We start from the raw sequence: 109,351 nt of genomic DNA on the forward strand, positions 1-109,351 counted from the left end.
CTTATATTCACATTATTTAGCTCTATGTCTTCATTCTAATTAAGCATCACAAGTTTATAATTAAGCATAAAAGGATTGTGAACAGAAGTCTCTTACTGCTCCTGATGACGAAGATTGATGTATTTTTTCTCGAGTTCTTCCATCTCGGCATCTTTATTATCGTTTTGCCCATCACCATTTTCCTCTTCCCCCACTTCTCCTCCATCTTCTTCCTCCTCGCCTGCTCATCATCAAAGTCATCCTCTTCCTGCTCCATCCACAAACCATCAAATAACAACAAAATCACCAAAACAAAACCGAATGCTTACCAAAACTCAATAACAGAATTTACAAATAAAAAACACTCAGCTCATCGTTGTCGAAATCGCCATCGTCCTTGAACTCATTGTCACTGCCACGAGCCTTTCTATCCATTGCGACGTCTGATCAAACACCCAAATATTTATACAATTTAATTCCACAAGGATTCAAAAGTTGAAGGTATATACAACCTCATTCCAATATCTAAACCAATTTATGAATCCAGATTCTAACCTTTTGAAGCTGAGAGAGGCACAAACGAGCCTCAGAAGAAGATGCAGGGTTTGGGTTTGGGTTTGGGTTTGGGTTTGGGTCATGGGGGTTTAAGCATTCATATGCAATTTACCGAGCTGGATGACCCGTTTCGAAAACCCCAACCCGTCTCCTAAACCAAGTCCCAAAATCTATCGATTAATTTCCCCTTCGTAGACCAAAAACATTTGGGCCCTAAATGGGCTTTATGGGCGAGTAAGGCCTATATGAGATTGAGCCAGGCCCACTCATTTGATTAGCATTTCGTTGCACAATCAATGAGAGCGACTTATTTACTACTATAATCTAGTGATTTTTCTCTTCATTTGTAAATGATAATTTTTATGTTCGACTCATGTAAATGGCCAATTGAACACTAAATTATGACGTTTGCAAGAATTTGAAGACCAAAGGGTATGTATTCCAACTTACTCCAACATACATAATCTTTGGATAACAATCGATCCTCAAGGGCAACAGGTTGCTTCTCAAACGAATAGTTAGGGGCATGGGACCATGATTTTCCACACCAGAGTAAGGTTGATCCGAATATTACTATCTCAGAAGTCTGATCATGGACTCACCAGCTTTGGGTAGAGTTGTATCAGACAGAGTAGCTGTGCCACCATCACTCTACTCCGAGGTAATAGATGGAGTCCTGACGGCTCTGCTGGATTACCATGCTTGTTCTGCAAGACAAGCAATCCGATTTGGATACGGACACAATCAGATCCTATAAGTCTTGGAGTTCATACAATCTATAAATTGGGATGCGCTGCAAGTAATCATAACTCCGAAGAGGATGCAATATCTACTCCTAGATATCCTCTAGGATTCTTCTGGCTTAGAACGAGAATTCTATCCTAAAATGTCTCTCTCCCCATAGTATAAATACACCTATCTAGAGTTCATCTATGATAATGCAATCTAAACATTCAATTCTCTTGCCCATTACTTGAGTCTAAAATCATTCACTAACTTGACCGTTGTAGAGCCTTTGGCTGACACACACTCCTCCCCCTATCTCAAACTTGCATACGGTTGGTTATTGTTTTGCCGGTTGCTCGAGTTTGTACTCAACCACCACTCACTGCGGTGTGTAAATTTGGTTCCAACACCTAAGTTAGACTTAACTGTCGGAAGAATGAATCTCAAGCTTTATGTTTCTAGGCTATAGAATAGCTACCTTTTAATGGAAATGATCATACTTCATTAGGACACGTATGACGCTCCCTAAATGGTTGGTTTGAACTCCACATAGTCTCACCCATTTAGCCAACAACGGTTGACCATGGGATGAATCCTAACAACATTGGCAATGGTGGCCTATCTCTAAGCAATGATTATAAGGATGACTGTGCCTTGGAGATCTTGTTGAATCTTTCCTTATCCATCCCTTATGGACTAATCTTGCTTGTGAATCCAACTAGGCTCACAAGATCCTTCATTGGGCCTTACATGGCTAACTAAGCTCATATCCTCTGCTGAGCAAGTGTGGCAAGCGCATCGTTTCTTGGTAGTCCATCTTGTCTGGCGCGAAGAACATGTTGTCCTGTCAAAGGTACCGGTTCTGCTGGATGTGATTTACTAATAGACATCCCTCCATTGCATTAGTTTTCAACGCATGTAAGGGTTAAGTACTGGTGAAACTCTAGAGATAATTTTGTCATCTTGGCTTGCTTTAGTACACATGGTGTCTCTTATGGGGCCGGTGAGATTTGGTTACCACAAACAACACCCAATATTTTGATAAACATCATTGAATGTAACATGCTTAAGGTTGGCAAAGTAGTGTATAATATTTTCGTTACATATTATCGTGAGATATTTGAGTCAAAATGGGTGGTGGGTTTAGGTTTTTCTTTCTTCATTTTTCCTTTCTCCTATAATGTAAAGATTTATATTATTAGATTGGGGGCGTATAACAATTCCCTATATGAAATGGGCATAAAATTTGTAATTTGGAAAAGCTCTGGTTGCTTGTTCGATAAACAAGTATGCTGCAAACTTTTCTGTTTTTACAACATATGAACTTTCTCATTTTTTTAAAAGGCTTTTTAGCCAAAATGGTCCCTGAGATTTGCCAAACTCCTCATTTTGGTCCCTGATATTTGAAATCAATAGAAGTGATTCCTGAGATTGTCCACCATCAATCATTTTAGTCATTCAGTGAAAAATTATGTTAAATAAGGATCCAAATGACAAAATTACCGTCAATATAATAAACAATAAGTCAAAATGATCTAACTAAAGTTGAGGGTACTTTTGTCATTTAATCCTTATTTTATGGAGATTTTTCACAGAATGACCAAAATGATTGATTGTGGACAAACTCAGAGATCAATTCTATAGATTTCAAATCTCAATGATCAATATAAGGAGTTATGCAAATTTCAATGATCATTTTAACTAAACAACCTTTTTTAAATCTTTGATTGTGTACCAGGTGGCACTGGCAAAGCAAAGGGTTGATGAGTACATATTCTCAGCTAGTACAACAAACCTGTCGCTCAACAGTTGGCGTAAGTTTCCTTCTATAATGCTTTTTTCCCTCGATCTCCTTGGTTGTGTACTGGCAATCGGTCATTTGTTATGCACAAGTTGCTTTCTGAAAAGTCACTTATGTTTCTCATAATGTAAATACCTAGATGTGAGAGCTACTATGCACTGGGACTAGTTTGGTACTTCCGCAAGAAGTTTTGTCTGGTAATTCTGCACAAACTGTGTTAGTGTATGAGTGATGCAGTTAACATTAAGTTGACAGCGTAGTGTAGGAGATCTTCTTGCATTGAACGGATGTGTGCAGTGTTCATCGCACAATAAATTTGGTTGCATACTGATCGCTTGACCAGTTATTGTGAGGGGGAAGTTGTGTATACCCGGTATATGCCAGAATTTCTCCTAATTTAGATGTAGCGTGAGTATCAACATTTTTTTTCTGCCGGGTATGGATGCTTCTTTCTAGGTAGAGTTTAGTTCAAGTGAACTTTCATTTTAGTTCTTGATAATTCACTTTGGTCTTTGATATTTTATTGTGATCCACTTTTCCCGTAACATTTGCACATGTAGCAAAGACGCTGTTTATTGGTTGTTAAGTCAAAGGAATATGATACCAATTAAGCTGATATGAGGGTACAATAAGATTGAAAAATGTGTTCCCACCCAAAGCAGAACAGCTGCACTCTCCTAGCTATTGCACACTATAAATGTTGTAGGTTGGAATTCATCTTTAATTTAATACCCTTGGATTGGCATAAATGTGGACCCTGTGATTACTAATTTTACTGACTTAAATGCAAATTTAATACCCTAGCAAGTGATTCATGACTATTTGATTTACTTCAACCGGATCAAGCTTGCCGTAGGATTGATCATGTTACAGAGGATATAAGGTTTTGATTACTCTGTTTCTGGTTTTGTATTCCCCGCTTTTAACCCATTTCTAATCTAGGGCTGATGCTTAGTCCTCAGTTTACAGTGAAGATGAAGCAGGAAACTCCGATCTCGTTCTTCGATTGCTACAATCACCACTACAGAATCAGACCATGTTAAAAGCGGGCCCTTAGTGCTTCATTAGTGAATTTATGAATGCGGGTCAAGCTGTTGGATTGCCCATGCTATCTGCAACAGTGATGTACCAGATATCGAAGCTATCGACAATATCCAGTACTCTTGTTTGTAATAACCTACCAAATTTTGCTTGTTATTAAGAAAACACTCGCTTTCAACCAAGGTGTAAATTGTCGATTATGATATCAGAATTGTGGGACACATTTTGACACACTTTCTTAAGAATCGCTCTATGATGTATTTTAACAATTTAACCGTCTATCTTTTAGTTCTTCCACGAAAAATAATCTCTACCAAAAATTTACACAAATTAGAAATCATATGATTCTATTGCATTTAATGATAGTCATTTTAATATTTTTTGATAAAATCGTATTTATCTATTTTCTTCATTACAAATAATTGTTTTAGTGGTTTTAGATTTATCAAATTTTTGTAAGGATAATCTAAGATAAATGAATTGAAATATAAACTGTTCGAATTCTTGAAAAAATATACGGAATGGAACCACAAGAAAGTGCGTCGAGGTGTGATGATGATTATCCATTGAATCATTCTGAGTAATCATAAGAAAGTGCATCTGTTTAGGCCCAAAATATTGAGTCTAGACTGAGGATAACTTGGGTCCCGGCCCAGAATGGAAACCTTCAGTACCTTAGATTTCTTTGAGATAAGTCTGGCCCAAAGAAAGATAGCCGAATCCTAACTTCCTAAAATTAGTATCTCTCTGGGTTGGATTCGATTGAGTCCTAGATTAAATAGAAATGTCAAATAGCAGGGCAAATATTGATTAAATTAGGAATATTCCAAGGATTAATATTCGTGGCTGATCAGGATTAGAACGAATAAGAGATGAAGAAGGGACTAGGTTCCAAGTCCTAAGACAAGGAGGAGTGGCTGAGCTCTATGCAGAGATTGGAATGGATTAATACCGAGGAAATACAGTCAGAGTGGGACTCCACTTCGGCTCATTAGGTGAAAATCACTCTTATAAATAGAAGAGGGTCTGCAACACTCAAAGCCTCTTCAAATCAATACACAAATATGCCAATTTATTACTCTACGAAACCTTCTTATTTTTGAGAAAGCAACTGACCTTCCTAACTTCGTCAAGCATATCTCGTAGTTTGTATAAACAATTATGTGATTGACAATCGTCGACATCTCTCAGTTTGTATAAACAGAGTCAAACGAGTGAGGAGCATACGAGGAGCATCTCACTTTGTAGAAACAACTCTACCCCAAGTTCGGCTGACTACCTAACCAGGTCTCTATCAACAAGGAATCTAAGTCCTTGTTGGATGATGTCACCTCATTAGCTTTCTCGGCGAAGTGAGGTGTTACCAAGTTACGATGTCCAACACATTGAAAATTGAACTTTTTTTATGATTGGATATTCACAAGTGCATTTCTGAGTTTGACATTTTAACGACTGAACTATATTTACAAATGAGACACTTATCTCTTTTGAGTATGTATGTCCTTCCAAATTCGACGCACTTCTATTTGCACAAATATTATTAAAGCAGCCAAGCCCGATGCAGACCATTCATGAACTTCCTAGTGACCATTCATGAACTTCCTAGTGACCATTCATGAACTTCCTAGTGACTAATAGCCTTGATCAAATGCTCCGGAACCGGCTGGAGGAGCTTCCGATCCTTTGTCTTTGCAATCTTTTTTATCGTCTTCGGGTTCGAAATCACCTGCAGCTTAGTACCAGACCTCAAAATGTTCTCCTTCTTCTTCCTCTCCCTCTCCTCCCTCTTCCTCCTCTTCTCCTCCTTGTTCTTCTTGATCTCGTCCTTCAGCTCCGTCATTCTCTCTCTGTAGGCCCTCTTTATCTCCTTCGCCTTCGCCCTCTCCTCGAAAGTTGTCCCCTTTCGGCTGACTTGCGCCGCCGACACCCTCTGCTTCCTCGGCTGCTTCCACTTCCGGCCGGAGACTTTTCCCGCCATCACGCCGTTGTAGCTCGGCTTCCCGAAGATGGGCTTGTCAGGATTGTCCGAGGAGGGTACCGCCGACCGCTTCGCCGGAGGTGGATACGAGTCGTCGATATCCATTGCAGCGCCGCCAAAGATAGAGGCATCTTCGTCGGCGGACTGGGGGTTTCTCTTGCGCTTGTAGGTTTTGCCGCCGAAGCCCTCGTCTAGGCAGCGGAAATCGATTGTGGATGAAGGGGCTTGTTTGATTTACAGTCCTATGTGCTGGCTCTAACACTGGATTTTGCTATTTATAGGCAACTAATAAAATAAAATAAAAATTGCAATCACAAAACCTCCATGTCATACGGGTCCTTGACCACATAAGAGCAAAATGACATTTTGAACCGCTTGCAGGTCACGTTTTAGGACAGCGTGAAAAATAATGGTGTTTATACATTTTACTGCAGTTCAATTTTCCGTCAATTCCTTTTTTTTTTCTTTCTAATAACTAATTATGATAATAATTTAAAAAGCTGTAACTAATTAATAGTAATGGTATAATTCAATTTATCAAAAATTGATAAATGTGATTCGAGACAAGTCGCAAACCCTTGAGAGTCCAAATAAAAATTGATTGGAATTCATTCTCGAGTCAAAACATCAATATATGGTTACAATATGGATTTACTGCCTGCTCAATTTAAATCCAAATTTCTTTACAATTGGCTATTTTTCGAATACATTATTACCACAATGGTCATTTACCGATTTGGCCTTTATTCTATGGGTAAATTTCTCTATAAGAAAAAAAAAATAGATGGAATTTGGCTAAAAGGGGTTATGTGTAAATGAATTAAAACCTCAAGGAATATTGATGTAATGTCTCAAACATGAGAAGTTTTTATGAAAACTCAATAAACTTCAGGTTTGTTAGGGTAATTAACCCTACTTTAATACGAAGGATAGCAAAAATCTTAGGATGCTTTCAAAGAACAGTTGCATAAATCACTTGAAACACTCTTTTTATTGGGTTGGTCAAATATTAATAAGTTTTCAATGGATCTGATGAAGGAAATGGAATCTATGAACGTGCTTGAAACAGATTGAATTCCGAAAAGTGAATTATGCCAGGAAGAAGTTCAAGTAACTTGACTTCTTTACCATTCTCTTTAGTAGAGCGAAATCTCAGCAAGTGCAATCTTTCTGATGATGCATTTCCTAAGGATTTGAGTAATCTAGCTATCCTCACTGCTAAGACTCTTATCTAAATAGCAATCCAATTTGTAGCCTACCGATTTTCATCAAATGTTTGATAAGGCTCGATGAACTCTCTTTCTGGGGATGTAAGAGGCTCAAATCACTTGTGGGGTTGCCGAAAGTACACAAACTGATGACCGCTGTGGATGACAACCGCAATCTAGTTGAGTGGTACTACGATTACAAATAAGAACCTACTGGAAGAGCTGATGCTAACTGATCAACCTTTTGGGGTTGCACAACTTGGAATCCATGCCAAATATTCAAAAGCACAAACCATTCCTCGATTCTTAAGATGTTGATTGGAGTCTCCTCCAGGTGCATCTCTCTCTCTCTGATAAATATGTCATTGGAATTGGAAAGAATTGACTAGTTAATGTTATGGTGTCCATAGTACATAAATAGGGATTGCATCAACATGATATATTCAACACATTTTTTGCTGGGAATGGCCAAGAGGACACAAGTTTGGACCGTAGGAGAGGAAATCGCGGCTTGGAAAGACCTTTCGTCAGTAGATCCGTAGGCTGACCCGAGGATGGAATGAATTGTACTTTATGTGTGCCAAGCTTAACACGTTCGCAAACAAAATGATAATTCAACACAATACACTTCGTGGGAGCATGAAAAACCGGATTAGCTACCATGTAGGTGGTGCTAAGATTATCACAGAAAATATAAATGGGCTTTGAAATCACACACCGGACTTCACGATGTAAGTAGGAGACCTAAAGAGATTCAGTATAAGTGTGAGCAAGAGCACGATACTCATACTCCACACTAGAACGTCTTACAATAGGCTGCTATGTAGAGCTCTAGGAGATGAGATTGGGGCCAAGAAAAAGAAGATACCTGGACGTGGACCGACAAGTGTATGGATGACCGACCCAATCTGCATCAGAGTAACCAAGTAAAAACAAGTGGACCACAATGAGGCCGAAACTAAGACCAAGTCTAACGAACCCTTATAACATAATGAAGAACACATTCTGCAGCAACCAAATGAGTCAGAGTGGGACAAGCCATAAAGAGGAGTACCAACCTGATTAGGAATCTGTGACAATGTAAAATGGCGTTTCATGAATTTACGTTGCAGGGCATATTGTCTTAATGATTTGATTATATTCAAATTGATTGCAATATATTTATGTTGAATCATACATTCTATTTATTGAAATAATAATTGTCATTATCATTATAGTTTGCTATCTGCCGTTGCATATGGTGGTTTATCACAAGCATCGCCTTGCAGAGCATCATAACCTGGGATAAAAGCACTTTGCTTTTCTCTACTTTCTTCCAGTAATTAGGTATACAAGTAGTTTTAGATCTTCAGTTAAATTTCAAGCCATTGTCAACCTTTCAGTATAAAATTGCAGAGTTTGCTTTATCAATTATCAATTTCAACTTTTTTCCTTTCAATTTTGGGTCAAATGTTTGTTGGTAGTATGATTATAATCCTTCAGCTTAAGATATATCGTTTGGCAGAGAATTTAACAGAAGTTCAATTTCAAGCTGTACTTTTTCTTGGACAGATTGTTGCACTGCCTCTCATCCCAACATTAGCAGCATCTGTGATATATTCAGTCAAATAGGAAAACATCACCAAAAAAAGCAGAAACCAACCAAATATTCTACGTAGTGAACATTCTCCGTGGCACCAAATGACAGGTTACAAGTACTTAATTTTAATTATGTGGGTTCTTAGTTGGTTAATCATTTAACTGAGAATGTTGGTCCCTGCTAATTGTCTTTCTAAGATTTAGTTTAATAGTTTGATCTATTTATCCCCTTTCACCTATTTACAGAATATCCAATGAAATTTATTTGAAGCTGCAACATCTCTTATCACATAACACAACGGCGTCATCTCCACGCTTGCAGCAAAGACGGTACCATAAGAAAAAACTGTGAAAAAGACTACAAGTGTGCATTTTCCACTGGAAATGAGCATCAACAAAGTAATGCAGTATTATTGTTGTGGCGGTATTGAATTGACAAAGCAGTTTGCAGGTAGAATGGGAATTGCAAGATAAATGTCAAGAACAAAACCACAAACATTATATACTCATCTTTAGCAACTTTTAATAAGATAAACTAGTAATATGATAGAAGCGAGTTGTATTTTGTAGTATTGTACGGAAAAAATGATATATATGAATTCTTACTCTTCAACTCAATGTCATTGTTTATTTTGTTATCTTACACTATTATTTGGTTCATTGATGTATTTCTTCATTTATTCTTTACTAACCTCTTCGAATGACGTTTTCGAGCGTGCAAGGACCCTTTCTTTTTGGGGTGTGCTATCTACACACTCCAAATTACTTCTCACATACCTCTTGTTAATTTATGTCCCTTGATCTTCTTCAATTCATCTGATCCGACGACCGAAAATTAGAAACGTATGTAAAAAGTAAAATTGGATGTCAGATATCACACATTTTCTTTTATCACGCATTTTATACAGAACTTAATTATGTTTTATTTCCTTTTTATTTGCAACTATAGGTGCAATTTTATTTTTACGACTCTGCCACTAGCAGCCAGCCATGCCTTAAAAGAAATTTGGGGCAATGCATGGGAACACGACCCATTTTATAATTGTTTGTGAATCTTCCTGGAAGTAGATAGGAAGGACCCCATACAACCTTTTGTTTTAATCTCTGCCACTAGCGGTCGGCCATGATTTAAGGAAAGACTTTGGGTCAAGCATGGGAACAACCCTTTTTAAAAAGCATGGGAACAACCCTTTTTATAATTGTTTGTAAATTTTCCAGTAGATAGGAATAACCCAATTAAATATCCCCTGCAAAGAGACATTTGCATTGCATCTAGCAAAGACCAGTTTTTTTGGTTTGAACATCAATCCACATCAATGGCTCTCGTGACAACATCTCAAGGAACCTCCTCTGATTCCAAAAAATTTCGGGGTTACCGATACGACGTGTTCTTGAGCTTCAGAGGCGAAGACACTCGCAAGACTTTTACCGACCACCTCTACACAGCCTTGAGCAACGCAGGATTTCTCACGTTCCGAGACGACGATGAACTTGAGAGAGGAGAAGATATAAAGCCAGGACTGCAGAAAGCGATCCAGCTGTCACGAACTTCTGTTGTTGTGTTTTCAAAAGATTACGCATCATCCAGATGGTGCCTTGATGAGCTTGTGATGATCCTTGAACGCAAGAGGCCTCCCTCGGACCATGTAGTTTTACCAGTCTTTTACCATGTCGACCCGTCCCACGTGAGGAAGCAGACAGAAAGTATTGGAAAAGCATTTGCAAGACACCAGAAATCTCAATCGCAGGAAAAGGTGAAGGGATGGAGGAAGGCACTTACAGAGGTTGCAGATCTAGCAGGCATGGTCTTACAAAATCAAGCGGATGGGTAACTTTCATTTTCTCCATTTCTCTTCTCTTTCTTCAGTTAATTTGATACTATGATCCGTAGGGACCTTGATTTTTATAAGTTTTTATTCAACCTCAGTAGTGAATAATTATCCCAATTTAGGTCAACTTAAAGAAATCACACTTGGATAAACTTAAGGATTAGTCATTTTCCATGTTAGTCTACTGGTTTCCTGTTGCTTAAAATGTTTCAAAAGCAGGTGTGGAAAAAAGTTGGTATGTACTTTCTGTGCTGTATTCCTTTTAATTCTTTTTTAAGTAAAGGCCATCAACATTTGTTTGATTTATTAATTATCTAAATTCCCCAATTCATTATTCATTCATCCAATACATCTGTGAGACATAACATGTTTGATTTATTTTTCATTTTGTTTGTAAATTCTTAGGTATGAGTCAAAGTTTATTGAAAAAATTGTTAAAGTGATTGGAGGCAAGTTAAGTCGCACACCATTGAGCGTTGTACCAAAATTGATTGGAGTCGAATCTCAAGTCAAAGACATCAATTTGTGGTTACAAGATGGATCAACCGATGTCGGTATACTAGTTGTGTATGGCATGTCTGGAATAGGGAAGACAACCATTGCAAAACATGTTTACAATTCAAACTTTAGAAGCTTTGAAGGAAGTAGTTTCATTGAAAATATCAGCGAAACAGCAAATCGACCAAATGGCTTAGTTCAAATACAAAAGCAACTTCTTTCTGATATTTTGAACGACAGAGAAGTAAAAATACATGGTGTTAGTGAGGGACTAAGAAAGATTGAAAGAGCCATAAGCTCTAGAAGAGTGCTTCTTGTTCTTGATGATGTGGACCATATGGATCAATTAGATGCAGTCCTAGAGATGAAAGATCGGTTTTATCCGGGAAGTAAGATACTTATAACAACTAGGCGTGAAAGGTTGCTAAAGGCACATCAAGTTACAAAGGTGCACAAAGTTGGAACTTTGTATTACAATGAGTCTTTAGAGCTTTTCAGTTGGCATGCTTTTCGCCAGGACCGTCCCCTTAGAGGTTACATGGAATATTCAGAAAAGGTTGTACACTACTGCGACGGACTTCCATTAGCTCTAAAAGTTTTGGGGTCTTCTTTATCAGGGGAAAGTATAGATGTATGGGAAAGTGCATTGGAGAAGCTAAAAGTTATCCCTAATGGTGAAATCATGAATAAACTAAGAATAAGCTATGACAGTTTACAAGATGACCATGACCGGGAATTATTCCTCCACATTGCTTGTTTCCTAATAGGAAGGAACAAAAGCCACATTGTTAGAATACTCGATGGATGTGATTTCTATACAATTGTTGGCATTCAAAATCTCATTGATAGATGCTTGGTGACAGTTGACGGATGGAACAACGTGAAACTGCATGACATGATCCGTGACATGGGAAGAGAAATTGTTTGCCACGAATCAAAAGAGTCTGGAAAACGTAGTAGATTATGGCGCCATAAGGATTCTTTCGAAGTACTGAGGGAAAAGAATGTAAGAAACATGCCTTTTATGTCTATATATGTATTTCTCCTTGTGAAAATTATCCATAATAATGTTTTAACTTTTTCTTTTCTTTTCTGTTAGGGTACACAAACAATTCAAGGTCTTGCCCTGGATATGCGTATGCATCTTGTAAACAGACCAATAAACACAAATGAGACCGTCTTGGAAACCAATGCATTTGAAAGGATGCGCAATTTACAACTACTCCATCTTAGTCATGTACGACTGGATGGATATTATGCAGGTTTCCCTACAAGATTAAGATGGTTGTGTTGGCTTCAATTTCCATTGGATTCTATACCTGTTGATCTTCCTTTGGAGTGTCTAATTGTTCTTGAAATGCAACATAGTAGCTTAGGACAAGTCTGGAAAGGAACAAAAGTATGTTACTCTACGCATTTCAATTCATTTTCGTTATTTTGTTAGTTTTTTATTTGTTGACTAACTCCATGTGTTAAAATGAACTCCTATATTTTCTTTAATTCGATGACTAATTTCTTATGTTAGATACTTATTTCATTGTTTTTTTTTTTTTTTCTTTGTTTCCACAGTTTCTTCCATCGTTGAAGTTCCTTGACGTTAGCCATTCCCATTCCCTCACTGAAATCATGGACTTCTCACTTTGCCCTAGTCTAGAAGAATTGATTCTTGTAGATTGCACAAGCTTGATTGATGTTCATGAATCCATTGGAAACCTGGAGAGACTTGTGTACTTAAACTTGAAGGATTGCAAGAATCTTAGGATGCTTCCGAAGAACATGTGCATGCTTAAATCACTTGAAAAACTCATTTTATCTGGCTGCTCAAATCTTGAAGAGTTTCCAGTGGAGATGATGAAGAAGATGGAGTGTCTGAAAGTTCTTGACATGGATGGAATTCCAATAAGTGAATTGTGGCCAGAAAGAAGTTCAACTATCTTGAGTTCTTTTCCATGCTCTTTAGTAGAGTTAAGTCTCATGGGGTGCAATCTTTCTGATGATGCCTTTCCTACGGATTTAAGTACTCTATCCTCAATACAAAGACTATATCTAAATGAGAATCCAATTTGTAGTCTGCCAGGTTTCATCAAAGGTTTGAGAAGGCTCGATGAACTCTCTTTCAGAGGTTGTAAGAAGCTCGAATCGCTTGTGGGGTTGCCAAAAGTACATGAGCTGGTTGATATAACGGATTGCATATCATTAAAAAAAATGACATATCTTTCCCCTGAGCAACGGTGTATGTACAAGGTGCATGACAATTGGAATCTAGTTGAGTGGGAGTACGAATACAAGTTAGAGCCTATTAATAGAGTTGATGCGGAAATGATCAAACTTTTGGGTTTGTCCAACTTGGAATCCATGCCAGCTGTTCAAATGCATCATCCAGACGCAATCAGGGATCATCAGGTCCCAGTCCAGGTGCGCCTCTCTTTCTCTCTCTCATAAGTCTTAAATATATAAAATGGGAAAGAAATGACTGAGTAATGTTGCCCTGAGCTACGGTGTCCGTACGGGGTGGGTTGCAATTGGAATCTAGTTGAGTGGGAGTACGAGTACAAGTTAGAGCCTATTGATAGAGTTGATGCGGAAATGATCAAACTTTTGGGTTTGTCCAACTTGGAATCCATGCCAGCTGTTCGAATGCATCGTCGAAACGCAACCAGGGATCATCCAGAAGAGGTCCCAGTCCAGGTGCGCCTCTCTCTCTCTCATAAGTCTTAAATATATAAAATGGGAAAGAAATGACTGAGTAATGTTGTGATGACTGTGGCAAATACATAGGGACTGTATCAATATGGTATATTCAGCACATTTTTTACTGGGAATGAGGTTCCGGGCTGGTTCAGCTATAAAAGTACCAAGTCCTCGATATCTTTTATTGTCCCTTTACTGCATGCTAGTCACAGAATTCGAGGCTTGAACATCTTTGCTACCTATGCAAAGGTGGAGAATTATAATTATCAGTTTTTTACCCCAATAATGACTAAAGTGAGTAACAAGAGTAAGGGTCTGACGTGGATCTATGAACCAATTATCTACGGAATTCCTGGTGACGGAGAAGATATGAAATGGTTGAGCCATTGGAGGATGGAGACTGAAACAATATTACAATGTGGAGATGAAGTGGTGGTATTGGTAATAGCCAGATTTCCTGACCAGTTTCGGATAAAGGAGTTTGGTGTCGAGCTTGTGCAAGAGCACCAGAATAATATGATGACAAGTACCCAACACAACACCAAATCAGATCCTCATTATCCATGTGTCATCGGGGGAGATTTGTCCATGTGGGAGCATCTACCAGGAATATACTTCCTTGGTTTCTGGAAAGAATACGTTGAAGGCCTTCTTGTCGATGAGCGGGTATGGTTGAATTGCGTCATCATGGACTCTCATGAAGAAGACACAGGTATGTTGTATTGTTGTATTGCAATGAATTATAGTTCATCCAAACACTTCCACGTCCGTCTGTATTCATTTCAAAAACAAAATTTTTATGTTATTTGTATGTTTTTCAGACAAAGAAGAAGGGCAAGAGGATGAACCTGATCTCACAATTGCAAGGTTGAGGGCTGCCAGTAACAACTGCAACCTCGGACATTGGAAGGTGCTTCTCACAGCTGCTGGCTTCTTTTTCACGCTTGTTCTAGTAGTTCGGTCCTCCATCTCCCAGAAAAAGAAGCGACAGTAGTCCACAAGCCCTCCATGAGTTTGTAATTTTACTTGATACAAACATATTTTGCATTCCTTCTTTGTCTTCAAGATATTTTATGCCTTCAAAACTTCGGGTTCACAGCTAAGCGCTCTTAACCGCTTGAGATATAAAAGCCCCTAGCAATTAGATATTGAAGTTCAAATGTGTTCAAATCATCAAATATTGCATAGCTCAAATGTGTTCAACATCATCAAATACTGAAATACATCCAGCATCAGCAATGCTATTTCGGCACCGTGGAAAGCAAAAACATCCTATCTGCTTATAAATGTCAAATATACAGATCTTAATCGTCATTTACAACAAAATCATGCTTCGAAGACTCGACTCCCATTGAAAAATTGTGTAAATAAGTATAACAGATATTAGATTGAATAATATATCAAATAAATAAATAGCAGACAATTTCTTAGCTTGAGATCTAAGGACTATACAGTTGGCTCAGCCTTGCATCGCTACCACACAACGGAGCTGGTTTCCGCTTCTTCAACCTCGAATAATTAGGGTCAGGAAGCATTAGGAGGAACGGCTGTCTCTGAGGCGATTAATCAAATAGTGCAAATCTAGAATAAAAAAGCAAGAGAAGTTCAGGATTGATGAGGTTCAAAGCCCACTAAAAGCTGCTGATACAATGCAATGCCATTGACATCAAAGCATGGCACAAGTCAGCCATAGGGAAAGGCATGTTTACAAGTTCAATTATAGAGCCAGACCTGATTAAGAGCATGCGGCTCGCTTTTAATAGCAGCAGCGCCATTTGTCTATCAATTTGTTTATGAAAGTAGATACTCTACAAGATACAACGTGACAGGCCTTAGTTAGACCAAGTAACCCGCATGGAAATGCACACACTAATGAAAAGTTGAACATAGTAGAATAAATTCCTAAAATTCATGCAAGAGAAGTTATCGGAGCATGAAAGAATTTATATAGAACTGCCCAAGAGTATACTTAAAGTAAACATATGGCAACATAGATTTTTACAAGTATAATTTACAACTGAATTTCATGGTTCTCTGCCGCCCCTCTAGATAACAAACTAATTTAATTTAGTACCTAATGGAATTTAAAGGTCAGAATACTATCATCTGGTATATTTCATATTGAACAGTTGAGACAAACTTAATAACATAATAGCCTGATGTATTAACTGATAAGAACTATGTATTGAAATATAACAAAAGTTAGACACTAAGGTGTTGAAATACAGAAATAATAGTAAGGTACTTGAATCCACCATTTACAAGAATTTTAAACAATAAAACAACAAAATTCCAAAGTTCTTTTGGCTGCTCCAAATGGATTAGCGAAGTATGGCATGAACAATAATGTTAAACAATATTTCAGTTTTATAGATAGGCCTCAATATAACAAGAGCATATCTAGATAGTAGAATATGAATCTTCTTTTCAGAATATCCAAATTATGATCTGAGTACCTCGACAGCAACTAAGAAATCCGTGACCAATCCTCATCACCGTATCATCACTATCAGTGTTCTTAGATGACTGTGACTTCTTAGGTTGTCCAGATTTACCTACAGAATAGGATATGTATTAGGAGAAGCAATACATGAACATACACAGTATGAAGTTAATGAATATGCAAACAGTACAAAGTAGGACAGCCAATTAGACCATGGTAGCCCAAAAGCCAATTTTTTGGCTTAATCCGGCTAAGGCTTATATGAGATCAAAGCAGGAAAGATTTGTGCTGACATCCTTGGGAAAATTTGAAATCTGGCTTCATCTTGACTATCCTCAGATCAGAAAACAAGACCTAACTGATTAAGCTTCTATGCCAACATTATGCTTTTGACAACAACAACTACCTACCCTCTAGAGTGGTTATTTAATTGATGTTTCCTTGAAAGCTGTAATCAAAATCACAAAGTGTCTAATTTTTGTTGATCTACACTGAACTTCCCACCTAATACGCGTAAACCATCACATATTTGGAGTGGCTTGTTCTCAATCAGAACTAAGCACAAACTTCACTACAATTCAGCAGACCAGTCGGTCCAAGCTTAAGCTTTATGCTTTGTGTTTTGGGATACGCTTGGGCAAGGCTGAGCTCAATCCATTCCTCTTGATTAAAACTCGTACACTCTTGATAATAGCATAGTACCATCATAATCTGACTAATTATAGTAACTGTTGTAGTGGAACTTCTGAAATTTGAGGAACCCTCACAATCATATGAATAGAGGAAACTTGAAGCATTTCCTTAAAGTTTGATTTGATAAAATCAAACTCTGTCTTAGCTAATTGTATAGTTACAAGCTAAACGCACTTTACGAGAATTTAAACGGATATTAAAAACTTCAAACACAAAATGTAATACACCAAGCATAGCAAACCTTTCACATATTGGCAATTCTTGTCATGCTGAAAATGATAGATTATGCACAACAACGGAGAGCCAAATTATATTACAAAATAAATATAATAGTTTGATAAATGTAGTTTGCACATACTATTTGTTGCTTGAAAGATGGAAGAAGGGTTTTTCCCAACGAAAGCCTGTAACTAGAAATATAGCATGATGCGATAAATGTTAGCATATACAAATGGCAATATCAACAAATCACAATAATGTATAAAGTACTTTTCATATTACCGCAAGGTATGAAGCTAAACTACAGACCAAGTAGTAATAGGTAGGCAACAAATTTTTATGACCGTCACACCTCTTGTAGTTCTGCTCAAGAATCCAAAGTTCTCTTTGATGAGTCGACTAGATCAGAATATGCTGCATTGACGCCTTCATGTGAATCACAAAATAAAGACCTAACTGGCTCCTGCAGACAACCTCCCAGGTAAGAACATAACATCTTAACATGTCAAAAAGCTACAAAAAAATGGAAAAGCTAAAGCGACCTGTGGTAATCTATTTCATCGATATTACAAGAGCTATTATTTTGAACAACACACACCTTTTGGTTCTTTACTGCTTGACCTTTAAGATCTTCGTACTTATGATGCTTTAGATTCTTTAAAATATCTCTGCATGGGAAGAGGGAATAAACGAAGAACAAAATTAACTTCATGTCAGCCTATATCCATGTAAGATGTATGTTCCTTCCTTTTATCTCGAACTGAAGAATTGCACATGCATATATAACTCCACTTTGTGCTTTCATAATAACTAAATTAAATAGATACTGAAACTTAGCGTCAAGCTAAGATGAAAATGGCACTAGTATTCAATTTCTATAGCTACACTGGCGGACTATTATATCATTCAATGACTTCTGTAACCTAATATCAAATTTGGTCACCAACCTCCAACTGCTATGCATGATATCTCTTATATTCACATTATTTAGCTCTATGTCTTCATTCTAATTAAGCATCACAAGTTCATAATTAAGCATAAAAGGATTGTGAACAGAAGTCTCTTACTGCTCCTGATGACGAAGATTGATGTATTTTTCCTCGAGTTCTTCCATCTCGGCATCTTTATTATCGTTTTGCCCATCACCATTTTCCTCTTCCCCCACTTCTCCTCCATCTTCTTCCTCCTCGCCTGCTCATCATCAAAGTCATCCTCTTCCTGCTCCATCTACATCACAAACCATCAAATAACAACAAAATCACCAAAACAAAACCGAATGCTTACCAAAACCCAATAACAGAATTTACAAATAAAAAACACTCAGCTCATAGTTGTCGAAATCGCCATCGTCCTTGAACTCATTGTCACTGTCGCGAGCCTTTCTATCCATTGTGACGTCTGATCAAACACCCAAATATTTATACAATTTAATTCCACAAGGATTCAAAAGTTGAAGGTATATACAACCTCATTCCAATATCTAAACCAATTTATGAATCCAGATTCTAACCTTTTGAAGCTGAGAGAGGCACAAACGAGCCTCAGAAGAAGATGCAGGGTTTGGGTTTGGGTTTGGGTCATGGGGGTTTAAACATTCATATGCAATTTACCGAGCTGGATGACCCGTTTCGAAAACCCCAACCCGTCTCCTAAACCAAGTCCCAAAATCTATCGATTAATTTCCCCTTCGTTGACCAAAAACATTTGGGCCCTAAATGGGCTTTATGGGCGAGTAAGGCCTATATGAGATTGAGCCAGGCCCACTCATTTGATTAGCATTTCGTTGCACAATTAATGAGAGCGACTTATTTACTACTACAATCTAGTGATTTTTCTCTTCATTTGTAAATGATAATTTTTATGTTCGACTCATGTAAATGGCCAATTGAACACTAAATTATGACGTTTGCAAGAATTTGAAGACCAAAGGGTATGTATTCCAACTTACTCCAACATACATAATCTTTGGATAACAATCGATCCTTAAGGGGAACAGGTTGCTTCTCAAACGAATAGTTAGGGGCATGGGACCATGATTTTCCACACCAGAGTAAGGTTGATCCGAATATTACTACCTCAGAAGTCCAATCATGGACTCACCAGCTTTGGGTAGAGTTGTATCAGACAGAGTAGCGGTGCCACCATCACTCTACTCCGAGGTAATAGATGGAGTCCTGACGGCTCTGCTGGATTACCATGCTTGTTCCGCAAGACAAGCAATCTGATTCGGATACGGACACAATCAGATCCTATAAGTCTTGGAGTTCATACAATCTATGAATTGGGATGCGCTGCAAGTAATCATAACTCCGAAGAGGATGAAATATCTACTCCTAGATATCCTCTAGGATTCTTCTGGCTTAGAACAAGAATTCTATCCTAAAATGTCTCTCTCCCCACAGTATAAATACACCCATCTAGGGTTCATCTATGATAACGCAATCTAAACATTCAATTCTCTTGCCCACTACTTGAGTCTAAAATCATTCACTAACTTGACCGTTGTAAAGCCTTTGGCTGACACACACTCATCCCCCTGTCTCAAACTTGCATACGGTTGGTTATTGTTTTGCCGGTTGCTCGAGTTTGTACTCAACCACCACTCACTGCGGTGTGTAAATTTGGTTCCAACACCTAAGTTAGACTTAACTGTCAGAAGAATGAATCTCAAGCTTTATGTTTCTAGGCTATAGAATAGCTACCTTTTAATGGAAATGATCATACTTCATTAGGACACGTATGACGTTCCCTAAATGGTTGGTTTGAACTCCACATAGTCTCACCCATTTAGCCAACAACGGTTGACCATAGGATGAATCCTAACAACATTGGCAATGGTGGCCTATCTCTAAGCAATGATTATAAGGATGACTGTGCCTTGGAGATCTTGTTGAATCTTTCCTTATCCATCCCTTATGGACTAATCTTGCTTGTGAATCCAACTAGGCTCACAAGATCCTTCATTGGGCCTTACATGGCTAACTAAGCTCATATCCTCTGCTGAGCAGGTGTGGCAAGTGCATCGTTTCATGGTAGTCCATCTTGTCTGGCGTGAAGAACATGTTGTCCTGGCAAAGGTACCGATTATGCTGAGTGTGATTTACTAATAGACATCCCTCCATTGCATTAGTTTTCAACGCATGTAAGGGTTAAGTACTGGTGAAACTCTAGAGATAATTTTGTCATCTTGGCTTGCTTTAGTACACATGGTGTCTCTTATCGGGCCGGTGAGATTTGGTTACCACAAACAACACCCAATATTTTGATAAACATCATTGAATGTAACATGCTTAAGGTTGGCAAAGTAGTGCATAATATTTTCGTTACATATTATCGTGAGATATTTGAGTCAAAATGGGTGGTGGGTTTAGGTTTTTCTTTCTTCAATTTTCCTTTCTCCTATAATGTAAAGATTTATATTATTAGATTGGGGGCGTATAACAATTCCCTATATGAAATGGGCATAAAATTTGTAATTTGGAAAAGCTTTGGTTGCTTGTTCAATAAATAAGTATGCTGCAAACTTTTCTGTTTTTACAACATATGAACTTTCTCATTTTTTAAAAAGGTTTTTTAGCCAAAATGGTCCCTGAGATTTGCTGAACTTCTCATTTTGGTCCCTGAGATTTGAAATCAATAGAAGTGATTCCTGAGATTGTCCACCATCAATCATTTTAGTCCTTCGGTGAAAAATTATGTTAAATAAGGATCCAAATGACAAAATTACCATCAATATAATAAACAATAAGTCAAAATGATCTAACTAAAGTTGAGGGTACTTTTGTCATTTAATCCTTATTTTATGGAGATTTTTCACAGAATGACCAAAATGATTGATTGTGGACAAACTCAGGAACCAATTATATAGATTTCAAATCTCAATGATCAATATAAGGAGTTATACAAATCTCAATGACCATTTTGACTAAACAACCTTTTTTAAAATCTTTGATTGTGTACCAGGTGGCACTGGCAAAGCAAAGGGTTGATGAGTACATATTCTCAGCTAGTACAACAAACCCGTCGCTCAACACTTGGCGTAAGTTTCCTTCTATAATGCTTTTTTCCCACGATCTCCTTGGTTGTGTACTGGCAATCGGTCATTTGTTATGCACAAGTTGCTTTCTGAAAAGTCACTTATGTTTCTCATAATGTAAATACCTAGATGTGAGAGCTACTATGCACTGGGACTAGTTTGGTACTTCCGCAAGAAGTTTTGTCTGGTAATTTTGCACAAACTGTGTTGGTGTATGAGTGATGCAGTTAACATTAAGTTGACGGCGTAGTGTAGGAGATCTTCTTGCATTGAACGGATGTGTGCAGTGTTCATCGCACAATAAATTTGGTTGCATACTGATCGCTTGACCGGTTATTGTGAGGGGAAGTTGTGTATACCCGGTATATGCCAGAATTTCTCCTAATTTAGATGTAGCGTGAGTATCAACATTTTTTTTCTGCCGGGTATGGATGCTTCTTTCTAGGGCTGATGCTTAGTCCTCAGTTTACAGTGAAGATGAAGCAGGAAACTCCGATCTCGTTCTTCGATTGCTACAATCACCACTACAGAATCAGACCATGTTAAAAGCGGGCCCTTAGTGCTTCATTAGTGAATTTATGAATGCGGGTCAAGCAGTTGGATTGCCCATGCTATCTGCAACAATGATGTACCAGATATCGAAGCTATCGACAATATCCAGTACTCTTGTTTGTAATAACCTACCAAATTTTGCTTGTTATTAAGAAAACACTCGCTTTCAACCAAGGTGTAAATTGTCGATTATGATATCAGAATTGTGGGACACATTTTGACATACTTTCTTAGGAATCGCTCTATGATGTATTTTAACAATTTAACTGTCTATCTTTTAGTTCTTCCATGAAAAATAATCTCTACCAAAAATTTACACAAATTAGAAATCATATGATTCTATTGCATTAAATGATAGTCATTTTAATATTTTTTGATAAAATCGTATTTATCTATTTTCTTCACTACAAATAATTGTTTTAGTGGTTTTAGATTTATCCAATTTTTTGTAAGGATAATCTAAGATAAATGAATTGAAATATAAACTGTTTGAACAATAAAACAACAAAATTCCAAAGTTCTTTGGCTGCTCCAAATGGATTAGCGAAGTATGGCATGAACAATAATGTTAAAACAATATTTCAGTTTTATAGATAGGCCTCAATATAACAAGAGCATATCTAGATAGTAGAATATGATTCTTCTTTTCAGAATATCCAAATTATGATCTGAGTACCTCGACAGCAACTAAGAAATCCGTGACCAATCCTCATCACCGTATCATCACTATCAGTGTTCTTAGATGACTGTGACTTCTTAGATTGTCCAGATTTACCTACAGAATAGGATATGTATTAGGAGAAGCAATACATGAACATACGCAGTATGAAGTTAATGAATATGCAAACAGTACAAACTAGGACTGCCAATTAAGACCATGGTAGCCCAAAAGCCAATTTTTTTTGCTTAATCCGGCTAAGGCTTATATGAGATCAAAGCAGGAAAGATTTGTGCTGACATCCTTGGGAAAATTTGAAATCTGGCTTCATCTTGACTATCCTCAGATCAGAAAACAAGACCTAACTGATTTACCTTCTATGCCAACATTATGCTTTTGACAACAACAACAACTACCTACCCTCTAGAGTGGTTATTTAATTGATGTTTCCTTGAAAGCTGTAATCAAAATCACAAAGTGTCTAATTTTTGTTGATCTACTCTGAACTTCCCACCTAATACGCGTAAACCATCACATATTTGGATTGGCTTGTTCTCAATCAGAACTGAGCACAAACTTCACTACAATTCAGCAGACCAGTCGGTCCAAGCTTAAGCTTTATGCTTTGTGTTTTGGGATACGCTTGGGCAAGGCTGAGCTCAATCCATTCCTCTTGATTAAAACTCGTACACTCTTGATAATAGCATAGTACCATCATAATCTGACTAATTATAGTAACTGTTGTAGTGGAACTTCTGAAATTTGAGGAACCCTCACAATCATATATGAATAGAGGAAACTTGAAGCATTTCCTTAAAGTTTGATTTGATAAAATCAAACTCTGTCTTAGCTAATTGTATAGTTACAAGCTAAACGCACTTTACGAGAATTTAAACGGATATTAAAAACTTCAAACACAAAATGTAATACACCAAGCATAGCAAACCTTTCACATATTGGCAATTCTTGTCATGCTGAAAATGATAGATTATGCACAACAACGGAGAGCCAAATTATATTACAAAATAAATATAATAGTTTGATAAATGTAGTTTGCACATACTATCTGTTGCTTGAAAGATGGAAGAAGGGTTTTTCCCAACGAAAGCCTGTAACTAGAAATATAGCATGATGCAATAAATGTTAGCATATACAAATGGCAATATCAACAAATCACAATAATGTATAAAGTACTTTTCATATTACCGCAAGGTATGAAGCTAAACTACAGACCAAGTAGTAATAGGTAGGCAACAAATTTTTATGACCGTCACACCTCTTGTAGTTCTGCTCAAGAATCCAAAGTTCTCTTTGATGAGTCGACTAGATCAGAATATGCTGCACTGACGCCTTCATGTGAATCACAAAATAAAGACCAAACTGGCTCCTGCAGACAACCTCCCAGGTAAGAACATAACATCTTAACATGTCAAAAAGCTCCAAAAAAGGGAAAAGCTAAAGCGACCTGTGGTAATCTATTTCATGGATATTACAAGAGCTATTATTTTGAACAACACACACCTTTTGGTTCTTTACTGCTTGACCTTTAAGATCTTCGTCCTTATGACGCTTTAGATTCTTTAAAATATCTCAGCATGGGAAGAGGGAATAAACGAAGAACAAAATTAACTTCATGCCAGCCTATATCCATGTAAGATGTATGTTCCTTCCTTTTATCTCGAACTGAAGAATTGCACATGCATATATAACTCCACTTTGTGCTTTCATAATAACTAAATTAAATAGATACTGAAACTTAGCGTCGAGTTAAGATGAAAATGGCACTAGTATTCAATTTCTATACCTACACTCGCGGACTATTACATTATTCAATGACTTCTGTAACCTAATATCAAATTTGGTCACCAACCTCCAACTGCTATGCATATTATCTCTTATATTCACATTATTTAGCTCTATGTCTTCATTCTAATTAAGCATCACAAGTTCATAATTAAGCATAAACGAATTGTGAACAGAAGTCTCTTACTGCTCCTGATGACGAAAACTGATGTATTTTTTCTCGAGTTCTTCCATCTCGGCATCTTTATTATCGTTTTGCCCATCACCATTTTCCTCTTCCCCCACTTCTCCTCCATCTTCTTCCTCCTCGCCTGCTCATCATCAAAGTCATCCTCTTCCTGCTCCATCTACATCTCAAATAACAACAAAATCACCAAAACAAAACCGAAAGATTACCAAAACCCAATAACAAAATTTACAAATAAAAAACACTCAGCTCATCGTTGTCGAAATCGCCATCGTCCTTGAACTCATTGTCACTGTCACCAGCTTTTCTATCCATTGTGACGTCTGATCAAACACCCAAATATTTATACAATTTAATTCCACAAGGATTTAGAAGTTGAAAGGAGAAGAAAGACTGCAAGAGTTGAGAGGGGCACAAATGAGCCTCAGAAGAAGATGCAGGGTTTGGGTTTGGGTCATGGGGGTTTAAGCATTCATATGCAATTTACCGAGCTGGATGACCCGTTTCGAAAACCCCAACCCGTCTCCTAAACCAAGTCCCAAAATCTATCGATTAATTTCCCCTTCGTCGACCAAAAACATTTGGGCCCTAAATGGGCTTTATGGGCCAGTAAGGCCCATATGAGATTGAGCCAGGCCCACTCATTTGATTAGCATTTCGTTGCACAATCAATAAGAGTGACTTATTTACTACTATAATTTAGTGATTTTTCTCCTCATTTATAAATGATAATTTTTATGTTCGACTCATGTAAATGGCCAATTCAACACTAAATTATGACGTTTGCAAGAATTTGAAGACCAAAGGGTATGTATTCCAACTTACTCCAACGTACATAATCTTTGGATAACAATCGATCCTCAAGGGGAATAGGTTGCTTCTCAAACGAATAGTTAGGGGCATGGGACCATGATTTTCCATGCCAGAGTAAGGTTGATTCGAATATTACTACCTCAGAAGTCCGATCATGGACTCACCAACTTTGGATAGAGTTGTATCAGACAAAGTAGCGGTGCCACCATCACTCTACTCCGAGGCAATAGATGGAGTCCTGACGACTTTGTTGGATGACTATGCTTGTTCCGCAAGACAAGCAATCTGATCCAGATATGGACACAATCAGATCCTATAAGTCTTGGAGTTCATACAATCTAGGAATTGGGATGCGCTGCAAGTAATTATAACTCCGAAGATGATGCAATATCTACTCCTAGATATCCTCTAGGATTCTTCTGGCTTAGAACGAAAATTCTATCCTAAAATGCCTCTCTCCCCACGGTATAAATACACCTATCTAGGGTTCATCTATGATAATGCAATCTAAACATTCAATTCTCTTGCCCACTACTTGAGTCTAAAATCATTCACTAACTTGACCGTTGTAGAGCTTTTGGCCAACACACACTCCTCCCCCTGTCTCAAACTTGCACACGGTTGGTTATTGTTTTGCCGGTTGCTCAAGTTTGTGCTCAACCACCACTCACTGCGGAGTGTAAATTTGGTTCCAACACCTAAGTTAGACTTAACTGTCAGAAGAATGGATCTCAAGCTTTATGTTTCTAGGCTATAGAATAGCTACCTTTTAATGGAAATGATCATACTTCATTAGGACACGTATGACGCTCCCTAAATGGTTGGTTTGAACTCCACATAGTCTCACCCATTTAGTCAACAACAGTTGACCATGGGATAAATCCTAACAACATTGGTGATGGTGGCCTATCTCTAAGCAATGATTATAAGGATGACTGTGCCTTGGAGATCTTGTTGAATCTTGCCTTATCCATCCCTTATGGGCTAATCTCGCTTGTGAGTCCAACTAGGCTCACAAGATCCTTCATTGGGCCTTACATGGCTAATTAAGCTCATATCCTCTGCTAAGCGGGTGTGGCCGAGCGCATCGTTTCATGGTAGTCCATCTTGTCTGGCATGAAGAACATGCTGTCCTGGCAAAGGTACCGGTTTGCTGGGTGTGATTTACTAATAGACATCCCTCCATTGCATTGGTTTTCAACACATGTACGGGTTAAGTACTGGTGAAACTCTAGAGATAACTTTGTCATCTTGGCTTGCTTTAGTACACATGGTGTCTCTTATGGGGCCGGTGAAATTTGGTTACCACAAACAACACCCAATATTATGATAAACATCATTGAATGTAACATGCTTAAGGTTGGCAAAGTAGTGTATAATATTTTCGTTACATATTATCGTGAGATATTTGAGTTAAAATGGGTGGTGGGTTTAGGTTTTTCTTTTTTCATTTTTCTTTCTCCTATAATATAAAGATTTATATTTTTAGATAGGGGGTGTATAACAATTCCCTATATGAAATGGGCATAAAATTTGTAATTTGGAAAAGTTCTGGTTGCTTGTTCGATAAACAGGTATGCTGCAAACTTTTCTGTTTTTACAAAATATGAACTTTCTCATTTTTTTAGAACGCTTTTTAGCCAAAATGGTCTCTGAGATTTGCCTAACTCCTCATTTTGGTCCCTGAGATTTGAAATCAATAGAAGTGATTCCTAAGATTATCCACCATCAATCATTTGAGTCATTCGGTGAAAAATTATGTTAAATAAGAATCTAAATGACAAAATTACCATCAATATAATAAATAATAAGTCAAAATGATTTAACTAAAGTTGAGGGTACTTTTGTCATTTAATCCTTATTTTATGGAGATTTTTTCACAGAATGACCAAAATGATTGATTGTGGACCAAACTCAGAGACCAATTCTATAGATTTCAAATCTCAATGATCAATATAAGGAGTTATGCAAATCTCAATGACTATTTTGACTAAACAACCTTTTTTAAATCTTTGATTGTGTACCAGGTGGCATTGGCAAAGGAAAGGGCTGATGAGTACATATTCTCAGCTAGTACAACAAACCCGTCGCTCAACAGGAAAAATTTTTAGGTGTACCGGGTACACCAAATTTTTTTGGTGTACCCTCACTCATTAGAATTTGAATTGATTTTTTTATTGAAAAATAAATGAGGGTAGGGTCCACCATTATGAGTGAGGGTACACCAAATTTTTTTGGTGTACCCGGTACACCGAAAAATCTCTCGCTCAACAGCTGGCGTAAGTTTCCTTCTATAATGCTTTTTTCCCACTATCTCCTTGGTTGTGTACTGGCAATCGGTCATTTGTTATGCACAAGTTGCTTTCTGAAAAGTCACTTATGTTTCTCATAATGTAAATACCTAGATGTGAGAGCTACTATGCACTGGGACTAGTTTGGTACTTCCGCAAGAAGTTTTGTCTGGTAATTCTGCACAAACTGTGTTAGTGTATGAGTGATGCAGTTAACATTAAGTTGACGGCGTAGTGTAGGAGATCTTCTTGCATTGAACGGATGTGTGCAGTGTTCATCGCACAATAAATTTGGTTGCATACTGGTCGCTTGACCAGTTATTGTGAGGGGGAAGTTGTGAATACCTGGTATATGCCAGAATTTCTCCTAATTTAGATGTAGCGTGAGTATCAACATTTTTTTTCTGCCGGGTATGGATGCTTCTTTCTAGGTAGAGTTTAGTTCAAGTGAACTTTCATTTTAGTTCTTGATAATTCACTTTGGTCTTTGATATTTGATTGTGATCCACTTTTCCCGTAACATTTGCACATGTAGCAAAGACGCTGTTTATTGGTTGTTAAGTCAAAGGAATATGATACCAATTAAGCTGATATGAGGGTACAATAAGATTGAAAAATGTGTTCCCACCCAAAGCAGAACAGCTGCACTCTCCTAGCTATTGCACACTATAAATGTTGTAGGTTGGAATTCATCTTTAATTTAATACCCTTGGATTGGCATAAATGTGGACCCTGTGATTACTAATTTTACTGACTTAAATGTAAATTTAATACCCTAGCAAGTGATTCATGACTATTTGATTTACTTCAACCGGATCAAGCTTGCCGTAGGATTGATCATGTTACAGAGGATATATGGTTTTGATTACTCTGTTTCTGGTTTTGTATTCCCCGCTTTTAACCCATTTATAATCTAGGGCTGATGCTTAGTCCTCAGTTTACAGTGAAGATGAAGCAGGAAACTCCGATCTCGTTCTTCGATTGCTACAATCACCAGTACAGAATCAGACCATGTTAAAAGCGGGCCCTTAGTGCTTCATTAGTGAATTTATGAATGCGGGTCAAGCAGTTGGATTGCCCATGCTATCTGCAACAGTGATGTACCAGATATCGAAGCTATCGACAATATCCAGTACTCTTGTTTGTAATAACCTACCAAATTTTGCTTGTTATTAAGAAAACACTCGCTTTCAACCAAGGTGTAAATTCTCGATTATGATATCAGAATTGTGGGACACATTTTGACACACTTTCTTAGGAATTGCTTTATGATGTATTTTAACAATTTAACTGTCGATCTTTTAGTTCTTCCACGAAAAATAATCTCTACCAAAAATTTACACAAATTAGAAATCATATGATTCTATTGCATTTAATGATAGTCATTTTAATATTTTTTGATAAAATCGTATTTATCTATTTTCTTCACTACAAATAATTGTTTTAGTGGTTTTAGATTTATCCAATTTTTTGTAAGGATAATCTAAGATAAATGAATTGAAATATAAACTGTTCGAATTCTTGAAAAAATATACGGAATGGAACCACAAGAAAGTGCGTCGAGGTGTGATGATGATTATCCATTGAATCATTCTGAGTAATCATAAGAAAGTGCGTCTGTTTAGGCCCAAAATATTGAGTCTAGACTGAGGATAACTTGGGTCCCCGGCCAGAATGGAAACCTTCAGTACCTTAGATTTCTTTGAGATAAGTCTGGCCCAAAGAAAGATAGCCGAATCCTAAATTCCTAAAATTAGTATCTCTCTGGGTTGGATTCGATTGAGTCCTAGATTAAATAGCTGTCAAATAGCAGGGCAAATATTGATTAAATTAGGAATATTCCAAGGATTAATATTCGTGGCTGATCAGGATTAGAACGAATAAGAGATGAAGAAGGGACTAGGTTCCAAGTCCTAAGACAAGGAGGAGTGGCTAAGCTCTATGCAGAGATTGGAATGGATTAATACCGAGGAAATACAGTCAGAGTGGGACTCCACTTCGGCCCAGACTTCCGAACACATCCTTCTTCTACAATGCGAGGCAACCCAGCCGGCTGCAGAATTTGCTTGGCGAGGAATCCAACACCACTTAGAGGACACAAAGCAATGCCGGAGATTCCAGATTTGGCAAAGCAAAGGGAAAATAGGCCAGGAGGCATGACCTTTGTTCCCATTGATGTAATGGACCCGAGAGGCAGAATCCGATCCAAAGAAAACATTCTCCATATTACCATCTATAGTCGTCTTCAATGATAAATTTCATGAGTAAGATACATATCTCATCCTAAGTTTTATTAAGAACAACTAGAGTGTCAAGTCAACATTGTGAACAATCTCTTAACCAACACATCATATCATGCGAATATTGACCTTAAAAAACCATATCATGCCAACGTTGTGAATAAACTCTAAACCAAGTAGCAATGCTAGCAACAAACGCAACAACACTAGCTGCCTCAGTCGCTGGTCGTATAAAAGCAGCGACTGGAGCAGCGTTATTTGATAGAATTTGTTCCTTAACAAGTGTTCTACATTTCTAACAACCAAGACTCAAGAAGCAAAATGAAAAATGGGAGAACATTGCTGACACAAGCACGAGATCATCTTACCTAGCCTTGTTGATACTCCACAATCCAGAAAACCATGCTGGTTAGCCTGGTCTATATCCTTCAAATATCAACCCTTCCAAATAGTTTTCAAGTCTCATCAAATCCCAGTCCAGCTTTCTAAGTTGTCTCAAAAGAGATGTTCCTTTCCATTTATTATTTGTTTTCCTTTCCATTTATCAAATAAATATCAACCACAACTAATTCGTAGATGCAAAATAAAATAAAATAAAATAAAAATTGCATTCGCAAAACCTCCATGTCCTTGACCACATAAGAGCAAAATAACATTTTGAACCGCTTGCAGGTCACGTTTTAGGACAGCGTGAAAAATAATGGTGTTTATACATTTTACTGCAGTTCAATTTTCCGTCAATTCCTTTTTTTTTCTTTTTTTTTCCTTCTAATAACTAATTATGATAATAATTTAAAAAGCTGTAACTAATTAATAGTAATGGTATAATTCAATTTATCAAAAATTGATAAATGTGATTCGAGACAAGTCGTAAACCCTTGAGAGTCCAAATAAAAATTGATTGGAATTCATTCTCGAGTCAAATATATCAATAAATGGTTACAATATGGATCAACTGCCTGCTCAATTTAAATCCAAATTTCTTTATCATTGGCTATTTTTCGAATACCTTATTACCACAATAGCCATTTACAGATTTGACCTTTATTCTATGGGTAAATTTCTCTATAAGAAAAAAAAAAGATGGAATTTGGCTAAAAGGGGTTATGTGTAAATGAATTAAAACCTCAAGGAATATTGGTGTAATGTCTCAACCGTGAGATGTTTTTATGAAAACTCAATAAACTTCAGGTTTGTTAGTATAATTAACCCTAGTTTAATATGAAGGATAGCAAAAGATCTTAGGATGCTTTCAAGGAACAGTTGCATAAATCACTTGAAACACTCTTTTTATTGGGTTGGTCAAATATTAATGAGTTTTCAATGGATATCATGAAGGAAATGGAATCTATGAACGTGCTTGAAACAGATTGAATGCCGGGAAGAAGTTCAAGTAACTTGAGTTCTTTACCATTCTCTTTTGGTAGAGCGAAATCTCAGCAAGTGCAATCTTTCGGATGATGCATTTCCTAAGGATTTGAGTAATCTAGCTATCCTCACTGCAAATACTCTTATCCAAATAACAATCCAATTTGTAGCCTACCGATTTTCGTCAAATGTTTGATAAGGCTCGATGAACTCTCTTTCTGGGGATGTAAGAGGCTCAAATCGCTTGTGGGGTTGCCGAAAGTACACAAACTGATGACAGTTGTGGATGACAACCGCAATCTAGTTGAGTGGTACTACAATTACAAATTAGAACCTACTGGAAGAGCTGATGCTAACTGATCAACCTTTTGGGGTTGCACAACTTTATGTGTGCCAAGCTTAACACGTTCGCTAACAAAATGATAATTCAACACAATATGCTTCGTGCGAGCATGAAAAACTGGATTCGCTACCATGTAGGTGGTGTTGAGATTATCACAGAAAATATAAATGGGCGTTGAAATCACACACCGGACTTCACAATGTAAGTAGGAGACCTAAAGAGATTCAGTACAAGTGTGAGCAAGAGCACGATACTCATGCTCCACACTAGAACATTGTACAATAGGCTGCTATGTAGAGCTCTTGGAGATGAGATTGGGGCCAAGAAAAGAAGATACCTAGACGTGGACCGACAAGTGTATGGATTTCCAGCTCAATCTGCATCAGAGTAGCCAAGTAGAAACAAGTGGACCACAGTGAGGCTGAAACTAAGACCAAGTCTAACGAACCCTTTTAACATAATGAAGAACACGTTCGGCAACAACCAATAAGTCATAGTGGGACGAGCCATAAACTGAGCAATATGATTGACCGCAAGGGCAATACTAGGATGAGTTAAAGTGAGATATGTAAGCGACCTGAGAAGGTGACGAAACTCAGTGGGATCAGAAAGAGGAGTACCAAGTACCAACCTGATTAGGAATCTGTGCCAATGTAAAATGGCGTTTCATGAATTTACGTTGCAGGGCATATTGTCTTAATGATTTGATTATGATCAAATTGATTGCAATATATTTATGTTGAATCATACTTTCTATTTATTGAAATAATAATTTTCATTATCATTATAGTTTGCTATCTGCCGTTGCATATGGTGGTTTATCACAAGCATCGCCTTGCAGAGCATCATAACCTGGGATAGAAGCACTTTGCTTTTCTCTACTTTCTTCCAGTAATTAGGTATACAAGTAGTTTCATATCTTGAGTTAAATTTGAAGCCATTGTCAACCTTTCTGTATAAAATTGCAGAGTTTGCTTTATCAATTATCAATTTCAACATTTTTCCTTTCAATTTTGGGTCAAATGTTTGTTGGTAGTAAGATTATAATTCCTCAGCTTAAGATATATCTTTTGGCAGAGAATTTAACAGAAGTTCAATTTCAAGCTGTACTTTTTCTTGGGACAGATTGTTGCACTGCCTCTCATCCCAACATTAGCAGCATATGTGATACATTCAGTCAAATAGGAAAACATCACCTAAAAAAGCAGAAACCAACTAGAACATTCTCCGTGGCTCCAAATGACAGGTTACAGTTACTTAATTTTAATTATGTGGGTTCTTAGTTGGTTAATCATTTGACTGAGAATGCTGTACTCTATTACATCAATGTAACAATTATTTTGGTCCCCTTTCACCGTGGCTAGAAACCAACTAGAACATTCTCCGTGGCTAATTGTCTTTCTAAGATTTAGTTTAATAGTTTGATCTATTTATCCCCTTTCACCTATCTACAGAATATCCAATGAAATTTATTTGAAGCTGCAACATCTCTTATCACATAACACCATGGCGTCATCTCCACGCTTGCAGCAAAGACGGTACCAGAAAAATCAAAGCAGGTCCCATAAGAAAAAACTGTGAAAAAAGACTACAAGTGATGCATTTTCCACTGGAAATGAGCATCAACAAAGTAATGCAGGATAGAGACATGGAGGTATGGGAATATGGTTTGAACTTTCTATTGTTTAAATTTTGGTAAGAAAAGCAAATTTAAACAGATCCACATGGCAACGGAACGCAAAGTAAGGGGATTTAACATTTGATGTTATGTTGACTGAGCTTCTGGATTCAATCTGATTGGATATGATTATTTTTTTCCTTGCTTTTTGTCAATGTAAGTATAGTTGAATTACTGCAAACTATAATGCAATTTACACTTCAACTTATATTCTCATTTTAAATACTCTGTTTGCAGCTATGGAAACAAGTATTATTTCCATAGTATTGAATTGACAAAGCAGTTTGCAAGTGGAATGGGAATTGCAAAATAAATGTCAAGAAAATAGTAGATATTATACTCATCTTTAGCAACTTTTAATCAGATAAACTAGTAATATAATAGAAGCGAGTTGTATTTTTTTGTAGTACTATAAGGAAAAGATGATATATATGAATTCTTACTCTTCAACTCAATGTCATTGTTTATTTTGTTATCTTGCACTATTATTTGGTTCATTGATGTATTTCTTCATTTATTCTTTACTAACCTCTTCGAATGACGTTTTTGAGCGTGCAAGGACCCTTTCTTTTAGGGGTGTGCTATCCACACACTCCAAATTACTTCTGACACACCTCTTGTTAATTTATGTCCGTTGATCTTCTTCAATTTATCCGATTCGACGACCAAAAATTAGAAATGTATGTAAAAAGTAAAATGAGGTGTGTAAATATCACACCCCCTTCTTTTATCACGCATTTTATACACAACTTAATTATGTTTTATTTCCTTTCTATTTGCAACAATAGGTGCAATTTTATTTTTAGGACTCTGCCACTAGCAGCCAGCCATGACTTAAAAGAAAAGCTTTTTGGGTCAATGCATGGGAACACGACCCATTTTATAATTGTTTGTGAATCTTCCTGGAAGTAGATAGGAAGGACCCCATACAACCTTTTGTTTTAATCTCTGCCACTAGCGGTCGGCCATGATTTAAAGAAAGACTTTTTGGGTCAAGCATGGGAACAACCCTTTTTAAAAAGCATGGGAACAACCCTTTTTATAATTGTTTGTAAATTTTCCTGGAACTAGATAGGAATAACCCAATTAAATATCCCCTGCACAGAGACATTTGCATTGCATCTAGCAAAAGACCAGTTCTTTTGGTTTGAACATCGATCCACATCAATGGCTCTCGTGACAACATCTCAAGGAACCTCCTCTGATTCCAAAAAATTTCGGGGTTATCGCTACGACGTGTTCTTGAGCTTCAGAGGCGAAGACACCCGCAAAACGTTTACCGACCACCTCTACACAGCCTTGAACAACGCAGGATTTCTCACGTTCCGTGACGATGATGAACTTGAGAGAGGAGAATATATAAGGCCGGGACTGCAGAAAGCGATCCAGCTGTCACGAGCTTCTGTTGTTGTGTTTTCAGAAGATTACGCATCATCCAGATGGTGCCTTGATGAACTTGTGATGATCCTTGAACGCAAGAGGCCTCCCTCGGACCACGTAGTTTTACCAGTCTTCTACCATGTCGACCCGTCCCACGTGAGGAAGCAGACAGAAAGTATTGGAAGAGCATTTGCAAGACACCAGAAATCTCAATCGCCGGAAAAGGTGAAGGGATGGAGGAAGGCACTTGCAGAGGTTGCAGATCTAGCAGGCATGGTCTTACAAAATCAAGCTGATGGGTAACTTTCATTTTCTCCATTTCTCTTCTCTTTCTTGAGTCAAATTGATATATGATCTGTAGCGACCTTGATTTATATACGAATGATATTAGATACACTAAATTTAGAAGGAAAATTAATGAAACAGACTTCAAAACTTTACATTTTAACAAAAAATCATCTAATAATTTTATTTAATCATAAGAACAAAAAGATAAAAAAAAAAAAAAAACATAAAATATAAACATGTGTTCCTAACGCATTAAGCTTCATAAACAGTGTATTAAGTTTTATAATTAAGTTTTATAAACAGTGTAGTACTATTAAGTTTCATAAACAGTATAATACCGTTAAGTTTCATAAACAATGTAGTACCATTAAGTTTCATAAATAGTATAGTACCGTTAAGTTTCATAAACAATGTAATAAGTTTCATAAACAATGTAGTAAGTTTCATAAAATAATAAGTGTGAGGACAGTCACTATTTTTTTTTTAGTTTTTTAAATATTAAAATTATGTCTTTTTCATTAAAATTTAAGTTATTTTATTCTTTTTATTAAAGTTAAGGGTTTTTCATTAAAATTTGTTTTTTTTTCATTAAATAAAATTATAGCATGGTTTTTGGATAAAATGAATTTAGCTCAAGCTCTTTTCATGAAAGTTCTCAAATTTAGAAACATAATTTGCAAAATAAATGATGTGTTAAAAATGAGCACGTTTATCAACGTTTAAATAATAAACTAATCATCAACTTTCATGTCATTTAGTTTTTAAAATTTTATCTACAAATTTAGTTTACCTGAAATTTTACTATATATATATATATATATGTATATATATAATTCAATCTCAGTAGTGGATAATAATCCCAATTTAAAGAAATCACACTTGGCTCAACTTAAGCATTAGTCATTTTCCGTTTTAGTCTACTGGTCACTTTGCTTAAAGTTTTTAGGCTAATGTTTGGTAGACTAAATTTGTAAACTAAGTAATGTGTGACTAATAAAAAATAATCACGTTAATCAACAGTTAAGTGATAATCCATTACTAATTTATATGTCATTTAATTTACAAAATTTAGTCTACAAATTAAGTGTTCTTAACATTATCTATTTTTAAAAAGGTAATGGTAGAAAAATTAAATTTTTAGATGAAAAATTGTAAATAATGTGTCATCAGCAAGAACGAGCATATTTATCAATGTTTAAGTAATAATTTATTAACTTTCATGTCAGCAAGTGTGGGAAAAGGTTAGGAGGTAATCTATGTTGTATTTGTCTATAGTTGGTATAAATTCTACGCTGTACTCCCTTCTTTTCATTTTAATTTCGTCAGCAGTCCTTTTTTTTATTTTTCAAATAAAGGCCATCAACGTATGTTTGATTTATTAATTATCTAAATTCCCCACTTCATTATTCATTCATCCAATACTTCCGTGAGACATGATGTCACATCCCAACATTTACAACCTTCTGCTAAAACTCACATTCATTCTAATTTAACTCATGTTATACTTACAAACATACTTGATTAGAACTCAAGTATTAATATTACACTTCAAAAATATACAACAACCACATCATGCAGAAAAGTTTACAACCCAAAAAAAAAAAAAGACAAGCTTAGCAATGCACTGAGACATAGTGGTTCACTAAACATCCCAGCAAAATACAGTCATGACACTTAGTAGGCTCTAGTCTATGCCTTCACGATCTGCTTCTGAAATTTATAAATCGAATGGAAACAAAACAAAAATATAGGTGTGCTCTTAAAGGTCAGTAAGTAGGGAGTAAGCATTTATTGAAACAAAAGATAACTGTATAACTCAGTTAAGTTCTCTTTTGCATAAAATCAAATTGAAGAACTAGAGAACTTTGAATCATAGTATTAGCGAAACTAAAAGAAAGTTTTTAACATAGCAATACTTGTTAAGAAAAAAAAAAAAAACAAATCAGACAAAAATGAGCTGAGCTCAACCACAAATTCACTTGTCGGACCGAAACACATATGCCCTACTCACGAAAGGGATAGAGGGACCCAAGACACAAAATTAAAGTAGCATATCTCTCTCATTCATTTTTTTTATTTTTTTATTTATTTACCTTTGCTCTTTCAAAACCCAGACCCTTAGCTTCCACCTCCTTCTAAAACTTCACTGCTGATCTCCAAAACTTCACTCTCTCTCTCTGTTTCTTTTCTACCTCCCCAAACCGTTGGTTTCTCTTTATCCTTCTTATGTCTTTTATTTTTTAACTTTTTTTTACTGCCATAATCTTCTTATATATAAAGCCCACCATGAACAGCGACTTTTGGGATCACAAGTTTCACAAAAAGTAATTGGACAAAAATGCCCATCAAACAAAAAACTTCAAAAGCAATCCAAAATAATCAATCCAATGTGATAGGGGTATTTTCGTCATTTTAATAGTATTTTTTAATAATTAATTTTTTTTAACACTTTTTTTTAATTTTTTAATTTTTATAATTAGTACCTCATAATAGGCTAGTAATAATGTGATTCAATCAGTTATCCAATTATTTTTTTTTAACAAATTAACAAACGATATTATCTACACTAAGGAGGAGGTGGTGGGTTTCACTTCATAATAAGCTAGCAATAATGTGATTTAATTAGTTGTTTATTAAATATTATTTTATGTATTCTTAATGTAAATTCAATAGAGACCGATTTTATTATATTGATTCAGCTGCTTTAATTGGTTATTCATTTACTTCAAATATTTGACTTTCCTCAATTTACACATATAAATACATCTAAAACGTGTAATTCGTGCTTAACAGGCCGTGATTAAAAAAATGTCTTCTACACTCGTGTGCATTAAGGCTAGTATATATAAAGCCACCAAGGCCAATGAATAGTATTTTTTTTTTTGGTGTCACAAGCTTTATAAAAAAAAAATATTTGGACAAAAAAGCCCCTCAAACAAAAAAACTTCAAAAGCAATAAAAAATAATGCATCAAATGTGGCAGGAGTATTTTCATCATTTTAACAGTTTTTTTTAATAGGTATCTCACAATAGGTTAGTAATAATGTGATTCAATCAGTTATTCATTAAATATTATTTTCTCTATTTTTAAACACTTTCAAAACATCTTAAGAGTAGTGCAATGCTGGTTATAAAAAAAGTATTTTGCACGCGGATAATAATGTGATTAAATTAGTTGTCAAATTATTGTTTTTTTTTTTTTTAACAAACGATATTATCTACACTAAGGGGGAGGTGGTGGGCTTAGCCACACAATAGCTAGCAATAATGTGATTCAATCAGTTGTTTATTAAATATTATTTTATCTATTCTTAATGTAATTCTATAGAGGCCGATTTATTATGTGGATTCAGCTGATTTAATTGGTTTATGAGGGGTTTCTTCCAACATGATCTAAAATTATTCATTTACTTCAAACATTTGACTTTCCTTTTGTCAATTTACGCATATGAATACATTTAGAGCGTGTAAGTCGCGTGTAGCACGCCGTGATTCAAAAAATACATTTTGCACGCGTGTGAGCGTGTGCATAAAGGCTAGTCTATCTTAAAGCCACCTGTCCCCTTCTAACCAAAAATGTTGGCAGCTTCCCTGAAGTGAAATCTTAATTGGGCAGCTCTACTCCACTAAAAACTTAATAATTGTTTAGGTGTAATAACCACAAGTGCTAAATTACTTAACAAAACACATATTACATACCAGACACTAGAGAGAAAACATCTACCACTTTCCAATTGAAGAAAAAAAAAAAAAACTAGTCACATTAAGATGGTTTATTACGCATGAAAGGTTTGATTTATTTTTTATGTTGTTTGCAAATTATTAGGTACGAGTCAAAGTTTATCAAGAAAATTGTTAAAGTGATTGGAGACAAGTTAAGTCGTACACTATTGAGTGTTGAACCAAAATTGATTGGAATCCAATTTCAAGTCGAACGCATCAATTTGTGGTTACAAGATGGATCAAGTGATGTTGGTATACTTCTTGTGTATGGCATGTCTGGAGTAGGGAAGACAACCATTGCAAAACATGTTTACAATTCAAATTTTAGAAGCTTTGAAGGAAGTAGTTTCATTGAAAATATCAAAGAAAGAGCAGATCGACCAAATGGCTTAGTTCAAATACAAATGCAACTTCTTTCTGATATTTTGATCGGTAGAAAAGTGGAAATACAAACTATTAGTGAGGGAATAATTAAGATTGAAAGCGCCATAAGCTCTAGAAAAGTTCTACTTGTCCTTGACGATGTGGACCATATAGACCAATTAGATGCAGTACTAAAAATGAAAGATTGGTTTTATCCCGGAAGTAAGATACTTATAACAACTAGGCGTGAAAGATTGCTAAGAGCACATCAAGTTACAAAGGTGTACAAAGTTGAAACTTTGAATTACAATGAATCACTAGAGCTTTTCAGTTGGCATGCATTTGGCCAGGACCGTCCCATAGAAAATTACATGGAGCATTCAAAAATGGTAGTGCAACATAGCGGCGGACTTCCATTAGCTCTAAAAGTTTTGGGTTCTTCTTTATCAGGGGAAAGTATAGATGTATGGGAAAGTGCATTGGAGAAGCTAAAAGTTATCCCTAATGGTGAAATCATGAATAAACTAAGAATAAGTTATGACAGTTTACAAGATGACCATGACCAAAAATTATTCCTCCACATTGCTTGTTTCCTAATAGGAAGGGACAAAAACTACACTGTTAGAATACTCGATGGATGTGATTTCTGTACAATTGTTGGCATTCAAAATCTCATTGATAGATGCTTGGTGACAATTGATGGATACAACAACGTGCAAATGCATGACATGATCCGTAACATGGGAAGAGAAATTGTTCGCCATGAATCAGAAGAGTCTGCAAAACGTAGTAGATTATGGCGCCATAAGGATTCTTTCGAAGTACTGAGGGAAAAGAATGTAAGAAACATGCCTTTTATGTCTATATATGTATTTCTCCTTGTGAAAATTATCCATAATAATGTTTTAACTTTTTCTTTTCTTTTCTGTTAGGGTACACAAACAATTCAAGGTCTTGCCCTGGATATGCGTATGCATCTTGCAAACGGACCAATAAACACAAATGAGACCGTCTTGGAAACCAATGCATTTGAAAGGATGCGCAATTTACAACTACTCCATCTTAGTCATGTACGACTGGATGGATGTTATGCAAATTTCCCTACAAGATTAAGATGGTTGTGTTGGCTTGAATTTCCATTGGATTCTATGCCTGTTGATCTTCCTTTGGAGTGTCTAATTGTTCTTGAAATGCAACATAGTAGCTTAAGACAAGTCTGGAAAGGAACAAAAGTATGTTACTCTATGCATTTCAATTCATTTTCCTTATTTTGTTAGTTTTTTATTTGTTGACTAACTCCATGTGTTAAAATGAACTCCTATGTTTTCTTTAATTCGATAACTAATTTCTTATGTTAGATACTTATTTCATTGTTTTTCTTCTTTTTCTTTTTTCCTTTGTTTCCACAGTTTCTTCCATCGTTGAAGATCCTTGACGTCAGCCATTCCCATTCCCTCACTGAAATCATGGACTTCTCACTTTGCCCTAGTCTAGAAGAATTGATTCTTGTTGATTGCACCAGCTTGATTGATGTTCATGAGTCCATTGGAAACTTGGAGAGACTCGTGTACTTGAATACGAAGGATTGCAAGAATCTTAGGATGCTTCCGAAGAACATGTGCATGCTTAAATCACTTGAAAAACTCATTTTATCTGGCTGCTCAAATCTTGAAGAGTTTCCAGTGGAGATGATGAAGAAGATGGTGTCTTTGAAAGTTCTTGAAATAGATGGAATTCCAATAAGTGAATTGTGGCCAGAAAGAAGCTCAACTATCTTGAGTTCTTTTCCATGCTCTTTAGTAGAGTTAAGTCTCAAGGGGTGCAATCTTTCTGATGATGCCTTTTGTAGGGATTTAAGTAGTCTATCCTCGTTGCGAAAACTAAAGTTAGGTAAGAATCCAATTTGCAGTCTGCCAGGTTTCGTGAAAGGTTTGAGGAGGCTTGATGAACTCTCTTTCAAGGGTTGTAAAAGGCTCGAATCGCTTGTGGGGTTGCCGAAAGTACACCAAAGGATGAGCATAGCCGGATGCATATCATTAAGAAAAATAACACCTCTTTCCCCTGAGCCATGTTCTGCAACGTGCAAGGTGGATGGCAACTGGAATCTAGTTGAGTGGCAGTACGATTACAAGTTAGAGCCTATTGATAGAGTTGATGTGGAAATGATCAAACTTTTGGGCTTGTGCAACTTGGAATCCATGCCTGCAATTCGAATGAAAAGCATACTATTCTCATATCCAATAGTGAGTCCTGTCCAGGTGCGCCTCTCGCTCTCTCTCTCTCTCTCTCTCTCTCTCTCTCTCTCATATCATGTATATAATGGGAAATAAATGACTTAGTAATGTTGTGATGATCATGGAAAATGCATAGGGGCTGTATGAAAATGGTATATTCAGCACATTTTTTTATGGGAATGAGGTTCCAGGCCGGTTCAGCTATAAAAGTACCAAGTCCTCCATATCTTTTAGTGTCCCTTTACTCCCTTCTAGTCATAGAATCCAAGGCTTGAACATCTTTGCTACCTATGCAAACGAGGAGAATTCTAATAATGATGAAGAATGGAAAGCGTTTTCAAACATAATCAAAGTGAGTAACAAGAGCAAGGGTCTGAAGTGGATCTATTGCCCATTATTCTATGGTATCCCAGGTGACGGAGAAGATATGATATGGTTGAGCCATTGGAAGATGGAGAATGAAACAATATTACAATGTGGAGATCAAGTGGTGGTTTCAGTAATGACTGGACCAAATAAGTTGTTTCGGATAAAGGAGTTTGGTGTCGAGCTTATGCAAGAGCACCAAAATAATATGATGATAAGTACCCAACACAACACCAAATCAGATCCTAATTATCCATTTGTCATCGGGGGAGATTTGTCCATGTGGGAGCATATACCAAGAATATACTGCATTGGTCTCGATGGCAAAATTGTTGAAGAGAGATGGTTTAATCGCCTCATCATGGACACTGATGAAGAAGACACAGGTATGTCGTATTGTTGTATTGCAATGAATTATACTCCATCCAAACACTTCCAAGTCCGTCTGTATTCAATTCAAAAACATAAATATTATGTTATTTGTATGTTTTTCAGACAGAGAAGGGCAAGAGGATGAACCTGATTACACAATTGCAAGGACGAGGGCTGCCAGTAACAACTGCAGCCTGAAAGGCTGGAAGGTGCTCATCACAGCTGTCGGATTATTTTTCACGCTTGCTCTAGTAGTTTGGTCCTCCATCTCCCAGAAAAAGAAGCGACAATAGTCCACAAGCCATCCATGAGTTTGTAATTTTATTCAATACAGAAATCTTTGGGTTCCCTCATTGTTTTCAAGATGTTTTCTGCCTTCAAAATATCGAAGTTTCAGATGTGTTCAACATCATCAAATATTGCACAAATATAGCATAAAATACATCCAACATTAGCGATACTTAAGAATTTTTCTTCCCTGCCACTGATTGCATAGAATCCTGTACTAGAGAAGATAAACAGATGGTTGTATACTAGCAGTAAATAATTGAAAAAAAAAAATGATTATGAACATATAAGGGAAGGACGTATCTTTAGCAATACCAGGCAAGAATCAATTCATCGAATTGGGGTAAATGTCAAATTTACCGATATTAATTGTCATTTACAACAAAATCATACTTCTTAAAGTCTCGGCTCCCATTGAAAAATTGTGTAAATTACATAAACATCAGTGCAACAGATATTAGATTGAATAATATATCAAATAAATTAACAGCAGACAATTTCTTAGCCTGAGATTCAAGGACTATACAGCTGATTCAGCCTTACATCGCTACTACACTACGGAAGCTGGTTTCTGCTTCTTCAACCCGAACAAATTATTGAGGTCAGGAAGCATAGGAGAAATGACCATTGTCTCTGGAGCCATGAAATTTACTATCTTCTCATAAACATTATACCTGCAAAAGCATAATGCAATAAGCCTTAAACAATCTAGCCTAGTTTGCTCAACATATGCTCCAAGATATTCCAAAACAAAATCACAGCATTTTCACATAGGGAACCGAAGAATCTATTGATACCTTATCTTGCGACTATTAGAGGCTCTTCTGCCAACAATCTTCCTCTTCTTAGCATGCAACTTTTTCAAGGAATAAAATGATGTCTCAGCGGATAATCAAATAGTGAAAAATCAGAATCAATAAACAATAGAAGTTCAGGATCAATTACGTTGTGATTGTTAGCATGAATAACTGCTAGCTTGTTCCATTTTTATGTTACAAAAACATAAAAACTTGAAGAAGTTCGGGATTGATTAGGTTCCAAGCCTACTATAAGCAGAGACAATACAATGTCATTGACTTCCATAGCTGCAGATGCAGATTGTTTGAATGATCTCATGGCTCAGACTTAGTTACTTAAAGTTGGGACTGGCGTGACCTCAATGAGAACTAAGCATAGACTTCACTACAATTCAGCAGACCCAAAGCTGATGTGAGAAGATTTACGTTAACAATTGAGTCGGTCCAAGCTCAACCTCGATGCTTTGTGTTTTGGGATAAGCTTAGGCAAGGCTGAGCTCAATCCATTCTTCTTGATTAACACTCTTACACTCTTAATGATAACTTAGTACCAGCTTAATCTGACTAATTATAGTAACTGTTGTAGTGGAACTTTTGAAATTTGGGGAACCCTCACAATCATACGAAATCGAGGAAACTTGAAGCATTTCCTTAAAGTTTGATTTGATAAAATTAAACTCTATCTCAGCTTATAAGCTAAACACACTTTATGAGAATTTAAACGGTTATTAAAAACTTCAAACACAAAATGTAATACACAAAGCATATCTACAAATCTTTCACATATCGACAATTCTTATCGTGCAGAAAATGATAGATTATGCATAACAATGGAAAGCCAAATTGTATTACAAAATAACTATAATAGTTTGATAGATATAGTTTGCACACACTATCCATTGCTTGAACAAAGGACGGGTTCTTCTCAAGTAAAGCCTGTAGTTTGCACACACTAACTAGGTCAAAATACGTTGCATTGACAGCCTCATGTGAATCACAAAATAAAGACCTGATTGGCTCATGCAGACAACCTCTCAGGTAAGAACGTAGATCTTAACATGTCAAAAATCTAAAAAAAAAAATGGGAAATGGAAAAGCGACGTGTGGTAATCCATGATTCCATGTGAACTTGAGAATGCTTTCTGAAGCAAGAATCTGAACTCAAGAGCTTTGTCCCACAGAGTCTTCAGAAAAATGAAAACAAAAGGGATAGAAAATGGGTAAGAAAAAACATCAATTAGACAATAATTCACTATATAAATAATTTTTTTCAACTTTAAGGATTGGCATAAAAAGAAGCTTTAATTTGATGTTGAAAAACAAAACCTATTTCATGGATATTACAAGAGTTATTATTTTGAACAACGTACCTTTTGGTTCTTCACTGCTTGACCCTTGAAGAAGATCTTTCTTTAAAAAACAAAATTAACTTCATATGTAAGCCTATATAACTCCATTTTGTGCTTTCATAGTAAATAAATTAAATAGATACTGAAAATTAGCCTTGAGCTAAGATGAAAAGGGCACTAGTATTCAATTCCTATAGCTACACTCGCGTACTATTTACATTATTGAATGACTTGTGTAACCTAATATCAAATTTCGTCACCAACCTCCGACTGCTATGCATATTATCTCCTATAGTCACATTATTTAGCTCTATGTCTTCATTGTAATGAAGCATCACAAGTTTATAATTAAAAATAAAAGGATTGTGAAGAGAAGTCTCTTACTGCTCCTGATGACGAAGATTCATGTATTCTTTCTCGAGTTCTTCCATCTCGGCATCTTTATTATCATTTTGCCCATCACCATTTTCCTCTTCCCCAACTTCTTCTCCATCTTCTTCTTCATTTTCTGATTCTTCCTCCTCCTCCTCGCCGTCGTGCTCATCATCAAAGTCATCCTCTTCCTGCTCCATCTATATCACAAATCATCAATTAACAGCAAAATCACCACAACAAATTGAATAATTACCGAAACCCAATAACAGAATTTACAAATCAAACTAACACTCAGTTCATCGGTGACGGAATCGCCATCGTCCTTGAACTCACTGTCACGAGCCTTCCTCTCCATTGTGACGTCTGAGCCCTACAAATTCAAACAGTCAAATATTTATAGAATTTAATTCCACAAGGATTTAAGCTTTTGATGGTACCTACAACTTCGTTTTAAATATCCAAATCAGTTTATGAATCCCAGAGTCTAAAATTGATGATTTTTCCTTGTTTTCTTTCGAGCGATACAAATAAAATCTGTATATAGAGAGAGAGACCCTAACATTTTCAAGCTGATGGGAGAAGAAAGAAAGACAGCAAGAGTTGAGAGAGGCGCAGGTGTGTCTGAGAAGAAGCTTGAGGGTTTGGGTTTTGGGGGTTTAAGCATTGATATGCAATTTACCGAGCTGGAACCAACCATTTCTTAAACCCAAACCCGTCTGCTAAAACATGTTCCAAAATATATCGATTATTTTCCCCTTGCACGACCAAAAAAACATTTGGGCCTTAAATGGGCCTCATGCGCGATATTTGATTGAGTCATACTCATCTTATTTGATTAGCAATTTGTTGCACATTCATAAGGTGAGCACGATAGGTAAGGATTGTAAATAAGCTCAAAGTAATTTGGTTTAAGCTCAGTTTTCAAGTGAAAATGAGTTGAGCTCAAAAGAAATACTAGATTAGTTAAAAAATGAGTCCCTGTGGTGCTTTGTATGTTAAGCTCATAAAGCTAATGAACAACTCATATCTTAATGAGATAGTTCGACTTGTTCAATAAAGCTTAGCTCCTAAGTATACCTTATGTCTATTACCAATCCAGAAATACTCGTATGTGGAAAAGATTCAAATAATTAGATAAGCTAATTTTGTGAGTTGTCTCACTATCTAAAGTGTGAAAAAGTTTTTAGAACGGACGATCAATCAAGCGAGCAATCAATAGGAGCAGAAACAAGCAACTCGTAGCAACAGCTCAACGAGAGGAATTGTTAATTTTGGGCGATAGATCTGTTTGGCCAACTGATCGGTCGTTTTTGCATGTTCCTTGTTTTTTGTTATGCGTTTTCAGAGTCTGTCTAGAGAGTAGGTTTTGGGGTTTTCATGAGATTCCTTTATTGTAACTAAAGCCTATGTAGATAAATTCATGAATCATGTTAAGGAATGAATCTTAGATTGATTAAGTAACTATGGTAAATAGTTAATTAGTTATTCACTTGCTTGTTTTGTATTTGACTGCCTTGTTTATAGGCTTTAGTGTAGGATCCGAATTGATAGGTGACTCTATATAATGTTGTAACCTTAATTCGATCAATGAGAAGAAGAAACACAGACCTTGCATTTCTTTACATGGTACCAGAGTGTTGATATGGGAAAAACAGCAAAACACAACACGCCACCCAAGCCAACGTAGCCATGGGTGACAAATCAAAAACACAGTCACATGTAAAGTGGGAAAATCCAAACCACCCACTCTACCTTTACCATTCGGACCAGCCTGGTGCAGTGCTTGTACCGCAGCCATTGGTGGAAGATAATTATAGTACATGGGTTCAGTCCATGACAATTGATAGGAGCATATTTATGCGACTTAGTTTGCTTGTTTTCGTGCATTTATGTTATTAGTTCTTAGTTATTTTAGTTCTTTAAGCTTCTTTTGTGTGTTTTCAGGTTCATAAGATGTATTTGGCGAAAGGATGCATTTTGGAGCCTTTTGGAGCACTTTTGGGCACAAATTGGATAGCTTATGCTTGGAGCAAAAGGAATGGACGAAATTGAAGAGTTGATGTCGCAAGGATTCCTACTACGACAAGGATTCTTACTACGACGAGGATTCCAATTACGAGAAGGTTTCCAAATTGAAGGAGGTTTCCCACTCACATGAGGATTCCTAGTTGGACGAGGATTCCTAATCACACAAGGATTCCTACTTGAAGTAAGAAAGTTAAGCCAAAGTTTCCTATTTTGGTTGACCTTTCCTAAATCAAGAACGCTCTAAGTTTTAGCACTTAAGATGGCTCCCGAGCACCCTTGGACAACAAACAAAGGTTCTTTGCAACTTTCCCTTCCTTGCCGTGCAAGGAAGGTTGTTTCCCTTTCTTTGTGTAAACTTCCCTATTTTTTCATATGTGTTAGGACCTTTCCCTTATTCTAATACCTCTTGCTTTGTGCCTTACCTTTCCCTAAGCTTGTGCCGCACCCTTCCCTTGTGTTTCCTGATTTCAAATTCTTATTTCCTAGTTTAATTCACTTTCCTAGTTCTAAAACTTTCCCTAAAGTCCTAATTTCTGATTTCTTGCAAGGAATTGACTTTTCCTTCCTTCTTTTGCACCAATTTCGTTTCTTACCTTAAATTCCCTTTCCTTGCTGTGCAAGGGGTTTAATTTCTGATTCCTTGCAAGGCAAGGATATTCCTTATTTGTTTAAATTCATGCATCCCCTTTTTCTGAGTTTATTTGGACTTTATTCACTTACCTTTTCTATTTATACTAGGAAATCTGAATCATAACTTAATTAGGTTTGTTTTTAACTTCCCAAAACACATTTAATCAGCCCTTGGTCGAACCCTAGGGTATCATTCACCACAGAAATTCGTCCATTCACTCCCACACACATCCATTCATCCCAAAACACCATTCTGCAGCCCAGAAACACAACCAGCCGCACCACCTTCTTCCACCCTCTTTGCCGAGTTCTCCACCACCTTCCAACCATCAAACACTCATCCACACCCAACCTACACCCCTTGCCGTGCCTCTAACCACCCCAAAATCCATTCTACATCATCAAAACAGCCCAGAAACCACCACTATCCAATCTGCCGCAAGCAAGGGAAAGGAGACAGATTCACTCAATTGTTTGGCTCTTCATTCTGAGTTGTTGAACAATTTTAGGTGTATTCTTTCTTATATTTCAATGTCTAATTCATGTAATCTTTGTTTTGCTTTGAGAATGATTGGCTAAATTCGTTTTGGCTAAGGGTGTATTCGAAACCATGATTATATATGTGAAATAAGTTAATTACTTCCAGTTATCGTTGTATAAGTCGTGAATACAATTTGCTTAACCGTTTGATTTAGAACTTATTCTTGTATGTTGATTGAGAGCGCACGCTTAATTTGCATGCTTGAATTTGGTGCTAGGATATAAGTTTGTTTCACCTAATCGTTATGAATTTATATTCACAAGTAGTGAAGGTCGCTAGTCACGATCATGTTAAGTAGATTCCTGGCAAGAGTATCATGCTTTTCATAGTTACAGATGCCTTGTCGATGCTTATGATTTCCAAAGAACGTAATGATTCTAACTTATGTCTTTATCATGCTGTTCATATAGAGAACTTGTTAGGAATAATTTGTTTGCGATGCATATTCATCCAATCCAATGATTCTAGGTAAATCTGAAGGTTAATTTAAGCGGACCTAATTAACTTGGAGTGTTGAGGTTCATAAGTTATTGAATTGATAACTAGAAATTGATTTACGTTGCATATATTTCATGTGTGGAGAAGAACCCCTTAGCTATTCCATCATCCATTGATTCATCACAATTTGTTTTACAATCTGTTTTCTTTACAATCTGTCCATTTAATTTAATTTCGTCCAAACACAATCCCCCCATATTTTGTTAAGTCTTAGTCATTACAATCTGTTTTATGTTGTGTTTTTAAGTATTTGGAGTCACAAACACCTTCAAATTCGTCCAAATCTGCCTAGTTTACATTCTTGTTTTGTTTGTTTGATTTTCGTCCAAAACCAAATCCCCAATTGTCTTAGAGTGTCTAATTGGTTCAATTATGTTTTAGATTGTGTTTTTAAGAGTTTTGAGTCAAGTTAGAACCAATTTTCGTCCAAGTTTGTGTTTAGGCTCAAAACTGCCCAGTTTGTGTTTTTAGGAAGTTTTGAGTGTTTTTAGCTTATTTTGAGTCTTGTGAACCTGCTTTGAGTTTTTTTTAGTGATTTAAGTGTTTTAAAGGTTAGTTTTATTTATTTGAGTCAGTTTAAAGGGTTTAGCACCCCTAGTTAATCCCCGGTTAGAACGATCCCTACTTACATTATTACTACAATTGTCACAAATAGGGTTTAATTTGTGTGTCACATTCGTAACGTATCAACAATGGCCACAACAAAATGGTGTTGCTGAACGCAAGCATCGACACTTGCTCAATGTTGCTCGAGCCCTACTATTTCAAGCCAATCTTCCTAAACAGCTTTGGGGGGATGCCATCCTCACTTCGCCCTATCTCATCAATCGCACACCCACACCTCTCCTTCATGGGCAAACACCATATCAAAAATTATTTCACAAGGAACCAACTTACATACACCTACATGTTTTTGGCTGTTTGTGTTTTGCGTCCACCCATGCACAAAAACCTTCAAAATTTGACCCTCGTGCACGTCGTTATATCTTTCTTGGTTATCCTTATGGTCAAAAAGGTTATAGGCTGTTTGATATCACACTTCAAAAGGTTTTTGTGTCACGGGATGTAACATTCTTTGAAGACCATTTTCCCTACCACACCTCAGATATTTCCACTGCCCCTAGTTCCTTGCCCAATCTCACTTATTCACTATCACACTTTGATATGGATGTTGCACCTCCCTCCTCCTCTTTTGACACATCTTCTATCTTGCCATCCCATGCACGTCCAACCGAATCCCACTTTGCTCCCATGCAACATCCAACTTCCATTAATACCTCACTTCCCATGCACCATTCACCTCCCACCGCTACACCACTTCCCACCTACTCAACTTCAAATCATATGCCATCTTCATCTAACCCTCTCGACAACAACATTACAAGCCCACAGTCATCAGCCACATCACCTCCAAACCCCACCCCAGACTTCCCCATGGCTGTTGCACTACCGACACCACGTCGAGGTACACGCCCCACCAAAATTTCCACCTTATTGCAGGATTTTCATGTCGAGACTTCTCTCCCGTCAAGACCTGATCCTTCCTCTTCCACGAACGTGGTCAAGTCCTTAGGTACCTCTCACCCTCTCTCTCACTACTGATCTTACCACCGCATATCTCCAACCCATAAAGCTTTTGTCACTAATGTCACAGTCATCCAAGAACCTACCACCTTTTTGCAGGCTGTCCAAAATCCAAATTGGCGTGCTGCCATGAAGCACGAATTTGAGGCTCTTCAGGCCAACAACACTTGGTCTCTCGTTCCTTTGCCACACCACAGATGACCCATTGGTTGTAAATGGGTGTATAAGGTCAAACTGAAACCTGATGGGACTATTGAGTGGTACAAAGCACGGTTAGTTGCGAAGGGCTATAGTCGAATTGAAGGTGTTGATTACCAAGAAACATTTGCTCCTGTTGCCAAATTGACCACTGTTCGTATCCTACTTAGTGTGGCTGCTGTCTGTGGGTGGCACTTGCACCAACTCGACGTCAACAATGACTTTTTACATGGTGACCTCGATGAGGAAGTTTTCATGCACTTGCCTCCTGGTTTCGGCCGAAAGGGGGAGACTCGTGTATGCAAGTTACATAAATCCTTATATGGGTTAAAACAAGCTTCGAGGCAATGGTTTCCTAAACTCTCTAATGCTCTCAAGGCTGCCAGATTTCACCAATCATGGTCTGATTACTCACTATTCGTCCGAAGTCGTCAAGGTAACTTCATCGCTTTGCTAGTCTATGTTGATGATGTAATACTGGCAGGAAATAATTTGCAAGAAATTGAAGATACAAAGCGGTTTCTCTCGCAACAATTCAAATTGAAAGACTTGGGCCAACTTAAATATTTCTTGGGGATAGAGGTTGCGCGGTCCAAACATGGCATAACTTTGTGTCAACGGAAGTATGCATTGGATATATTAGATGATGCGGGGTTTTTGGGTGCCAAACCTTTAAGATTTCCCGTAGAACATAACATTTCTCTCACGAAGATAGAAGGAAAACTGCTAATTGATGCATCACCATACAGAAGGCTTGTCGGTAGATTAATCTACTTGACCATAACAAGGCCGGACCTAGCCTATACCGTCCACATGTTGAGTCAATTCATGGAAAAGCCTCAACAACCACATCTTGAAGCAGCACACAAGGTTCTTAAGTATATCAAAAGTGCACCGGGACAAGGTATTTTTCTACCTTCCACAGGATCATTACAATTAAAGGCATTTTGTGATGCTGACTGGGCTAGATGCAAAGATACAAGGAGGTCAATAACTGGTTACTGCATTCAGCTTGGTCAAGCACCGATTTCTTGGATAACAAAAAAACAAACCACTGTATCTCGCTCCAGTGCAGAGGTCGAATACTGTTCCATGGCTACTACATGTTGTGAGATTACTTGGTTGAAGAACATTTTAAAGGATTTGAATGTGATGCGAGAATTACTTGACACTCAAATTAAACCCTCGTTTGACAATTGTAGTAGAATGGATAAGTGAGGGATCGTTCTAGACCGGGGATTAGGAGGGCTTGCTAAAACCTTCTAAATTGACTTAAAAACATAAAAACACAATATAAAATACTATTTAATGCTCGAAGAAAGCATAACTAAAAATAAGAAAGATTAAGACTAAGACTTCAACGAAATAGGGGGGAATTGGATTTGGACAAATTTAAACTAAAATGGATACTTGGAAACAAAACAAATTGTAAATATGGATTTGACGGAAATGAATGGATGGGAAGCTAGCTAAGGGGTTCATCTCCATACATGTTATACTTGCATAATAAAACGATTTCCAATTGCATTTCAATAAATCATTAATTCTCAACACTCCAAGTTAATTAGGTCCGCTTAAATTAACCGTCAAGTTTTCCTTAAGTTAATGAATTGGATGATTGCATACGACAACCCAAAGCATTCCTCACAAGCTCCCTACATGAATTGCATAATAGAGATACAAGCAAGAATCATTAAGTTCTTTGAAAACTATAAGTGTTGACGAGGCATTCGTTACTATGATTGCATGAAACTTATGCCAAGAATTCGTTTAACGCGATTGTTTATAAGCAACCTCCACTACTTGTGAATATAAGTTCATAACGATTAGGTGAAATTCACTTATATTCTAGCGTCAAATTCATGCATGAAAATTAAGTGTGCACTCTCAATAAACATACATAAATAGGTTATCAATAAAACAGTTAAACAAATTGAATTCACAACTTATGAAACGTAATTAGAAGTAATCAAATCAAAATGCAAGCATAAACATATATTTCGAATCACCCCCTAGCTAAAGGGGGTTTTAGTTCCTCATACAAAACAAAGAGAATTGAAATTAAACATTGAAATCAAAGAAACGCCTAAACATTCCAACAACTCAAACTTGAATTGTATGAACGTTTAGGCCCTCTTCTCTTCCTCTTTATTGTAGCATAAGGTCTAGGGATAATTGGTTTGGGGGATGGAAGTGTGGAATGGAGTGAGGAATTATGGAAATAGGTGAGGAGTGGTGGAGAAAATGGTGCAGAAAATGGAGAGAAACTCACGGCTAGAGAATGAATGGAGTGTTTGTGTTGTGGTATCTACAATGGAATGAGATGTGAGATGTCATGAATGAATGAATGCTAGGGTATTTATAGGGGTAGTGGAGGGAACATATGGCTGTTTGTTTAAGCATTTGTGTGGAGGAATGATGGAAAAACAGCTAGGACACATGTGAAAACTGGAATTGCACAAAGGGGAGCAAAGGGAACCCACGACATGGATGGATTTGCATGTGTGTGCTGAAAATGGTGTGTGTATGCATGTGTTTGGGAAGCTTTCTTGCTCATTTTCTGGATGCAATGATGAAGAGTTTAATAATTAATGCATGTAGGTGGCTGAAATGATGAAGAATGAGTGGTGGAAATGAAAGGGAAAGCTAGAAAGACATGTGAAGATGCTGGAAATGCAATGGAACTCACGGCACAAGGGTTCTTTGGTGATGAATGTGGTTGATTTAATGGAGGAACAAGTGCATGTCTTGAATTGGTGGTGCATGTGATTAAAGATGGAGAAGGTGGTGTAATGATGAAGTGGAATGGCTGAAAATGCAAGGGGGAGTGAAGGCCACGGCAAAGGTATTTTGGTGCATGTGTTGGCTGTTTTGTTTGTTGGTTAAATCTTGTGTTTGCATGTGAATGTTGTTTGTGTGAAGTGTGTGTGAATGTGCATGTGTTTTAAAGAATGAATGGTGGTATAATGATGAAGTGTGATGAGTGATAAGTGTATGATATGTTGAGTGATATGTTGAGTGGTAAGTGAATGATAAGATAAGTGATAAGTGAATGATATGTTGAGTGATAAGATAAGTGGTTATTGATATGTAGATGAATGAATGATATGATAAGTAATAAATGAATGATAAGTGGTTATTGATATGTAGATGAATGAATGATATGATAAGTGGTGAATGAAGGAGTGGAATGTTGGAATGTTATGCACGACTAAGGATATAGGAAAGGTTTAAATATCCTAAAACTAAAGGGAACAAGGTTCCAACACTTTGGTCTTCAATTAGGTTTTCAATTTCGTCCAACACTTTGGCTCCAAGCATAAGCTTTCCATCCTTAGCCCAAAAGTGCTCCAAAAGTCTCCAAAATGCATCTTTTTGCTCCTTTAGCCCTTTCGACCTACAAACACACGAAAATAGCTTAAAGTACTAAAATAACTAAAGAAACATAACGTAAACGCACGAGAACAAGCCATTTAAGTCGCATGAATATGCTCCTATCAGAATGTGAGTCATCCACAACCAGTCACATTGTTTTGTGACAATCAAGCAGCCATGTATATTGCTTCGAATCCGGTGTTTCATGAACGGACAAAACATATAGAAATTGATTGTCATCTGGTAAGAGAGAAGATTCAAGGAGGAATGGTTCGTACAGCCTACATGCGAACATCTGATCAACCAGCTGACATCTTTACCAAGCCATTGAGTTCAACACAGTTTGAAACACTACTCAACAAGTTGGATGTCATTAACATACACTCCAACTTGAGGGGGAGTGTTAAGGAATGAATCTTAGATTGATTAAGTAAATATGGTAAATAGTTAATTAATTATTCACTTGCTTGTTTTGTATTTGACTGCCTTGTTTATAGGCTTTAGTGTAGGATCCGAATTGATAGGTGACTCTATATAATGTTGTAACCCTAATTCGATCAATGAGAAGAAGAAACACAGACCTTGCATTTCTTTACAAATCATATTTTTTTAATTTCTCTGATTCTTTCATTTTTAATTCTTGATTAAGAAATTTGAATTAAAGTGCACAGGTGAAGCACATGTTGGACACAAACAAAAAATTTATACAGAAGTTGGGTTTTCTCTCCGATGTGAGAGTCCTCCGGTGTGAGTGAGTTTCTCTCCGTTGTGGGAGTTGACAGCTGCATCCTTTTGTTTATTGTTTCCTGGCCTATTTTTAACTGATCGTTTGAAATCTCTTGGTCGATTGTACTTCTGGTTACTCTTTTCCATTATTGTATCTTTGCTTTATCCTTTTCTTAATTGTCCTTCTTGAACAAGACTTGGCTCCTGAATTTTCAGCAGTCACTCATGCTTAAATCCAATCTCGAGTGGATACGTGTTCAAATTTTAATTTTTTTAATTAAAACTTGAACACGTGTCTATGCAGAATTGAATATAAGGAGGAATGACTGCTGAATTGTTCAGCAGCCAAGTTAATTCCGTCCTTCTTGCTTCTTATTGTGACTTTTGATGAGAGGTATGAGTCAGCGGGACTCCCTTCTTTCTTGGGATTTTGGGGGTAGTTAATAATCCCAACAACCCATAGTACTATTGCACGAGCTTTAATAAAAAAAAGGAGCAGATTCAAAGCTTTACTGATAGACTCTCTGCTTTTAAGTCCTTATTTTTGGCTCTTGGTAACCGTGTATTTGTTCCATTTTCCAGTTGTCGTATCTCTGGAGGTAGGTGATCGGGATCTGCAATGTGATTCTGGTTCTGTTGTTAGGGTCTGTTCCTCTGTGGAGGGTGTGGAGTTTGCATTTTGGCTAACAGGATTCTCTCTAAGCATGGCGCAAAGGGAGGTTGAGGATCTGGTGGTTCATCTAGAGGAATCTATGGAGTTGACGTCTATGAAAAGTGGGATTCGCCTTATTGGGGTTGTTTTGGCAGAAAAAACATTAAATAAGTGGGGCATAAGGAATGTTTTGAGGTCATCCTGGAGGGAGTTTGGGGATATTCAAATCAAGTAGGTCAGAGATAATACTTTCATTATTACAGTCAGAGATGAGGAAGTCGCCAGTCGGATTCTAGAGCAGGTGCCATAGGCGGTCATGAAGCAAAATTTTGTGGTTAAGAGATGGCCACAGGAACTTGCTTTCGAAGAGGTCCAGATGGAGATTGTGCCATTCTGGGTGCAAATCAGGGGGGTTTCCATTATACCTTAATACGGCAAATAATGTTCGAAGATTGGGTCGAGAAATTGGAGAGTTCATTGAGATAGAGGATTTATCTCATGCTCGAGGTTTTTTACGAGTTTGTGTGAACGTTAACACTAGAAATCCTTTAGTCACAGGATGTTGGTTACCCAGGCCAAATCATAGAGACATGGATAAAATTCAGGTATGAAAGGCTGCATGATTTTTGCTACAGGTGTGGTAGAATCAGACATGTCAACACGGAATGTTCGTTTGGATATACTAGAGGGGGGTCCGCAGGTTATGGAGAGTGGACAAGAACTGCAGCCATCAGGGATATTCAGGAACGTAGAAGTCAGTTGTTATCTCAGGGTGAAAGAAGACTTGCTGGAACGAGTAGGGAGGCTTCGGATATTGGTCCGCAGAGGAGTTGGGATGCCACGCGCGACCTTGAAGTCAAACTGTGGGTCCCAACCTTGAAGTCGCTACACGTCGACCAAGGTATACCGATTCGGGAAGGATCTCGATGGGGACTATAGGAAGAGGCGGTGAGGGTGAGAGGTTACAGTGGTTGGTAGAAGGACCCTCATCTCATATGATGCATCAGGGGTTCGGTGGAGGTAGGCAAAGTTTTGGGCCGACTATGGTCTTTGTTAGGCTCAGATAAATCCCAAATCAGGTGGGTCATGCAGTTATTGAAGAGGCACCAGAAGAGATACCTGATCGGCAAAGGCCTAATTTTTTAAGTGCACTTGAGGGCAACAACATATTGTCGACAGCTGGCCTGCATGTTGAGGCCCATGAGCCAGTTAGTGAAGGCGTTTCTCCCACGCCATATCTTCAGCCTGCAATGGGCACTAATATTGTTGCTACAGGGTCTTTAGAACAAGTTGGGAGTCAAGAAAGAGCTCCATCAAATTTATTTCATTCGATGAGGCTTAAACGGCGTGCAGATGGTAAGTTGGAAGGAGCTTCTGGTTCCAAAAGGAGAAGGGCAAGAAAGGGTGAAGGGAGTTCGTCTTCAGTGATTAGTAGGGGTGGCAAAATCGAAGGTATAGAGCTCGGGGACATTAGTTGGAACGGGAAAGGTTGTTATGTGATGAAGGCCATTTGCAAGAAGTTCCAATTGTTCAACTACATCTGGAGGATTCTAATCAGGGAAGGGTGTGTGATGATGACTCAAGTTTGGGTTGTGGCGGCTGTCTTCAATCAGCCGTCTCTAATCAGCCGTCAGGGAGCCATGATTTATCTACTATGGAACTGCCGTGGTCTAGGGTCGGACAGGGCAGTTCGAGCTCTTCACGGGCTTATTACTAGATATAGACCCGTTATGGTTTTTCTTTCTGAAACCTATATGAAAACTCATAACGTTGCAGCATTGCGTAGGATGATGGGCTATGCTAATGGCTTTGATGTCCCACCAGTTGGTACTGCTAGAGGTTTAAGTTTTTGGTGGGACAATGGTCTGAAGGTTAGAATTCCGTTTTCTTCAAACTTTGTCATTGATTCATATATTTGTCTGGATGCCTCTCAACGTCAATTTCGAGTCACGTGGATGTATGGAACCCTTTATCGAGATGAGAAGAAGGAATTTTGGAAATGGATGGAAACTACATTCGGGCCTTGTGATAGATCGTGGCTGTGTGAAGGGGATTTTAATGAATTCTTATGGAAGGATGAAAAATCGGGAGGACATGAAGTTAGGATTAATCATCATAGATATTTACTAAATTTTATGATTAGCACGAAACTGTTTGATTTGGGCTTCAAGGGGCCTAAATTTACATGGAGAGGAACAAGGGCAGGACAATTGATGGAAGAAAGAATTGATAGATGTCTAATTAATGTGAAATGGCAGGAGTGGTGGCTGGATACAACAGTTACGCATGGGTTGGTCATGGGATCTAATCACTGTCCACTTATAGTCAACTGTGAGCCTGTGAATGTTCGGGGTAAATGTCCATTCCGCTTTGAAGCTTTTTGGATGAAAGACAAAGATTGTAGAGAAATTATAAAAACGTGTTGGGATGAAGCGTGTGATGGAGATTTGCTACTGAGATGGCAGAAGAAAATTAATCTATGCCGGGGCAGGTTGAAGGAATGGAGTAAGCGTAAATTTAGACAAAGAAAGGAAAAGATAGAACAGTTAACGCAACATTTGGGCGTTCTACAAAATAACTGGAAGGAAAATGTTGAACAAATTCAGGAGGTTTCTATTCAGCTTGATAGACTATGGGAGCAAGAAGAGATCTATTGGAAGCAAAGGTCAAGGATCAAATGGGTGCAACAGGGTGATGCCGATACATCTATTTTTCATCAATCAACAATGCAACGAAGAAGGCAGAACAAGATTGTGAAGCTCATGGATGTCAACAGGCAGTGGGTTGAAAAAGATTTTTTAATAACACTGTTGAACAGCACTTCAAGGTCTTATTTACTTTTGAAGGCTCAAGAGACTGGGGAACTCTCCTTGATTGCATTGATCGGAAAGGAACTTCGGAGATGAATCATACCCTTACCCGACCGATATGTGATAGTGAAGTGGAGGATGCGGTGTTTCAAATGGGGAGTCTTAAAGCACCAGGGCCGGATGGATTTCAAGGGATTTTTTTATCAAAGCTATTGGAATGTGATCTCACAGAAGGTAAAAGGAATTGCCATGGACTTCATGAATGTGGCGGTTAGTCCTAAAAAGCTAAATTCCACAGATTGTTCTAATTCCCAAGGTGCCGAATTCGGAGGCTGTGACACAATTTAGGCCTATAAGCCTGTGTAATTATTCCTACAATGTACTCTCAAAGATCCTTTCTAATCGACTTAAACCTCTCTTACCCAATTTAATTTCTCCGATGTAGAATGCTTTTGTAGTAGGCCAGGAAATACAAGACAACATATTGATTGCTCATGAGATTTTTCATTTCATGAAACTCAGGAGGACAAAAAGAAAATTCGAGCTGGGTATTAAGCTGGATATGAATAAGGCTTACGATCGTGTTGAGTGAGACTTCTTGGAGGAGGCTATGCTCAAAATGGGGTTTGATCGGAGATGGGTGAGTTTAATCATGAAGTGTGTGGTCACTGTTGACTTTTCCATTATAATTAATGGAAGACCTAGAAACAAATTTCTCAAGGGGATCCTCTGTCTCTCTATCTTTTTTTTTGTTTGTAAGTGATGTTATGTGTTCGCTTATTCGAAAAGCAGTAGATTGGGAGTTTCTTAGCGGTATTAAAATCAGTTCTAATAGTCCCTGCCTTTAACATATGTTCTTTGCAGATGACACTTTGTTTTTTCTCCAGGCTAATCAACAAAACTGCAGGAATATTGTTAAAATCTTACAAGCTTATTGTGCTGCCTCGAGACAACATGTTAGTCTTAATAAATCAAGTGTTTATTTCAGTGCCAATACCCCAAGGGCAATTAGGGAGGAGATGGGTGCAATACTTGGGATGCCTATTGTTGAAAACCCTGGTACTTATTTGGGTCTGCCAACAATCTAGGGTAGGTCTAAATGCCAGACTTTGGGGTATACAAAGGATAGGATTTTGAGAAAGATTCAGGGGTGGAAACAAAAATTGTTGTCACATGAGGGTAAAGAAGTCCTAATTGAAGCCATTCCTGTTTATCCAATGAAAATTTTTAAATTCCCTGCTCAGTTCTGCGAGGAATTAAATTCTCTGATTGCTGGTTTATGGTGGGTGCACAATAATGAAAATAAGAATATTCATTGGGTTAGCTGGGATGTTCTTGGGTTATCGAAACAAGAGGGTGGGTTCGGGTTTAGAAATTTACAAGAGTTCAATATGGCTTTGTTGACAAAACAGTGCTGGAGAATGTTGATGGAGCCTGATTCTTTGTGGGCCAGAGTTATGAAAGCAAGATACTTCCCACATTCCTCATTTCTTAAGGCTAGAAAGGGATGTAGAGCCTCCTGGGTGTGGGCAAGCTTACTCGAAGGACGGTAGATTCTTATGAGAGCTGCTAATTGGCAGGTAATGAATGGTATGAACATCAGAATTTGGGTGGATCATTGGGCTCCTTCTTTGCCAAATGGGCATCCTAATCCTTTGGAGCCTGCTAATATAAATTGGAATCAAAATGTTGCCTCTATAATTCGGTCATCCTCCAATGAATAAGATCTCCAACCCCTTAGTTCTTGTGTGTCTCAGTCAGAGATGGATCAGATAAAAGAAATACAAATTGGAGACCCTTCCTGTGATGATAGATTCATTTGGCCATCGGAGAAGAGAGGCATGTATACGATTAAATCTGGCTATCATTGGATACATAACAGAGAGGCTCCTTTGCGGCATAGGAGATCATCTTTACTTGCATCTATCAACAAACATGTTTGGACAAGTATTTGGAAGCTGGAAGCCCCGCCAAAGATCAGACTGTTTATGTGGTGCATCCTCCACATAGCTCTTGCAACCAGGTTAGATCTTTCTAAAAGACATGTTAATATTTCTCCAATTTCCCCTATATGCAATAAGGAAGATGAATTGGTGGAGCATATGCTTTTGTTGTGCCCATGGGTCGAACCGGTCTGGTTTGGAGGCCAACTGAATTACAAGGTGAATCGATTTGAAATTGATACGTTGAAAATTGGTTATTTTCTTTAATTAAGGCTGATATGGGGAACAAACAAGAAAAAACTCGAATATTATCACAAGTGGCTTTTACTTGTTGGAATATATGGAAAGAGAGATGAAATGCTATTTTCAATCAGAAAATTGTGTCACCTTTGCAGGTAATTCATAAGATTAATTGTGCCCATGCTGCTTTCAAGGCAGTCACGTACATTCAAATGGGGTTCCTCAAATAATATCGGTTTGGTCTCCACCTAAGTTTGCATGGTACAAGGTAAATGTTGATTCCAGTTGGAGTTCGACGACGAAAAAGGGCCATGTTGCCGCCGTGATTAGGGACTCCAATGGAAGGTTTATTGCTGCCAGGAAACAAAGTGTTACGACATCTGGAGTGTAAGAGGATGAGGACAAGGCCCTGTTAGAGGGGTGCAAGCCTGCTAATTATTTGGAGTTAGGGAAGGTTATAATTGAATCGAATTCTAAGGAAGTTGTCTCAAGCTTATCTAATTCCATTTATCAGGGTAGATGGGAGATGGTTCCAGTGCTTTGCAAAGCAATGAATATGAAGGGATCCTTCCAACAGTGTCTTTGGTCTTGGGTTCCTCGATCCGCCAATAGGGCGGTGGACATACTAGCTTCTGTGAAGAATTTGGAGATGAGCAATTATACTTGGGTCGAAAGACCCCCATCTTTGATTGTATATATTCTAAAAAATGATGGTCTACCGTGCCCACACTAAGCTGAGTCATTATTGGAGTGATTTAGGGTGACATATTTGTTATTACTTGTGTCGGTCTTTAACCCTATTTCACTCGGTTGTTTGTAGCACAATTGGTTTTTTAGCTTGGTTAGTCCTCTGTGTGGGCTTTCTTGTTGTACTCTAACTTTGCCTTGGTGTATTTCCAGTTTTCCAAAAATAAAAAATAAAAAATAAAAAATTTATACATAAAACTGTATTTTGAAAAGCACGAAACACATGTCAAATTGTAATGGACACGAAAAAGTTAAAAACAATAGCAAAGTATTAATTTTCTTTTCTGTGAAATGATGCCAACTCATTCTCTCAAACTTTTAGATAATTCTTATCGTGTTTTATCTATTTGCATTGTGTCCATTCTATACCTAATTTTTTTGGATTAGAAAAGACATTGGAAGATCAATTGAATCCAAAACATTGGAAGAGTCATTTAGTACTATGGTATAGTAGTTTCCTTTTTATTTGTAAATTAGAAGTCTTAGGTTCGATTCTCGTCAAAGACGAATTTGACCCACAGTATTACTAATCTATTGTGAGACTAAACTCATCTCTCCCTTTTAGTGCAGATATTATCGTTTGTTTAAAATAAAAAAAAATAAAAAAAAAAACATTAGAATAACTCAGTTACATCTTTAACTTACCAAATTCCTTATCAAAAAAAGGAAAAATTTTTACTTTCCAAACTCCCACTTTAACCACAGTTAAAACCCTACACCTAATCATGGTTTAAACTGTTGGTAAAAATGCTAACAACTAGAAGCCTAAAACCTAGAGCTATTAAACTCATACCATTGGTAGAGCCAACAGGATCAGGATCCTCTCCTGAACAAATGGTGAGGATCCTCTTGACTAGGCCCATTGGATCGTTCAAATTTTTTCCAATGACTACAATTATTATAACTTTTAGAGGGACCCCATGTTTGTAACCGTTGGATAAAATTTGAATGGCCCGATGGGCCTAGTCAAGAGGATCCTCACCATTTGCTTAGGAGAGGATCCTGATCCGAGCTAACAGGCAATAAGGTCTATCTCCTATGACACAAAGATCATGATCAACTCTACATTCTCTTCCCAATGGGCTCGTTTGGAAGTGTTTTTAAAATAACTGAAAACGTTTTCAATCAATTTAAAAACACTTCCAAACTAGCTTTATGCATTTCCCCGCTGGCTCACTTGAAACCAAATTCAGCTAAAACAGAATTCCAGGTTCACCCGAGGCCAAATTCTCCCCAAACGCCACAAGCACCATTTCCAAATGCTTGTTGCTGATCTCAAAACTCTCTCTATTGAACTTGCCGTGCCACACTTTTTCAACAAGTTGAGATGCTTTTCATTAAGTTCGGAGGTTATAAACTCTCCAACCCACAAACCATCGTTGCCTTGGAAGTGTGTGGCCGAACTTAGTTTCTTGTAGTGAACTCTGACATTCATCAACATATAGAGTTTACAACAAAGGACTTCGCAACTATATTATTCAGTGCATTGATTAATTTGTAAAAGCTCTCATTTATCCTAATTACAAAAAATATAATCAGTACAGGCTACAGGACATTAAAAAAATGGAAGTGTCTTTCAACAGTTTGGATGTCATTTATGATCATATCCTTTATTTCCACCATTATTATCTACCGGATGGAGAGAAAATATGTTATCCCACAAACTCAAAACATGGCAATCGTCTATTAGAAGAGTAATCCACGTTTTGAGTTCGTAGCAAAAATTTATTGAATAATTGTGACATCCCATCCCGAAACTATCAAAACGTGCATGTGAAATGACTACTTTACCCCTAGTTCGTTTTCGTTATGTTTATTGGGTGTTTTGTGTGGTGTTGGCATGTGTTGGGCCACACACACACTCTCACTCTCACTGTCTCTCTGTCCCTTTCCCTGTCTCTCTCCCGTGAACCCCGTTCCTTCCTCTTCCTTCAAATGCGTATGGACACACACACAAATCGAGGGAACCAAGATCACTGTCGAGCTCGTGAGGTTGAGGGGAGTGCAGCTATACCATTTTCAGGTAAGGTTATCACTGTTTTCACGTTGATTTCACAAGGTCCGATTTAGGGTACTATTCATGCAAACATATTTTCTCACGTTTTAAGGAAAATGGAACTCGTAGGTAGCTTGGTGTGGTCCCAAGGAGTCTTGGAGTAGTTCGTTTGAAGAATTTGGACGTCGGGATCGCCTTATTCGAAGTTGGCCGGATTTGGAGTTTGGGGACAGGTAAGATCTCGTAGTTTTTGACTCTTAAAAGTTGTATGGTTGTGTTATCCTAGTTTTAGGCGTCATTTTGGTGCAAGAATCACGAGAAATGCTTAAAAAACGAGAGAGAAATCGAAGTTAGAAGTTTTTCCAGTTTTCCGGCGCCGGCGACGGCACCGGAGGTTCGCCGGAGAAGGAGACGGAATATTCCGTCAAGTCTGACGGAATATTCCTGACGCCGTTAACGGAATCTGTCAAAACTGACGGAATATTCCTTACAGCGTCAGTTGATGCCGTAAGCGTGCCAGGCACGTGCCTGCGCGTGGCCGGCGCGTGTGGCCGTGCCTTGGCCAGCGCGTGGGGGCGCGTGCGGCGGTGGAAATTTTTTCTAAAAATATGGGTGTGATCCTGAGGTTGTGTAGAGCACGTTGGTATATTCTTTTGTCCAATTTGAGCAATGTATGAGGAGTTATTACGAGAAATTGGTTATGTGCTTTAAAATTTACGTTTTTATAGTTGTTTCGCATATAGGTGATACGTATCCCGAGGACGAGCGTGGTCACTCGAGGCAGGGGGGCTACGACCCTTCCACATACCAGTGAGTGGGCTTTTGGTTTTCCGTATATACCTATATACTATATTTTTCCCAGAAATTGATTAAATGGTTATCCGTTATATGTCATGCATTACATTATCGTTATTCATGCATCGTTGGTTGCATTAGTAGTTGCATATATCTATACATATGCATATTGGGTGCTGTGGACGCACAGGTAAGTGCCAGGTAAGTGTTATCCATATTTACATTCAGTAGTGGTTTGAGATGCTTGAGAGCTCATAACCTGCACCCCCGGTGTTAGTGCTCCCGCCCAGAGTAGGGCACAGTCCTTCACGTGATGTTCACCTCCCGCACCACACGCTCAGCTTGGATCCAAGTTAGGTGCACAGTCCTGTCGTACAGACCACTTTAGGTGGTTCCTACTCGTAGGTGACCCGCGATTATTCGCACAGCCTTCACGTGATCGTAGCACTAGAGCGTATATATGTATTACACCCAGGCCTGTCGTACAGACCACTTTAGGTGGTTCCGACTCATGGGCAGGTTCAGTTATTGAGTTTGAGAGTTGAGCTCTATATGCAGCCGTACAGGTCACGTTAGGTGACTCCGGCTGCCAGATTATATGTTATTGTTATGATTTATACCTGAGCACTTACATTTCATTAAGAGATTTTGACATGGCATATTTTTGAGCATGATTGGCATATCTATATACATATGTATATATGTTTATTTTCTGGGAAGTATACATGTTTTACGGCGAGGGGTTAGAACGTATTTTACTAAATGGTTTTCGAAAAGCTTTGTTTTTGCCCACTCACGCTTTTGTTTTGCGCCCCTCCAGGTTCTAGTTGCTTAGCAGGTTCGGTGGTTTCCCAGAGGGCTTTCCCGGCATTTCTGACAGACACTCACCAGCGTAGGGTCACCTTCGGGTGTACTATTGTCGAAACATTTTTCTTTGGACTGCTGTAGACTTAATGCTCTGAACTTAGCGTCTCACTTACGCTAGCACATGTTTTTAGTACCTTGTATGCTAGTTTTTAATTATTCGTACTTTTTATATTACTTTTTCATTAGCTTCCGCACGTGCACATGGTTACGTCACCTTCGTGTGATGGCCAGCACGCCCTGATCTTGGTCGGGGTGTGTCAATAATGATGCGTAAAATTTTGTTGTAATCTCTCATAAAATAAAATAATGAATAATCAACAGAAGTAACAGCACACCAAGTTGGACCTTTTCCAACGTTGAAATGAAAAATGAAAGTAGATCAAGTTGGTATTATTCATCCACAATTAAATAATGAATAATCAAGAATAATATTGCATGGGGTATCCCTCTCGTCGCTTACCACTAGTGGCCATCACTTCCCTAAGCAAAAGAGACATATTTCCTAGGGGTGGGTTTAAAAACCGCCAAACCTTAAATCGAATTAAACCGCAATAAAAAAAAAATCGTAAAAAACTATGTTGACCAAAAAAGTCAAAGCCGAAACAAAAATCGAAGCGAACCGTCTGAACCAATTCTAGTTTTGGTTTGGAAATATTAAGAACCAGAAAAACCGAACCAAACTGCTTTTAATATAAATTATTGTTTTATTATTATTTTTATATCAATAAGACATTTCCAAGAAGGCCATGCGCATAAATCTAATATTTTTCTTCACTTTTCTCCCCCTTCTTTGTCGTTTTATCACTTCTCTCCTCCTACTTTATTTTTCTTCATTCTTTTCCTGTTAATTATGCATTATGTACACTTTAATTTTAGTTTAAGATGAACAGTTTGGTCTTGATCTGAGTCTTTCTATTTTTTTATTTATATTTATATCTACACTTTCTATCTTCTGGTCTCAAATATTGTAGATCTAGTAGTGGGAACTCAAATTTGCTTGAATTTGCAGTTGAAATATGTGTTTGGTATTGGAAGTATAATCAAATCGTAAACCGGCATCAACCGAACTGAAATCGGCATAACTCCTCACTTTGGTCCATGAGATTTAAAATTGATAGAACTGGTCCCTTGAGTTTGTTCACCATCAATCATTATGGTCTTTTCCGCGAAAAATATTCCTTGAATTACAATAAAATAACAAAAATACCCTCAAACTTTGTCAAATCATTTTAGCCCATTGCTTATTAAATTAATGGTCTTTTTGTCATTTGGTCCTTGTTAAATAGAGATTTTTCACGGAATGACCAAAATGGTTGATGGTGAACATTCAGGGACTACTTCTATTGATTTCAAATCTTAGAACCAAATTGAAGAGTTATGCCAATTTCAGAAACCGTTTTGATTAAAATGCCAAAAATAATAATAAATGATTAGATTTGTTTTAAGTGTTGAGAAAGATTTCAAAAACAATAGAAATAGGTGTAAGACTAATCTTATTTTTTCAAATCAGGATAGGCCTTAAACCACTCTGGTCCTTCTTGGCCTCCGCCAATGGTCTCGAAGTCAAAGAAGCCAACGTCAAATTTTGAGCACCATATCAAAGACAGCATCTCGTGCGGAACAACGATGCAGCTGCCGAACGACGACGTCAGCAGCAGTCCCGGCCCACAGTAGCAACTAGAGAAGAAAGAACCTGTGACTTATTGTCTCACTCTCACGACGCAGGAAACAGAATTCAAAAAAGAGAGAGAAAGCTACAGTGAAGAAATATAATTGGATTGGTGTCAACGTGGAGAGGAAACAGAAGCGACAGCTCTCCTATTTAAACTCATATGGCCTTTATAACTTAGGGCATCATCAATTAAAATTGGGCCAATGACGAAATGATATGGTGGCGGCATATCGGATTCAAGCAGTCCAAAACAAAAGAGTGTAGCCGAGTTTGACAGCGTCAAACTATGATGGATTTCTAACATCTCAATTTAGTGGATGCGAACCATTTTAAATTTTGTGGATACGAACCACGTCGAATTAATGTACCAAATTTCCGTTAATTCTTAAATTTCCAAAATGAAAAAAAGCAAGATCATCCTAAATAGAATCCCTGACTCACTTGAAACAAAATTCAACTCAAACAGAATCCTTCGTTCACCCAAAGACAAAATTCTCAACAAACACCACAAACACCATTTCCAAATGCTTTTTGCTGAAGTTGCCGTGCCACACTTTTTCAACAAGTTGAGATGCTTTTCATTAAGTTTAGAGGTTATAAAGAAAACTCCCCAACCCACAAACCATCGTTGCCTTGGAAGTATACGGGCAACGACCGAACTTATTTTTTTGTAGTGAATTGATTAATTCGTAAAAGCTCTCACTTATCCTAATTACAAAAATATAATCAGTACAGGACATTAAAAAATGGAAGTGTCTTTCAACAGTTTGGATGTCATGTATGGTCATATCCTTTATTTCCACAATTCTTATCAACCAGATGAGAGATTCTCTTATCTCACAAACTCATAACGTAGCAATCGTCTATTAGAAGTGATGTGGGCACTACAATAAGTATGGTCCCTATATTAAATATGGGTTTTCGTGGCTTCTCATCTATCAAAGCCATGCTTTGATCTGTTAGGTTGCAATGTAACTATAATATGTTATTAATTGTCGATCCTACCAATGTAAGGTAACCTCCTATTTAAAAGGCTTCATATGAAAAGGTTAAGTAGCCAATTAGTGAATTAAAGTTAATCTAAGAAGAGAGTGATTTTCTCCTTTCATAAATCAAGCGTTAAGCTTGATCGTGTCGAGTGAATCCACGATTAGCAAAGTGAGTGATTTCGTTGCCCCTGGTTGAATGATTCCTAGGTATCTATCCTCTGTCTCTTCAAGACTCCCTCGGCTTTCCTACGTCAAGAAGGGTAATGTACGTTTTGAACTCGTGGCAAATATCTATTAGGCAATGGCGTCACTGAAAGTAAAATTTGGTTGTTTGAAAGAATAAAATTGAATAATCAACAAAAGTAATAGCACACTAAGTTGGATCTTTTCGAACATTGAATTGAAAAATGAAAACAAACCAAGTTGGTATTATTCGTCCACGATTAAATAATGAATAATCAAAAAAAATATTGCATGGGGTCCCCCCTCATCACTTACCTCTAGCAGCCTACTTCCCTAATAACCCCAGGCAAATTGCTCCAATATAATCAGTACAAGACATTTAAATATATGAAAGTGTCTTTCAACCATTTGGATGTCATGTATAGCCATATTCTTTATTTTCACCATTCTTATCAATCGGATGGTAAGAGAGTATCTTATCTCACAAACTCATAACGTGGTAATTGTTTATTAGAAGGGTAATGTAAATTTTGAAATCGTGGCAAATATCTATTGACTAATGACGCCATTAAAATTAAAAATTGTTTGTCTAATAAAATCTCTGATAAAATAAAATAATCAATAATCAATAAAGGTACATAACAGCACACCAAGTTAAACTTTTTCCAACGTTGAAATGAAAAATGAAAGTAGACTAAGTTAGTATTATTCATCAACTTTTAAATAGTGAATAATAATAAAAAATATTGCATGGGTCCCCCTTTCGTCACTTACCACTGGTGGCTGACACTTCCCTCAGCAAAAGATATATTTCCACTTGCTTGACCAAAACAAGCATTGACTTGGTTGTTCATCCATCAATAATAGGTCCACATCTCAGCCTAAAAATACAATGACGTCAAAGGAGAGGGGAAATTGAGAAGGAAACTCTAGAGAGTATAGAGAAAGAAAAGGAGAAAAGGAAGAGGGAAAATGAGGAGAAAGTTTGATTTGTGCCAGCAACACAATAGGTACACCATATGTTATTATACAAATGGTGAAAATTTTATTTTTATATTATTAATTTTTAACACAAGAATTTTACTAATTCTATAGAGACACGTGTACCATCTCGTGTTCGAGACACATTGAAAAATTTCTTCAAAATGAGAGGAAATTTCGAAGAATAAAGAAAAGAAGAAGGGAAAAGAAGAAAAGCAGAAAAGAATGGAAAAGGAGAGGCCGCTTCGAAGAGTAGAGGAATAGCATAAAAAGGGAAAAAAAAATACAAAAGGAAAGCCGCCTTCAAAAATTATGTTTACTAACTTTTACCCATTTTCTTATTATGTATGGCAAAGAGCACAATGCTCCCAACTTCCCTTGTTTCTTACATTGTAAATTATATTTCGTATAATGAGAAACCAGTATTACTACTTTGAGGATGTAGAAACAATTTGCCGAACCTTGTAACTATACAATATCATATAACTGCACAACAATTTGATTAACCATCTTAAGTTTAACCATACATGTATCCAAATTTAGGTTTTTTCAAACTTTCCTTATGAAAGTAACTAAACATTACAAGTGCCACATTATTATCTATCAAGTTTTAATTTTTGTCTCATAACCACATCATCTTTAGGACAATCAATCTTGCAGTTGAATATATAACCCTTTGAGATGGTGGTATTGGAAGCACTAGTTGGTGGGTTGATTGGTAGAAATGGTTCCAACAATTCAAGGACGAGAAATGAGTATGGAGCAACGATCAAAGTGTGTTGTATTTTATTACAAAAGATCTTTGTGCAATTTTCTCACTTTATATATTTTGTATATATGTGCAAAATATGTTCCAACAAGATCTTCAACATGTAGCTCAAATATTAACAAAAGAAAATTGTATAAAAACTCTACCTTGTGCGCAATATGGTTTGGCTGACGAAAACAAGCCTACCAAGTATTCGACGAAATGCCTCAGTAAACAAACTGAATTTTTTTTTTTTTTTTTTTTTTTTTTGCGCGCTTCCAGCTCTGTTTGTATCTAAAAAAACTTGAACATTCAACACTGAGATCCCCAAAATTCAAATACTGGATCTACCACTATCAGCAAGCGATTTCTTTTGGTCCAGTCTATAACTGCACAACACTTTGATCAACCACCTCAAATTCAACCATACATGTACTCAGATTCAGGTTCTTACAAACTCTCCCTAAAAGTGCCACAATATTATGCGGCTCTATCAAGTTTTAATTTTGCCTCATAACCACATCCTCTTTAGGACAACTAATCCTGCAATTGAATATTAAACCTTCGAGTTGGTGGGTTGTTTGGTAGAAATGGCTCCAACATTTCAAGGATCGGAAATGAGTATGGTGCAATGTGCTGCATTTTATCACAAAAAAAATTTGGTGCAATCAAGTGCTTTTTATCACAAAGGGTGAGCAACGATAAATATAAATTGTAATTTATAAAATCACATTAAAACAAGAAGCATCTTTTTGAGTCGATGCATGGGAACAACCCATTTTATAATTGATTGTAAATTTCCTGGAAGTATATAGGAATGACCCTATTAAATATTTCATCGGCACAGAGACGTTTGCATTAAAATGGTTTATTACACATGAAAGGTTTGATTTATTTTTTATTTCGTTTGCAAATTATTTGGTACGAGTCAAAGTTTATCAAGAAAATTATTAAAGTGATTGGAGACAAATTAAGTCGCACACCATTGAGTGTTGAAACAAAATTGATTGGAATCTAATTTCAAGTCGAACACATCAATTTGTGGTTACAAGATGGATCAAGTGATGTTGGTATACTTTTTGTGTATGGCATGCCTGGAGTAGGGAAGACAACCATTGCAAAACATGTTTACAATTCAAATTTTAGAAGCTTTGAAGGAAGTAGTTTCATTGAAAATATCAAAGAAAGAGCAAATCGACCAAATGGCTTAGTTCAAATACAAATGCAACTTCTTTCTGATATTTTGATCGGTAGAAAAGTGAAAATACAGACTGTTAGTGAGGGAATAATTAAGATTGAAAAGGCCATAAGCTCTAGAAAAGTTCTACTTGTCCTTGATGATGTGGACCATATGGACCAATTAGATGCAACACTAAAAATGAAAGATCGGTTTTATCCCGGAAGTAAGATACTTATAACAACTAGGCGTGAAAGATTGCTAAGAGCACATCAAGTTACAAAGGCGTACAAAGTTGAAACTTTGAATTACAATGAATAACTAGAGCTTTTCAGTTGGCATGCATTTGGCCAGGACCGTCCCATACAAAATTACATGGAGCATTCAAAAATGGTAGTGCAACATAGCGGCGGACTTCCATTAGCTCTAAAAGTTTTAGGTTCTTCTTTATCAGGGGAAAGTATAGATGTATGGGAAAGTGCATTGGAGAAGCTAAAAGTTATCCCTAATGGTGAAATCATGAATAAACTAAGAATAAGTTATGACAATTTACAAGATGACCATGACCAGAAATTATTCCTCCACATTGCTTGTTTCCTAATAGGAAGGGACAAAAAAACTACATTGTTAGAATACTCGATGGATGTGATTTCTGTACAATTGTTGGCATTCAAAATCTCATTGATAGATGCTTGGAGACAATTGATGGATACAACAACGTGCAAATGCATGACATGATCCATGACATGGGAAGAGAAATTGTTCGCCATGAATCAGAAGAGTCTGCAAAACGTAGTAGATTATGGCGCCATAAGGATTCTTTCGAAGTACTGAGGGAAAAGAATGTAAGAAGCATGCCTTTTATGTCTATATATGTATTTCTCCTTGTGAAAATTATCCATAATAATGTTTTAACTTTTTCTTTTCTTTTCTGTTAGGGTACACAAACAATTCAAGGTCTTGCCCTGGATATGTGTATGCATCTTGCAAACAAACCAATAAACACAAATGAGACCGTCTTGGAAACCAATGCATTTGAAAGGATGCGCAATTTACAACTACTCCATCTTAGTCATGTACGACTTGATGGATGTTATGCAAATTTCCCTACAAGATTAAGATGGTTGTGTTGGCTTCAATTTCCATTCGATTCTATACCTGTTGATCTTCCTTTGGAGTGTCTAATTATTCTTGAAATGCAACATAGTAGCTTAAGACAAGTCTGGAAAGGAACAAAAGTATGTTACTCTACACATTTCAATTCATTTTCCTTATTTTGTTAGTTGTTTATTTGTTGACTAACTCCATGTGTTAAAATGAACTCATATGTTTTCTTTAATTCGATGACTAATTTCTTATGTTAGATACTTATTTCATTGTTTTTTTTCTTTTTCTTTTTTCCTTTGTTTCCACAGTTTCTTCCATCGTTGAAGATCCTTGATGTCAGCCATTCCCATTCCCTCACTGAAATCATGGACTTCGCACTTTGCCCTAGTCTAGAAGAATTGATTCTTGTTGATTGCACCAGCCTGATTGATGTTCATGAGTCCATTGGAAACCTGGAGAGACTCGTGTACTTGAATACGAAGGATTGCAAGAATCTTAGGATGCTTCCGAAGAACATGGGCATGCTTAAATCACTTGAAAAACTCATTTTATCTGGCTGCTCAAATCTTGAAGAGTTTCCAGTGGAGATGATGAAGAAGATGGTGTCTCTGAAAGTTCTTGAAATAGATGGAATTCTAATAAGTGAATTGTGGCCAGAAAGAAGTTCAACTATCTTGAGTTCTTTTCCATGCTCTTTACTAGAGTTAAGTCTCAAGGGGTGCAATCTTTCTGATGATGCCTTTTGTAAGGATTTAAGTAGTCTATCCTCGTTGCGAAAACTAAAGTTAGGTGAGAATCCAATTTGCAGTCTGCCAGGTTTCATCAAAGGTTTGAGGAGGCTCGATAAACTCTCTTTCAAGGGTTGTAATAGACTCAAATCGCTTGTGGGGTTGCCGAAAGTACACCAAACGATGAGCGTAGCCGGATGCATATCATTAAGAAAAGTAACAACTCTTTCCCCTGAGCCATGGTCTGCAACGTACACCGTGGATGACAACTGGAATCTAGTTGAGTGGCAGTACAATTACAAGTTAGAGCCTATTGATAGAGTTGATGTGGAAACGATCAAACTTTTGGGCTTGTGCAACTTGGAATCCATGCCTGCAATTCGAATGAATAGCATACTATTCTCACATCCAAAAGTGAGTCCTGTCCAGGTGCGCCTCTCTCTCTCTCTCTCATATCATGTATATAATGGGAAATAAATGACTTAGTAATGTTGTGATGATCATGGAAAATGCATAGGGACTGTATGAATATGGTATATTCAGCACATTTTTGGTTGGGAATGAGGTTCCAGGCCGGTTCAGCTATAAAAGTACCAAGTCCTCCATATCTTTTAGTGTCCCTTTACTCCCTTCTAGTCATAGAATCCGAGGCTTGAACATCTTTGCTACCTATGCAAACGAGGAGAATTCTAATAATGATGATGATTGGCATATGGTTTCAAATATAATCAAAGTGAGTAACAAGAGCAAGGGTCTGAAGTGGATCTATTGCCCATTATTCAATGGTATCCCAGGTGACGGTGAAGATATGATATGGTTGAGCCATTGGAAGATGGAGAACGAAACAATATTACAATGTGGAGATCAAGTGGTGGTTTCAGTAATGACTGGACCAAATAAGTTGTTTCGGATAAAGGAGTTTGGTGTCGAGCTTATGCAAGAGCACCAGAATAATATGATGATAAGTACCCAACACAACACCAAATCAGATCCTAATTATCCATTTGTCATCGGGGGAGATTTGTCCATGTGTGAGCATATACCAAGAATATACTGCCTTGGTTTCGATGGCAAAATTGTTGAAGAGAGATGGTTTAATCGCCTCATCATGGACACTGATGAAGAAGACACAGGTATGTCGTATTGTTGTATTGCAATGAATTATACTCCATCCAAACACTTCCAAGTCCGTCTGTATTCAATTAAAAAACATAAATATTATGTTATTTGTATGTTTTTCAAACAGAGAAGGGCAAGAGGATGAACCTGATTACACAATTGCAAGGACGAGGGCTGCCAGTAACAACTGTGGCCTCAGAGGCTGGAAGGTGCTCCTCACAGCTGCCGGCTTATTTTTCACGCTTGCTCTAGTAGTTCGGTCCTCTATCTCCCAGAAAAAGAAGCGACAATAGTCCACAAGCCATCCATGAGTTTGTAATTTTATTCGATACAGACATCTTTGGGTTCCCTCCTTGTTTTCAAGATGTTTTCTGCCTTCAAAATATCGAAGTTTCAAATGTGTTCAACATCATCAAATATTGCATAAATATAGCATAAAATACATCCAACATTAGCGATACTTAAGAATTTTTCTTCCCTGCCACTGATTGCATACAATCCTGTACTAGAGAAGATAAACAGATGGTTGTATACTAGCAGTAAATAATTGAAAAAAAAATGATTCGAAACATACAAGGGAAGGACGTATCTTTAGCAATACCAGGCAAGAATCAATTCATCGAATTGGGGGAAAATATTTCTGTAAATGTCAAATTTACAGATATTAATTGTCATTTACAACAAAATCATACATCTTAAAGACTCGGCTCCCATTGAAAAATTGTGTAAATTACATAAATATCAGTGCAACAGATATTATATTGAATAATATATCAAATAAATTTACAGCAGACAATTTCTTAACCTGAGATTCAAGGACTATACAGCTGATTGAGCCTTGCATCGCTACTACACTACGGAAGCTGGTTTCTGCTTCTTCAACCCGAACAAATTATTGAGGTCAGAAAGCATAGTAGAAATGACCATGGTCTCTGGAGCCATGAAATTTACTATCTTCTCATAAACATTATACCTGCAAAAGCATAATGCAATAAGCCTTAAACAATCTAGCCTAGTTTGCTCAACATATGCTCCATGATATTCCAAAACAAAATCACAGCAGTTTCACATAGGGAACCGAAGAATCTATTGATACCTTATCATGCGACTATTAGAAACAATTTTCTTCTTCTTAGCATGCAACTTTTTCAAGGAATAAAATGATGTCTTAGCGGATAATCAAATAGTGAAAAATCAGAATCAATAAACAATAGAAGTTCAGGATCAATTAGGTTGTGATTGTCAGCAGGAATAACTGCTGGCTTGTTCCATTTTTAATGTTACAAAAACATAAAAACTTGAAGAATAGAAGTTCGGGATTGATTAGGTTCCAAGCCTACTATAAGCAGAGACAATAAAATGTCATTGACTTCCATAGCTGCAGATGCAGATTGTTTGAATAATGTCATGGCTCAGACTTAGTTACTTAAATTTGGGACTAGCGTGACCTCAATGAGAACTAAGCACATACTTCACTACAATTCAGCAGACCCAAAGCTGATGTGAGAAGATTTACATTAACAATTGAGTCGGTCCAAGCTCAACCTCGATGCTTTGTGTTTTGGGATAAGCTTAGGCAAGGCTGAGCTCAATCCATTCTTCTTGATTAACACTCTTACACTCTTAATGATAACTTAGTACCAACTTAATCTGACTAATTATAGTAACTGTTGTAGTGGAACTTTTGAAATTTGGGGAACCCTCACAATCATATGAAATCGAGGAAACTTGAAGCATTTCCTTAAAGTTTGATTTGATAAAATTAAACTCTATCTCAGCTAATAGTACAGTTATAAGCTAAACACACTTTATGAGAATTTAAACGGTTATTAAAAACTTCAAACACAAAATGTAATACACAAAGCATATCTACAAATCTTTCACATATCGACAATTCTTATCGTGCAGAAAATGATAGATTATGCACAACAATGGAAAGCCAAATTGTATTACAAAATAACTATAATGGTTTGATAAATGTAGTTTGCACACACCATCCATTGCTTGAACAAAGGACGGGTTCTTCTCAAGTAAAGCCTGTAGTTTGTACACACTAACTAGGTCAGAATACGTTGCATTGACAGCCTCATGTGAATCACAAAATAAAGACCTAATTGGCTCGTGCAGACAACCTCTCAGGTAAGAACGTAAATCTTAACATGTCAAAAATCTAAAAAAAAAAGGGGAAATGCAAAAGTGACATGTGGTAATCCATGATTCCATGTGAACTTGAGAATGCTTTTTGAAGCAAGAATCTGAACTCAAGAGCTTTGTCCCACAGAGCCTTCAGAAAAATGAAAACAAAAGGGATAGAAAATGTGTAAGAATAAACATCGATCAGACAATAATTCACTACATAAATAAATTTTTTTCAACTTTAAGGATTGGCAAAAAAAGAAGCTTTAAACAAGGAGCAATAATTTGATGTTGAAAAACAAAACCTATTTCACGGATATTACAAGAGTTATTATTTTGAACAACGTACCTTTTGGTTCTTCACCGCTTGACCCTTAAGAAGATCTTTCTTTAAAAAACAAAATCAACTTCATATGTAAGCCTATATAACTCCATTTAAAAAACAAAATCACTAGTATTCAACTCCTATAGCTACACTCGCGTACTATTTACATTATTCAATGACTTGTGTAACCTAACATCAAATTTCGTCACCAACCTCCGACTGCTATGCATATTTAGCCCCTGCAAATACGACTGCTATGCATATTATTCTATGTCTTCATTCTAATGAAGTATCACAAGTTTATAATTAAAAAAAAAAGGATTGTGAACAGTAGTCTCTTACTGCTCCTGATGACGAAGACTCATGTATTCTTTCTTGAGTTCTTCCATCTCGGCATCTTTATTATCATTTTGCCCATCACCATTTTCCTCTTCCCCAACTTCTTCTCCATCTTCTTCTTCATTTTCTGATTCTTCTTCCTCCTCCTCGCCGTCGTGCTCATCATCAAAGTCATCCTCTTCCTGCTCCATCTACATCACAAATCATCAATTAACAACAAAATCACCACAACAAACTGAATAATTACCGAAACCCAATAACAGAATTTACAAATCAAACTAACATTCAACTCACTGCCACTGTCAAGAACCTTCATCTCCATTGTGACGTATGAGCCCCGACAAATTCAAACACCCAAATATTATAGAATTTAATTCCACAAGGATTTAAGCTTTGATACAACTTCATTTCAAATATCCAAACCAATTTACGAATCCTAAACCTTTTGAAGCTGCAAGGAGAAAAAAGACGACGAGAGTTGAGAGAGGCACAAGGGAGTCTGAGAAGAAGCCGTAGAGTTTGGGTTTTGGGGCCGTTTCTTAAACCCAAACCCGTCTTCTAAAACAAGTCCCAAAATCTGTCGATTATTTTCCCCTTCCTAGACCAAAAAACTTTGGGCCCTTAAATAAGCCTCATGGGCCAGTTAGATCGACCGAGTAAACTTAGTCTTTCTATTCTTATTCAGAACCCACCCCAGATAAGATTGAGCCAAGTCCGTCTCATTTAATTAGTACTTTGTTGCGCATTCTACGAGAACGACTTATTTACTACAATCTAGTGTCATTTCTTTTTATTTGTAAATGATAGATTTTAGGTTCAACTCATGTAAATGACTAATTCAATACTAAATTATGATGTTTGGCTCATTGTGCGGCTAGCTCGAACGTCATACCTATTAAAGAAATGATAAAGACTTGCCTAAAATAGGAGTGACAGATTGTCGGATGTATCCCAAGCCAATTTTATAACAGTTTCCCTCCAATCTCTCAACTAGGGCTAGATGTCTTTTATTTGTGGATTTGGAATACAATTGACCTAGTACGCTTGTTTCATATTAATCTTTCTTGCATTCAACACACAACATCATAGTTTTCATAAAGTGAGCACCACATATAGGGGTTGTAGACATGCTTGAAATAATTTGAATTAAGCTCAGCTTTTTAGTGAAATGAGTAGAGCTAAAAAATTTGAATTAAGCTCAGCTTTGATGAGATAGCTCATATCTTTCACTAGAATTCTTTATATAGGACTGACTGGGCTCCTATTTTAAATTACAGGTCAATCCCCAATTTTATGCATTTAATTGGATCACCCTTAGCTAGTATTATATCCTTTTGGACTGTATAGACTGTCTGTTTTCAAGGCATGAAATGAAAAAAAATTTGCCTTTTGGTTTTTGCCTCCTAAATTATCTGAGCAATTGATTACAATAATGTGTGTAGTACATAGTATTTTTAAGCCCGAGGACTAAATTATTAATGTATACAAATTTTCTTATAATAAAACTTTCTACATGTTTTCTCACTCTTCTTAGTTTATGATTGAATTTTATACTCCTTTCATTCATTAATTTATGAAATGGATTGTTTTTCTTTTGTGGTTTCAGTAGTTAGGTCTTCAGTGACTGCACAATTTCATGGTTTTTTTCCTATCTCAGAAGTAATTGATAGAGTTGGATGTGATTCGGGCAAGTTTGCAAATATCCATTTTGTTTTGATTCGGGCACCTTCTACCAGACTGTATGGAACATAAAAAAATTATTTGATTTCGCTGTTATGTATTTATTTTTTTATTTTTTATGGCAGTATCATTTTCTCAATGAAATAGAAATTACTTAAATAAATAAACTACGCAAGCAATGAATCTTCAATGAGAACTCCATATTTTCTCGGGTTGGACAAAACCAGCAGGTGTTTCTTCACAAAATTTACATGCCCATCTCGTAGATGGACATAAAGAACATCAATTGTGTCTCTCTTACTTTTTTTGGTTTAACTATAAGTTATGATTTTTGATACCGTAATGAGTTTTTTCGCATAATGCATATGAAGACCCTTGACTCTTTTGGTTCTGTGTTTGAAGCCAGAAAAACTCATATGTTGCTTTTGCAGTTTGATTAGTAGTTGTTAATTAGAATTGGCTAATTCTTTTACTAAGAAATTGTTTTTACTCACTCTATGGGTTCTTCTTCATATAAGTACATAGAAATTGCATCATCAGACTAATTAGAATTAGTCAGCTTATGGGTGTGTCAACGTGTTTAAGTAGTAGTACTTAAAACTCAAAATATGCTGGAGTATTTCTATCATTAATTTGTATCGAACTCGGTATTGCATTAGAGTTGAACATGAGAGCTTTGTGGAAAGGAATAAAACTAGAGCATACCATTTTATGTATGTTTGATTACATTGCTTATAATTAGTAATAATTACGTTTTATTCACATTGTAGCGCTCATGGAGTCCCCTGCTCAAACATGTGTCAAGCCGAATAACAATGGACTGCAGATATCAAACAATGTGGCTCACAAAATTAAGCAGGAGATTTAGGATGGTCAGTGTGCGGATACACCCCATTTAATTTTCAAATTAATTTAGTAATTGTTTGTGAATGAATTCAATTAGAACTCACATTTGTGATTTTTTTTAATTCATTGGATTATTAAACCGTGTCATTATAACATAATCTCAGCTATCATTATAACATAATCTCAGCTAATGTGACATCAATATATTTGCCCAATTTTAGGAATGGGAAGTGATTCTGGTGAACGAAGCTCCGGAGTTCAAGTTTGTACTTCTGATTCTCATAGGCTAGATGGATGGAGATAATCAGCAGGAACTTATTCACTGTGATACAAGGTATACTTGGAATCAAAATCTATTTTGTTATGCATTGGAAAGTGTTTCTGTTTTATGGGGCCACAACTTACCTTACAGATAACGCAGTGGTCCATCTAATAATATCATGTGTTGTGATTGTTTTTATTTCAATCAGTTTAACTGCCCTTTTTAACCATTGAATAAGCTATGCTCAATTGAATGTATATAAAAGCCAAGCTACTTATCTTATCGACCTCATTCACTCATGTATCCCTTTATTCATTCATGACAGTTGGTTCCTGCTGCAATGCGTTGGCTTATTATCTAGTGGTCTTCTAAAACAAGTCCCAAAATCTATCGATTATTTTCCCCTTCCTAGACCAAAAAACTTTAGGGCCTTAAATAAGCTTCATGAGTCAGTTAGGCCAATATTAGATTGAGCCAAGCCCATCTCATTTGATTAGTACTTTGTTGCGCATTTCACGAGAGCGATTTATCTACTAAAATCTAGTGACATTTCTCTTTATTTGTAAATGATAGATTTTAGGTTCGACTCATGTAAATGACTAACTCAATACTAAATTATGATGTTTGGCTCATTACGGCTAGCCCGAACTCCATACCTATTAAAGAAATGATAAAAGACTTGCCTAAAACAGGGATGACAGATTATCGAATGTCTCCCAAGCTAATTTTATAACAATTTCCCTCTAATCTCTTAACTATATATGGCTAGATGTCTTTTATTTGTGGATTTGGAATACAATTGGCCTAGCACGCTTGTTTCGTACTATTCTTTCTTGCATTCAACACAAAACATCATAATTTTCACAAAGTGAGCACCGCATATAGGGGTTATAGACATGCTCGAAATAATTTGAATTAAGCTCAGCTTTTTAGTGAAATGAGTTGAGCTAAAAAAAATGCTAGACTCATTAAAAAAAAAAAAAGTGTCAATATGGAGTTTTGGTTTTTCAGCTCATATCTTTCATGAGATAGCTCGACTTGTTCGTTAAAGCTTGTCTCATAAATATACTCTCTCTCTCTCTCTCTCTCTCTCTTACCAATCCAGAAATACCCCTCTTTGAAAAAAATTTAAATAATTAGATGAGCTCATGTTGTGAGTTGCCTTATTATCTAAAATGCGAAGAAGAAATTTTTGGAACAGGCGATCAATCAAGCGAGCAATAGGTAGGAGTAGAAACAAGCAATGCGTAGCAGTGGAGTACGACGAGAGGAATTGTTATTCTGGTCGATCAATTGGTATGCCTAACCGATCGATCGGTTTGGCTCTTTTTTGTTTTTTGTTCCGCGTTTTCAAAGCCTATTTAGAGTAGGTTGTGGGTTTTATTGGGATTCCTTTCTTGTAACTAAAGCCATTACGTATAATTAGGGCTTCAGGGTTTTATTCTTTGCATGAGAGACATAAGAATTACAAGGGAATCACTTTGAGAGATTGTGAGGGGTGTAGGATACCAAAAACTAAGGGTTGCAAAAGCATAGGGGGGTTCTTTTAACTAAAGAGGCTTTTCATACTAGTAAGATATCTTGGGTAACACCTGTTGTACTTTTATGCGCAAATGGAAGCGAATTTTAACAAAGTACCAATATCAACGTCGTAGGTGAAAACTAAAACAAACAATCTCAAACTAACACAAGAGATTTACGTGGTTCGGCATAAAGCCTACATCCATGAGCGAAGCATGGCAAGGAATTTCACTAAATAAACGGAGATTACAAAAGAGTGTTTAAACTCTCACAACCCGAATCTCACAAATTACAAACCTTAAACCAAACGAGTAGAGAACCCAAACCAACGGAGAAGATTCTCCCAAATTGTTCTCTAACTCACAAACTCGCAAATTGACTCTCACCAAATTGTTCTCTAACAATTCAAACTCAACCAATGCATTTTCTAAAAGAGTCTTAATTATCTTCATTTTCTTTTTGCTCAAGGTTTCACGAGTTTTATTATTTTGTTAATATTTAGCTGATAAAAAGTTGCTCTGTAAATTATGGGAGTTTTAACGAAAAACTTCCGGTAATATTCACTTTTAACAAAAAACCACATTTTTACTTTCCTTTGATACTATTCACTACACATTTATTTGTCATTCTTCATTAAAACTAAAGTTTTTTTAGACTTTTCGTTAGTTTTCCTGTAAATTTAAAGAGTGACTGTTCATTTTTCTGTAATACAAGCTCTTTTATAGAGTTTGTTGGAGATGTGTTTTTTTTTTAAATCTGACTATTTAAAATAGAATTTTGTTATTTTACTGCATCTCCTGAAAAATGCTCTTAGTAACTTAAAGTGAATTTGGCTTAAGTAGCTTGGTCTTTTTTAGAGGGGTGTTTTAATATATAATCAATCAACTATAAGAAATGTTGGAAAAAAAAAAAAAAAAAACCTACTTATCCATGTCACCAACTCGAAGAATTTAAATTTTCATTTCTTTTTTTCTGTTTTGCCCTTATTTACAAAATTAATTTCCTAATTTTATGCATTCTTTTACTCTTATAATTTGAATCAAAAGATATTCAAATAAAATCCATCATCTAATTTAACAAAATCTATTGTTTGGAAAGAAAAAAAATTAAATAAATATACAAATAAAAATATCCATAAAAAATTAAAAATACTTTATCAATAGGAACATTTTTAAACAGTAAAAATATCCCTCAAATAGTCAATAAAATTATAAAACACATATGCTTTGATCAATGTTGTTACGCTCATGTCTAAAAGAAACAACCAATGAAACTAAATAACAATTCAATATTAAATGATTTTGGTTCATATAAACATGCTAAAATTTCAATTTCACTATGCAGTGATTTGCTTTTGTCTATTGATTTTTTATTTATTTATTCAATCGTATAACTCAAAATAATAGGATGAGTATTAAAGGAAAAATAGAATGTGAAAAATAACTTATCTTTAAAAAAATTAAAAAAAATAACAAATAATAATAATAATAATAATAAACCTTAAAATTTCATGTAGTTTGCATTGCTATTTGCCTTAGGTGCACCAAATTTGCTTTTGTTTCAATCATGACGCTGTCGTTTACAATTTGGTTGTGTATTGGAGATGATTTGACTCACATCTCATTATTCTTGGTTGAGTAACAATTTTCTTAGTTCGCATGAGTCTTCACTTTCAACTCAAATCTCATACTGAAACTCAAATTGGGTCTGCATTCCTGCTTTTCAATCAAACACCCCATTGTTTTTTTTTTCTCCCAAGTCACGGGGACAAACACATAAAATTCCAGCCACTTACAATTATAGTTTTAAAAAATTCTCTCTTTTATATATCTAGATAATTGATGTTTGCTTTTTTTGTTTTTTAGTTGTAGTTTTGGTTTAATTTGTCATTTTTGTGGTGATTAAGAATCCAGAGCTTATGAGGTTTGATTATTTTCTATTTTTAACTTATCCTTGGGTAAGCACTTTTGATGAAATTATGTTTTTGCTCCGCTTTTCTGTATTTTTAGGCAATTGAAGTTGAATATGGAGAAGGTTTTGACATATTTAGACCTGTTGGACCCTCAAGTTTGATGTGGTAATTAATTTATTGAGTTAAATGTTTATTAGTCAAATTGTGTTTTATGTTCTGTTGGATATAATTTACTGATTATACTTTATGCTGCCATGACATACTATTGTTAATTTTTACTTCGAGTAGGATTTTTTGTACGATAAAGTAAAAGAAGGTTTTCTTAAACGAAAAACAATATGCCAAGAAACCTGATGATTTAATTGCGTAATATTGAGTTTTTTTCGGTGAGGGATTTCGAGTTTTCCGCCAAGTCTCTATCTTATTTTTAGTTGTTGAGTTGCAGGTAATACTTTATGGTCAATGTGATCCTATATCTATTTAATTAATTGTATTCTTAGATCATGTAGGAAGACTAACAAGTAGCAATGTTACTGCTTTTTAAAAAACATAATAACTTAACATGTCAAAATGCTATTAAAAAAACAAAAACAAAAAAGCAAAAGCAAAAGTGACTTGTGGTAATCTATTTGAACTTGAGAATGCTTTCTGAAGCAAGAATCTGAACTCAAAAGATTTAAACAAGGTGTAGCATAAGAAATTAAGAATAAATATCGATCAGACAATAATTCACTATCTAAATCTTTCTTTTAATCTGGAATTGAAGAGTTGCATATGCATATATAACTCGATTTTGTGTTTTCATAATAACTTAAATAAATACTGAATAGTAGCCTCGAGATAAGATGAAAATGGCACTAGTATTCCCAATTTATATACCTACACTTGCGGACTATTACATTATTCAATGACTTTTGTAACCTAATATCAAATTTTGGTCACCAACCTCCAACGGCTATGCATATTATCTCCTATATTCACATTATTTAGTTATATGTTCCAATTAAGCATCAAGAGTTTATAATTAAAAAAAAAGGGACTGTGAACAGAAGTCTCTTACTGCTCCTGATGACGAACATTCATGTAGTCTTTTTTCCCATCACCATTTTCCTCTTCCCCCTCTTCTTCTCCATCCTCATTTTCTGATTCTTCCTCCTCCCCCTCGCCGTCCTGCTCATCATCAAAGTCACCTTCTTCCTCCATCCACATTACAAATCATCAATTAACAACAAAATCACCAAAAGAAAACCGAATAATTACCGAAACCCAATAACAGAATTTACAAATCAAACATTCAGCTCATCGCTGTCGAAATAGCCATCGTCTCGAGCTCACTGTCATTGTCACGGGCCTTCCTCTCCATTGTGACGTCTAAGCCCCTACAAATTCAAACACCTAAATATTTACAAATCAAACATTCAGCCAAAAAACATTTGGGCCTTAAATGGGCTTCATGGGCCAGTTAGAGGTATATTTGATTGAGCCACACTAGTCTCATTTGATTAGCACTTCATTGCACATTTAACGAAAGCAACTTATTTACTACTATATTCTAGTGATATTTTTTCTCATTTAGAAGTGATAGGTATTACGTTCGATTCATGTAAATGGCTAATTCAATACTAAAAATTATGATGTTTGGCTAATTGTGCGGCTAGCCCAAACCCCACACTTCTTAAATAAATGATAAAAACTTACTTAAAATAGGGGTAACAGATTGCTTGATGTATCCCACGTCAATTTTATAACAATTTCCTTCCAATCTCTCCCGAACTCCTTCAATCCCTCAACCATGGCTAGATGTCTTTTGTTTGTGGATTTGGAATGCAATTGACCTAGCACGCTTGTTTTATGCTAGTCTTTCTTGCATTCAACACAGAACACCATAATATTCATAAGGTGAGCACCATATGTAGGGATTGTGAATATGCTCGAAATAATTCGAATTAAGCTCTATTTTTAAGTGAAATGAGTTGAGCTTAAAAGAAATACTAGACCAGTTTTAAAAAAATGAGTCGATATGGAGCTTTGGTATGTTCAACTCATAAAGCTAGTGAACAACTCATATCTTTTATGAGATAGCTCGACTTGGTCGTTAAAACTTGGTTCGTAAGTGTACTTTATCTCTATTACCAATCCAGAAATACTTGTCTTTGGAAAAGATTCAAATAATTAGATACGCTCATGTTGTGAGTTGCCTCACCATCTAAAGTATGCAGAAGTTTTTCGAACGGGCGAGCAATCAAGCGAGCGATCGGTAGGAGCAAAAACAAGTAACTCGTAGCAACAACACAACAAGAGGAATTGTTAATTCAAGGCGATCGATTGGTTTGGCCAACTGATCGATTGTTAATTCAACTGATCGATTGGTTTTGACCTACCTTTGTTGCCTTTTTTCTCTTCCTTTGTCTTTACCCACCCCCTCTCCTTGCCTTTGGCATAAAGGCCTTGAGAGCTCTCAGTTATATCATCTAGTTTAGCATATGACTAAAGAGCTTGAATTACATCTTCAAGCTTTAGGGACTCTTTTCCAAACATTAGAGTTGTTCGAAAGTGCTTGAAAGGCGAAGGTAGAGACCTCAACAAGATGATAGCCATATCATCATCTTTGTAAGTTTCTTCGACCTTTTGAAGATTAGCTATGCAATTCTGGAACCTGCATACGTGATCTTCAATATCACCTCCTTCTTCTAGTCGAAGCTCGTATAGTTCATCCTTTAGGAAAAAGTTTATTGGACACGGTTTTTCCCATATAAACATTCTCCAACTTTTCCCATGCTTCCTGGGCAGACATCTTTTCGGTGATGTGTGACCAAACTGATCATGTGAGATGGATCTCGATGGAACTCTTGGCCTTCTTTAGAACCTTATTCCATGCTGCTTCTATCATGCTCCGACTTCTTACCATCGAGTGCATCATCCAAATCCTACTGTATCAGTATGTTCTTCATCATCCTTTGCCAGTCCGTGAAGTCATCCTTGCTGTCAAAGGGCTTTAACGCAGGTCCTTGATCCGCATTCATCTTCCCTTTTGACATCGTAGAACACCTTGATCCTAGCTCTTGATACCAATTGTTGAAAAACCTGCACACTAGACCTTATTATTTAATGTAACCAACGACAATAGACTAAACTAGCAAATATTAGAAAACTTAGAAACAAACAAGAATTATACTGGTTCAGCAGAACTTTTGCCTCCGTCAAGTTGTGATTTCTCTAGGTAGAGAAATCACCACTCCTTTGATTAATAATAGAGATTACATAACTTTTGCAAACCCTAGAACTAATCTCAAAACTCTTGGCTGTCTAACTATTTTCTTTTTCTCTGTAAAACTCTTAGTTGTCCCAAGGTTGATTGAATTCCTATTTCTAAGTGGACTAGGAAATCACACTTATCCAAATCCAAATAGACTTCTAGAAATCCAAACCTAAATTGAATAAGAAAATTGAAATTCTTTCCTAATCCCTCTAGGACAAGAATTGGTATACCTCTAGGTTTCCTAAAACAATCCTAAACCAACTAGGACATATTTGACGAGCCAAAATCCTAACAATGTAGATAGTAGAATATGATTCTTCTTCTCAGAATATCTAATTATGATTTGAGTACCTTGACAGCAACTCAGAAATCCGTGACTAATCCTCATCACCATCAATGTTCTTAGATGACTGACATCTTAGATCGTCCAGATTTACCTACAGAACAAGATATGTATTAGGAGAAGTTCATGAACACATGCAGGCATGAACATATGCAAACAGTACAAAGTAGGACAGTCAATTAGACCATGGTAGCCTAAATGCCAATTTTTTTGCTAAATCAGGCTAAGGTTTATATGAGATCAAGCAGGAAAGATTTGTGCCGACATCTTAGGGCAATTTGAAATCTGGCTTCATCTTGGCTATCCTCAGATCAACAAAACAAGGCCCAACTGATTTACCTTCCATGTCAACATTATGCTTTTGACAACTGCAACAAATACCTACCTCTAGAGTGTGATTTAATTGATGTTTCTGTAAGCAAAATCCCAAGGTGTCTAATGTTTGTCGAAAACAACTGTATTTCTAACCAATTGGACTACTTTGAACTTCCCACCTATTACGCACAAGCCATCACCTATTGGGACTGGCTTGTCCTCAATCAGAACAATGCACAAACTTCACAACAATTCAGCAGAACTAAAGCTGATGTTCCAAGATTTACATTTAACAATTGAGCCAGTCCAAGCTCAAGCTCGATGCATTGTGTTTTGGGATAACCTTGGGCAAGGCTGAGCTCAATCCATTCCTCTTGATTAACACTTTTACACTCTTAATGATAACTTAGTACCAGCATAATCTGACTAATTATAGCAACCATTGTAGTGGAACTTCTGAAATTTGGGGAACCCTCACAATCATATGAAAACTTGAGCATTTCCTTAAAGTTTGATTTGACAAAATTGAACTCTATCTTAACTAATGGTATAGTTATAAGCCAAACACACTTTATGAGAATGTAAACGGTTATTAAAAACTTCAAACACAAAATGTAAATCACCAAGCATAGCTGCAAACCTTTCACATATTGGCAATTCTTATCATGCCGAAAATGATAGATTATGCACAAGAACGGAAAGCCAAATTGTATTAGAAAATAAATATAATAGTTTGATAAATGTACTTTGCACATACTATGTGTTGCTTGAATAATGGACAGGTTCTTCTCAAGTAAAGCTGCAACAAGAAAAATATCCCGATGTGATAAATGTTAGCATATACAAATGGCAATATTAACAAATCATAACAATGTATAAAGCACTTATCATATTACAACAAGGTATGAAGCTAAACCGGAAACCAAGTAGTAAGAGGTAGACAAAAAAAAAACTTTTGACAGCCATACTTCTTGTAGTTCTGCTAGTGAGTCCAAAGTTCTCTTGATGAGTCAACTAGATCAGAATATGCTGCATTGATGACACCCTCATGTGAAATCGCAAAATAAAGACCTAACTGGCTCCTGCATCAACCTCTCAAGTAAGAACGTAATATCTTAACATGTAAAAAATCTATAAAAAAATAAAATTAAAATAAAATAAAATAAAAAAGCAAAAGCAAAAGCAAAAGCGACCTGCGGTAATCTATGTGAACTTGAGAATGCTTTCTGAAGCAAGAATCTGAACTCAGGAGCTTTGTCCCAGAGAGCCTTCAGAAAAATGAAAAACAAAAGGCATAGAAAATGGGTAAGAATAAACATCGATCAGACAATAACTCACTATCTAAATCATTTTGTTTTTCAACTTTAAGGATTGGCATAAAAAGAAGCTTTAAACAAGGAGCAATAATTTCATGTTGACAAACAAAACCTATTTCATGGATATTACAAGAACTATTATTTTGAACAACACACCTTTTGGTTCTTCACTACTTGACCGTTAAGAAGATTCTAAAATTGATCATTTTTCCTTGTTTTCTTTCAAGTGAAACAAATTAAATATACATATATATAGAGAGAGAGACCCTTGAGAGAGGCACAGACAAGCCTCAGAAGAAGCTGCAGGGTTTGGGTTTTGGGGGTTTAAGCTAGAGATGACAATTCAAAACATTAAATCCAATAACCGTGGACAACCGTCCGGAGAACGGATTTGGGTATGAAAATTTGGGTAACTCCATAAAGTGCTATTCGACGAGCTCGAGAGGGTCGAAGAGAAGCTCCGGCAGGTCGGAAAAGAACAAATCGTGCGAATCAGAGGCACTCGAATATTTTGGATATGAAAAAAACCGTGAATATTATTCGGTTATGGTTTTGGATATGGTTATAAAGATCCTCGTTCCATAATCGTCTCCAAATCCGACCCAAATAATATATATAATATGTAAAATAATTTATATATAATATTATCATATAATATATATATATATGTATATGTATATGTATATGTACATGTGTGTGTGTGTGTGAATATATATATATTCACACACACATATACCAAAGATGGGGAAAAGAAAGGCAAGAGAACTTTTCTTATAGGAAAAAGGAAGAATAATAAAGATAACTAATGAGAAAAACATCAAGAAATCGAAATCACAAACTTAGACGAAAAAATATGTATACCTAACATTTTCTAAAACTTTGGGGTAGAATACTTGTTTATATGACATTACACCAAAGCCGTACATATAACAAACGCCCTAAAGACTATAATCTGACATCTTGGATAAGAAATGAAATAAGAAGAAACATACAAATGTTTCGCATATGTTGATATTCAATATGAACTAGACTACATAAAATACGTGACTGTTTCTACGTTGAAGCCTTTTGATAAATTACTTTCTACACATTCATGGAGCCAATACTTTGATTGCCCAAGAAAGCAACTAATTGTTTCACACTAGAAGCCAAACTCAACGTTGTGTGTTAAGTGCCCGGAAAGACCATCAGGATTAGGCCTTGCAAGGATGCAATGCTGTCCCAGACTTACAAGGGAACCTTGTTGCTTGTTCTTTATATTCCCAAAATCCCATTCACTAATCATACTAATTGGATTCCTTCAGGAATATAAGATACTCAACAGCCATATTTGATTCAAACAAATCTCTCTAAGGCCTGAAATGGATAGTGAAGGCCACTGTTTATTTGTACCCTAACAAAGCACAAGTCTAGGTAACTTGCCTATAATCAACAACATCTAAAAGGATAAAGATACAGAATGCACGCAAAGAAAGAGCCAGACCTACGTAACCAGTCAAATTCAAGTTCATTTCTATAACTCAAGATACTTTGGTTCTCTGTTTGGGAAAATCTTCAACCGGTTTGACTGAAAATAATCTAGTATACTCATGTGTACTCTACATTTGGGTATAGAACTTCCAACAGTTTACACAAATTATTGTTGAAAAAAAAGAATAAACAATAAACAATACATAAACTAAGTTGTAGTTTTTAAATAATAAATTATGTTTTGCCCTATGGCCCTCGGTTGGAGACGGAAGCAAATATGGCATTGTACTGTTCATTAAAATATTAATATTTTGGAGAATCTTGAAGGACCAGAGGGTTAAACCGAGCTCTCTGGCCAACCATCGGTTGAAGATGGCCTTAGCTTTCATTGTCCCATACAAAAAAATAAAATTAAAAAAAAAAGGCTTAAAAAACGTATGAGAAAAATTCTTCCTAGATGTGTATCATCAAATTTGTATGGACATGACTCCTCTAGTTTGCATTGCTATTTGCTTAGGTGCTCAATGAGCTCTGTGTTGCACCAAATTGCTTTTGTTTCAATCAAGACGCTGCCGTTTATATTGTTCCAACAAATTGCTTTTGTTTTGTTCTACGGTCAAATGACCTCCAAGCCCCAACAGATAAGAATCATAAGATCATTGGCGTTCGCGTTCTGCAAGGTTGGGAAGGGGGAAAAGAGTAGGTAGTATTGCTCGTCCTTCGCGTTTGAGGCCACTCTCAGTTGATGAAATTCAGTTTGAATCAATGAAAACTCAGTTGATGAAATTAAAACACCCAAATATTATACAATTTAATTCCAGATTCTAAATTGATGTTTTTCACTTGTTTTCTTTCAAGCCGTCTGCTAAAACAAGTGCCGAAATCCATCGATTTATTTCCCTTTCGTAGACCAAAAACAGTTGGGCCTTAAATCGGTTTAATGGGCTAGTAAGGCCAATATGAGATTGGGCTAGGCCCGTCTTATTTGATTACCATTTTGTTGCACATTCAACAAGAACGATTTATTTACTACTACAATCTAGTGATATTTCTTTTCATTTATAATGATAGTTTGTAGGTTCAACTCATGTAAATGGCTAATTCAACACTAAATTATGATGTTTTGCTCATTGTGTGGCTAGCCCAAACCCCACACCTGTAAAGAAATGATAAAGACTAACCTGAAATACAGGTGATAAATTGTCTGATGTATTACAAGCCAATTTTAATAGTTTCCCTCCAATCCCTCAACTATGGCCATATGTCTTTTCTTGTGGATTTGGAATGCAATTGACCTAGCACGCTTGTTTCACATTAATCTTTCTTGCATTCAAAACAAAATACCTTAATTTTTATATAGTGAGCACTACATGTAGGGGTTGTAAATATGCTTGAAATAATTCGAATTAAGTTCAATTTTTTTGTGAAATGAGTTGACCTCAAAAGACTAATAATAAAATAAAATAAAAATAGACTCGTTAGAAGAAAAAAAAAAAAAAAAAAGTCGATACGGAACATTCATATAATCAGCTCATATATTTTGTGAGATAGCTCAAACTTGGTTCAAGCTCGACTTGTTCGTTTCAAGACGACCCAATGGAACGTGGTACTAATACTACGATTATATGTTACATAAGGACTTGTTCGTTTCAAGACTAGCACACGTGCATGACCACCCAACCTATCATTTAAGTATACAGGTGAATTTGAGCAGCACACCTCCTGGAGATTGTTCTTTTGCATTTTCCTGGTTCTACTCGATTCTTTTAGATCAAATAACCACTCTTTGATTTTATATAAGTGAGTTTTAATGGAAAATTTTCAATGAAAAACACATTAATGATTTTTAATGAAAATTTTGAAAAAGCTTCAGTTTTATGAAGAAACGATTGTTGGTATCAACTTTAACTTAATTGTGATACAGTCACTATACCTAAACTTTAACTTATTTACAATATTGTCATCATCTTTTGTCATTGTAATTAAAGAAAATTCATCACATGTTTTTGGATAAAAATTTAAAGTTCTTTTCATTAGTTTTTCTTTATGCAAGTGGTGTTAAAAGAAGAGCGAAAATGGAAATGGAAAAAAGTTGTTCCAACCTTATACATCTTCGTATGTCACTCCTTACACTATAAATAAGAATTAGGACCAAAGTCGTCCTTTTGCAAATTGATGCTTAAAACTAGAATGAATGAGAATTTCGTAACGTAATACTTTAATATAATTCTTTTTACCAAACAAGTGAAATTAGAAAACTTTCCGACCCAATTTACCGATCATCTACATGTCAATATGAATTTGAGAGTCTAGATTTCTTTTACTGATATTTCAACACATATTTATGTAGTCTTTTAGTATCAACCCCCATACATTTTTACATGTCCTCTCCTAGTACTTGACCCGGTTTGAGATAGTATTTTATTCTTTTAATAATAACAAAAATGTGAAATTAAAATTGAAGATCTCTCCCAAAATTGAAAAGACAAGTGTTAATAGACCAAACGCTAATTCTTTTGATAAAGAGATTCTTAACGTGTAGCTCAAACATTTACTTGAGGAAAAATGTTTAAAAACTCTACTTGTATAGCTAATAAGTCCCCCCGTTTATGTTAAAAATACGCGTGATGCGATCTTTTGAACATTACTCTCAAAAGAACTATAAATGAAATAAAAAAAGTGCATAATGACATGTGGGTCATGTGATGATTATCAACATTTAGAGATGGATGATTTAATTTATCTAATATGTTTTACGAGTTGGTTATTAAGGATTAGAGACTTAGTTAACCTCCCCATATTTGATTAATTAAGCAGCATTGCATTTACTTTGGACAAACAAAATAAATAAAAAGAAACAAATCCCATGAAATACAAGGACAAAACCAAATCACAGATGGATCATAGTGGGATTCACAATTGGACGATTACACTTGCGGCAGCTAACATGCACGTGGGGAAGCTTAATAATAGCCGACCAAGACCCTCATGTGCTAATCATAGTGCTTTAACATTTCATGACCAACTTGGTTTTAAGAAAGACCTATCAAAGTATCTCTAATGTAAAGACTCAATTTTAGACAATATTTTTATATTTGGATCTTAAAAACTCAAATTCTAGAACTCAGTTTGAGTTTCAAAATTTTAGTCCTTGCACTGCAGAAGAAGATATTGGACTCAAAATTTATATTTCAATTTTAACAATTTGGTTGTGTATTGAAGATGATTGGACTCAAATTTGATTATTCTTGGTTAAGTAATAATTTTTTTAGTTGGCATGGGCTCCACTTTCAACTCAAATCTCATACTGAAACTCAAATTGAGTCTCCTTTCCGGCAAAGACATAAATATGAGTTTTAAGTTTCCGGTGCATTGGAGAACCTTTAGGCTCGTATTTAGACTCAAATATAAGATTTGAGTCCAAATTTTTTTGGTGCATCGAAGATGCTTAATGTGCTCGAAAAATTGAATTGAATGATCAAGATTGAATTGAGAAATGAACGAGAAATGAATGATCAAGATTGAACTGAGAAAATACTATTTTTATTTACTTTCCAATCTAATTAGACCTGACAATTTCTTACACGACCCGTTAACACGACACGTAAACGACACGAAAATAACGGGTTTCGGGTCAACACGATAACTAATCGGGTCATTATCGGGTTACACGATAATAACCCGTTAATAACGGGTCCTTAACAGGTTTACACGAGAGTGACACGCGGGTAACCTGTTTCGACACGATAAGAAAAATGCTATTTTGATGATTTTAATTTTTTAAACTACTAAAAAAAACTTACTATAAAATGCAATAGATATAATGAATATGTATATATTGTTTATTAATTATTATTCTATTATTATTCTATATAAATTTTAAAATTTAAGTTTTATTTATTTATTTATTTTTATAGTATATTATAGGCAAGGATTGAGATTAAAAATCATAAAACACATTAAAAATAAAAATATCAAGTAATATAAAAATACCAAACACATAAAAAAATTATAATAATTAATTTCCCGCCTAATATTTCAAGAGTTTCATCCATTTCCCGCCTAATGTTTGGGAAATTTTGCAGCCTATATCCATCCATTTCCCGCCTAATATTTAACCCAAAGAAACTCTAAGTGTTAGTTAATGTATCGTTTTGATGGGATACGCATCCGATGAAACAAATTTCAATGATCCAACCGCCAAACTTGTTTATATATGCTTCGAGATCGCATACGCCAAAATTTGCAAAAAAAAAAAAAAACATTCAGAGATCAAGAAACAAGACAAAACTTTTCGACGGTTATAAACGAAAAATCACGATTTAACGGTTGTTTTAACTCTGATTTTGATGATTTTTTTTACAGCTATACTCCTTGACCCTATACGAATACAATGAATGAATTCAATCTTCAATTTAAAATATTTACATTGGTGGATACCACAAAATCTTATGTTATACTTGATAAAAGTACAAATAAACTCTCAAGTGTTAATGAATCTATCATTTTGATGGGATACACATTCTACAAAACTAATTTCAACGATCCAACCGTCAAACTTGTTTATATATGCTTCGAGATCACATACACCAAAAATTGCAAAAAACAAACATTCAGAGATCAAGTAATGAGACAAAACTTTTTGACGGTTATAAACGAAAAATCACGATTTAACGGTTATTTTAACTTCGATTTTGATGATTTTTTACAGCTACACTCCTTGACCCTATATGCATACAATGAATGAATTCGATCTTCAATTTAAAATAGTTACACTAGTGGATACCACAAAATCTTATGTTATACTTAATGAAAGTATAAATAAGTGTTAGTAAATCTATCGTTTTGATGGGATACGCATCCTACGAAACTAATTTCAACGATCCAACTGTCAAACTTGTTTATATATGCTTCGAGATCACATACACCAAAAATTGCAAAAAACAAACATTTAGAGATCAAGTAACTAGACAAAACTTTTCAACGGTTATAAACGAAAAATCACGATTTAACGGTTATTTTAACTCTGATTTTGATGATTTTTTACAACTACACTCCTTGACCCTATATGAATACAATGAATGAATTCGATCTTCAATTTAAAATATTTACACTAGTGGATACCACAAAATCTTATGTTATACTTGATGAAAATATAAATAAACTCGTAAGTGTTAGTGAATCTATCGTTTTGATGGGATACGCATTATACGAAACTAATGTCAATGATCCAACCGTCAAACTTGTTTATATATGCTTCAAGATCGCATACACCAAAAATTGAAAACAACAAACATTCACAGATCAAGTAATGAGACAAAAATTTTCGATGGTTATAAATGAAAAATCACGATGTAACGGTTATTTTAACTCTGATTTTGATGATTTTTTACAACTACACTCCTTGACCCTATATGATACAATGAAAGAATTCGATCTTCAATTTAAAATATTTACACTAGTGGATACCACAAAATCTTATGTTATACTTGATGAAAGTATAAATAAACTCTTAAGTGTTAGTGAATCTATCGTTTTGATGGGATATGCATCCTACGAAACTAATTTCAATGATCCAACCGTCAAACTTGTTTATATATGCTTCGAGATCGCATACGCCAAAAATTGCAAAAAACAAACATTCAGAGATCAAGTAACGAGACAAAACTTTTCGACGGTTATAAACGAAAAATCACGATTTAATGGTTGTTTTAACTCTGATTTTGATGATTTTTTACAGCTATACTCCTTGACCCTATATGAATACAATGAATGAATTCGATCTTCAATTTAAAATATTTACATCGGTGGATACCACAAAATCTTATGTCATACTTGATAAAAGTATAAATAAACTCTCAAGTGTTAGTGAATCTATCATTTTGATGGGATACGCATCCTAGGAAACTAATTTCAACGATCCAACCGTCAAACTTGTTTATATATGCTTCGAGATCGCATACACCAAAAATTGCAAAAAACAAACATTCAGAGATCAAGTAACGAGACAAAACTTTTTGACGGTTATAAACGAAAAATCACGATTTAACGGTTATTTTAACTCTGATTTTGATGATTTTTTAGAGCTACACTCCTTCATCCTATATGAATACAATGAATGAATTCGATCTTCAATTTAAAATATTTACACTAGTGGATATCACAAAATCTTATGTAATACTTAATGAGTATAAATAAACTCTTAAGTGTTAGTGAATCTATCGTTTTGATGGGATATGCATCCTATGAAACTAATTTCAACGATCCAACCGTCAAACTTGTTTATATATGCTTCGAGATCGCATACGCCAAAAATTGCAAAAAAAAAAACATTTAGAGATCAAGTAACGAGACAAAACTTTTCAATGGTTATAAACGAAAAATCACGATTTAACGGTTATTTTAACTCTGATTTTGATGATTTTTTACAGCTACACTCATTGACCCTATATGAATACAATGAATGAATTTGATCCTCAATTTAAAATATTTACACTAGTGGATACCACAAAATCTTATGTTATACTTGATGAAAATATAAATAAACTCTTAAGTGTTAGTGAATCTATCATTTTGATAGGATACGCATCCTACGAAACTAATTTCAACGATCCAACCGTCAAACTTGTTTATATATGCTTCGAGATCGCATACACCAAAAATTGAAAAAAATAAACATTCAGAGATCAAGTAATGAGACAAAAAATTTCGACGGTTATAAATAAAAAATCACGATTTTACGGTTATTTTAACTCTGCTTTTGATGATTTTTTAGAGCTACACTCCTTGACCCTATATGAATACAATGAATGAATTCAATCTTCAATTTAAAATATTTACACTAGTGGATACCACAAAATCTTATGTTATACTTGATGAAAGTATAAATAAACTCTTAAGTGTTAGTAAATCTATCGTTTTGATGGGATACGCATCCTACAAAGCTAATTTTAACGATCCAACCGTCAAACTTATTTATACATGTTTCGAGATCGCATACGCCAAAAATTGCAAAAAACAAACATTCAGAGATCAAGTAACGAGACAAAATTTTTCGACGGTTATAAACGAAAAATAACTATTTAACGGTTATTTTAACTCCGATTTTGATGATTTTTTACAGCTATACTCCTTGACCCTATATGAATACAATGAAAGAATTCGATCTTCAATTTAAAATATTTACACTAGTGAATACCCACAAAATCTTATGTTATACTTGATGAAAATATAAATAAACTCCTAAGTGTTAGTGAATCTACCGTTTTGATGGGATACGCATCCTACGAAACTAATTTGAACGATCCAACCGTCAAACTTATTTATATATGCTTTGAGATCGCATACGCCAAAAATTGCAAGAAACAAACATTTAGAGATCAAGTAACGAGACAAAACTTTTCAACGGCTATAAATGAAAAATCACGATTTAACGGTTATTTTAACTCTGATTTTAATGATTTTTTACATCTATACTCCTTGACCCTATATGAATACAATGAATGAATTCAATCTTCAATTTAAAATATTTACACTAGTGGATACCACAAAATCTTATGTTATACTTAATGAAAGTATACATAAACTCTAAGTGTTAGTTAATGTATCGTTTTGATGGGATACGCATCATATGAAACTAATTTCAATGATCCAACCATTAAACTTGTTTATATATGCTTCGAGATCGCATACGCCAAAAATTGCAAAAAACAAACATTCAGAGATCAAGTAACGAGACAAAACGTTTCGACGGTTATAAACGAAAAATCACGATTTAACGGTTATTTTAACTCTGATTTTGATGATTTTTTACAGTTACACTCCTTGACCCTATATGAATACAATGAACTAATTTGATCGTCAATTTAAAATATTTATAGAAGTGGATATGTACCACAAAATCTTATGTCATGATGATTTATGAAAATTGAGGATTTTGTAAAAAGAATAACATGTAAGCTTTGAGTTCCATTAGCAAGGTTACATGGTCGTTTAGATTTTTAAAACCCTCCAAATCTCATGAACAATTTTATTTATTTGAGTGATAAATTAATAAAATTAATAATAATTATTGTAGAAGTGTGAAAAATGTAATCACTCGTAATGAAAAGCTTTACAACTTTCATTAAGGGGTCAACTCCAAAATTTAGTATGCATATACTAATTTAGTATTATGTTTTACATTTTTTTGGGTCAAATTATGTTTTTCATTTTCATTTTTATTGATTTAAAATATATTTTTCTTAACTGGTAACGGGTCAGGTCATATTACCTGAAAATATTAACGGGTTGATTTCAGGTCGGGTCATATTACCCGTTTACTTTAACGGGTATTACACGACACGACCTGTTAAGCTATCGGGTATGACACGAACACGAGAAACACGACACGAATGCCAGGTCTAAATCTAATGGACCTAAAATTGTATTACCTAGTAATTTGAATTATTGAAGACTTACCTATATCGAACTACCCAGCAATTCAAATTAATGAAGATTTTCCCATAAAATGAGACATATTAATCTTGTCGTCCTTGGAGTACACGTAAAAATTTCTACACGTAAAAATTTCTAGGGTAGTGCTATCATGCACCCATTTTTACTTCTCACATACCACTCTCAATTTTCGAACGTCGCATTGAATGAGTTGAAGAAGAACAATGGCAAAAAATTAACAAGAGTGTGTAAGAAGTAAAAATGGATATGTGAAAAATATTTTCCAATTTCTAATGATTTAGCTCTTTGATTTGAACCATGAGATAAGCCCGTGGTCTTCATCAAGGTAATGGAGTGGCGAGTGAGGATCGTGTAAAAGATTGAAAACGAAGAAACGAGAGAGTATCAAATGATTGAGAAAAGTGTGTGTCTAGTTAAGACAACGATCTTTTATATTGACAAATGTTTCCAAGCGACCACCCATAAATTTGAAGGGAAGTGACTATAAATTCTTGACCATCATGTCACCAAGCAATCGAAATTCGTTATTTTAAATGGAATTGCACAGATAATTCATGTGATTGTCGAGAGATGTCTCAAAATAATCCGAAAGATTTTAGAATACTCATGTGGTGGAATTAATTGTCTCAGTTCACAATGAGACAATTGTGATATTGAAGGTTGGTAACGGACAAAAGGGAAAAGAAGGAGAGGCCGATGGGCACGTCGACGACTTAATGCACAATAAAGAGAAAGATCGGTTGTGTTCAATTCCAATCAATTTTTGTCAAAATTGAGATTTTCTTAAAGTTCCTTGGCTTTATGTGTAACTTTTTGATAGAACTTGAGTGAAGATTGCTGTGGATGCAAATTTTCGCCGTCTCTTCCATTTACAAAAATGCACCTGTAAAATAATAACGCCTAAGATTATGGCCAAAAGTCTTACGCGCCCACGATGAATGAGAAGGGTTTTTGATTGAAGAATCTTCAATGCTAAAGTTAGAATTCTAAAAACATAATTTAGCTATGTAAACAGTGAATGTCACCCAACCCTCTAGACCTAAGTTTTGAGACTTAAAATGTATTAATTGTTTAAGAGAAACTTTGAGTTATGTTATCTTAATTTAGTTTTACGAATGTTTTAACCTAAACAAAATTTCCAAAACGGAACAAACTACACCAACCAACCACTAACCGACCAAACTTCAATACACAATACCAAATATGCATATTATTTCGACCGTTGAATTTAAATTTCAACGCTAGATCGTTATTACCATTGAATTTGACAAAAAAAAATATAGATTGTTCAATCAATTTCAAAGGATTGCCCAAAAAAGGGAGTTTGATCTAAACCATTGATAACCAATGGTCCAAAAATCGAAAGGCCACAGTTACTGTTGGATAGCTGAGTTCCCTGCCATGTGGGGGCTAGTTGTTGGCCACTAACTCTTAGATCAGCCAAATTTGAACCTAAATTTACATTTAGATTTGGATCCAAACCCAATTTTTTTAGGTGGCAAATTTTTGCATTTAAACTCAAATATTTGAGTTTGGGTCTAAGGGTTGAAGTTGGTCTAATAGATCAAAAGCTAATTCTTTGTAAAATTGATCTGTGGGACCATAATTTTCACCTTTCTAGAACATAACTTGTCCACATCTCAGAACTAATACAATGATGTCAAAGAAGAGGGGAAATTGAGAAGGAAACTCCGGAGAGTAGAGAGAAGGAAAAGGAGAAGGGAAATGTTGAAAAGGAGGTGGGAATGAGAGAAAATTCCAGAGGATAGAGAAAAGAAGAAGGGAAAAGAAAAGGGGAAATTTCAAAGAATAGAGAAAAAGGAGAAGGGAAAAGAAAAGGGGAAATTTCGGAGAATAGAGAAAAAGGAGAAGGGAAAAGAGGAAAAGAAGAAAAGAAAAGGAGAAGGGAAAAGGAAAAGAGGGAAAAAGAAAAGGAAATGAAAGTCACCTCCATCATTATGTCTACTAACTGTTGCCCATTTTCTTACAAATGGGAGTGAGAGACCGAAAAACAAGAAAAGAAAAACACATGGCCAAACATCTAGAAAATATACAAATATGCCAAAGAGCAAATTGCTCCCAATTCCCCTTGTTTCTTATATTGTAAATTATATTTCGTGTATTGAGAAACCAGTATTGCTATTTCAAGGATGTTGGCACAACTTGCCAAACTTCGTCAATATTGTGTCTTATATACATTTCTCGTCATTTTATATATTTCGTATATATGTGCAACATATGTTCCAACAAGATCCTTACGTGTAGCTCAAACATTAACAGAAGAAAAATATTTACAAATCTACTTGTGCGCAACATGGTTTGGTTGATGATAACAAGTCTATCAAGTGTTCGACAAAATGTCTCAGTGAACAAATTGAATATTTTTTTTTTTTTTTTGCATGTTTCGCTCACAGTTTCTATCTAAAAACTTGGATCTAACACTGGGACCCTAAGATTTGAATTATGGACCAACCACTGCCACAAGTGTTCTCTTTTGGTCCAGCCTATAACTATAAAAAAGGCATATAACTACAAAACAATTCGATCAACCACCTCAAGTTCAACCATACATGTACCCAGATTCAGGTTATTCCAAACTTACCTTATAAAAGTAACTAAACATTATTGCCACATTATTATGCGATTCTATCAAGTTTTAATTTTTGTCTCATAACCACATCATCTTTTGGACAATTGACAACACTAGTTGGTGGATTGACGATTAGTGGAAATGGCTTCAACGTTTCAAGGACGAGAAATGAGTATGGAGCATCGATCCAAACGTTCTGTATTCTATTACATTTCAAGGACGAGAAATGAGTATGGAGCATCGATCCAAACGTTCTGTATTCTATCACAAAAAATCCAAGTACAATTAAAAATGTGTTGTAAAATTGACGGTGAGTGCAGTGGAATAAATGAAACAAGACACAAAATTTACGAGGTTCCTCTACAGTCAGTGTGACTGGAGTACGTCCTCAGGGTAGCAATGATGCTTTCATTATAATTTAGAATAATAGGAGTACAAAGATAACTCTCTCTATTATCTCATCTTTTCTTCCTCTCCTTTCTTTCTTCCTCTTCTTCTCTTTTCTCTCTTCCTCTTTCTTCTTTCACAAATCTCTCCCGTGAACCTCTTCTTCATTCATTTTATAAGCAACGAACATTATTCACTTTACAAATTTTGCACAAATGAATAGTGAAAATACTGTGCATAAATAGTAACAAATTATTCATGTGGGCCATCCACATTATTCACAACACTCCCCCTTGGATGGCCACAAGTCTTCGATTGACTCGTTAAAATCTTGATCTGTTTTGGATGCTCCCCCTGATGAGTATCTCCCTCTGATTTCAAATCATTTAGGCTGATCGTTGATCATTCTGCTTCAGTCTCTTAGGGAGAAGAGTTGCCGAAAGAAGTGCTTTACTTGTTGTTAACTTTCCACAGGCTTGTTCTTGAACTAGGTTGGAGGGCCTTCTGCTAGACTTCCTCCAAATGTCTGAATTTACTACTTTTATCTGGAGCTAAATTTTATTCAAGGGTGATGGACACTTGATCTTGAATTGGACTTGTGATTTCTTCAAGGACCTTCGAGGCTTGATATGAAATCCCATCCCCGGAATTTCACCATGCACTATACCTCGTATTTTAAATTCGTATTTTGTGATTACGTGATCTTTATTAGTTAATTTTAATTCCATTAATTTTAAGTTTGGAAATTGATTTGGTATCGAGTTGGAAGTTTCATAATCAATCTTTATCTCTCGTTGACATTTGAAATTTACAACTAGTTTTTTTAATAGATCTCGAACCCACAAATAAATAGGTGAAAGCCGTTTGCGAGTCCGAATTATAACGGTATAGTTACGGACGTTTGAATTGTGAACTTTAGATTGTGGGAATTATTAAATTCCCGCATGTGGGTAAAGGTTAAGTTAGCTTTTTTTAAGGGACCAATCAGTTTTTTTTTAGGGTTATAAAAGGACCGTTGAGGGAGGTGAGAAGTGGACATCCCCCCCTAGTTAGTGACCCGTATGCTTCACCAACATATTTTCAAACCCGCTAATTTTAAGCCAATTCCTCCGGTTCTCAGCTAACCTTTTTGTCTACTTCACCTGTAATTTGCTCAACTATCTCCTTCCTTCCATCTCCACCAAAAATCAAGTTTGTTTGAGGCTTACTTCAGGTAGAACTCCACCGGAGAACCCAGAGGTTCTTGACGGCGATTTGTCATTCCGGTGAGTGTCACCATTCACCATCACCCATATTCAACTTCCCTTGGACCCAAGAACAAGACCCAACTGGTGGTTGGGGCGTTGGAACACCAAAGAAGCCGAATTAAAGAACACCCACCTTAGGGTTTCGTTGGGTGCGAGCCAATTTGAGGGCCTTTCCAGCCAAATTGGACTCGGCCCCAGGTATAAAGTTTATTCTACTTGTTGAGATATTCGCTCTTGTAAAATTTGAGATTTTTTTTTGGGAAAAAATGTCGAATTTTTTTGTTGTGTGACATTGGAGTTATGGAAATGTTGTCGGTTGAATATATTCCACTTGATTATTCTAACAATTGACGATCTTACCATTGAATTGACACCAAATTTTAGTGTGCTATGGTAGATATTGTTTAAGGACCTTAGGGACTTACTAGTGAAAATCTAGTGATTGGATCTTATGGAGTAAATGATGTAACATCATGGACCCTACCTTAAAACAACGGTTTGATCCCTTATTAAATGTGTTGTGGGAGACATATGAGAGTTTTTGATTATGTGAATTATCGAAGGAAATCTAAATGTGGACTTGTGCTTTGTTCAGGAGGTGATAGAACGTGATGCCTTGACTCTCGTGCTAAGGTGCATTAGCGTGGGCTCCAGGTGAGTGACTTTAATATATGTGATATTAGTGATTACCTTGCTTTTGTAATTACTACTCTGTGAGGGTATGACTTAGTGTTATAAATATATTTCTATTGAATTATTATGTTAATACCGAGTTTTGATTTAAGATTATGAAATGAGATTTGACTATTACATTTTGAAATATGATGTAAATTGTTTGATTGGCATGATGTGATGAAATGTGAGGGCTAGTGGTGGGTCATTAACCCATTGGGGATTTGCTGCTTCGATATTGTTTCATTTACATTTCGTTGATCCGTTCTAAAAGTTAGTATTTATGCCTTACTTCTCTTGGTTGAGCTTTTGTAAATGAAGTAACTTGTGCTGGTCTCAATTCTTTGAACCGTTGTACCTTATGGGTGTTGGCTTTCCATGATTCCATTGAGTGATGGTCCAAAATCGTACCCATTCAGATTTCGTTGAGAGATGGTCCGGAATCCCTCATACTCCGTGATTCCGTTGAGTGATGGCTCAGAATCGTAACCATTCGGATTCCGTTGAGAGATGGTCCGGCATCCCTCTTACTCCGCGATCCCGTTAAGTGATGGTCCGGGATTGTATCCACCTTAGTTCATTGAGTTTGGTTTGAGATAGTTGCAAAGGTGTAGGCTTTGGATAAACTATGTCACCTTAATTCTACTTTCATTGTGTGTATGTGAATATGGGTGTGAGATGTTATAGTTGTTTCAAATGAACTTTTGGATGTCCGGGTGACTCCTTCGGAGTTTCAAAGGTTTGGTATTGATTATTATCAAGGAATTACATTCAATGTTTATAAATTGAGTTTGATGGATGGTTTTTAATATTTGTCTCACATACTTGGTATTATTGTCACTCACACGAGCTACGCAGCTTATATTGTGTTGATGGTTGCCGATGTACCATTTCGATGGTGTAGGCACTGACCATACAGGTGACAGGTTAAGTAGACTTTGAGACGTTCATAGGTGGGGGTAGCAGTGCGGTATCGGAGACTTGGAGCGTTAGGTTACCCTTGATTCACTCTTGTACTTTTTATTTTGGGACTTTCTTTTGAGCACCTCGAACTTGTTTTTAGTCTGGCGAAGGTTGTACTTCTTTTTGGAATGTACATATTTGTAAATATGAAGTGGAGAAGTTAGTCACCTTCATATTAATTTGGTTTATCACGTGTCGATTCTCGACGTATGTTGGGATCGGGGCGTGACACTTGATCTTGAATGAAATTGGACCATGAGGAGCTTCATGTGGCGAGTGATCTTCGGCTTTGTTGGGGATGAATCAGCACGTGTTTGTTGCGCTTGTCTCCACATGCTTCAATGTATCATTTTCACTTGCCTTACTTGTTCCCCTTGCATAAGTGGTATTTTCCCTGGTTTTCCCTCATGCATGTGTGGCATCTTCTCTTGTAGGATTTGTCCACTTATGCATGAGTGGAATGCAAACCTTGCATTTGAAAGGTCATTCAGAACATCACTTCTCAACGACTCATCATGCTCGGCAGCGAAAGTTTGAGTGGAGGTTCCGACATATTGCTTTCTTTATCCTTGTTTTTGCAGGTAAGAACAAGGACAAAGGAAAGGACAGGGAGATTGCATGATATGAGATACTCTTGCTCTCATCCCTAATGATATGAGATAATCTTGCTCTGGTGTGACTTGTTTTGAAGAGGTATTCTCGGAGAGGAAAAAAACTGAGTATTTCAAGATGCTTTGTTGAAGATGCATTCTTGGAGATGAGGAAGAGTTAGGTATTCTTGCAAGTCTGCCTTGTTATGGAGAACGAAGGTCGACATATATGGAGATTTTTCAATAGCAAGTAGTGGTGCTGTGTTTTTACTCTTGTCAGCAACTGTAGTATAATTAGAACAGTAAGATTTACGCGTTTTCAACTTTGTCAGAGATCTTTGATGAAGTTGCACACGATATCCGAAAAGGCTAAGATTGCATCTGAAAAATGTCAACGAACTTTATTCAGGAAAATCAGGCTTTTGAAATTTGGAGAGCGATGCCTCTTCGATCTCTAAACAAGTGGCTCTGTTGCCTCTTCTTCTATAGAGACATCAATTGTGTTCAAGAGTATGCTCAGAAAGTTGCTACCTGTAGAAATTTTCCCCTTCTTGCACTTCTGAGATTTTATTTGACCTCCTTTTTCCTTCATTATTTCTGAAAATGGTTTGCCCATCTAAACATTTGCTTAGATTTGAGTCTTAGGAGTGATACAGACGAGCAGCGTCAAGATAATATATGGCACCCATCCTTCTTATCTTCTAATGGTCCTCTTACGGTTGGGGACTCTGTGATGAAGAATAACATAATTGCTATTGTGGTAGCTAGGAATTTTCTCACTCTAAAGGATAATATAATCCTTTCAAAACAGTCTAATGAGTCGGCCATTCAAGACTCATTGGCTCTCAGTGTTCAGTGTGCTGGCTCTGTTTCCAATATGGGTCAACGCCTACTTGCTCAAACTCGCCAAGTTGAATCATTGATGGCTGAGGTGGCAAGTCTTAAACAAGAGATCAGAGGGCTTAAGCACGAGAATAGAGTGTTACACGTGCTTGCAAATAATTACTCTATGAACATGGAAAGAAAGCTCGACCAGCTACAGGAATCCGAAAGTTGGATTCAAAGTGATCACTAGAGGTTCGTTGCTAGATTCCGAAGGTAACTGATGCCTTCCCCTTCTGGTCTTTTGCCAATTACTAGGGTGTCACATGATCAATCTCCAGTGCCTCGTCCTTCTGGGGTATTGCCAAGTATTGAGGCTTCACATGAGCAACCTTTGTGAAGGCTTCATCTTGTTTGTTTTTTAACTCATGTGTATGTACATGTATGTAATTTCTCGGAGATATCAATAGATAAGCTTTATTTCATTCAATGTATTGTGCCAAATACTATAAAGCATATACTTCACTAAGATGTGGTACTTCTGGACCAAATATCAATTTATCTTTACCCTCACGAAGATAAATGATCATTCTTAGTGTCTACATCATTTGAGTATTCAACTCATAATCTTCAATCCATATGATTCTTTAATATCATAAACATCATGGATAAGATTTGTGTTGGCATAGTGTTCGATTTGCAGCTTGAGGCAATATTTCTCTCAACACTTTATAATCTTTCTAGACTCTTCAGGAGTCCTAATTTAATATCATCAACTCTTGCAAGAGATTTTAGTATGTTGCAACAATATCATAATGAAAGTACTCACTAAGGCAATTTATACCATCCATTGGTATTGAGTACATATTTTATGTTTTACCCTTCCGGGGCTTACTTCAAGCAATTTGAATCCTTCAGGGATTTTCTACATTTCATGACATATTTTCTTTGGAATTTGTACATAGCAATTTACTCCCATGTATACGTGAGGGATTTATTTATGGAGATATGATGTGGGCGACTCATAGCCCTTCGTATATAATTCTCCATTCATATGAACTTGTTTACAACCTTGTGTCATATCAAGTGAAGGTATTTCACGGTATTACAAATGCCCATATGTAACCTTCTAGGTTCAACATCCTTTGGCTATTTGTATTGTATTCAAGTATATAGGTCCACTTTTCCACATTCTTACAAAATTGTAATAGAATTGCCTTTCTCCATTTTGGCAAATAATATTTCTTTTCATTGACGAACAAAAGAACGTAACTTAATATCAATACAGCTCATTGATGAATTTGGTAGTTACTTGTAAAAACCAAAATTACCATTGGTTATCATTAATCTGTGATCCCATATTCTCATGCGCATACGCATGCATAAAAGCTTTTCATTTCTTTTTGGATATTCATTGCCTCTTCAAAGGCATTACACTATCTCTTCCAGGATCATCGTAATTTTGAGAATGCGGATCATAACCTCCTCTTGAGCGTTATAGAGCTTGGATTTTAATCTCCACTTTCAGGAGTTGAGTCATTGGAACCTATACGTCTATCATGCTTCATGCATAAGACATCAAAATTCCCATGTCCACGGATTGTCCTTTCTGGGACGTGCATCCATGCAGCGACTGTCATGCTTCTGGCATATTGCAGTTATGCTTCGGGAATGCAATAGTTCAGTAGTGTCATATTCTTCTTCTTTCAAATGATTAAACCTTTTGAGTATGAAGGTCTACCACGCTTCAAGCGTGCAACAGATAAATCATTTACTGCATCATTATTTTGTCCAACAAGGATATCAATTCTTGCAGGCACATTTGCAGCAAGTATATGTGATTTCATCACTTTCGTTGCATCATTAAATGCATCTGGCATTTGATTTACATATCGTTGCATCATTCAATTATTCTCACTTCGTTTTTATATTGATTGCTTCATAAATCAAAATAAGACAAATTCTCTTCGTTATTCTGGAATGGTCTTTTCTCATCATTCTTCTGGAATGATATTTTCTCATCATTCTTCTGAAACGAAGTTATTTTCTCCCCCTAACGGCGAAAAAATTGTCTTATCAAAATGACAATCCGCAAACCACGCAGTAAAAATATCCTTAGTCAAGGGTTCCAAATATTGAATGATAGATGGTGTTCAACGTCAATGCCCAATCCACGATGATGCCTCATTTCAGTACGTTGTGGCAGTGCAATAGGCACAAAGATAATACAACCAAAAACTCGTGGATGTGTAATGTTTGGTTAGTGCCCAAACACGAGTTGTATTGAAAAATATTGATGGTTGGCAACATGTCTTAATCGAATTAATATTGCATCATGAAAAATGACATGTCCCCATGTAGAAAATTGTCAATTTCATTTTCATTAGCAGGGCGCGGGTAATCAATTTCATCCGCTTAATAAATACTTCTGCTAAACCATTTTGAGTATGGACATGAGGAACTTCTGGTCCTTATTTAATAGTATGTAGACTAAGACTCTTATGGCTTTTATTGCAATTAAGTTGAGGCACTTTGGCTCTTCAAACTTAAGGTACTCATCAAGGAACTTCATGTCCTGATCTTGAGGATGTAGGGACTTCATGCTCGATCTTTTTGCATGATGGAACTTCAAGTCCAATCATTTTTATATGATGAGGATCAAGAAACTGCAGGTTCTGATCTAATCAAGGAACTTCAGGTCCTGTATATACTCATCGTAACAAAAGATAAGTACAATAAATAAATTAAAGCAATAGGCGGTAATTCCAACCATAGTAAATAAATTGCATTTAAGTAAATGAAGCTTGTGACAAGGGTTTTGATTCAACACCATTCACATAAATATCAAAGCTTTAAAGCAAAGGGTAATAATTCCACCCACTGTAAATAAATTGCTTTAAATAAATAGAACTTGTGACATGGGCTTTAATCCAACACCATTCACATAAATAAATACATATATAAATACATATATATTTTCTTCTTTCTTCTCAGATGGTGCAACACCATCCAAAAGCCTTTACTCCTTTTTTATTATTATTTTTTCTTATTCATTCAAATGCTGCAACAATCCAAAAAAAACCTTTGTTTTTTTTTTCTTGGTTTCCCCATGGTGTCTGACGCACCATCATTTTTCCTTTTATTTTATTATTTTCATTTCACAACTCTGAGTCCTTTTAGTTATTCAGGAAGTAGTAGTAACAAGAAGTTCCAATTGGTGTTCCTCCTCCATGAGTTTCGAAAAATCAAAACGGTTCCCATGAGTTTAGGTAGGCCTGTCAATTCCTGACACGACCCGATAACCCGACACGACACGACACGAAATTAACAGGTGTTCGGGTCGACACGATAACGAATCGGGTCGTTATCGGGTAACCCGATAAGCACCTGTTAAGATAATGGATTGATTCGGATATACACGTGGGTAACACGATACACGATAAGCAGAATATTATTTTTATAATTTTATAACCTTAAAAAAAATACTGTAATAATTATATATATTAATTTAACAATTTTATACCCCTAAAAACTATAATAAATATATATATATATATATATATATATATATTAAATTAACTATAATAATTATACCCCCAAAATATTAACTATCTATAATAATTATATATATATATATATATTAAATTTTGAATTAAATTTTATAAAAACTATAATAATTATTAATTAATATGCATCCATTGATTTGATTCCATAATTGATAATTTCATTCCATTCCCTGCAGTGTCGCCCTTTTTGAAGAAAAAGGGAGGGAAAATGAAAATGATAAGAAAAGTTGAAAAGGAAACAAAAAAGAGAGGGAATTAGGAAAAGATGGGTAGGCATCGTAGGCTGCCGGAGGGAAAAGTGAAAATTATAAGAAAAGTTGAAAAGGAAACAAAAAAGAGAGGGAAAAATAAAAATTAATAGAAGTGGTGAGAATTTTTTTTTTTTTTTTTAAATTATTACCTTTTTATCACACATATGACATATCTCACTATTTTTATAATGACTCACGTGATGTACTACTCCGTGTACCAATCAATTATACGTACAAAATAAATAGATTTAAATCTACTTAAAATATATATACATACACACACACACACACCATTGAACTTGATGGGATACGAATTCTCCGAAACTAATTTCAACGATCCCAACCGTCAAACTTGTTTGTATATGCTTCGAGATCACATCAGCAAAAAATCGCAAAAAACAAACATTCAGAGATCAAGTAATGGGACAAAACTTTTCGAGGGTTATAAACGAAAAATCATGATTTAACGGTTATTTTAACTTCGATTTTGTTGATTTTTTACAGCTACACTCATTGACCCTATATGAATACAATGAATGAATTTGATCTTCAATTTAAAATATTTACACAAGTGGATACCACAGAATCTTATATTATACTTGATGAAAGTGTAAATAAACTCTAAGGGTTAATCAATCTATTGTTTTTATGAGATACGAATTCTCCAAAACTAATTTCAATGATCCCAACCGTCAAACTTGTTTGTATATGCCTTGAGATCACATCAGCAAAAAATCACAAAAAACAAACATTCAGAGATCAAGTAACGGGACAAAGCTTTTCGACGGTTATAAACGAAAAATCACGATTTAACGGTTATTTTAACTCCGATTTTGATGATTTTTTACAGCTACACTCCTTGACCCTATATGAATATAATGAATGAATTCGATCTTAAATTTAAAATATTTACACAAGTGAATACCACAAAATCTTATGTTATACTTAATGAAGTATAAATAAACTCTAAGTGTTAGTCAATCTATCGTTTTGATGGGATACGAA

At 36.1% G+C, this 109,351-nt stretch overlaps 6 protein-coding genes, 3 long non-coding RNA genes and 1 pseudogene across 41 annotated transcripts; 5 read left to right on the forward strand and 5 right to left on the reverse strand.

Moving 5' to 3' along the window:
• Nucleotides 1-5,487: 5,487 nt before the first annotated feature.
• On the reverse strand, nt 5,488-6,332 carry LOC137735368 (uncharacterized). Its single transcript, XM_088697942.1, has one exon. The coding sequence runs from the start codon at nt 6,183-6,185 to the stop codon at nt 5,727-5,729; it is 459 nt and encodes a 152-aa protein (XP_088554068.1). The 5' UTR covers nt 6,186-6,332; the 3' UTR covers nt 5,488-5,726.
• Nucleotides 6,333-10,001: 3,669 nt separating this feature from the next.
• Nucleotides 10,002-15,037, forward strand: LOC137735365 (disease resistance protein RPV1-like). Of its 2 annotated transcripts, XR_015964800.1 has the most exons (7): nt 10,002-10,694; nt 11,101-12,199; nt 12,293-12,592; nt 12,763-13,608; nt 13,823-13,881; nt 13,972-14,596; nt 14,706-15,037. XR_015964800.1 is itself a non-coding variant. In XM_088697933.1 (6 exons), the coding sequence occupies exons 1-6, from the start codon at nt 10,183-10,185 to the stop codon at nt 14,876-14,878; spliced, it is 3,555 nt and encodes a 1,184-aa protein (XP_088554059.1). In that variant the 5' UTR covers nt 10,015-10,182; the 3' UTR covers nt 14,879-15,037. The 2 variants fall into 2 exon arrangements, 1 of the variants encoding a protein (XP_088554059.1); XM_088697933.1 differs by lacking the exon at nt 13,823-13,881 and having other exon boundaries at nt 10,015-10,694.
• Nucleotides 14,279-18,875, reverse strand: LOC148695644 (uncharacterized). Of its 11 annotated transcripts, none has more exons than XR_015964828.1 (10): nt 18,750-18,875; nt 18,307-18,637; nt 17,838-17,907; nt 17,592-17,702; nt 17,379-17,424; nt 16,341-16,439; nt 15,616-15,692; nt 15,337-15,465; nt 14,733-15,018; nt 14,279-14,655 (listed from the first exon to the last, which is right to left on the reverse strand). It is a non-coding gene; the product is annotated as an uncharacterized LOC148695644 (long non-coding RNA). The 11 variants fall into 11 exon arrangements; XR_015964830.1 differs by having other exon boundaries at nt 14,743-15,018; nt 17,379-17,430; XR_015964824.1 differs by having other exon boundaries at nt 17,379-17,430.
• A 2,307-nt stretch (nt 18,876-21,182) lies between these two features.
• On the reverse strand, nt 21,183-24,073 carry LOC148695645 (uncharacterized). 2 transcript variants are annotated; one of them, XR_015964865.1, is made up of 5 exons: nt 24,007-24,073; nt 23,692-23,872; nt 23,549-23,600; nt 22,504-22,602; nt 21,183-21,787 (listed from the first exon to the last, which is right to left on the reverse strand). It is a non-coding gene; the product is annotated as an uncharacterized LOC148695645 (long non-coding RNA). The 2 variants fall into 2 exon arrangements; XR_015964864.1 differs by lacking the exon at nt 21,183-21,787 and having other exon boundaries at nt 22,301-22,602.
• Nucleotides 24,074-34,240: 10,167 nt separating this feature from the next.
• Nucleotides 34,241-42,351, forward strand: LOC148695646 (TMV resistance protein N-like). Its single transcript, XM_088697931.1, has 6 exons — nt 34,241-34,887; nt 38,703-39,801; nt 39,895-40,194; nt 40,372-41,220; nt 41,333-41,948; nt 42,058-42,351. The coding sequence occupies exons 1-6, from the start codon at nt 34,376-34,378 to the stop codon at nt 42,225-42,227; spliced, it is 3,546 nt and encodes a 1,181-aa protein (XP_088554057.1). The 5' UTR covers nt 34,241-34,375; the 3' UTR covers nt 42,228-42,351.
• On the reverse strand, nt 41,879-87,867 carry LOC137735367 (uncharacterized). Of its 12 annotated transcripts, none has more exons than XR_015964805.1 (7): nt 45,185-45,451; nt 45,033-45,113; nt 44,753-44,940; nt 44,390-44,429; nt 44,121-44,203; nt 43,020-43,955; nt 42,552-42,896 (listed from the first exon to the last, which is right to left on the reverse strand). XR_015964805.1 is itself a non-coding variant. In XM_088697938.1 (7 exons), the coding sequence occupies exons 2-6, from the start codon at nt 45,096-45,098 to the stop codon at nt 43,021-43,023; spliced, it is 435 nt and encodes a 144-aa protein (XP_088554064.1). In that variant the 5' UTR covers nt 45,099-45,113; nt 45,304-45,437; the 3' UTR covers nt 42,552-42,896; nt 43,020. The 12 variants fall into 12 exon arrangements, 4 of the variants coding, with proteins under 4 accessions (XP_088554064.1, XP_088554065.1, XP_088554067.1 ...); XR_015964802.1 differs by having other exon boundaries at nt 45,304-45,437; XR_015964803.1 differs by having other exon boundaries at nt 45,181-45,437.
• On the forward strand, nt 54,646-57,881 carry LOC148695647 (uncharacterized; annotated as a pseudogene).
• On the forward strand, nt 70,762-73,370 carry LOC148695648 (disease resistance protein RPS4-like). Its single transcript, XM_088697356.1, has 5 exons — nt 70,762-70,968; nt 71,062-71,361; nt 71,539-72,387; nt 72,476-73,152; nt 73,205-73,370. Exons 1-5 carry the CDS (start codon nt 70,849-70,851, stop codon nt 73,368-73,370), a joined length of 2,112 nt encoding a protein of 703 aa, XP_088553482.1. The 5' UTR covers nt 70,762-70,848.
• LOC148695649 (uncharacterized) lies at nt 72,792-76,458 on the reverse strand. Of its 10 annotated transcripts, none has more exons than XR_015964816.1 (6): nt 76,161-76,458; nt 75,881-76,068; nt 75,072-75,361; nt 73,883-74,050; nt 73,225-73,448; nt 72,792-73,150 (listed from the first exon to the last, which is right to left on the reverse strand). XR_015964816.1 is itself a non-coding variant. In XM_088697959.1 (4 exons), exons 1-3 carry the CDS (start codon nt 76,197-76,199, stop codon nt 73,927-73,929), a joined length of 351 nt encoding a protein of 116 aa, XP_088554085.1. In that variant the 5' UTR covers nt 76,200-76,458; the 3' UTR covers nt 73,652-73,717; nt 73,883-73,926. The 10 variants fall into 10 exon arrangements, 3 of the variants coding, with proteins under 3 accessions (XP_088554085.1, XP_088554087.1, XP_088554084.1); XR_015964814.1 differs by having other exon boundaries at nt 73,225-73,452; XR_015964815.1 differs by lacking the exons at nt 72,792-73,150; nt 73,225-73,448 and adding an exon at nt 73,652-73,717 and having other exon boundaries at nt 76,161-76,214; nt 76,319-76,458.
• Nucleotides 78,244-78,894, forward strand: LOC148695650 (uncharacterized). Its single transcript, XR_015964092.1, has 2 exons — nt 78,244-78,429; nt 78,625-78,894. It is a non-coding gene; the product is annotated as an uncharacterized LOC148695650 (long non-coding RNA).
• Nucleotides 87,868-109,351: the final 21,484 nt, after the last annotated feature.

The sequence above is a fragment of the Pyrus communis genome, chromosome 7 (genome assembly GCF_041283825.1).
Source record: "Pyrus communis isolate YQ-2024b chromosome 7, ASM4128382v1, whole genome shotgun sequence".
Lineage (NCBI taxonomy): Eukaryota > Viridiplantae > Streptophyta > Magnoliopsida > Rosales > Rosaceae > Pyrus > Pyrus communis.

Coding starts and splice junctions, on each gene's coding strand:
- LOC148695646 (XM_088697931.1), top strand. CDS start 34,376: ATGGCTCTCGTGACAACATCTCAAGGAACCTCCTCTGATTCCAAAAAA. Junction 41,221..41,332: donor CAATAGTGAGTCCTGTCCAG/GTGCGCCTCTCG, acceptor GAAAATGCATAG/GGGCTGTATGAAAATGGTAT. Junction 41,949..42,057: donor CACTGATGAAGAAGACACAG/GTATGTCGTATT, acceptor TATGTTTTTCAG/ACAGAGAAGGGCAAGAGGAT.
- LOC137735368 (XM_088697942.1), bottom strand. CDS start 6,185: ATGGATATCGACGACTCGTATCCACCTCCGGCGAAGCGGTCGGCGGTA.
- LOC148695648 (XM_088697356.1), top strand. CDS start 70,849: ATGCATGACATGATCCATGACATGGGAAGAGAAATTGTTCGCCATGAA. Junction 71,362..71,538: donor AAGTCTGGAAAGGAACAAAA/GTATGTTACTCT, acceptor TTGTTTCCACAG/TTTCTTCCATCGTTGAAGAT. Junction 73,153..73,204: donor AAACACTTCCAAGTCCGTCT/GTATTCAATTAA, acceptor TTTTTCAAACAG/AGAAGGGCAAGAGGATGAAC.
- LOC148695649 (XM_088697958.1), bottom strand. CDS start 76,199: ATGGAGATGAAGGTTCTTGACAGTGGCAGTGAGTTGAAT. Junction 76,069..76,160: donor ACAGTGGCAGTGAGTTGAAT/GTTAGTTTGATT, acceptor TTTGTGATGTAG/ATGGAGCAGGAAGAGGATGA. Junction 75,362..75,880: donor AGTCTTCGTCATCAGGAGCA/GTAAGAGACTAC, acceptor ATTTTTCTGAAG/GCTCTGTGGGACAAAGCTCT.
- LOC137735365 (XM_088697933.1), top strand. CDS start 10,183: ATGGCTCTCGTGACAACATCTCAAGGAACCTCCTCTGATTCCAAAAAA. Junction 13,609..13,971: donor ATCATCAGGTCCCAGTCCAG/GTGCGCCTCTCT, acceptor GCAAATACATAG/GGACTGTATCAATATGGTAT. Junction 14,597..14,705: donor CTCTCATGAAGAAGACACAG/GTATGTTGTATT, acceptor TATGTTTTTCAG/ACAAAGAAGAAGGGCAAGAG.
- LOC137735367 (XM_088697938.1), bottom strand. CDS start 45,098: ATGGAGAGGAAGGCTCGTGACAGTGAGTTCAAGGACGATGGCGATTCC. Junction 44,941..45,032: donor CCGTCACCGATGAACTGAGT/GTTAGTTTGATT, acceptor TTTGTGATATAG/ATGGAGCAGGAAGAGGATGA. Junction 44,430..44,752: donor AATCTTCGTCATCAGGAGCA/GTAAGAGACTTC, acceptor TGTTTTTTAAAG/AAAGATCTTCTTCAAGGGTC.